The following is a 110,713-nucleotide window of genomic DNA, read 5'->3' on the forward strand; positions in this document are numbered from 1 at the left end:
ATTAACACCATTCTTATACATGTACTTATCACGATATGCTGCACGTGATTTCCAAACTTTACACGCTAATCCTGCACGTGACAACTGGTACATCTCGAGTCATAGATCTATGACGTCGTTTATTTCGACGGTGGGTATATTTCGGTTCCATTGCCTTATACTGTCTTATACTACCCGTGAAGATCCGGGGTAGAATACGTCTTCAGCCATCCATGCTTGCCGTAAAAGGCAATGGTGCTTGTCGTAAAAGGCGACTAACGGGATTGGGTGGTGAGGCTCGCTGACTTGATTGATGTATGTCATCGTATCCTAATTGCTTAGATGCTCATGATGTCAATCGCGGAATTGTCTGGCGACAGTTGACAATTTGGCATGATCTATCACCGAGTGTTCCACAAGTTAATCATATCCGGAAGAAATGATATAGCATAGGGCTGGGCTCTACATTTGATTGTTTGTTTGTTAGATATATTTCTAAGGTTATAATTGCTATTAACAGAGACTTGACTTGGAATGAGATCGTTGAGATATACCGGTAAAATATCGTTTTTTATTTTGTAAAATGTAATCAATTTGATCCGGTGTCGTCGTTCTATTAAAGATTGGAAATTTGTTTCGTTATAAATTTTGACATGACTGGTCCCACCAAAACCCACCACAAATAGTCTTCAATGTGTCCAAAGGTAAATTCTCGAGTAACAATGATTGTTCGTTTTACAGTTGTCTCAAATATGACAACAGTAGTCGAAGTTAGGTAGGATAAAAGATGTGTACATAGTTTCAAGAGTATTTCTTGTTAGTCTGTATTTAAAACTCCTCAGGCAGTTGATCATTGGACTAACTTTTCTTATGATTTCGTTGACATGTATTTTCAATGAACAATGAGATTGAAGTGTAATTCCTAAATGTTTATGACTTTGTACTTCCTCACTCAAAGTACTCTCCATGTATAAATTTGGTCTAAAACCAGAATCAACTTTGCGACTGAATGTTATAGTTTTGGTCTTATTGGGATTGAATTAAAGAATACTTGAAGTCTTGGTGTTATCGTTTGCAGGTTAGTTTTTATAGTTCAAAGGCAGAGCTACTCGCATCAATCGCGCATTTTAGGCCAGCGGTGGACACTCGCATTATTTTGATGACTCGTTCGTGTCATGATTTACAGTATTCATGAAAAAGATTTCAAGTAGGACAACCGCTCGGTGGAATAGAGGGACTTATGAGCAATAGACTTGCTACGTACTTTACTATATTCATGCAAGCTCACAGGAGGCTTGAACCAGACACAAAATAAGTAGGATTAAACTGGTATATCAAGATGACCTAAAACAGAATTAGGTTTGCTGTGTTCATATCAAAGTTTGCTGAATTGTTGTAAAATGTTCAGAGCCACAGCAAGGCAGCTCATTCTCATGGCGTGCTAGTCACAGTATAACTTGATAGAGGAGACCCTTCCCCTTGATCATCAGTTAACAGTTACACTATGGCTCATTGGCACAGACAGGCTTGGCACGGCTGGTTGGAGAACTGCAGGCTGCTGAGGCCAGTTAAGTTGATGGTACAACCAGATTAGAGAGATAATTTTACAAGTGCAATACCTCATTCCACAAAGTTTAAGAGATTTGAGACTTCATTAAAACTCGAGAATTAGTGTGTGTGTGTGTGTGTGTGTGGGGGGGGGGGGGGGGGGGGATGCGCATTTTCTATATAATTAAACTTATTGTAGTTGATTAAACAGTTAAAAGCAGTGACAGTTTGCAGCTGTGCTGAAGAAAAACATTTCCACAAAATCAAAGAGGCTGTTGAGTTGACCATTTTCAATAAAAATCTTACGAACGGCTTCTGACAGTCTGAGAACCCGGGCCTTTTATCTACAAATTGTTTCAAATGCCACATTCAGATTCATGTGTGCGTTCTATACTATCTGTGAGCTAGACTAACGCTTAGTCTCTGGAAATATACAAACTTGACAGACACATCACAACATTTAAATTGAATAGGAGCCCAAGTAATATTGGCGATTCAGACCTTCCGAAAATTTGGACTTGCTTAGTTTAGAACTACAGTAAACTACGGTTATAACGAACTCAAAGGGACTACTAATTTTAGTTCGTTATAACCGTAGTTCGTTATAAGTACATATACAGCATGAATACAGCAAGTAGTCGGGACCAAAAAGTAAGTTCGTTATATCCGTACAGTTCGTTATAAGCGTGTTCGTTATAACCGTAGTTTACTGTATCGCATTACAGTAAGGGCTGGGTGGATGGGAAAATAGTAAGGTTCGGGAACTGTGAGAAAGACAAGGTGCGAGCATGTATCTTCACAACTGGTGAACATTATTATCCTGTTTTCGTTCTGGCGAACCGCTCCTACATATAGCTGTATGAACGTCATTTTCTCATCCGTTTCGACTTGGCCCGTTTGCGAAACACTCAATTATTTTGTAGGCTAAAAGTTCTGGTACTAATATTGGTGAAACTAATATATCATCTGCACATGACATTTGAAGTTATGAAAAAAGCAAAATTTCCAGCGATTTTTAACTGCCCATCAGTTACCCCTTATACGTGACCTATATTGAAAACCCAAACAGTATGGTATCTGCAGAAAGTGCAGACCGTGGATAATAATCTCAATACAGACAAAGAAAGGCAAAGGTGAAAAATGATAAAAAGAGTCCACAACGAAAAAAGGCATCGAGTCCACATTTAAGCTGGTCGCGGAATGTTTCGACTAAGTTCTATTTATGGGTCCTTGCAATTGGGTGGGGTATTACCTCTGTGAATGAATTCTAGAACCTGGTAGTTTTACATATTTCAAGGAATTCATCTGGGTACTTCCAAACATATTTTACACTCCTAAGGATATGCGGTGATAATTACCAATGATTATTTTAATGGTATTCGATAAAACTAAAGACGGTAATATCTTGCATTAGCAATGTTTATTTCTTTATGCATATTAAGTATTTCTATATAATGCCTTCAAAGCAACTTAACGTATTTTTGACTGGCTTAGCAGCAAAACAAAGCACAAACACTGTCGATCCTGGTTGCCAAGCACTTCCTCTTATTATACATATGACTCATGCCTTAGAAACAGAAACAGTCGCGATGGATCATATGCAAATCATCTATGTATTCTTTCAAGATTTTACGTTGTTCAGATTGTGAGGTACTGGCAAAATATGATTTGCTGGTGATATTGTTGATTAAAATAAGGTACAACGGACAATATACATATTATATAAAAGGAAAAATTTAGAACGGTAACAGACTTTAATATATATATATATATCCAAGATGACATACATAGAGCAATGTGGGGCACATCCAGTACCTAATGTGTACGGGAGATATTTATAACTTTAATTCAACCTCTTTTAAGTCATTTTTCCTTACAAAAACGTAACCGTAAGACACAATCTTGCGGAATACAACCTGTAAACTTCTGGTACACTGCCACATGACCACATAGCTTACAATTAATTGGCATTCCTGTTAGAATGGTTTGAGTGGTAGCCCTGATATCCTTTTGCATAGACACCTTCATTTCGGAATGTGACAAGTATCCTGTTGACAATAACAGAAAATGGTCGACTACATTATAATACTACGCAGATCACTGTTTACAGTTTGAGGTAACTAGCGTGTGCAAATGAAAAATGGGAATCCCGAGTCAATGTGCTCAGGTCAGATGATAATTAGGGGGAGGAAGAAAGTATAAAATATAATAAACATAGTTTTCTAACTTGCATGCAATATCAGAAATCAATATCTGTACATGTTCTCTGGAACAATGTACCAATCGGTCACCTTGTACAAAGGCAAGTTGTGATTGCCGGCATGTTATTCAGTTTTAGTTTTATATTAGATTGCGTATTTGTTGGTTATATTTGACTGCGAAAGTAATATCCATTTTCTACACTTTAGCCGTTCCTGGGCATACCGCTCTGCTACTTTTTTGCCTAAAACTCTCACCGCTATCATGACGCTATTTAATTAGATATGCACGAGCTTCCAGCAGTTACGACGTGTTACGTACGTTCTGTCAATTAGCAGCGAACTCACGCACGCGCAGAACGGCGAATTTGTGAAGGGATTAAACAATCCGCATATACTGAACGGTAGAATTCAGCCACGAGCAGCTCGTCACAACTCCGGCCTGTAATCTAACACGCGGGAGCTGACCAATGAAAGCTGAGCAATATAGATAAACGATGTTACTTGTACGTTCCGATGACGACGTTATTTGGACGAAAAAACAATGGTTAGAAAGCGTACAGTAAGATAGGACACCAATATATACATATTGATTTGACAACCTGAAGTATTCCGCCTTGTTACATAAATTTGTTTTTTTTGTATAGACACAGTGACAGATCTTTCAAAGATCACAACTTTAGTTCCATCAACATCAAATAAAACTGTCATCAGCAAACAGCATTAGTAGTAGCCTTATACATATCCCAATCTCGTTAAAACACAGGTATTTACAATGTCAAGCCAATGTTATAATATAATTGAATTACTCTGTTCAGTGTTTTACGTCAAATCTCTTTGGTTAAATTGTCACTTGAATTCGTTTGTCAAACCTAATAATCTCGATAATTATGAGGACATTCTGAAAATAAATGTAACCCAAGACGCCGAATTTTGCAACACACAGTTGCGTACCTTCCGCGCTACCGGTTCCTATGATCGTCGCTCCGAATCTGAGATTCACCTAGATAATCGTTCTCGAATTCTGAGCACCAACCCGTGTTAAATTGTAGAGATGTACTACTTTGTCAAATACATGGATTACCTGCATGTTGTTAGAAGTTGTAAAGATAACAATAAAACAATAAAGGAAAAATGCACAAATGACGTTATGGTAAAGCATTTTATACATACAAAGTGTGAGTTCGTAACAACAAGCTCATTGTCATGGACGACTTAATATGCAAAACAATCTTAAACAAATGTTATTCTATGTTTGTTTGATGTTGGAAATGCTCGGCAATATTCTAGCTATGCAATGGCGGTTTCCCCTTTCGACCAGCATAGGTTTGGGTAATACACTGATAAGTTGCAAGGCCGAAAATGTGAGGCCAAGAATACTATGATCTGTAATTTTCTTCATAAAAGAACTGCCAGGCGAACGAAAGTATGCTGTTGAACATTGGCATTACAGTAAACTACGGTTATAACGAACTCAAAAGGACCACTAATTATAGTTCGTTTTAGCCGTAGTTCGTTATATGCATATATACAGAGTAACTACAGCAAATAGCCGGGACAAAAACGTGAGTTCGTTATATCCGTCAGTTCGTTATCAGCCTGTTCGTTATAAACGTAATTTACTGTAAAATAAAATTACAATAAAAACACTCAAGCATCCGTCTCTTAGTAAGATTGTTAAGTTCTTTATCGTTTAAATCACTTCATGTGTGATGCAATGTTGTATATACAATCTGTTCTATATATCATATGCTTAAAAGTATTCACCAAAACTGTGTGACAAATATGGAAACATTTAATTTTTTTATTTGATCTGAATCTGTATCTGCATCTGAATCTCTATCTGAATTCAAGGGAACGGCATTCACAATGAGACTAGTTTGTAATAATGATGTGAATTGTTCTGGATACGTGTCTGTATTGATTTCACACAAGCAAGCTATCTTTATCTTTAGAAAATTGGGGGCACGGGTGGCCCAGTCGTCTAAGGCGCCGCGATTCGCTGTGCAGAGTTGCGTCCCTTGGGTACGCCAGAAACCTATGATTGTGGGTTCGAATCCCGGTTCGCCCCGATTATGTTTCTAGGTTTGTCAGCACCATACCCGTGCTCGTGGGTTTCACCGAAGTGGTAAACGTCTGAGACCTGCATGACTTCGGGCTTTCCTCCCACAATAAGCTGACAAGCCGTGATATAACTGGAATACTGTTAAAAGCGGCGTTAAACCCAACTCACTCACTCACTCTTTAGAAAATTGCATCTTTTTCTCTTGTGTCGTTATTATTTTCAGTTTCGCCCGCTCTTTCCCCTGACTCAGGTTCAAGTGGAATCAGCTCAACAGGCGATGCATCTGTAACGTCTTCGTCGTACGCATTCCTGTAAGTAAAGAATTGGGCGTTTCACAGCTGTACTTGTACATATTCACTTCATGTTATGTACAATACCGTCGTGGTTGTACATTGAAATGCAAAGATAAGCATGTTTCTATATAAAGGTCCCAGTGACACTTTGCAGCTGAATGTATGGGACGTAATCAGAGTAGTGTTGTGTTTTGCAATTTAAATCAGTGGCATACTGGGGGATGCAGATATGATTGCTTGCAGGGATCGACTCCAAAGCCAAGGTTTTAAAATATTTGTCCAGATGAATGAAACCATACACGAGAGTGCGTGAGTGAGTTGGGTTTAGCGACGCTTTTAACAGGGTTCCATTTATATTGCGGCGTGTCAGCTAAATGTTGGAGGAAAGCCCGAAATGATGCAGGTCTCAGACGTTTACCACTTCGGTCAAAACCCATGAGCACGGGTATGGAAACTTGGACTGAATATGCAATAAGATTAGGCTGAAACGTGATATGAATCACAGTCATGCTACTGAAAGTGGCTGGAAATGTTAGTAAATCTCGTTTGAGACAAATATGGAGAGTAGACTGGAATTAAACATCGAACAGACTTCCCATACCTGAGATTGAATCAGCTACTGGGCGTAAACCAATCACATGGGTGAATTCATGCTGGGACTGATGGGATAGTTATTAATACTAGATGTACTTACGTCCCGAGCATCTCAGCTTCCTTGATGGTTTCCGGTAGCTTCTTGTTCAGCGTTTCCGGGAGAAGCAGAGTCAGAAAGGCCGCCAAGATGGTGATTCCCCCGAATATCAGCATGGGAAGAATTTGTCCGAAACGTCCTGATATGTACATGGTCTGAAATGTGGAAATAAGTGTAAATGCTTTATTTCATATGATGACATCAAGGTAAAAAGTGTTGGCATTAGTTTAGAATTACGCTTCGTACATTGTCATATTTACCGTTTATGTGAAGAAATGGCAAAGGCCACGCAGTATGTTCATGTCATCCGGTTGTCTAAAACCCTAGTTCTACTGCACGTATTGTTCGACGGTATTTGCTCAATGTCTCAGTGGGTACAATGTGTGAAGCCCATTTCTGGTGTCCCCCGCCGTGATATTGCTGGAATATTGCTAAAAGCGGCGTAAACCCATACTCACTCACTCACTCACACACTGTCTCAGCCACGGCTATAGTAAAACCTATCGTCATCGAAGGTGCGTCACGTTAAATATTAACAACATTCCATCATCTCATCATTCTTACCCATTAAGAAGTCGCGATGAGTTTTGGGAACTACTAAAATATAAATTGCATACAATCAAAAGGATTTCGTAAAACTCACCAAGTCAACAATATAGGGCGAAAGTAGACTTCCAACTCTACAGCAAATGGAACTCATTGACATGCCAAATGTCCTTGATGTCGTTGGCATGAGTTCAGCTGTGAAGGTGTAGACGGCACACATGGCAGCAGAGGCACACGTGTTTCCTACAATGGCGAGGATGTTGATGGCCCACTTCTCAGCTGATGGACAGAGAGGCAGAATTTGTTCGTTGAATGAAAGGATTCTTTGCAAGAGGCAAAACGGAATGTGTATTCTTACATGATTGCATCTTGCTCTTTTTCCATCTTCATCTTTCTTATTTTATTTTATTAAAAAGAATTTGATTTCATCAACATTAGTCTAATTGTGAAATGAACATAAGGACATTTCTACATGCTACACATACAAATTAAATAAGCCTGTGAACTATTTAAGCAATTTTTATGTTTCCTGTAATTGGTGAGGTGAAATTGTGTTCAGCATCGCGTTCAAGGTTATTTCACTTACACAGCGACGGGCATGCACATGTATGTGTGGCTGTTTGAACGAGTGCGGTTTGTAGTTATTGCCTATTTTATGGTGCTTGCCCGCTGAACCCCACTGAGACTTATTATACTGACCCTGAGTCGGCCAGTCCTTACTTTCTCCCCTTATTCCCGAACGCTGGGAAACAAGTACCATTTTTAACATACTTTTATAGGACGCGGCCAGGGTATGTAATCAGACGTGGTACAGATATGTGTTTGTATGTGTTAATTCTAGAAATAACACATTAGATTTAGTTAGGCAGAAAAAAGCAAAGACACGCTCTGTAATAAAGCTATTCAAGATTTAACTTTTTACTGCAATGTCCTAACTTAAACAATTACCTGTCATAAGCATGCATATGTGTGAATTCTGAAAATGAAACATTAGATTTTATTCAACTACATTTGTGTTTTATGATATTAACACTTACGCGTATCTGAAACTAGTACTGGAACCAAAGGAAGAATGCATGCTGCTCCTGTTAGCGACAGCGATATACATAGCAGCAACTTGCGGCCAATACGATCCATTACGACAAAACAAGAAATGTATGCAACAGCCTCTACTGTGATGAACAAGAAGAAGTTGAGGTAGATGCTACCAGAGAGGTTGGACACGTTCATGCTGAGGCCGTAGAAAGCCATTCCAACTGCAAACCTGGAGAGTCATCAAAAGATGGTGAATTGACAGGAAGAAAAGGAATTTTTATAAAATTAGAATCACTTGTGAGAGAGGAAATTTACTAGGTCATTGGGACATAAGAACAAATTTAAAATCGTCCTCGTCGACTTGCACACACCGAGAGCAACGTATGCCAACGTTAATACTTTCAAGAAACTTCACAAGAAGATGTTTTAAAAACTACTATTCAAATAGTTAATTAATACGAAGTGACATTAACGATCAACGCCTGCATCTGTTACAAACATTGTTAATGTAAATGACTGACTGGAGTGAATCTGTTAGTGTGTGTCTACGGAATCTTGTTGTCACATACTGTACACTTAAACACCCGAGATCGGACCCAACTCGTACCAATTATAGCAGATGATAATCATTCGACGCATCATCACTGAAGACTTCAAAAGATTCCAGAATGGTTCTTGCTTTACCTCTTCCTTTTTAATATCGACCTCATCAAGAATATTTGGATCTATTTTCACTTTGTTTTTCTTCGCAATATTTGCTACTATCCTTTTAGCCTCTTCCATCTTTCCATGTTTGAGAAGCCATCTTGGGGACTCTGGGATAAAACTGTATAATGGTTAAATATAATTATTGTTATCATAAATAAATGGACATGGGTTTCCTGTAAACCTCAGGAAGATATACTGAAGCATATATTCACGCTATAAAACAAATACTTGTATGAATAACTTTAATGCAATTTATAATATAGCTCTATGCGTACAATATGATATCACAATATTAAGTCGTAAATGAAGCAGTAAGCAGAGATTACAGCTCATGTGAAAACATTAAAGTGAATAAATAAGAAAGTATACTTTCTTCAGAAATCATGCATACAAATTGACACATCAAATTCCGATGCATCTTTCAAAGCATCCTACGATTCTTACTCAAAGTTTGTTCCATCACGTTTACAACATTCAACTCTTTTGTGAAGCTTCAAAAACCGTTTATGGTAGACATTTGGAGGACAATTCCAATTTTGACTCTTCATTGAACAAAATTATGTCTGATGCAATTCCCTATTATGACTTGTATCATATATTATCGTGTGTATTTTTCAGGTGAACAATTACCTTACTTGTATGTGTTTATGGGACTGGATACGCTCACCTTGTGGAGAACACCTGGCATCACTATTTAATAGTGACTCATAAACACATGCGTACGATTTGGAGATGAAATCGTACAATGGAATCTGCTTGTGGCACAGATTTCTTATGATTATGGAGAGGAAGTGTTTTGTCGCTTTCTTTCAAATCGTTGTTAGTATTTTAATACAACATTTAAAATAACAAATCTACCGTGTCCTTATTATTTCGGTTTAATAAGTATTTGCAAGTGGTACAATTGTAATCTTTTTTCACGAACACAGTACATCAGATTTACAGTAAATAAACCTACTACAGGTAAGCAAAGACAACCGCAGGGACACTGACAATCAGCTGTCGAGTCTTCCAGTCCCTGAAGAGATAGGCCGTTAGAGCTGTGACCATGTTTCCCGCACTCCAGAAGAGGTTCATAGCAACACCTGCCCACATACGCTTAGAGGGACCGACTATCTCCATGCCTGTTTGTGGGATAAATGGTTAGAATTTATTGTTAGTTATACACTGGATAGGTAAAATACAACTAGTGTCCTCAATACCCCACTGGTCTCATGATATCTGGTTTGCGTCACACGAGTTGACTTCTCAAATAACGTGAGTGAATGATTTTAATAAACACAGTAGACAATGATACTCAAGCTTTATTACTAAGTATAATTAGTCTGGAAAAAGCAAACCAGTGACTGAAATCGTCAACGATGATCCATGCTATCAGAGGACAAAACCACCTCTGCCGTTTATGCTTACACACATAATCCCCGAGGGAATATAGAATGATCAAAATCACCTGTTGGGCAAACAATCTTTCTGAGAATCGTAGCTGATAAAAACTTTGGATCTATAAGAGATCATCAAAACAATCTATTGCCTTACCAAAAACGAAGCACACGAGATATTGGCCAAGAGTGCAGGTGTGGATGACGAAATCAAGGAAGAGGACCACAGGGGCTGAGCTGGACCACACCAGACAGATGCTGAGCAACACCATGATGAACATGTTGCAGATTATAACTGGCCTTCTTCCAAACCTGCATAAAACACAAGATGTTAACACACATCATCATGCCAAACGGCTTTCAGTCCTTTAAATGTTTTCACAATTGCCCTATGACTTCATCGAAGAGCTAAAAGGGTTGCCAATAATAACATGCGAAAACCATCACGATGGGGCTCCAATAACACAGGGGGAGGTGTGTGTCTGGGGGGTGGGGGTGGGGGGGTGGGGGGGTGAAGGGGGGCCCAGTCGTCTAAGGCGCTGCGATTCGCTGTGCAGAGTTGCGTCCCTTGGGCACGCCAGAAACCTATGATTGTGGGTTCGAATCCCTGTTCGTCCCGATTATGTTTCTAGGTTTGTCAGCACCATACCCGTGCTCGTGGGTTTCACCGAAGTGGTAAACGTCTGAGACCTGCATCACTTTAGGCTTTCCTCCCACTATAACTGTTAAAAGCGGCGTTAAACCCAACTCACTCACTCACTCCAATAACACACTTTGGATATTAATATGTTGCATATTGAAAATGCTTAATGGATATGACCTCTATAAATTTATCGAATAATTCGAACAGTTTGCCTTAAAATAACAAGAAGAAACCCTGAATTGATTGATAGGCATGTCTTAGAAGTTGACGACAAAGTAGACACAATTTATGGATAAACAACTTCTTTATTTTACTATCAAGGTGACGCTTTGGCATAGATCCTTATACCGTTGTCAAGCAAGGATACGATTATTATGATAATTGGGTTCCGATAATTGTTTTTAGATATTAATATTTTGCACATCTCAACTTCACAAAGAAGCCAATTGAGGTGGAAGTGCACCACCATGGGTCAAGCAATCAAGCAATCAATCAAGCAATCAGGCAATCAAGCAATCTTTAGTCATGCTTTCAATCACAGTTTTGGTGTCCAGATTCGACGATATCGCCGTCATGAAACTGATAAAGTGCTAACTGTGGCCTCAAAATTACATGCATTCACTCCCTATCTCCTGTCTAATGTAGTCTGTCAAGGCTACTCACATGTCTGACATTGGACCATTAATCAGAGCTCCAACCAAATGTCCAAACATACCGAGCATCTTGGCATGACTCGCGTAGGACTTTTTCTCGCAGACAAAATCCATCTGAAAAGAATACAGTTCAAACAGATTCTATCTAAATAATTACATTCGTCGTACATATTTAATAACCATGGATCTGTACACATTTCAAGGCAGTCAAAGTGAAAATATCCTTTAATAGCTGAATGGCTTTAACACTTCTTAGCATTGATTCATGACAAAATGCCACATAAAATCGATATCACATGTATTAAAATGTTTGTCATGGGATACGTTTTGCTTATTGCTTACAACTTACCGTCTCTGAAATCGTTGATATGAACTGTGATTGATCGTACACCCAAGCATGACAGGGTCCTGTGACATTTCTTGTAGACGACCAGACATCGGAGGTATTGGTTTGTAGATACAGTTGGCAGCGGGAATACTTGTCATCACCATAGTAACCAGATGTCATAGGAATGGAGCGGTTTACGAGTTGTTCGTGGAAGTTATTCTGAATTTCGTAGGTGTCATTGGCAAATCCTGGAATGGCGCATCTGTAATTGGAAATAACATGACGAGCGTCAGGGCAAGATGAACGTGTAACAACTTTATTATGTTAAACAATTGCTTTTCGGGTGAACAATTGACTTGCCTTTGCATGTGTGTATGACAGGTGCCACCGGTGGGACAGGATACGTTCACCTTTTCGCGAATACCCGATATTATCACTATTTGATAGTGATTCATAAACACATGCTCATGTAATAGTAGGAATCGTACAATCGACTTTTTCTTATGAATATGGAAAGGGTTTTGTCGCTTCTATTTCACAACAACAGAACTAGAATATGTACTACTGAGTAAAATATTCAATAGAAAATAACTTTAAATATTACATAAGGACTGTCATCAGAAAATGAAGACAGTCATGGCATCTGAATAAAACACATCTTTTAACGTCAACTTCCCCAATAAAATTACATTATGGTCACAGTTTTGTATTCATCTAGACGTCTTATGGAGATGTCATCTTTATGATATAAACATGTCATCTTTCGTTCGTAGTAATACAACCTTAAGACATGGCATCCACACCGGTTGCAAGGTGCTATGTTTATACGATACATGTACATATAAAAATGAACGGTAAAGGGTTCATTGTAAGGTATATTCCTCAATACTGCAAATACTCGTGAGGGCTTTTTGTATCCCTAACAAGGGTTACGAAAAGTTCGCTGTTGACAATAAGTGGAATCATTTTTCGTTTTAATTTAAGCTGCTTCTGAATAGCAATTTATGTTTTTCGGTAACTTTCAAAAAATACCTCCCTTTAGTTTTACCTGCGGTCCAACACAGTTGGAAACATGAAGAAACTCTGTAGAAGGTAAAACACATGTATGTAGTGCTATGAGACGCATTAAGCAAAACACAAACACAATTTCATGTATCCAAGTGAAGGTGTAGCAGGAATAAACTTTTTACACGAATGACTTTACTTCTTTATGTTCTCTCACGAACATTCGCCCTGACATATTTCTGCTAAGGCCTGTCAGTACATAATATGTTGTATACTGTGCGGCAGAATAGAATTACACAAAATGTACCTGGCTGAGGATTGTAACGATCCGATTTCTATGTTAGTTTGGTTTAAACACTGTTTTCAACCTTGGCATACATTGGCTACAGGTTATAACACCATGTTCCGTATTCTCCAGATAGTATTTGCATCATATGTTTATGGTGATAGGAACGAAAACTCAAGAAAAGAGGAAGGATGAGAAAGGACGAGTGATGTTTGTTAAATTGTCGTAAATTCTTATGTTTACCCTGTGTAAATTGGTCCATTGCAAGGAAGACCTGTCTTGCAAGTCGAAATAATATTTCTCTCGTTTGAAGAATGAATAAGATAGAAATTATTTTCTCCTAGCGGTATGTCAATCAAGGTGATTATGTCCCCCTAGGTCGCATGATTAAGGGAGTATATAAGGGGTGGTACAATTTTAAATTGTTCTCTCTCGCTCACTGTGCATGCACGGCCTCACACTTGTTTTCTTCAATATGGATACAGAAGCTAAACTGGACGCCATTTTGCAACAGCTCAATTCGAATAGAACAGAGTTTCAATCCTCTCTTAATGAGAAGATTGGTTCATTGAGAGAAGAGTTTATAGAGACGTCAAGAGATTTAAAGAAGTTGAAAGCAGAAAAAGATTTCATATGGTCAAGAGAAGGGAATAAAATTGAATGTGCGCCAGTAAGCAGGACAGCTACCAGGTTTGTTGGCACGGTCCAGGGCAGATTCAACTTATAAAAGATATAGCAATGGATTTGCTGCTTGGAAAAGGTGGGCAAACGCTAATAATAGGTGTGATCAGTTGCCCGTTTCACATTTGCATTGTGCTATTTATCTGTTGTCGGTTGTGCAACAGAGTGAAACATTATCACCAGTGTTAACGGCATTTTATAGTTTAAGGCATGCTCATTGTAACATTGGACTAGAGAGTCCCACTGAAAATAGCCTTGTCAAGAATGTTTTGGAAGGAGCAAGGCGCAAACTGTCTAAGCCAGTGGTTAAAAAAGAGCCAATCACAGTTGATATACTTGAACGTTTGTATGATTCAAAAATGATCAATGCATCTTTAATGGATCTGCGAATAGTATCTATGTGTTTATTAGCTTTCGCCGGATTTGTAAGATCGACAGAATTAATTCATATATTTCGATCTGATATTTTGTTTTATAAGTCACACATGGTCCTTTTTATTGAAAAGTCAACGACGGATATATACAGGGATGGCGCATGGCTTGTTATTAGTAGGACAGATTCATCCAGATTGTGATCAGTACATATTCAGGAATGTAAGCAAATGTCGTTCAGACTATGTTCTTAGAAAGGACAATGCTCCACTGTCTTATACTAGGTTAAGGGAACTATTTATTGATGCTTTAACTCCCTTTGTTGACAATATCAAGAAGTACAGTCTGCACAGCTTTTGCAGTGGTGATGCTACTGCAGCTGCAAATAATGGTATACCAGATCGTATGTTCAAACGAGATGGTCGTTAGAGAAGCGAAAACGCTACAAATTGTTACATCAAAGAGAGTATTGATAACAGAATGAAAGTTGCGCTTTCCTTAGGCATATAACTTTCTTTGTACATCTCGGTCGTGTATCACAAAGCGTATTCCCATGTTAATGGTGTTGTGTCTTGATTATGTATGTAGGGGATAAGGAGAAATAATATTTCTCTCGTTTAAAGAATAGATACTTAGACATTATTTTCTCCTAGCGATATGTCAATAAAGGTTATTATGTGCCCCTAGGTGGTGTGATTAAGGGAGTATATAAGGGGTGGTACAATTTTGAATTGTTCTCTCTCGCTCACTGTGCATGCACGGCCTCACACTTGTTTCTTATAGTTATTTGATGTACATGTATATAGTAAAAATTGTTCTTCATTTTATGATTTTTTTATTTCATGTGTTGCAGATAATCGTGGAAATGGAATGCACATTTGAGGGTAATGTGTACTGTTGTAAGTGATGCTATTTCTTGGCTGGCGAGTCTTTACAATACAGCGTTGCTACATTGAGAAAATCCATTGTTGGATGCAGTGATGTTGCTTTGCCGACGGGCCTTTATAATACAGCGTTGCTTTATTGTGAAAGTGTGCATTGTTGGATGCTATGATATTGCTTGGTTGGCAAGCCTTTATACAGCGTTGCTTTATTGTGAAAGTGTGCATTGTTGGATTCAATTATATTGCTTGGCTGGCAAGCCTTTATAATACAGCGTTGCTTTATTGTGAAAGTGTGCATTATTGGATGCAATGATATTGCTTGGCTAGCAAGCCTTTATCATGATCATACAGCGTTGTTTTTTTATTGTGAAAGTGTGTATTGTTGGATGCAATGATATTGCTTGGCCGTCGGGCCTTTATAATACAGCTTGGCTTTATATGTAATTTGTACATCTGTTAAAACTGTATCATTTTGCTGCAGAGCCCTTATATCACATATCATCAAAATAAGACCATATATACTAAGCTGAAGAGCTATGATAATACTGCATACACATACTATGCGAGTTGCACTGTATATAATAGATTATACAATTAATTTGTAACATATGTTCATGAATTGTAAGTATTTCTGTTTGGACTTGCATATACATGTCATGAGTATACTGTATACCCTCCAGCATTTGCTGCTGCATCCGTTGAGGGAACACGGTTCCAGATGTTTTCTTCTAAAAGTTCTTATATCTGGTTTTACGTGTCGGGCTTCAGCAAAATATAAATATTCATAGCAGATTGCTGACCATGTATATACAAATGCGTAGAAATGAATATCTTTGTCTTTTACGACACGCAAATAAATCGGCCGTGTATCACACAGCGTATTCGCATGTTTAGGCCCATGGTGTTGTGTCTTGATTAGGTATGTAGGGGATAAGGAGAAAGGAAATGTGAAATATGGTGTCTTAGAAAACTATGATCGTGGGTTCGATTGCTCCTTGAATGATTATATTTTCTTGGTTTGTCAACACCATACCGGTGTCTTATTGTTCTAAAACTAGTTTTAAAGTTATAATCTGTGATATATTGTTAGTTGTTATACTGTCCTTTGACGACAGTTTTTTTATATATGCTATAACTTGTTCAAGTCACGATATGGCTGAAATATTGCCGATGTGACTTTAAATATTAACTCACTCACTCACTCACTCACTCACTCACTCACTCACCCATACCGGTGTCATGGGTTTCACCAAAGTGGTAAACGTCTCAGACCTGGATGGCTTCGGGATTTCCTCCCACATTAAGCTGACACGCCATGACATAACTGAAATACACAGTGCAAAGCGGCGTTAAACTAAACCTATTGGTAAGTAGTGAAGAAACTAGTTTCTGTTGTTCTGTTTTAGTAAGAGTTCTCGGTACGGATACCCGAAGTCGTCTCTTGTGCCAAGGTTGTGGATATTGCAACCAAAAAGATCTACAAGATCTTGGAACTGACTGATAGACCGTATTATTATTGGCGGCTATGTGTCATCTCCCTGAACGAGCCTATCCAATCTTTTTTCAAAAGCCCCGCTGCATAATATTGTGTTGCCTTTGTAATTTTACATGTGGGTATGAATATACTATATATCTTTAACTCAAGAAACTGTTTGAAAACAGAGAGAGGACAAATCGTATTTATAAGCATATTGATTGGGCATTAGATGGAGCATCTGTCCGAAAAGCGGGAGGTCGGATGTTCGATACCCTCCCGCGTCATACGAGGGCTGATTTGATAAAATCAAGGGCAGTAGTAGTAGTAGTAGTAGTAGTAGTAGTAGTAGTAGTAGTAGTAGTAGTAGTAACAGAGTACATGCATAGCTTGGTACCGAGTCTTTTCTTCTTGTGGAAACATGTACTGCTAAAATCGTTTTCTTGTCATTCATTTCGAGTAACAGATGATTATGCGTTTTAAGTTGGTTTTTTTCAGTTTGGTAAGATTTCAAATCTCAGAATTAATGACAATTTATACTTGTATATTTTTAGCAAAGAAAATATCTGCAAAACAGGTTTCGTAAAATTAAAAGCCAGATACCCTAAGGGTTTATTCCATGTTTGTTTGTTTGTTTTGAAAAACAAGCACTCATTCTTTATACATTGCAAATTGGTATATCTATCTTAGCACTATTGTACACAGTTACAGGTCAATTCCTGTAACCTTGTAAATGGACAAGTCAGCATTTCGAAGCAGAACGTTTGATGTATTTTCATTATAAATAAGTCTTTATGTCGGAGCGTCGGCCTTACACGTTGCGAAACGTGTGCACGGGGCATGTCGCCGTCTTTATAAAATTATTGACACTATTATAAACACTATAAGGGTCAAGGCAACTTTTATCGCATCCGCCGTCGTGGTCGAGTGGTTCATGGCATAAATGAGATCGGTATCAAATATTCTTTGGATACCACTGACTCTTGTCCCAGTTTGATATTTGTAAGAGAGGTTTAAACTGTATATTAAGTAAGCTACACCCTGAAGGTTAACGATCGGAGGCGTGACTACGAGAAATCTTACTGTGGGAGACCTAGACTGTCGTTTCAATGCAATTCAACTTCACACAAAAGAAATGTGTGGTTATCAAGGTCCCGGCCATTGGCTGTATATATGCTGTGTAATGCCTAATACCAACTACGGTTATCACGAACTACAATAAGGGGTCCTTTGAGTTTGATAAACCCGTAGTATACTGTATAAAAGGTGACTGCAAGAAAAAGTAATGTATGAGACATAGAATATCGTTGGAATACGGGATTACTTCATATAAAGAAATGTGTGTTTACAGATATTACTTTGCATGATTTCCAGTAGTTTGTACAAATATTGCCTAATTTAAAGATGAGTAGTTTCTGCTAATTGTCAACATGAACATGAACAAAGGTAGATCTATTTGAAATGTCAACCGTTTGCTTTACGATAAATGAGCATTTTCAAGATATCAAAATGTTATATCTATCTATATTCACTCTTCGCGTTTATGAGTTGTTCCATTTCAGATATACTTGACTTGGACGAACATCAGCATGTTTAATATGTCGTCATGTGTTGTAGATACTCCCCATGCTAGTTGAGATTTATCGCTAAACATTATCATCAGGTTCTGATTATTTGAAATCGATGTGTAAATATTCCAAAATGGAAATCGTGACAACCTCGTTATTCAATCCTGGGATTCGTAGAATTAAATCAAGCTTAAAGTAGTTACCGTGTGTCATTGTCATTCTGCAGTACCGACGACGTGACTCCGACAACAGTACCTATGAGGCTATTCGGTCTTCAATGCCAATGACGCACATCTAACTCCAGTACAGGGAGTGAGTGAGTTGGGTTTAACGCCGCTTTTAACATTATTCCAGTTATATCACAGCGTGTCAGCTTAATGTGGGAGGAAAGCCCGAAGTGATGCAGGTCTCAGACGTTTACCACTTCGGTGAAACCCAAGAGTACGGATATGGTGCTGACAAACCTAGAATCATAATCGGGTCGAGCCGGGATTCGAACCCACAATCAAAGGTTTCTGGCGTGCCCAAGGGACGCAAATCTGCACAGAGAATCGCGGCGCCTTTGAAGACTGGACCACCTGTGCCACTCCAGTACAAATCACGCAACTTTGACTACAGTACCAATGACGCGACTCTGACTGTCAAACTTTGTGAAATATTAACATAGATAACTAATATTTTCATAATTAATATTTGCAACTGTTGTACTCCACGGAGATTTTGTCCCGAAATACCATGCATTATTATTTTAAACTAATAATCGATGAGCCAAATGTAATACGTAAGAAATCGATTTTTTCATAATAGGAAAGGACAAAGGTTCGGCATATACTCTTGTCATTTGAGAAAAATATTAATATCTTAAGCATACCTCTGTATTGACCTCTGTAAACAGTTTTCAATTGAAAAGATCCAGATACAGTTATTTAACCACGCCATTACTGGTGTCCCCCGTCGTGATATTGCTGGAATATTGCTAAAAGCAGCGTAAAACCATACTCACTCACTCATTCACTATTTAACCACAGATAATCGATAGCAATGAAAACCATTTCACATCCGTTTCTCTACAAACCTATATTCCTACAGATGTCATAAACATAGGCATTTTAAGAAATTTGCAACTTTGTAATGGTAAAATTGGTTAGGAAGTGAGTTTGATTTAACTCTGTTTTGAACAGTGATTCAGCCTGATTTGGCGCAGGTCTTAAATGTTTTCCAATTAGATGAAACCAACAAGCACGGGTAATGTTTAGAAACATAACCAGAGCGAATCTGGATTCGAAATACATCAAATAAAAACTTTAAATCCTTACCTATGTTCAGGAACCGCAAACAAAAACACGACTGCCTGTATAACCTGAATAGACCCCGCTATTGCTGGAAGACACAGAAGTACATACAGCCATTTCTGGTACGTCCCAAACTCCCCCAGTTGCCTCAACACGTCGTCAAAGTTCATCGTTCTGAAAAAACACTGACCGAAGTTTAGAAAAAGTGCAGAGAAAATGCAACAGTGCCTCAACACACAGGTTAACACAAGATGTGATGATGAATCGTTAACTTCATTACATGAGAGTAGAAACTGCATGTACCCCCGAGTGCAGGGTACTGTCCCACTATATGTTAATGTTGTACGACCTTGGGCTAGGGTCTTTTATGTACACCTGGATAGCCTGACTTCAACCGTGTCCTACTTGGTGTATTACAACCCCAGGGTTTAAATGAAACCATGCGTGGGTTATTATAATAATGTCGACCACATTTGCTGTACCTCTAGGGTTGTTATGTTGTGTGACCCGTGCCGACTCGGGGTAGAATAGGTGTTCAACAACCCATGTCGTGAAAGGCGACTATGCTTGTCGTAAGAGGCGTCTAACGTAAGTGGCGATAGGGTGGTCCGGCTCGCTGACTTGGTTGATGCATGTCATCGTATTCCATCCGTATCGATGCTTATGATGTCAATCACTGGATTGTCTGGTCCATACTCTCAATTATTTACAGCCCGCCGTCATAAAGCTGGTTTATTGCTGAGTGCGGCGTTAAACAATAAACAAACCAACAAATGTTATGTTGTGTGAAGCGGGATAGGAGGGACATTATATTGATATGAAATTGTTCCATGTTTTGCATCCTATTTATAACCGACGATGTTTTAACCAATTATCAACAGACTGTCTTTGTGTCTTTTTAATGAGTACAAAGTGCATGTGAATAAAAAGTAGGTATTTTGTTAACCGTAGCACTTCTACTTCTGAAGTATTTGGGAAATCAAAGCGTATGCCAAACATTTGTTTGCGTTCATTCCCTATGTATTACAGTGAGACCAATGACACACAAAAATATAATCTAGTATATTAAAACCTCTTTTACATAACTATCTAATTTTATCACAACATGTTTCTAGCAATATGAGATACAAACATATCTACTGATGGATATAAACAATCGTAATTAAGCACAAGTCATTGAGGAAAAAAGTGAAATTCCGGTGAAAGATGGTATTTGTCGTTACACTGTATCACCGGGTCGTAAAACTACGCTATGTCGCGGTCTAGTGACCGTACCGCTCCCTCGCGTTGTTTCTGTCACCGTTCGGCAAACGGTTTTCGTCGGCGAACAATTTTTTGCAGTCTTCGCTAGAGAATTAGTGACCCGACTATTTCGTTCTCTTGTGATTTAATGGCACACTCTTACCATGTATTGACTTTATGTTTGTTATCCCTTATATGTTTGCTACATGTGTTGAACATGGGTTTTTTGGCTTTACTTGTACGCTGTAGCGCGAAATTCCTATGTAGGTACAGATATTTTCATAGGATTTAAGATCGTTTTTGCCTCCTCAATAATTGTACATAGCTTGTAGTAAATCGTTAGTGATACCTGAGGATGGCTAACGTTCAGCGCTTTATTTTGATACTTACATCTGCCGTATGGATATAGTACTTAGATTTTCGTGTTTTTCCCAGGTTAAGAAACACTTTGACTAAGCGCCGCAGACTATTACACTACCCGGATGTCTAGGAGATATAGTCCTCTCCGGGGTCCGAAACTTTAATGACACCACTGATCATTGGAGCACAGCTCCGTAACGCCCTGCCTTGCGCTCGCCATTAAGGGGATACAACAAGAACGGCTTCGCCATTGGTCAGCATACTCTACATCAGTTGGATGGCACTATAACACCAGCATAAAAAATATAAATAAATTAAAATAAAAAGTATTCATGTACAGGTTCATATTGAAACACAAAAATTTAAACCTTCTGGTTATAGGTCTTTGAAAGGCATTTAGAAGTGATACACATAAGAAAGAGAATATATGGATGTCAACTTCTTTATTCTGAGGAACACAACGTTCCGGATTATCGGATTATATGCTTTCTCCTTCATCTGGTAATAAAGAAGTTGACATCCATATATTCTCTTCCTTCTGGTTATATTCGTCAAGCATGCCCTGCTTGACTGTATTGATTTTGCCACCACAAGGGATACTCATTTCAATGTTTCATCTATAAAGGATCTTTTTAATATCAGTTCTCATTTAGTTATTGGTTTTTTTAAAGAAATTGAATTGTACTATATATTTTGATTAATATGTTGTGTATATAATAAACTTTTAATTGGCAGAATAAATGTAATAACTGAGATTGTTAGTGGCTGTATCCTCGAAGGGGGTTGAAGTAATGTAAAATGATTGGCCCCTGGAGAGGGTATGTAAGACCACGTCATTCAAAGTAGATTTATTCTTACATCGGTTTTAAATCGTAGTATATTTGTTAGTTTTAATCAATGGCTAAACTTTCATACAATCGCCAGCGACTGAAGGGATGGTATAAATCCTGCTGGGGTCCATGTAGGTAGCAAAGGCACTATAAGTCCCCATGGTCCAAAGTATGGTGATCTACCTTCAATTGCTGGCGATCTATAACCCGTTTTTACAACGTATTGTTCTCGTTAGTAATAGCTTTTTATGGTCACATACTAGTTTAAAAACCAATTGATATCTGTGATAAGTCTAGTAATTTTACTGTCCTTTGCTGACAGGTTTATATATAGTCTAAATTAATGTTGTTTTTATGTATAAATTGCTTAGTCACGATATGGCTGAAATAATGCCGATGTGACTTTAAATATTAACTCACTCACTCTGGTTATATTCCTTTACCTCCAGGTTGGTAAAACTATCCAAAACAGATTATTTAAACGTACGTTAGTTTGATTTCGGTTTTGAGAGGTAATTTCAAATTTAGTTTTCACTGTGTGTTTTCACCATGAATTCTTGCAGAACACATGTCATTATATTACATGATAAGAAACAATTATCCAATTGCCGGCATAAATTCCGTGTATGCTTAAATGGTGAAAATTGCCATACTTGAAAACAGGCCCTGATATGTTGTATCTGAAATACCACAGCACTTTGTTACCAGGCTGACTGATGACTCGCAAACTGAAGGCGGAGTTGGCCGATAACAACGTCGCCCTCACACAATGCAATGTAACAACTTCAAACGAAGTCAGAAGAAAAAATAATTTTTTATTACACCCGTTTTAATTAATACGTGCTATTAAATGAAGCACCAAATCATTTAAATCGAGCACCTCTATGTCATCTATTTTGAAATAATGAATAAGCTTTAATGCGGATGTGCCAGAAAGATTTAATGCGAATGTGCATATGTCACTCAGGGGAATTGTCGTCCGCCATTGGATAAAACAGTTACATGATTGAAACTCGACAGTGGATACAAAATATCAACGAGCCATCGCTAGACTCGGAGGCTCTGCCCCGCCGTGGTAGAGAGCTCGCTGATTTTTGTAAACACTGTCATCGTGTCATCAAGTTGCAGTTACATATTACCTGATTTGGATATTATTATCAAGGTGTTGCCTGCCTTTTGCGCCACATAACAGATAGCTAAGAGATGATTGCCGAATCGAACTGTTTCGGCGGATAATCTAGACTTGGAATTCTCTTGCATTGACAGCTTATATTAACCCTTAAAGGGCTAGTTCGTCAAACGTTGTAAAGCATTTTTTGCAAACATAAGCAGATAACCCCGAGCTTACTCGGCTCTTTTCACAAATGACTTATCATTATGTTCAACTGAATTATGATGTAATTAATATCTGGCTAGTATGGATTAAAACTATATTAAATATCTATGGACTAACGCATAGTTTCGAGGTAGGCGAGGTACTATTGGAATACAAGAATGGAGAAGCAATGTGAAATTGAGCAGTTAACGCTGAGGTTACAATTAGCAGTATCTGACAGAGGTGCCAACATTTGAAAGACACTGTTATTGACAAAAGGTACCTAAAGCGACAAAACCCTATCATATCCAATAGAAAGCATGTGTTTATGAATCACAATCAAAGAGTAATGATACCGGGTGTTCGCGAAAAGGTGCCGAGGGCATCCATCACAAACACATGCAAAGGCAAGTCAAATGTTGACCTAAAAAAAACACGGGAACATTATGGTACAGGTCAAAATGGGGGATTACATCGGACATCATTTTTGTCACTGATGCGTCGAATTTGGAAATGTCCTCCACATGTCTACCATAAAACTTTTTGCAGGCTTTACTGAGGCCTTGAATGTTGAAACCTCGATGGAACAACTTCTGATCAAGAGTCGTATGACGCTCTTTAAAATATGTGATCCCAATCTTAAAATTCAGAACACGTAACCATTATTTGAAACCGGTCGTTGGAATAATATAATCGTGTATGTGAACTGTGGAATTCTCCTTCAGCTGCAGACGAATTCCTTTGTGTTTAGATGTCAGGCTCTGTTAAAACATGGACTTGTGTGTACTTACCAATTGCTTATCAGAGTAAATGGTCTAAATTGTACATGTATACTTTTAAGATATTTTTGTCCAGTCAAAACTCTAGAGATCGTAAGGACCTATCTTGGTATGTCGATGAAATATATAAAGCTGTAAGAAAATACTAACTAGAAAAGTTTTTATGTCCATGAATGCTGTCATCTCGTCATATACTCACCCGCAAAAGAAACGCAAGTTGTACATAAAATGCGGATAAGTTTAAGAGCATAAAACATATATAGATAATATTAAGAAATGATAACAGGGAAAACATTTGATACCAAATGGACGTTGATTGTTTGATGACAAGTGGGTGTTTATTGAGATATCCCCCCGAAAACAGGGTACCCCCAACCAGAAGAATGACAAGTGTCAGTCGTGTCCATCAAAAGCGTCTGTGGCCTCCGTTAGCTGCGATACAGGCCCCGCGTCGCCGTCTCCTTGAGTCGACAAGTATTTGAAAGAAGGCTTGAGGAATCCCGTTCGATTCCAGGACCAAAGAGGCTTCCAGGTCCTGAAGTGTATGTGGCTGCCTGAAGACGTCTCCCCATCTCGTCCCAGACATGATCACTTGGCTCCATGTCCGGTGACAAAGACGGACAGGACATCACAGGAATGTTATTCACTCTGAGGAAGTGCATAGCGACCCATGCTGTATGGGGACAAGCGTTGCCCTGCTGAAAGACCTGGGCCCACTTGCACAAAGCGATCTTAGCGCTAAGATGATCTTAACTCCCATACTTTAACATGGGCTTACAATAGTCTTAGCGCTAAGATCGTTTTGTGCAAGTGGGCCCTGGACCCACTTGCACAAAGCGATCTTAAAGCTAAGATGATCGTAACTCCCATACTTTAACATAGGCTTACAATAGTTGTAGCGCTGAGATCGCTTTGTGCAAGTGGGCCCTGGAGTTGAGGTTGACCCAGGACGAGAGGCCTGACGTGATTACGAAGAACAAAATCCCTGTACACGACAGCAGTCAAACGCTGACGGAACACGTGTAGAGGGGGCCCTGTGACACCATGATGCTTCCTCCTCCGCACCGGTCTGCCTGTAAGACACAGAAGTTAGCTTGACGCCCATTACGTCGTCTTCACACTCTGATGCCGCCATCGGCTTGAGAAATGTTGAACCTTGATGCGTCTGAGAAGACAACTTGTTGCCACTCGTGACGTCGCCAACGGACGTGCTGTTGGGCCAACTGCAGACGTTGTAGGCGGAGACGTCGAGTCAGTAAGGCCATATCTATGGTGGCCGAGAGGGGACATCCCTTTCTCGCTCTATCGCTTTCTCGCTCTATCGCTTTATCGCTCTATCGCTTTCTCGTTCTATCGCTTTCTCGCTTTATCGCTTTATCGCTCTATCGCTTTATCGCTTTCTCGCTCCATCGCTTTCTCGCTCTATCGCTTTCTCGCTTTCTCGCTCTATCGCTTTCTCGCTTTCTCGCTCTATCGCTTTCTCGCTTTACCGCTCTATCACTTTCTAGCCCTATTGCTTCTTCAAATGACTAACCATACTCATATGAAGGAATCGGGTGTTCTTTAACTTCTTTTGAATAGTATGTGCCGTAAATCTTGAAATTAACGTTAATTATAAATGCAAAAAAATTAGCGTAGACAGAATTACCGTATTCGACGTAATAAGCGCCCAGGGCGCTCTCAAGAATAATATTTTGGCGGAAAAAAGTTGAGTTGAAAGATAAATTTCGTGGTTTATGCTGACAGCCTGAAATGTTTATGTACGACAGATATATTGTTCCCGAATTTAATTGCCCATAATTAAGTGTGCATATAACGCACGAGTGCGTATTATACGCGAATAAATAAGTCTGGTGTACATTAATCAATCGCAAGGGGTGCTAATTGGGATTGTTCACTAGCCAATATTTTAGCAAATATCGCCGTGGGCGTTGATTAGAGCGGGGCGCTTATTACTTTCGAATAAGGTAATTATACTTTGCATTTATGTCTCAGAAATGACTGTTGATAAGACGGCCTCACTGAACACTTGAATAGCGGAAATACCAACTTGAATATAAAACCAATCAACTATCTATTTCCACATTACGGTTACTGAGAACAATATGTCATCCAAAAACTAGAAATTACAGAAAGGACATCCGTAGTATTAACCATTGCTTGGGTGAGGACTTCCACTTTGATGACATCTACACCGCAAACAGAATAAACGTTGATATAAGCGTTGTTTTTAGGAAAACACTATTGCTTTTTAGGAAGTACGTACTACTCAGCGCTATTGAGCGGTGTTATTTGCTATTTGTTTTGATAACTTGGCCTGGGGGCGGGGGATCAAATAGCTAAATAGGGTCATAAATCAATCAAATTCTTTTTTTACGCAGAAATACGTGGATTGTTATAAAAGCACATATGTCTGTACTGTTAAATTATATTTCAGTAGATAGTGAGAAAATTTCAACATTCCGTCCATATGTATAATTTGAAATGCGACTGGAAAAATCTCAGCTCTCTTTTATGTTTAAAACCCAAAGAGGGAATATTGCTATACCGCGAGAAAGCGAGAAAGCGATAGAGCGAGAAAGCGATAAAGCGATAGAGCGATAAAGCGATAGAGCAAGAAAGCGATAGAGCGAGAAAGCGATAAAGCGATAGAGCGAGAAAGCGATATTTCCCATAATGGCGTACATTAAAACGGTTTTTGCTGATATTTAGTGATCCTGTAATTCTCACCGCTATTTTGCCTCTTATGATTATAATTTTTAAACATCTTGTAGTAGATAAATATGTTACAAAATACACACGTAATTTTTTCTCGTTTAGCTTGCATATTTTCTTGTAGTGTAATAAATAAGCAAGATTCAAAGAATACAGATAGTCACTGTTCATATTTTCATTTTGTTCATAGTATCCCCCCCATTTCTCCATCAAACTTAAAACTGATAAAAAGGAGATCATATATGTCAGTTTTATTAGCCAGTTTGTATTGTTTGCAACGTCCAAAGAATTATTTTGTTCGGTAATTAGATTTGGAATTGAAGCCGAATATGTGCTCGTTCGATTTCGGGATCACAATTATATTCATTAAGTTGCATGTACATTATGCATACATGTACACAGTTATGTTTCTCTTACAAAATACAGATGAATTAGATATATGGCTCTACCTTAAGTCACATATACGACTTTCGAGAGCGTCATTAACCCGTAACCCCATTCCTTGGACAATAGAAATGAAATGCGTTGTAAATATTTTTTTTAAACAACTCGTTTCTTATAATGACTAACGGGAATTAAATTTAATGCTAAAGTGGTTGTAAAATAAAGTTTAACTTTCCCGCAAGGAGAGACTAGATATCCAATTATAGTATAGGCTCAGGCAGGAATATACATATTCATGTGGGGCGGTGGGGTAGCCTAGTGGTTAAAGCGTTCGATTCCCGACATGGGTACAATGTGTGAAGCCCATTTCAGGTGTCCCCCGCCGTCATATTGCTGGAATATTGCTAAAAGCGGCGTAAAACCACACTCACTCACTCACTCACTACATATTCATGTAGCAATTCTCTATCAATTTAAAATGTATGGTTAACAATTGTGCGTTCTGATATGAGTTATGTTGTTATCTACTACCTTTTTACACAGACAATGAGTCGGAAACACACACACACACACACACACACACACACACACACACACACACACACACACACACACATAATTTTGACAAAACTATACTTAAGATATACATAACATATCACAATGATAGCTGATTTAATATATGTTATAGAGGGAGAGTTTGTATTGGTTATGAGCGCGGTGTTGGTAGCCATGACATCGGAGAAGTAAGCCTTTTCTTCATCTGTGGTTAGGTTAAATGTGGATGAATGTAAAGATTTTGAAATCTCCTTTACGGCTTTAAATGGGTTTTTTTACCACAGGGACCTAGTATTTGGCTTCCTAGTTTTAAGGGTGCTACAAAACGTCTGCCAATGTTATTTTTACTAATATCTTGAATGGACTGTGTAATATGTGACGGTGTGGCAGAGGTACTTGGCTGGCCGCAATGGAGCCTGGGTAGGGTAGTGATTGGCTTCGAACGACCACGGCATATATATATAATAATAGCGGCTTGACCAACACTGGTTTCTAATCCAGTCAAAATGGCAATTAGCATATTGTAACTCATCAGTATGAAACACACACGAACCTTCTCTTCGATTTGTTCTTATTAAATCATGAGCGAAGCCTGTTATTCTGCGCAGCGCTTGGGTGTGCGGAGTAAAGGTGTGACGTCACACACGGACACTTTCATCTTTTTTGGAGCTTTACAAAACCTTCCAGTGAGTGAGTGAGTATGGTTTACGCCGCTTTTAGCAATATTCCAGCAATATCACGGCGGGGAACACCAGAAATGGGCTTCACACATTGTACCCATGTCGGGAATGGAACCCGAGTCTTCGGCGTGACGAGCGAACGCTTAAACCACTAGGCTACCCGACCGCCCCTCAAATCCTTCCATCATTCGTACATAAGACACCTGAAGATATATAACCTGATGGACTTGACCTTGTCATATAAAGCTCAGTCTTTGATATATAATTAGTTACAGATTTTGAGTTTCCATCATACAGCATGGTCTTCAGATTTTCCCAATGAGTTTTAAGATCCAGTGGTGTGTTTGCGATTAATACTGTGTCATCAGCAAAACCTTCCCACATTCGTTAATACATCACAATAGATATACTATTCTTTGACAATATGCTTTGGTTGGTTGGTTTGTTGTTTTACGTCGCACTCGCCAATATTCCAGCTATATGACGACTGTCTGTAAATAATCGAGTATGGACCAGACAATCCAGTGATCCAGTGAATCCAGCCATGATAGGAAAAAAAATAATGTGTTTTAATGTTTTAATATATGTAATGTTTAGATTTATATTTCCATTGAATGCACTTGATACTTCCATGATCTGATTAGGAGAAACACCTTCATCCACCAGTTTCTGTAGAAGGTGCTTTCTCATTCTGAAAAGTAACACATATATTCGTCAATTGATATTTTGTCTTATCAATTATAATATTCTGGGAAGAAATAACTTAATATGGTAAGTTTTGGTTTATACTTATTCAAATTATTAGCCATTTGATTAATGGTCAGTGGCAGAAAACTCAGTGAGAGTACACACACTGTAAATGATTTTATTGCACATATTTTTTAATAGTCATATTATTAAATATTACCTGTACGGTGTGATCCGTTTCTCTTGAGCAAGTTTGGCTCCATCCTTCATCTCATCGCATTCATTATGCTGTATCACTTATTTAAGCCCATTGTAGAGTTCTTGTAACAGGGTGAACCTGCCTTTCCTCCATGGTTGATGGCGCGGAGCATTTAAGTAGGACGATTCTCCCGATACATCTTGTAGCATGCCACTGGATCCCTGTCAGGTTGTTCTGGAATGCTGTATGCACAGGGCTTCCTGTGGATGTCATTAGGATTGGCTCCACTACGTGTCTTCGACTGACGCTCTGATGTAAATATTAAATATTAGCCCTGTTCTCCTTCCCTCAGTTCTACACGCCCCTCACACACACGCACGCACACACACACACACACACACACACACACACACACACACACACACACACACACACACACACACACACACACACACACAAACACACACACACAAACACACACACACATACAAAATACAAAATATGCCACATGGAAAGTAAAAGGCTCGTCTGATTTGCTAGGCCAAGAGTTCCGGCTTCATACATGGCATCCAAGTCACTATCTGTTAGCTCATCAGCAGCTCTTGGTTTGTTCCCTTTGCCTTTCGCCTTAAAATCCTTAGATTTAGCCTTCATAATTTCTCTGTTTTCCAAATTTCTCACAATTAATCACACTATGACCATATGATTTTGATTTTAGATGTCGCTCAAAGGATGAGAGAAGGTTTCTCAGTGAGGAAGGGTCGTACTCCGATTCAGCTTTCTTCCTAACAGAACTTGCTGAGATAGTCATCAAGGACAGGTGGCTCAATCTCCTCAGTGGCCCTTACCTCACCTTCTTGCGCCAGACACTGCTTTAAGAGATTCAGGTCGAACATGTTTTTGTTTTTTTGTGTTTTCATTTGCATGTTCTTCCAGATATTTGTTAAATCACCAGTACTTTTCCTTCGAAAATCTGTGAAGCTTATTTTGCGGGACATACTGGATAGGTTCAACTTAATCCTGGATAGGTTTTGTTTGTTGCTGGATACGTTCTGTTTGTTCAAGAAATCTTAAGTCCCAATCTGCCAGGAAAACATCCATTTCACTCCTTTTAAGTGTGTCCATGTTTTATTAGCATTTACACTTACAATTAAGGGGATGTAACTGTTGTTAGAAAAAAGTTCCGTAAAAGTGTTATGTTCACTGCAGTGAAATATCAAGTGCTATGTTCACTCTAATGAAAATATCACTTTTCTACACTTCAGAAAACTCAGTCTTTCACACTGAAGTGTATAATAAAACATGGTCTTTAAATATTCATGTGACATTTATAAGATTCAGTGTTGTGTCCGCGACTAAAATTGTGTCATCAGCATGAGTCAAAAGCAGTATGGTACGATTCCGACAAGACGTCAGAAGCAGGTGTAAATGAATCACTATGAAATGGCACCAGGAGTTCTCGAACCACCAGCCACGCAGCCTTCTAATATTGCAGAATGGGGTCGAGCATTGTCTTGTTGGAAGAGTAGAAACCCAATGGCTGCTGGTGAAGGGATGGCAGCAGTGTGTGCAGGGAACCTGCGTCCCGATACCTGTGTGAATTACGGTAGCCTCGAATGATAACAGACCTTGTGTTCAAATCCCACACATTGCTGCCCAGACCATGATACTGCCCCACTCCGTCCTTACCCTTGAACTTCCTGGACACACGTCTGAATCCACGGACGCCGACCATCAGGTGTGACCAGAGAAACCCTGCTCTCTTCAGAGTATACAACACGTACCAAATCACGCACTTGCCAATGGCGAACCCTACTGGCCTACCTCAATCTGTCACGTCGGTGTTGCGTCACCCCGTGACACAGGTTTTTCGGGTTACATTTGAATAGTTTAAAACTACACCCACTATTACAACCGACACTTCTAACAACCAACATTGTTGGCAATGCGTTTATTGATATATTTAACTGTACATTCTACGAACTAACAAACAACGAAAACGAAAATTAAATTAATCCAATTACATGCAACTGACGCAGATAGAATAAACAGTATCGATGCACAAGATGCAGTAGAAACGCCACTCGAGTCATACGTGTATATGGTCAATGCCCAACGGAACGCGACAATCGAAATGGTCGTTACAATGGCAAGCCCACATACTCGGACAATTCCTATACTAATAAGGCTGTTTATTTGTTGTCAGACAGACAGACAGACAGACAGACAGAGGACAGATTGTCTGTCTGTCTGTATTTGTTGTCCAACAGACGGCGGTCCGCTATAATCAACTATACATCAGATCCATTTTGTTTCCTCATACGACATCATGCATTCAATTTTGCTTTGTACACTGCAAAGTAGCAAGGCTGTAATAGAGATGTCAAGAGGGCAATATATGACAGATTCCTCATAACAGACTGTCCTAACGGTCACAATATCAAGTGCTGGCAACGTTCGCCTGAGGCAAGTGACGTCTAAGATTAGAACATAACTGTATACGTTATAACCGTCGTACGTGACGTCTCTCAGTGTGTGAAAAGAACAACAAACTACGAATATTGTAAGCTACCAGCAATAGAAATGCATCACGTTAAATGTACCAGTGCCTGACCATTACAAATGACTATCAACCAGGTAGCCGGTCAATTTAGATGTCATTTGCAACTAGTTTGCATAGGATCAATTCTAACCCGGAAACCAGACATCAACACTTTTTAAGAATGTACGAATTAATCCTGGAATGAGTTAATCTGAAGCTCATCAATGAAACTGTTACTGTTGGTTAACAGGGGATTCTCATTGTATACATTAAATGTATATACATGAACACACATGTGTCTACGTATATGTAGTATAGGAACGTCAAAGAAGCATTTTGTAATACGTTTGACAATTCTACTTCAACGGCGCGAAAGAGCAGTATATCATATGCTAAAAGGATAACTACTATCCATGATTATCACTTGTGAGTATTGAAAACAATGTTTGATGTATGGTTATATTCTATCTTTGTGTCTGATATGTGAAAGTACATAGGGAACGGCATTCACAATGAGAAGTGTTGGTAATAATATTATGAGTTTATTTATTAAGTTTGTTCATACAAGGAGATCATCCCTCGAAACTGCATCTATTTTCCTTGCGCCGTGCTTATATTCAGCTTCTCCATCTTTCTCCTTCGACTGGACCGCCTCCGTGGTCTTGTGGTAGAACGTCCGCCCGGAGAGCGGAAGGTCCAGGGTTCGATCCCGGGCCGCGTCATACAAAAAGACGTTAAAAGATTGTACTTGTTGTTACCCTGTCTGGAGTTAGGCATTAAGGGGCTAAAACAAGGACTGGTCGGCTCGGAGTCAGTATACTGTGTCTGAGTGGGGTATTCATGTTAAACTGCGGCATGGTATCTCAGTGAGCTAGCACTATAAATCGGCATCAGTCCGGACTAGTACAAGCAGCCACACACACACATACACGTGCATGCACGTCGCTATATAAGTGCAATAATCTTGGACGCGACGATAAACCCAATTTCACCTCACCTCTCCTTCGACTGAGATTCAAGTGGAATCAGCTGAACAGGAGATGCATCTGCAGCCTTGTACGCACTCCTGTAAGCAACGAATTAGGTGCTTCACATAAAATGTATGTTTATGTCATTTATATACAATATGGTCGCGATTATACATTGACATACAAAGATCTATATTCAGGTTCCAGTGACACTTTGCAGCTGTGTTTTGGGATGTAATCGGGTCCAGTTACGCTGACCAATTTGTATCCGTGACCTACATACAAATATGGGTTTTGACTCGAAATTCAAGATTTTAAAACCTTTTCTTTACCAAGGAGACTGACAGATGTATTTAAAATAAAAGTCACCGAAGCTGGACTGAAACTGACCGTTAACATTTCGAAAGATGTACTGAAACTGATCGGTAATTGAACTGAAATTGCAAGAAAATTGGGCTGAAAGTGAAATTAAATATGGTCTTGAAACCGAAACTAGATTGGAATCGGACACTGAGCGTTAATTTTACAAATAGGGTACTGAACCAGAAATTCGAATAAAACTGAAATTGACACTGATCGGTAATTGGACCCAAGCTTCAAATAAATTAGGTTAAAAATGAAATTAAAATTGCCTTATTGGCCAGACGAGATTTAAACAGCAAAAATACTTACCATACCTGAATTTGAGTCAGCTACTAGACTGAAACCGATCACAAGACTAGGACTGATGCTGAGACTAAAAACGTCACTGAAGTGACAGCTATTAAAACTACTTACGTCCCGAGCATCTCAGCTTCCTTGATGGTTTCCGGTAGCTTCTTGTTCACTGTTTCCGGGAGAAGCAGAGCCAGAAGGGCCGCCAAGATTGTGATACCCCCGAATACCAGCATGGGGAGAATCTGACCAAAACGTCCGGATAAGTACATCGTCTGAAATGTAGGGTTATTTATAAGTGTTTTATTTCATATGGTGACATCAAAGTGCTGGCATTGGTTTCCACGCATTGCTATGTTTATCGTTATTGTGACCATATGACCATGGCTCCTCGGTTATTTACAGGTCATACCCAGGGTCACCAAGTATTCAAGAGTCCCAGTTAACAAAGAGGTCCTCCAGTTAGTTAAAACGTTACAAGGGACTACCTTGGATTCGCACTGTTAACCATGATCTCCAAGAAACAAGTATCTAAAACGTCAACACATAATTCCACCAGTTATCTCACAATTAACCAATAGCGCTGCAGTTACCTTGTAGTTTGCCCATAGTACCATCAGTTATCTTGTACTTAACCCATGATCCTCCAATAGTACCATCAGTTATCTTGTACTTAACCCATGATCCTCCAATAGTACCATCAGTTATCTTGTACTTAACCCATGATCCTCCAATAGTACCATCAGTTATCTTGTACTTAACCCATGATCCTCCAATAGTACCATCAGTTATCTTGTACTTAACCCATGATCCTCCAATAGTACCATCAGTTATCTTGTACTTAACCCATGATCCTCCAATAGTACCATCAGTTATCTTGTACTTAACCCATGATCCTCCAATAGTACCATCAGTTATCTTGTACTTAACCCATGATCCTCCAATAGTACCATCAGTTATCTTGTACTTAACCCATGATCCTCCAATAGTACCATCAGTTATCTTGTACTTAACCCATGATCCTCCAATAGTACCATCAGTTATCTTGTACTTAACCCATGATCCTCCAATAGTACCATCAGTTATCTTGTACTTAACCCATGATCCTCCAATAGTACCATCAGTTATCTTGTACTTAACCCATGATCCTCCAATAGTACCATCAGTTATCTTGTACTTAACCCATGATCCTCCAATAGTACCATCAGTTATCTTGTACTTAACCCATGATCCTCCAATAGTACCATCAGTTATCTTGTACTTAACCCATGATCCTCCAATAGTACCATCAGTTATCTTGTACTTAACCCATGATCCTCCAATAGTACCATCAGTTATCTTGTACTTAACCCATGATCCTCCAATAGTACCATCAGTTATCTTGTACTTAACCCATGATCCTCCAATAGTACCATCAGTTATCTTGTACTTAACCCATGATCCTCCAATAGTACCATCAGTTATCTTGTACTTAACCCATGATCCTCCAATAGTACCATCAGTTATCTTGTACTTAACCCATGATCCTCCAATAGTACCATCAGTTATCTTGTACTTAACCCATGATCCTCCAATAGTACCATCAGTTATCTTGTACTTAACCCATGATCCTCCAATAGTACCATCAGTTATCTTGTACTTAACCCATGATCCTCCAATAGTACCATCAGTTATCTTGTACTTAACCCATGATCCTCCAATAGTACCATCAGTTATATTGTACTTAACCCATGATCCTCCAATAGTACCATCAGTTATCTTGTACTTAACCCATGATCCTCCAATAGTACCATCAGTTATCTTGTACTTAACCCATGATCCTCCAATAGTACCATCAGTTATCTTGTACTTAACCCATGATCCTCCAATAGTACCATCAGTTATCTTGTACTTAACCCATGATCCTCCAATAGTACCATCAGTTATCTTGTACTTAACCCATGATCCTCCAATAGTACCATCAGTTATCTTGTACTTAACCCATGATCCTCCAATAGTACCATCAGTTATCTTGTACTTAACCCATGATCCTCCAATAGTACCATCAGTTATCTTGTACTTAACCCATGATCCTCCAATAGTACCATCAGTTATCTTGTACTTAACCCATGATCCTCCAATAGTACCATCAGTTATCTTGTACTTAACCCATGATCCTCCAATAGTACCATCAGTTATCTTGTACTTAACCCATGATCCTCCAATAGTACCATCAGTTATCTTGTACTTAACCCATGATCCTCCAATAGTACCATCAGTTATCTTGTACTTAACCCATGATCCTCCAATAGTACCATCAGTTATCTTGTACTTAACCCATGATCCTCCAATAGTACCATCAGTTATCTTGTACTTAACCCATGATCCTCCAATAGTACCATCAGTTATCTTGTACTTAACCCATGATCCTCCAATAGTACCATCAGTTATCTTGTACTTAACCCATGATCCTCCAATAGTACCATCAGTTATCTTGTACTTAACCCATGATCCTCCAATAGTACCATCAGTTATCTTGTACTTAACCCATGATCCTCCAATAGTACCATCAGTTATCTTGTACTTAACCCATGATCCTCCAATAGTACCATCAGTTATCTTGTACTTAACCCATGATCCTCCAATAGTACCATCAGTTATCTTGTACTTAACCCATGATCCTCCAATAGTACCATCAGTTATCTTGTACTTAACCCATGATCCTCCAATAGTACCATCAGTTATCTTGTACTTAACCCATGATCCTCCAATAGTACCATCAGTTATCTTGTACTTAACCCATGATCCTCCAATAGTACCATCAGTTATCTTGTACTTAACCCATGATCCTCCAATAGTACCATCAGTTATCTTGTACTTAACCCATGATCCTCCAATAGTACCATCAGTTATCTTGTACTTAACCCATGATCCTCCAATAGTACCATCAGTTATCTTGTACTTAACCCATGATCCTCCAATAGTACCATCAGTTATCTTGTACTTAACCCATGATCCTCCAATAGTACCATCAGTTATCTTGTACTTAACCCATGATCCTCCAATAGTACCATCAGTTATCTTGTACTTAACCCATGATCCTCCAATAGTACCATCAGTTATCTTGTACTTAACCCATGATCCTCCAATAGTACCATCAGTTATCTTGTACTTAACCCATGATCCTCCAATAGTACCATCAGTTATCTTGTACTTAACCCATGATCCTCCAATAGTACCATCAGTTATCTTGTACTTAACCCATGATCCTCCAATAGTACCATCAGTTATCTTGTACTTAACCCATGATCCTCCAATAGTACCATCAGTTATCTTGTACTTAACCCATGATCCTCCAATAGTACCATCAGTTATCTTGTACTTAACCCATGATCCTCCAATAGTACCATCAGTTATATTGTACTTAACCCATGATCCTCCAATAGTACCATCAGTTATCTTGTACTTAACCCATGATCCTCCAATAGTACCATCAGTTATCTTGTACTTAACCCATGATCCTCCAATAGTACCATCAGTTATCTTGTACTTAACCCATGATCCTCCAATAGTACCATCAGTTATCTTGTACTTAACCCATGATCCTCCAATAGTACCATCAGTTATCTTGTACTTAACCCATGATCCTCCAATAGTACCATCAGTTATCTTGTACTTAACCCATGATCCTCCAATAGTACCATCAGTTATCTTGTACTTAACCCATGATCCTCCAATAGTACCATCAGTTATCTTGTACTTAACCCATGATCCTCCAATAGTACCATCAGTTATCTTGTACTTAACCCATGATCCTCCAATAGTACCATCAGTTATCTTGTACTTAACCCATGATCCTCCAATAGTACCATCAGTTATCTTGTACTTAACCCATGATCCTCCAATAGTACCATCAGTTATCTTGTACTTAACCCATGATCCTCCAATAGTACCATCAGTTATCTTGTACTTAACCCATGATCCTCCAATAGTACCATCAGTTATCTTGTACTTAACCCATGATCCTCCAATAGTACCATCAGTTATCTTGTACTTAACCCATGATCCTCCAATAGTACCATCAGTTATCTTGTACTTAACCCATGATCCTCCAATAGTACCATCAGTTATCTTGTACTTAACCCATGATCCTCCAATAGTACCATCAGTTATCTTGTACTTAACCCATGATCCTCCAATAGTACCATCAGTTATCTTGTACTTAACCCATGATCCTCCAATAGTACCATCAGTTATCTTGTACTTAACCCATGATCCTCCAATAGTACCATCAGTTATCTTGTACTTAACCCATGATCCTCCAATAGTACCATCAGTTATCTTGTACTTAACCCATGATCCTCCAATAGTACCATCAGTTATCTTGTACTTAACCCATGATCCTCCAATAGTACCATCAGTTATCTTGTACTTAACCCATGATCCTCCAATAGTACCATCAGTTATCTTGTACTTAACCCATGATCCTCCAATAGTACCATCAGTTATCTTGTACTTAACCCATGATCCTCCAATAGTACCATCAGTTATCTTGTAGTTACCACATAGTTGCCCCCGTTATCTTGTTCTCCAAACATTGACCCAGGTTAACCCATATCATCCATCAGGTATTGAGTAGCTAACCCATAGCTCACCCAGATAACTTGTTAACCCACGCTTAATCGTGTTATCTCATACTTCCCCAGCTATCTTGCCGTAAACCGATAGTTCCATCATTTATCTCACAGTTATCCCATAGGTCACCTATTTACCAGGTATTCTATTAACCCATCGAAAAACGTATAATCTCACAGTTATGCCTTAGTTGCACAGTTATCGTGTAGTTTACCCATAGGTCTCCAGTTGTCTCGTTGTTAACACACATTTGCTCAGTTATTTCATTGTTAGGAAATATTTCCCCAGTTATCTTATAGTGAACCCATAACTCCGCCGGTTATCTCATAGTTAATCACAGGCCCCCCAGTCATCTTTTGTTATCACCCGGTTGTGTCAAACCCCAGTTCCACAGCAGGTTTGTTCTGTATTATTTCCTCAATGTCATGGCTATTGTAAAGCCTCTCTACTCTTAAGGATTAACATTATATATTTACTACACTTTACCATTTCATCATACTCATCCTTTAAGAAGTCGCAATGATTTTATAAATCTAAACATATAAACCCTACAATCACAAAGATTTCATAAACTCACCAAGTCAACAATATAGGGAGACAGTAGACTTCCAACTCTACAGCAAATTGAACTCATTGACATGCCAAATGTCCTTGATGTGGTTGGCATGAGTTCAGCTGTGAAGGTGTAGACGGCACACATGGCAGCAGAGGCACACGTGTTTCCTACAATGGCGAGGATGTTGATGGCCCACTTCTCAGCTAATGGACAGAGAGGCAGAGTTTGTTACAGGAAAGGGATATTTACAAAGGGCAAATCGGAATATGTTTTCTGACATAATTCTATATTACTCTTTTACCATATCCACCTTTGTTGTTTTTCGTCATTCAAATTAATTTAATTGTTGCTGATTTTTATACATTACAGACAAGATGAAAAATATACAGGTATTTTCTACAAGGTAAATATTTAAATTGGATAAGCTTGTGATTAATTTAAGCAATTTGTATGTTACATGTGACAGGTGAGGTGATATACCTGTTAAAGGTTATTTAACTCATAATGTGATGTGCGGCTGCTTGCACTTGTTTGTACACATGCCCTTTTTTTACTGCTAACCCACGGAACATGGATACCAAACAAAAATACATTATTGACACAATCCTAGCCAGCATTTCTTGTATCCTTTCAAGGCACCAAGAACCATATTAACATCTTTTAATATGGCGTGGCCACGGGAGCGACTGTGTATTGTATATATATTGTACTGTTTGTTGTTTAACGCAACACGCAATATTCTAGCTATATGACGGCGGTCTGTAAAATAATCGAGTCTGGACCAGACAATCCAGTTGTTAATATCATGCGCATCGCATGGGCTGCTGAAGACCAATTCTACCCCACACCTTCACGGGTCGGATCGACTGTCAGATGTCTCAATATTGTAAAGGAACAAAGAAAATGTACGCTTTGTAATGATGCTATTGGAGATATTTAGGTTCTTTCTGCAATTTATTATTCAACTATAATCAGTTACCTGTCATAAGTATGCAAATGTGTGAATTCTAGAAATGACACATTGGATTTAATTCAGGGATCAAGAACATAAGTATACTTGTACGTGTTTGTGCATTCTGATATTGACACTTACGTGTATCTGAAACTAGTACTGGAATCAAAGGAAGAATGCATGCTGCCCCGGTTAGCGATAGAGATATACACAGCAACAACTTGCGTCCGATACGATCCATTAGGAAAAAACAGGAAATATAAGCTAGAACCTCTGAGAATAGGATGAATAAGAAGAAGTTGAGGTAGATGCTTCCAGAGAGGTTGGTGACGTTCATGCTGAGGCCGTAGAAACCCATTCCAGCTGCAAACCTGAAGAGACATTAAAAGATGGTGATAAAGCATAAAAGAGAAGGAATCTTACGAATGACAATTGTCTTATTTCTCGCTAGAATCACCTGTGTGAGCAAAATAAACAAAAAGATATTGCAAAAGGAGTACAAAACTTAAACGCGTTTCCAACGACTTGCACTTATGTCTGCTTATATTCCGTCATGACTTTTTTCCCAATGATTATACCTTTCCCAAGAAGATGTTGTTAGTAACGACTATCTACAATCATAGCATTAACTAACGGGTGCTTAATAGGAACTAACATTAACAATAAACACCTGCATCTTTTTCAAACATTGTTAATTTCAATTACTGTCTGGAGTGCATTTGGAAACTAGTTTTCACATACATTACTATCAAACGTTTGAGAACAGAGAACTGATAATTTGGGGAACAACCTCGTACCAATTATAGCAGATGATAATCATTCGACGCATCATCACTGAAGACTTCAAAAGATTCCAGAATGGTTCTTGTTTAACTTCTTCATTTTCAATATCGATCTCATCAAGAACATTTAGATCTACTTTCACTTTGTTCTTCTTCGCAATAGTTGCCACTATCCGTTTAGCTTCCTCCTTTTTTCCATGTTTGAGCAGCCACGTTGGGGACTCTGGGATAAAACTGTGTGGTGGATAAATATAGTTTAGTTGTTTTCTTGTAAATCTCAAGAATATATTATGAACCATATGATATGTTCATGATGTAACGAAATACTTATACTTGTAAGAATACTACCTCTGTTACATCACTGCCATAAATCCTGAATTTTGGCTGACATCACACTATAAAATCTTCCGATTTTCTCCTCACACAGATATTCATTAATAGTTGTGCAGACAATAGGCTTATACTGTCCATTGCTCTTGCGCATGCCCAAGGCGGGAAACTTCACTTTTTTCAAGCAAACATCATCCTAGATGGAGATAGTTTGAGAAGTGGGAGGGATTACTCCTAAAGTTAAAGAGTCGGTATTGTTAGATTTTTTAACAATGATAACTATTGTTTTATAATTCCTCTGTATATGCCACCTGTTTTACATCACTGCCAGATTATACCAGAGGGATTTCGACAGTTAACAGTTGTTCGTGGGTACCTTATGAATTCACAAGATGATAGATCAAGATTAGGTGAACATCGTAACATAAGAGGCCTACTTCAGAAGATGCCAAGAATATAAGCAAATGTACTACCGAAAACAAATATGGGAACTAATGATTTCAGTGAAGCTATTGTTGCGTTGTACATTTACGATACCGTGGCGTTGCATCTGAATGCAACATCTCATCACAATGACATTTCACATCATGGATGAACAGGGCGTGATATTCTTGAACACAGAAACCAAAGGGGACTGACAATCTCTATTAAATACAGTTGTCATAAAACCACGCTTACAAATGCCTCCGAGGCAGTTTGTAAGACAAAACGGTGTATTGTGGGAGAAATACCAAGTTGCCCGAATGTGTGCACACAAAATGTGTAATTTTTTTACTGTGAGACAATTACCATCAAACAGTTGGAGTTGCAATGACATCTGGACGTGGCAGGCCTGCAAAACGACACCTAGGCAATACCGTCTCATTACAATAACTGCACTATGCAGTAGATTCAAATCTGTTCCTGTTATCAATAGAGAAGTCCATACCATAATAGGAAGGCGAATTTCAATATCCATCATCAACAACCGGTTCTATGCAGCCCGCCCGAAAGCAATGTGTCCTGTAAAGAGCGGTACCCTAACAGCTTACCAAAGGGGGCAAAGATTTGGGTGGGCTGGGCAACACGAGGGACGGGCTCTGCGTGAGACTTTACTAAACAAACTGTTGTTAAAGGAAAAGGCTCATCATTCGAGTTCTACAACTGGTTACAATAACTACAGTCGTCACCGATCATCTCCGATGAGTAGGCATACGGGCAGTGGACTGGCAGTGGACTGGCCTGCTATGTCCCCTGACATGTTCTCAATAGGGCATCTGTGGTATGTTCATTCGAGTTCTACAGCTAGTTACAATAACTACAGTCGTCACCAATCATCTCTGATAAGAAGGCATACGGACACTGGACTGGCCTGCTAAGTCCCCTGAAATGTCCTCAATTGGGCAACTGTGGTATGTTCTCGGGAGGATAATGTACGCCAGTGACCCAGCACCTGCCACTGTGGCCCAGCCTGGAGTAGCTCTTCAGGCGGAATGTCGGGCAATACCAAGGGCATCAGTACGGTAAGATAATATACAGCATGCCATCAGGGTGTCGTGCATGTTTGGGCCAACATACCAGATATTATCTACGCACCGAAATTAATTTTACAGACATTAACGTCATTCACAACCATTTCACTAATAGTTCTGTAGGTTTATGCCAACAACACAACTGTATTCTTTCCATGTGTAAAATTACATTATGTACATAAAACTTAAGATTTGATTTCCCAGTCAATGTACTTACAATAAATAAGCAAAGACAACCGCCGGGACACTGACAATCAGCTGTCGAGTCTTCCAGTCCCTGAAGAGATAGGCCGTTAGAGCTGTGATCATGTTTCCCGCACTCCAGAAGAGGTTCATGGCAACACCTGCCCACATGCGCTTAGAAGGACCGACTATCTCCATGCCTGTTTGTAACATAAATGGTTAGCGTTTAATGTCAGTTAGTAAGTGTGTGTGAGTGAGTGAGTTAATATTTAAAGTCACAGCAGCAATATTTCAGCCATATAGTGACTAAATCAAGTTATATATTAATACATAGTGACATTAAAATCTGTCGACAAAGGACAGTAAAAACACTAGACTATCACAGATGTAGATTTAAAACTAACATATCATAATAGAATTCATAACAATTCGGAACAGTACACAATAAAAATGGGCTATAATAACCAAAGGTAGGTCACCATACTAGGTACCATGGGGACTTACGATACTTCTGCTACCTACATGGTAACCCAGCAGGATTTACACCATCCCTCTGGCTAAAAAACAAGAATTCTTCGATTAAAAACATGGAAAATGAAAAATACTTTGAATGAAATGGGACTTACATACCTTCTCAGGGGGACAATTATTTTACGGTACTTCAACCCCCTTTGAAGGTACAGCCACCAACAATCTCAGTTATTAGTTCATTCTACAAAATTAAAATCACATACTTTTTACATTACATATCAAAATTTATCAATCAATTCGATTTCTTTTTAAAATCCAAGAATTAAACGAGGACTTACAGTAAAAAGATCCTTTATGGATGAAACCTTGAAATAATTATCCCTTGTGATGGAATAATCGATACAGTCAAGCAAAACATGGATTCGAACCCACAATCATATGTTTCTGGCGTGCCCAAGGGACGCAACTCTGCACAGCGAATCGCGGCGCCTTGTACGACTGGGCCAACTCCGCAACTCTTACTCTGAGCTGTCTCCATCAACATTCATGTACCGGCCCTTACATACGCGGACTTTACACAGCACATGGGTTATACTCACATACTTTTAATAACGCTCCAGTCCATCTTCAAATACATGTACAACTTCTACATAAGACAGACAAGACTCGTCATCGACTGGACAAACAGAGTGATATCGATCTGCCTCAGTCACTGCCAGAACCGCGCCACTTTACTAGTGCAGAACGTATCTTTTAAAAGGAGTCGAGACTAACCTTTCTTTTTCACATGTCACAATACCTCAGTTTGATTCGTTCAACGTTTGATCTGACCATGAACTCATGTGTGTCGTAATCGGGAACATACCGAAGCCTACGTGCCTCTAATTGATTTTGTGACTCATTCCGGATTCTACAACTGAAAAGAATCTTACCTGTCTGCTTGATTCATTAACTTATCGACGATAATACTGATCCAATCCAATGATAAAAATGAAATGTTCAGAAAACTCTTGTGATAAATGTGAAATGTCTTTTCTCTATTAATTCCTTTCTAACTAAAAGTTCTCTGTCACGGACTTAGTATATCTAATGCAACTCATCGTTGCAGCTATGAACGGTTTAATTTATTACAATTTTGTTACCATTTTCTCATGTTTTTGAGACGCATTTTAACGTATAACAGAGTGGTGGATAAAAATCCGCTTATAGATGCTTTTGTTTATGTAGAAACATCAACGGTGCCCAATGTCTCCCTTCGAACATCATGTTCCCATGTGACAAAATACACAGCTTAATCAACAACCAAACCGGTACTTTGGGAACTGGCATTCACGTGAGCGGAATATATTTTGTCGGAGAGAAATTTACTAGCTCCCGAAGGAGCTATATATTGTGTGCGTCAGCCGTTCATAAACCGGTGGCCCTGCCGCTGCTGGAGCGGTCCCGGGATATCTTGTATAGACCTGACTGAAGACTTGATTTAAATAATAAATTAGATGGAGACGGGAGGGGGTTGGGGTGATCTGAAGGTTAAATATCAGGTTTTTCAAAGTGTCAAATACTGAAGATGGAGTATGTATTTAGTAGTTCTAGACAAAAAACAATCTCTTTTATTGATCACGTACGGCTGTTTGCTCTTAATTGACCACCAACTTTGGCAAGTTGTGTAAAGATGATACACTCGACTTGGTCCTAAATAATTTGTATACTCGCCCCGGAACATGCATTTCAAAACACGAGTCGCAAAAGAGCAAAATGCACGTGCGAAAGCCTCCGAGTCATATTAAATACAGTAATGGAAACACTATTGTTTCAACATTTTAGGCGCTAAGGTTCTGTGAATGTTGGTCCTGATTGATGCCACTCGGGACCCTGATGTCAATCGATGAAATTCTTAGTGAAAGGACATCGTCTTCTCCTGTTCTAACATTTAATGAAATCCTGTTTGAAACGGTGTTCAATAAGAGCTGTAAAAACTGTATGAAACACTCATACAATACCCATATATCGATATCTAATAACATAAATTATTTATAAATTTAAAATACAAATTGTTTTTTGGGAAGTTCAAGTACAAAATTCTGCTACAACAGCAGTGCTATTCTTGGTAAAACCCAAAAGTTAAATGTCCCGTGTGGGATTTTCTTGGGGCATGTCTCAAAAGGATTAAGGATTGAAGTATTTTTAATCAAACTTTGAATTATTAGACTTCTCCCTAAGTAAAGAACTGTGATAAAGATAATTTATACGCCTTGGCCAAGTCAATCTGCACAGTACAAGGTTGCTCATAGTGAATGGAAGGCCGTTTACACTCTCCTACCCAGAGCTCCATGCGGTCAGCATAGAGCCTTTGCCACCGGGCATCGCCATGTGATGATTCGTCACATCTTACACACTCCATTCAAGGTATTGCATTTGTTTGACATAGGATTCATTCTTGAAACATCTATACATTTAGATAAACATGTGTCCTAGAATGGTAAACTGTCTTTGTGAAAATATCCTAAAACGTGAAAATCAATTTCCATCTGCGCAATTATCCGTTGTTTACAATGGTTTTACAGCTCCACGTGCTGTCATCGAAGACCAACGGAGAGTTAGCAATATGGTCACTTTGATCCATAAAGATATATTCTCATGCACCTCACTGTCGCAGTTGTAGTAGCATATCTATATAATTATGCAAAACAATATGAAAAGCGCACCGAAAGGCTTGCGTCAGGCCAGTCTGTTGTTTTCAGAATAAGCGTTTTATTTTCAAGCAAGAGAAAAGTCCGGTCACGTGATATGCAAATTAGCCTGTGGCAGTGGTGTGATGTGTCACCATTGCGCCGGAGCGTGCGCTATTTGCTGTGCAGAGCTACGTCATAGCATTGCCAGAAATGTGGGATCGAGGGTTCAAACCCAGCTTTTAGGTTTGTCAGCACCAAACCTGTTCTCATGGGCTGAAGCAAAGGGGAACGTCTGGGACCTGCATCACTTCAAGCTTTCTTCAAAACCAAGTTGATCCTCAGTGATGAGTGAAACACTGCTCAAAGCATTCGTGACCAACTCGTGTTATTCCGGGACAAGCCGAATAGCGACTCGTGCCCCTCACATGGCCATTTTTACGACCGGGTTCCGTCTTAGCGCAAACGGGCATACCTAAAACAATTGTCTTCACATATCTTTCCCCATATATAATATATATTTCAGATGCAATTTAAAGTACATCGGGACATGCGGAATTATACAGTATGATTGAACACATTTAACTGTGCCTTGGGTATATTTTTAGATGCAAGCCATATATAAAATCAAAAAATATTTCAGAGGGATTCTTTGATGAAGAACGCGTATTCTGATTGGTTTGTCGCATTTTCGCACATAACATTCATCGAAAGGGGGACGAGTCTTCTTGCAGGTTACGGAAAGGGGCGAGTGGTGACGAATGATCAAAGCTGGGTAAAACTGAACTCACTTATGATAATAAGAACTAACATGGGATAGGGTGTTCAGGCTCCATGAGATGAGGGTTGTGTGCTGTCATACCTTAACGGTATGTTACGATGATCATACTATCAACCCCTGGTTTGACGTGCCAAAACTGATTACATGCGACACGGGTGGAATATTTAGTAAATGGGGACTGCATGTCAATCCTGTTATCCTGATGGCTTTGTCCGTTGCTCATAATATCAATCACTGTTTGTCTCGATTATTTACAGGCTGCTGTCACATAGCTGAAACCCCATCTACCCGAGGCAAGTGAGTTAACTGACTATTAAAGTCCAGTTTCCACTTTTAAAGTCAGTTAACTCTCTTGCCTCGGGAAGATGCTGAAACCCAGGTGTGGCCAAGTGCTGTGTTAACAAAAAGCAAAACATGACACAACACAATCTGACAGCCATGCTAAAAAATGTAACCCAGGATGCTTTTAAGCAAACTTGGGATACTTTAAACCCTTTCTACCCTGGAATCACCAAGAGGATTTAGACATCTCATCAATAATAATCACACAGGGATAATGAAAGACAAACATAATCTGTTTTTATTATATTTTACTTGCCATAAATACTACATGTTACATGTCAACACATTCAAAATTTACTGAAATCACAAACAATAATCTGTTAGGAACCCGATGACTCAATATTCTTTACAATTTTCAGGATATTCTTGGCTTGCAGTAGTAAAGGCATGTCGATCATATTTCCGTGAAAGGTGAAAGCCCCCTGAAATATGCAAAATCATATCTGTGTTATTGAGCTGTGAGGGAGAGTGAATAACGTTTTATTTTCACTTGGAGGAATTTTCAAGAACTTATTAATTCACATGGTTCATAGGCAAGTTAAGAAACTGATTCAGAAAGGCTCCAAGCCTTCATGTGCAAATTACTGTGCTAGCCAAATATTAAAACGCTATTCTATTGTCAAATGGGCAACCCCAAAATGAAAAAGAAACGTTTCTGTTACATATATGCTCATTTTAACCATAAATACGCCTTAATTTCAAACACAATTTTAATCAAATATAATACTGCCCTCATAATTATCCATGCTAACAGACACGCACAAAATGGGTTGTCAGATTGTAATTTTATATTCATTGGTCTTCGTACCTAGCTGACATCAATCTTCATTGATGAATAAAATTAAGAACTGTTTCCTCCTATATTTCATATCTAAGGATATCTGTCATGGTCATGCTAAGGTCCTCCATCACCCGAACCATGCTTGCCGTAAAAGTCAACAATGCTTAGGTTATCAACTTTAATTTTAGGTGTTCAAATAGTCCCAGTTGGTGTTTACATAGGAAATTCATGTACTTATGAGTGAGACACAAGATTCGGGTTAGAATAGGTCATCAGCAACTCATGCTTGTCGTAAGAGGCGACTAACAGGATCGGGTGGTCAGGCTCGCTGACTTGGTTGATGCATGTCATCGTATCCCAATTGCATGGATCGATGCTCATGATGTTAATCACTGGGTTGTCCGGTCCAGACACTATTATTTACAGACCGCCGTCATATAGCTGTAATATTGTTGAGTGCTATGTAACATAACAATCCAACCAACCAACCAACCTCCATCACTGGTGAAGATATATGGTTGCATTGTAGGGTAGTAACTAATTATAACCAACAGATTTAGCCACAGCAAGGTCTCCTGACAAAAACTAGCGAGCACTCTGACCAATTAGCACACTCAGATTACACTGCTAAACAGCAATGGTTTGCACCCTAAACAGCAACAAAGTTTTTGATAGACATTTAGAAGTTGGAAGAAACTGAATACATGACACTTTTTGTGGACAGTAATGAGACAACAGAACTCGCTGCTTCGGGTAAACGTTATTCGTTAGAATTTCATGATACAACTGACAAAACTCTATAATTACAACTGTCAACTTCTCCGATACGATTTACTATCATAACACAAGAACTTCCGGAATGAGAGTTATCTCCCTTACATCAATAGCAACTTCTTTTATTCTTTGTCAGGGCTATAAGAATGATTCACCCGATGAAGCAAGAAGTTGTTCTGAAACGTCGTAACAAAGAATAAAAGAAGTTGCTATCCATAAAAAGCAATAATTCCCCAAAACAACAATAATTCCCCAAAACAGCAATAATTCCCATAAACAGCAATAATTCCCCAAAACAACAATAATTCCCATAAACAACAATTCCCCCAAAACAGCAACAATTCCCCAAAACAGCAACAATTCCCTTAAACAGCAATAATATCCCCAAACAGCAATAATTCCCCCAAAACAGCAATAATTCCCCCAAAACAACGATGATTCCCACAAACAGCAATAATTCCCCACAAACAGCAATAATTCCTCAAAACAGCAATAATTCCCATAAACAACAATAATTCACCAAAACAGCAATAATTCCCCCAAAACAGCAATAATTCCCAATAACAGCAACAATTCACATAAACAGCAATAATTCCCCAAACAACAATAGTTCCCCTAAACAGCAATAATTCCCAACAACAATTCCCATAAAAAGCAACAATTCCCAAAAGCAACAGCAATTCCCCAAAACAGCAACAATTCCCACAACCAGCAACAATACCCACAAACAGCAATAATTCCCATAACCAGCAACAATTCCCCCAAACAGTAATAATTTCGATAAACAGCAATAATTCCCACAAACAGCAATAATTCCCATAACCAGCAACAATTCCCATAAACAGCAATAATTCCCCCAAACAGTAATAATTTCGATAAACAGCAATAATTCCCCAAAACAGCAACAATCAAAAAATAACTTCTTGTGGAACATGTGCTACAGCCAAGCAGCCACAAACTCTGACACTGGTTCAAAATCACCTAACACTAGCAATCACAAAAGTCCCTGCAAGGATTAAAGGGCTTATTGGACTTCCATAATTTCTGCATGGCCTTATTTCACTGCTTGACTTAACATAGACACGCGTCACTTCTACACTGCAGTACTGCTCTATCTATTCACGAGGAGGGGAGGAACATAGTTCATACAAACTAGTGATATATTGATGACGACTATCTGAAAGACAAGACAAAATATTGGTCTGAAAATAAAGAACATACAGTCAAGTCTCGTTAATCCAACACTCGGCTTTATCCGACACTAATGATGGGAACCGATTGATTCAGTGCTATGTAGTCCCATTAATCTGACATTCTGGCACTCCGACTCCGACACACCTAATTTGCAACGAATTACCAAAATCACTCATTTATCAGTCTCGTTAATCCGACACAGTGGTCAGCGTACTCCGTGGTCATCTGCCCACGAGTACACAACCCCGTGTTTTGACATGCACTGGCTGCAGAGATTAACTTAACAATTAACAGGAAGAGCTATTCAATCCTGTATGTACAAAGCTATTCAAATGTAGTTTACAAATTGAAGCCAGATAAATGTACATGAAGCCAGTTTAAAATGCAAACATGTATCTACAACATTATTTTCTTCATCTTACAGGTGGTGCCTCAGAGTCAACCATATGATCAGCTGAGGTTGTGAGACTCGGACAACTTGATATCAAAATGTCCACCCTCCACCTCCTGTTCAAATCCCAACTTGATGATTTCGATTTTTTTTTTTTCGCAAATTTGTGCACAATTTGTATGTATTGAAAAGAAATTTCCAACTTTCAGGTACTTCACAACGGCACATACTATTATGTGGTATTGAACACACCACTAGAACTAGATATACATCCTATATAACTATCCCCTGTCATGGGTCACATTAGAATTTTGTTTGTTCATATAGTAATTAATATACACTGAGAAAGGGAGGTAACTCCAGAACAAAAACATTACGGCATCAGTCTTGACAAGTTCACTGGAACTTTTTTGGAATAACCTAACTGCAAACACTAATGAAATGATTAATCCCACTGCAAGGAGGTAGGCTGGTTCTGGTGCCACTTGTAAATTGTGGCTTGTGGTTTGTTTGTTTTTCACCATTCAACATAGATCTTGTACAAGTTCCTTTGTCAAGTGTTAATTGTTTTTGTCATCTTAATGAGGATGTTATGGCAACAGTTCTCAGACAACCCTGACTACATCTTTCTGTAGGAAATCCAAAATAGCATGACAATTTCAGTACTCTGTTAATTTGGGTATAAAGTTTCATGGATATTATATGAAAAAAATTATGTATATATGCTTCAGAAATGAAGACTACAAACCCTCTGTTTTTAACTTGCGCTCTGGTAATGAAAGTAACCTGTCCTACTTGTTGCCAAGGAAACAGCAAAAGGCACCAATTCAGAATGTGTTTGATACATATGTAAAGTTTCATAATTTAATATTAAACCATTTTTGAGTTATCATATGCAAAATTTCAAATTAAATATGAAACAGTTTCCGAGTTATGCTCCAGGAATGAAATGAAAATGTGACAGATGGATGGACAGACAGACAGCACCCATTCCAAAATCCCCCTCCCACCTCGTGACAGGGCATCACAACACATGGATTTGTGATGTGCTATGATACATAAAGCTTACAGTGAGTGAGTGAGTTGGATTTAACACCGCTTTTCACAGTATTCCAGTTACATCACGGCGTGTCAGCTTAATGTGAGAGGAAAGCCCGAAGTGATGCAGGTCTCAGACGTTTATCACTTCGGTGAAACCCACGAGCACGGGTATGGTGCTGACAAACCATGAAACATAATCGGGGCGAACCGGGATTCGAACCCACAATCATAGGTTTCTGGCGTGCCCAAGGGACGCAACTCTGCACAGCGAATCGCGGCGCCTTAGACGACTGGGCCACCCGTGCCCCCATGAAGCTTACAGGCACAGAGTGTATTCAAAGATCATTGGTGTGTGGAAAAGTAAGCGTTAGTCACAAATTATAATTGTTTTGACACACACTTGGTGCATGAACACCAGTGTGCCTGGTGCTTTGTTATTGTGATTTCATATTGTTGTGTATTTCACTGTGTTTTAATGATTAAATAAGCAGTCTGCGAAGTTATTACTGTTGACACGTTTATTAATAACAATTGAATTCACTACATGTTTATGTTTATAGAGTTGTAAACACAAAAACAGGTATGAACACTTTGTGTAAATCTGGATTTACAGGTTTTTTATGGTTATACCTCCAAAAACGCAAAAATTATTTAAATCAATGTATTAAAGAGGTAAAATCTTATGCATATTTTTTACATATCCACATATGATATGACACAACCTCTGAACATCCACGGTAGATGAGGTCTTCAGCAATCCATGCTTGCCATAAAATGAAACTTTCCTTGTAAGCAGTGACTAACGGGATCGGGTGGTCAGATTGCTGACTTGGTTGATGCATGTCATTGTATCCTAACTGTATGGATCGATGCTCATGATGTCTATCATTGGATTGTCTGGTCTGGACTCGATTATTTACAGACCGCTGTCAGGAACTGAATTCCGCCGACTGGAATTTTGCTGAGCGATGTGTTAAACAGGAAACAAACAAACATATGACACATGATTGTGACCAGTGTCCAAGATTCAACCAATACCTCCTATCTAGACCTGCATACCTTGCCCGAGTCCTGGTGCTGTTCAAATGCTGCAACCAGCTCCATCGCCCACTGCACTCGCTCTCCACTCGGAGTGAAGGCATCGCGAACAGTGGAGACCTGACCGGGATGGATGACCTGTTTCCCAGTGTACCCCAACCTTGCCCCCTCCAACGACTGATGTCGGAGAGACTCTGTGTCTGGAAAGAGACCACATCTGTAACACCCTGGACCACATCTTCCTCAATAAACTAAGGCCATACTTTTTAAATTTTATGTTTGACGGATTCATTCCTGTTTTTCATTTTTTATTGAGGATCTATATTATTAGCAGGAGACATAATAAAAATAATATTTTTATCTTTAATTTATTTCTTTTCAGTATGCTTTTCAGAAGGGGCTTCGAGCCTGTGAAACAAAAAATAAAAAAGATGTGGCCTAAACGTTGTGGTATATTCCTATGAGGAGTGGACAATTTGATATATTCTTGGGGCCTGGCAATTTTTAAAAAAAATAAAAATATCCTGTTCCCAAACATTGGCAGGCAGTTGTTTTGGACACTGGGGGCATTAACAACTAACATTGACTGGGGACCTATATGGCCCCAGAATCCCAACAGGATAGTATAATGGAGAACTACCTTTGATATCAATGAACACCAGGTCAATGGCCTGCAGTCGGAACGCCTTGGCCACCATCACCACCTTCTGTCTGGCGTAGGTCAGTTCCCTTGCATCAGTCGTCCTCACTGCTCCTGGTACAGAGAACACATACACTGTAGTCTCTCTGCCAATACATACCATACACTAAATATAAGCAACAAAACCCTTTATATAACCACAAGAAATGTTCACCATCATACTTTGACTCTTATATAAGCATCTGTCTAGGAATGACTATCAATTGATGAATCCAGGTGTTGGCGAAGAGGTGAGTGTATCCTGCCCCACCGGTGATACCCATCACAAACACATGCAAAGGCAAGTCAAATGTTCACCCGAACACATGCTACTTTTGAAGCCAACTTCCTTTGAAGGCTGCTACAGAAATTCTCTTGGCACTAAGGGGCTGGTGCTAGAGAATTTCCCTTGGTGCCAATGTTTTGGCCAAAATTCAATGTACGCTGTCCAATAGATTTTCTTCATAATTTCAACCTCTACAATCCTATGCTGTGTAAATGAAACACAAACAAGCCTTAACTTGGTTGGATGTTGATCTCAGTGATGGTTGTGTTGGTAGTCGATAGTTGCCCCTGGTTTCAGCAGATTCTATATTATTTGACAAATATTTGTAACAGGTCGAGGAGAACATCAACGAGTGTGTTGATTGTGATAATGACTCAAAAGAGTGAGTGAGTTGGGTTGAACGCCACTTTTAACATTATTCCAGTTATATCACAGCGTGTCAGCTTAATGTGGGAGGAAAGCCCGAAGTGATGCAGGTCTAAGACGTTTACCACTTCGGTGAAACCCACGAGCACGGGTACGGTGCTGACAAACCTAGAAACATAATTGGGGCGAACCGGGATTCGAACCCACAATCATAGGTTTCTGGCGTGCCCAAGGGACGCAACTCTGCACAGCGAATCGCGGCGCCTTAGACGACTGGGCCACCCGTGCCCCCGACTCAAAAGAAGTACCAGGAGCCACAGTAGTGGTTCTATCCTCCACATAGCAATAAACAATATTAGTTCCTAGGATGACAACAGAGCTGTCATTAAGTCAGGTGGTTTTGTGAACTTATCAAATTCAAAAGGCCTTACTAGAAATTCAGTCCCTGTCAAATCTGTTAAGTTCCATCAGCAAATGTCTCACGAAAATCTGCACAGTAGTTGTCCAAGCAAAACACAAATTTAAAAAGCATTATTCAAAATTCGTTTCTGTCAAATCGATTAAGTTCCATCAGCAAATTTCTCACCAATATCTGCACAGAAGTCGTCTGAGCCAAACACGACACCGTCCATGTGGAACACACCCTGTGTTGAGTACTGTCTGGCCTTCTGTAGGACGTCCTGCATGTTTAGGACGCCCTGGGCACTCTCCACATAGGTCAGCAGGTATGGACAGTAGCCCTTGTGGTCAGCAGTCACAGCTCGCAGGAGGTCAGTGAACTGCAGCACACAGAAGACACATAATTATATCAAACAAGCTTCCTATTTCATGTAGAGTTTGTGTCCCAGGTGGAATGATATTTACATAGCAAGGGACAGAAAACACTAGTGTCAACAGGGACATAGACTTGTTTGACATGGGAACATACTTAGTACCGACAATGATTTATAATCAATTATCAACAAAGTGTCTGTGTGTCTTTATAATGAGAGAGTATGGTTTTACGCCGCTTTTAGCAATATTCCAGCAATATCACGACGGGGGACACCAGAAATGGGCTTCACACATTGTACCCATGTTGGGAATCGAACCCGGGTCTTCGGCATGACGAGCGAATGCTTTAAACACTAGGCTACCCGACCGCCCCGTCTTTATAATGAGAACATGAAGTGCGTGTGTATGAAGAACAAGCATGCAAATTGTAAACATGCGAGATGGACCACTTCCGACATATAATAACATCCAAGTGAACTGAACATAAGAGCGACTGCTGAAGTATTTAGGAAATCAGAGCGTATGGAAGACTTTTGTCAACAATAACTGCCTCTGATTCCCTTTTTGTGATATAGCCTTAACTTGGATCAATGAAACAATGTTTTAGTTAAACTGACTTAAATAATTTGATTTTCCTTTGTGCCGCTTGGCAAGCAGCTACTTCAACTTTTTGGGCGGTTCATATGATTGTGTGTTCACACAGTGCGCTAGTTTTAGTTCATAGCAGTAGAAAATATTGACGTGCACAAAATTGTCTTACACAAAATTCACTCAACCTCTGACCTGTGACCTACACAAAATTCACTCAACCTCTGACCTGTGACCTACACAAAATTCACCCAACCTCTGACCTGTGACCTTCACAAAATTTACCCAACCTCTGACCTGTGACCTACACAAAATTCGCCCAACCTCTGACGTGTGACCTACACAAAATTCACCCAACCTCTGACCTACACAAAATTCACCCAAAATCTGACCTGTGACCTACACAAAATTCACCCAACCTCTGACCTGTGACCTACACAAAAATTCACCCAAAATCTGACCTGTGACCTACACAAAATTCACCCAACCTCTGACCTGTGACCTACACAAAATTCACCCAACCTCTGACCTGTGACCTACACAAAATTCACCCAAAATCTGACCTGTGACCTACACAATTCACCCACCCACTGACTTTTGTTTGTATGTTTGGTAGGTTTTGTTTGTTTATGCCGCACTCAGCAATACTCCAACTACATGACGGCGGTCTGTAAATAATGTAAATACATCATGAGCATCAATCTATGCATTTGGGATACGATGACATGCATAAACTAAGTCAGCAAGCATGACAACCCGATCCCGTTATTCACCTCTTATAACAAAAATCGCCTCTTACAGCAAGCACGAGTTGCTGAAGACCTATTCTAACCCGGATCTTCACTGACTTGTGACCTACACACAATTCTCCCACCCACTGATATGTGACCTACACACAATTCACCCACCCACTGACCCCTGACCTACACACAATTCTCCCACCTACTGACCCCGGACCTACACACAATTCACCCACCCACTGACCCCTGACCTACACACAATTCTCCCACCCACTGACCCCGGACCTACACACAATTCACCCACCCACTGACCCCGGACCTACACACAATTCACCCACCCACTGACCTCTGACCTACACACAACTTACCTGCGTTAGATCTTCTACAGTGTCCACTTTAGGCAGGAGTATTGTTTGAGGTAGCCGGTCAGCCTTGAAGATGACCTTCAAATCCTGTTCCATCAGACCACTGGAAACAGAGTTGACTCGGAGTGCACAGTCCACGCCTGAGAAGTCCACTTCATCCAGCATCTGACGGATGTTCTCTCTAGCTTCAGCCTAAAACATAAATTAAAGAAATGTGGTGAGGTGAGGTGAAATGGGGTTTAACATCGCGTTTAAGATTGTTGCACTTATATAGCGACATGCATACACATGTGTGTGTGTGTGCCTGCTTGTATTACTCTGGACTAATGCCGATCTCATAGTGCTAGCCCACTGAGATATCATGCAGTTTAACATGAATACCCCACTCAGACACAGTATACTGACTCCGAGCCGACCAGTCCTTGTTTTAGCTCCTTAATATCAAGCGTCAGGCAATGTAACAACAAGTACCATCTTTTAACGTCTTTTGGTATGACAATGCCGGGGATCAAACCCCTGACATTCGGCTCTCCGGGCAGATGCTCTTCCACTTGACCACAGAGTCAAGAAATAAAGATGTCACGTGATAAATAAAGTGATAGCCTCAAGCAGGGTATCAGTGAACAGATTCACTTGATCCATTAAGATGCTTCTTTGAACAAGCTAAGGCATCACTAGAGTGGAAGATCGCCGCATCATTTCAAAAGACGTAAAAAGATGGTACTTGTTGTTACCCTGCCAATCACTAGACATTGTGGATAAAACAAGGACAGGTTATGTCACATCACCTTACATCATACCCCAAGTATACATTTCTCATGAATTATTCTATCCCAGAATTCCCGAGATTATTCAACTGGTTTGAGCAAGTGGGTGCGTGCAGTTACTCACATGACAATCAACCACTCTGGCCGTTCAAAACACAACCACAACTATAAATAGACTGGTAAGGTTGTGATTTTACAAAGCCGATGATTTATACTGTGGGTCCCAAAGAACCGCAAAACAGTATGGCTGTTTGACTAATTAAATTTATAAACATTGCAGCTTGCATGTTACACCTAACTTGACAACAGGATGTCAGTCACAGGTTGAATTTCATCAACCTAAATTGAAACCAGGGGTCCGGAAACCGTCATATGCGCCGGACATGTCCGATTGGGAATCTCAAATGTCCGGTTTAAAATATTGCTTACCGGACATTTAAATGTTTCTGTCCGGACATTTTAAAAGTATTGTCCGGACATTCTTAAATTTTGACCGGACATGATCAACAGTTAGAACTGAGCAGTTGTAACACAATGAAGATTATCTACACTGACAAGCTTTGTTTGTTATGATGCTGTAAATACATCGTACCTACATGATAGTCCAATCGGTCAATCACTGTAATAGGCAATAAACTGAGTTGACACTGATTAATCGAGGATTAATTACTGAGAACATCTTGTTAATTTGAGTGAAAGGTGTTTACAACTGTACATAAATACCTTGCATCATTGATGTACCTCATTATCAACATAATGCTACGATACGTAACCTCAGACAAGCGAAAGCGTGACGACATCCAGCCAGAAACTCTTAATTATGACCAACCATGAGATAAGGGACCTTATGTGTGAAAAATCATGTTTCGAGGTCATAATATTTTAAAACTACAGCATCTTCATAACACAAAAATACAATTCACAAGCTTCATCAGAGCTCCAGATAAGCTGCGTATCTGCGTAAAATACGAATCAGAAATGCTGAAATATGCAGTAAAATAAAATTCAAGCGTATCAAATACACAACGAACATTACAGATACGCTACAAAAATAAAACTTGTGCATATCATCAAAATGTTTAGAAGTAACCCAGTGTATTCGATTAGCAAATCAGCAACTTATTTTGAAATTACAAACGGGCATCCCGTCAACCTTGCCAAACTCCACGATGACAGTTACATCATGATCATTTGCCATCACACTTTCTTGTGGAAGTATCGTGGTATTTTTTAGTCCTATAAAGCTCTCGAACCCAGGGACTAGATGAATAGTGTTTTTTTAAATATTTAACTTAAATACCCACATGTGTAAAAACTAGTGGGTAACAGAAATTTGAATACCCAGATAGAATTACTGATACCCAATGATTTTAAAATGCATGGGTAAAATACCCACAACACAATTCATAATTATTACAGAGATACATGACAACTCAAAAGGGGATCTTCTCGGAAGAAAGTTGACCTCAAATGTCTTTATGACGTCATAGTACAATTGACCACCTCCGTGGTCTAGTGGTAGGGCTGGGACGGGTAACTCGGGTACCCGGGACGGGTGGGTGAGTAGGACCCGGGTACCCACAGGACTACCTGGACCCGTGGTTAGTCACGTGATATATTGTTTAATGACAAAAATTATGTAGGACTCTATGGTTACGCTACAAGTCACTAATGTTCGCATTTCTTTCTGACTATGCACCCATTCCCTCTGACTTTTCATATGGTTGAATAAAGATATAACTTACATCAACCTCAGCGTATGCATGACCAGATCGTTAAATACATGTATCTCAATACGTTTTGCAAGTGTTGTGATGAAAAAATCTCAATCAGACATTTTGTATCACTTCAGACCTACAGTGGGTACCCGGGTAGGGTCGGGTAATAGGGGGATGGGTACCCGGGTAGTAAATTTGGACTCGTCCCAACCCTATCTAGTGGTAGAGCATCCCTTCGGAGAGTGGAAGGCCTGGGGTTCGATCCCAGGCCGCGTCATACCAAAAGACTTTAAAAGATGGTACTCTTTACCTGGCGCTCGGCATTAAGGGGCTAAAACAAGAACTGGTCGGCTCAGAGTCAGTAAACTGTGTTTGAGTGGGGTATTCATGTTAAACTGCGGCATGGTATCTCAGTGAGTTAGCACTATAAATCACCTTCAGTCTGGACTAGTACAAGCAGCCACACAAACACACACACATACATGCACATTGCTATATAAGTGCAATAATCATGGACGTGACGTTAAACCCAATTTCACCACCTCATAGTACAATTGTACCCTAACACATAAGGCTTAAAAAAAAAAATTGGTTTCAGGCAATGACTTTTGAAAAAATAGTAACCATATAAACAGTTGTGTACGATCAACCTGAAAAAGGGCCTCCCAAAATAAATAAGCATACAAACTCCTACTGCCACCATGACCATAACACGAGATGCGTAGTAACGCACTGCACATGTAAAGGGAATTAACTGTGTGCTATATTGGATCACGCTGTTCTTAGTATTAGGATTTTTAAATTTTTTACTTTATGATGATGCAGATGGTGCCTGAGAACCAAGACTATTATTTTTTTAGCCTGAGGTCCCTTTTCTCCTAGTGGGTCACAATTTATAACAGACTCAGGCTTCTGACCAGGTGTCAGTATATTACATCAGTAAATTTCCTGTAATCAAATGAAGCATGCCACATATGCATTGGGCTACAACTTTGTCACCGAGAGTCCTAAGACCTAAGGAATAGAATGACCCGGGTAAATTCCTATCTACCTTCTTATTAAGAGCCACTCCATCTTCGCACTCCAACACAGCACAATCCACTCCGAGATTCGGGACTTTCCGCAACTTCTTCACATCATGTCCAGGAACATACATGAGGGTCCGCCGCGGAATGTACGGCCGCTCGTGGTAGGCTTCTGCCCTGTCTGAGTAGCATCGGTGTGGGACCAAGCAGGGCGGGGCACGGGTGGCTGAGGGGGTGAGTATTGGGGGTACACGGGTCGTCTGTGATGCACACACCCTGGGAGTCTGTGACATCAGTTGCTTCACACAACCACTTAGAGTTGAAATAGTCCTCATCTTCATCTTTTCAATATCGGAAAAAGAGTGAGTGAGTGAGTGAGTATGGTTTTACGCCGCTTTTAGCAATATTCCAGCAATATCACAGCGGGGGACACCAGAAATGGGCTTCACACATCGGGAATCGAACCTGGGTCTTCGGCGTGACGATCGAACGCTTTAACCATTAGGCTACCCGACCAACCCATCGGAAAAGAGTACTCATCATCAAAAAGTTCATGACATGACAAATTTAATACATCTCAATTCAAATTAATACCATATTTCCGCTACTAGACGCGCAGGCGTCGATCAATTTGGAGCAAGCTGTTGACACAGCGTCTATTAGAGGCCTGGCAACCATTCTGGCTAATGCTGGCACAGTGGCAACTCACTACCTTATCGAATCCCAAATTCTACAGTCATAAAAAGAGTATATTTGCAGGAAAGTCTATATGCCATACACTATATGCCATATATTAAGTTAATGTGATAGGGATTATTAATTTCATCAAATGCTGGATCCGATGATTAATTCTCATTGTTAAAATGGCAACTAGTATACTAGACAGAAAACCCTACTCGGGATTAGGGATTATCTGTCTCGAGAGAAATGATGCTGTTCCAGTGATCATGTCACGACAGTGTTTAGATCTAGGCCTTGTAGGCTGACATGCTCGAGGCTACAGCCAACACCACACAGGAAACACTTTTCGGTCGCGGGACCGGCGTAATACATCGCATTCTCTCACTACTTACCCCTTGGAGTCAGGCTTATCAAAGCCGCCCCACCAGCATCTGATTTCTTGACTTGACTACCAGCAATTGGGGGTTAATCAAGCTCCTCACAGCGATATCCCGTTCGCGGAGCTCTCTATACTATCGCTGCGATGTTACCGAGAGTGCAGCGAGGGTGTCACACGCTATGAAGGTGCTTGGGGTTCTTATTCATTCTTTTTGCTCGGCAGACAAATCCTGAACTCCGCGGCCATGCATTGAAGGGATATAATTTGAGAGTTACCTCCCGTGGACCATGACGCTTCCAAGCTCCTTCCCAGCGCGTGACACCTTCGTTACACTCTCGGTAACATCACAGCGATAGAGCTCCGCGAACGAACTATTGCTGTGATGAGCTTGTTAAGCTTCACGCGAAGCGTTTCGCTGTTTTAAAAACCGAACGCACGTAATGTATCGGATGTTTAGGTGTTGTTTTTTTGTTGTTGTAAATAATAATTTATTCCAGGAAATGTTGAAAATTATATTTTAATAGTTACTGATTTCGTGGATCTTCTGTAGTATAAGATCAGTTTTATAAGCCATAGCCGAAAAAGGGCTCCGTCACTTGATGAGAGAAAGTTGAACAGTGTCTGTAGATCTATGGTTGTGAGGGAAATGTGTCAGTATTTTTAATTTCTAAAATGTGACATTGACTAAATGTTGAACTAGCTATAGGTCACCTGGCGGCCTTTTCACCAAGCAGCCTTAGCAAAGACAAATCTTAATGACTTAATTACGACACAAATTCCGACTGCCATACGACATACTCTTGAAGGTATTCTGTCAAACAACAGATAGTCTAAATGCTACCCAGTGAAATGATTCAACGAATATTTAATTTTTAAAAACAGTTTGTTGTTTAGGCCTAATTGAGTGGATCTGATATATGTAAAATGTTTACAAAAAGCTCATTTAATGTCACTATCAATATATATATAGATTATGTAAGAAACTATAATTAAAACTTGTTGAAAATTAATAAAAAATATTTGAAATTGTAAGTTTTTGTTTGGAAATTTAGACCTCCTGACCTGACTTTTGGGGCAAATCATCTGTAACAAACCCCCCCTAAAACATTGTCCTAACTGGCTGGACATAATCGCATGCAGATCTACCCCATAACCTGTGTTCAGTGTGTTCTGAATGTTAACATACCTTTTATCATGTGCTAACAATCCAATTTCATAACAATACAAATACAGTACACCAGTGGGCCAGTAAGAGATGAACCAGAGCTCAAATTTGTTTGTTTGTTTGTTTGTTTTTTGTTTAACGCTGTACTCGGCAATATTCAGGTCGACTCAATGACAACATTTTATGTGTCAGTTAAGTGAGGGAGTTGGTTTTAACGCCGCTTGAACAGTATTACGGTTATATCACGGCGTGTCCGCTTAGTGAGGGATGAAAACCCAAAGTGATGCAGGTCTCATACATTTACCACAATGGTGAAACCCACGAGCAGGCCGCTGAGAAACATCGAAACATAATCGGTGCGAACCGGGATTCGAACCAACGATCATAGGTTTCTGGGATGCCTAAGGACCTCAGCACAGCTAATTGCGGCGCCTAAGATGACTGGGCCATCCATGCCCCTGTATGTGATGAAGATTGTTTTTTGTTTAACGCCGCACACAGCAATATTCCAGATATATGACGGCGGTCTGTTATTATCCAGTGATTGACATCATGAACATCGATCTACGCAATTGGGATACGATGACATGCATCAGCCAAGTCAACAAGCCTGACCACCCGATCCCGTTAGTCACCTCTTACGACAAGCATGGGTTGCTGAAGACCTATTCTAACCCAGTTTCCAGCTATATGACGGCGGTCTGTCAATAATCGAGTCTTGACCAGACAATCCAGTGATTAACATCATGAGCACCGATCCACACATTCGGTTGATTGGTTTCTTTAACGTCGCACTCAGCAATATTCCAGCTTTATGACCACGGTCTGTAAATAATGGACTAGACAATCCAGTGATTGAAATCATGAGGATCGATCCATTCAATTGGGTTCGATGACATTCATTAACCAAGTCAGCGAGCCTGACCTCCCGATCCCGTTAGTCACCTCTTGCGACAAGCATAGTCGCCTTTTTCGACAAGCATGATTTGCTAAAGACCTGTCCTACCCCGGATCTTCACGGGTCCACCCAATTGGGATACGATGACTTGCATCAACCAAGTCAGCGAGCCTGACCATCCGATCCCGTAAGTCGCCTCTTGCGACAAGCATAGTCGCCTTCTACGACAATTCACGGTTTGTGCCCATGGGGGGAATCGAATCCGGGCACTCGGCGTGACGACAAAACGCTTTAACCACCACAAGGCTACCCTCCCTCCCCTCCCCCATTATCATCTGAATCATTGAATACTTGAAACTGAACTGGAATGTAGTGATGAACCCAGCAATTTGGTCTCTTTAAAATTGGCACAAAATATATACATTCTGAGGGACCGACTATATGAATTTCGCTGATGAGTATCTTTGATATCTTATCTTGAAATCAATAAATTTGCTCTTTTAGGCATAAATTAAAACATTTCAAATATGTTAGGGTCATGTGGTTGCAAGTTCATTTCCTACCCTTCTTCGAACCAATATATTTTTACACAAAATTATCCAGCCACAGAGGGGCGGTCGGGTAGCCTAGTGGTTAAAGCGTTCGCTCGTCACGCTGAAGACCCGGGTTCGAATCCCGACATGGGTACAATGTGTGATAATCCTGGAATATTGCTAAAAGCGGCGTAAAACCATACTCACTCACTCACTCCAGCCACACATTACGTTTATGGTGATGATTGAATAGACATTATCAAATTTAACAACAGTTCTTTCAATAATTTTCCATTACATGATAACACAAACTCGTAGACTCTCCTTTGACCCCAGGTTAATGCGTTATTGCTCGGGTGGTACTTTATACATATTGTTCATAATTCTTTGATAATTTCTTTTTCATAATCATCATTTTGATTAAAATGCATTTAAAAGTTAAGGCGCTTGGCAACTCGTGATCGTCCATCCACTGTATTACATCTCCATTCTATTATGATGAATACCGCTAAAAATAACCATTTATTGTTACAAAATTATTTGCGAAATTTGGAACAAAATCCAAGCCATATTACGGAGAGGGGCGTCAAAATCGACTCTACATGGTGTACCCATGTGGTGGACTGGTGTGACGAGTCAACGCTTTTACCTCGCTAGACAAACCCCACCGCCAATGGCTTTGTCGGTTAAGATTATTTATATAAACAAATGTCAAATCAGGTTAGAAGTGTTGTTAATTTCATGCAGGTGTTCACCAGAATAGTCACGTGATGTCATAGTGACGAATTTAGCCAATCGGGAAACACTTCCGTTGCACGAGCTTTTCCTGCGCGTAATCCAGACTCAATGGATCGAAGCAGACGACGCTTACTTTATCAAATACACCGATGGATGTTAAAGTAATAAAAAAAAGCTGTTTAGAATTCATTTAAAATCGAGATTATAATGGGCTTAGACCCCCATTTCTCATGTTTATATTATCCATGCGCTAGATTGAATGCTGCATTTAAAACTTTGGTATGTTATGTGCATTATGAAGACTTGACGAAGAAACATTTTGCAGCGTGATTCCCTGCCCTGCCGTATGTTTTCACTCTGGAGAGGACGTTGAAAGAAACGACAAGGTAAGTGCAACAATATGTGATTATACAATCTGTTGGTGAATGTATAATTATGTAAACGAATACTCGATGTGGCTGTATGTGTGTGGAGGAGAATTGTCCCATGTTGTCAATGAATGAAACATATTATTTAATGTAAGAATACAGCATGTACATAAAACGTATTGATTCTAAATTCTGTTTCGCAGCAAATACTGTGTATGTATGCATATGTTGTTGGCCAATGTGTGGAGGCGTTGGACAAAATTCTCCTTGTGAAAATTTATTGAAAAAAACTAATTCGGGGTGTGTATAGTGTGCACGACCGGTTTCAAATCTCGACATGGGTACGATGTGTGAAGCCCATTTTTGGTGCCCCCCACCGTGTAATTGCTGGAATATTGCTAAAAGCGGCGTAAAAAACACACTCATTCGTTCATTCATTCATTATCTAAAAGAACTGATAAATGATATACATGTACCACTTGTTCGTACGGGTGGAGTTTAGAAATGGTATATTAACACTGCCTAATTGTGTTGAGGAAGCCGTTATGACGGCAACGAAACTGTTTTCTCTTGTTTACATCACTAGTGTACGGAGAAACCATGTTAAAACGCTCGCTTCTGTGATGAAAATCCGGGTCCTGTACCCAAATTGGGTAAAATGTGTGAAACCCATCCTTGGTCTTCCCGTCGAAATGCGGTTGAAATATAATTATAGTTGTGTAAGTGGTTAAGTTGAAAACACCAACGACATAGGTGTAAGAACATAAATGGCCGTTTTAACCATTCACTGCAGCTCTATCTTGTCCAGCTCCGCTATGAAAGGTGTAGTAACATCAATACATGCTTTTTTCTTTGTGAAACCTGCAAACTGTTGGTTTAATCAACATTATTAACTGCAATAAAAACGATTTTAGCGCCGTCGATTCAACAGTCTTACTCCGACGAGGGTAGTTGTTTGGTCCGCTGTAAGCAATCGCAAACTTAGTACCAGTGTCTGAATAGGGAGGGGTGAGGTTAGGTGTCGTTTTTTCCTTCAAACTTTTATCAACACATCTTCACAAGGTGAGACTTTGCTACATCCATTGACCGACATCTACATGAATACACAGATTTTTAAAGGAAAACGAATTTAGATTCAATATATATGGCAATTGGTTTGTTGGGAATTTTGTTTTGTCAAAGATTAATCTAAAATATTTGCTGTGTATTATATGAAATTTGAAATTGCCGAGAATACTGTTTACAATTTGGAATATAAATTTTGAAATTTTGAAATTAGATACTATTTTATATTGATGTGTTCATCCTCTTGCTAAGTTTAAGAGTTTAAGAGTTGGCGGGGGTAGATAATAGGTCAGATAATATAAGTAATGTGCTGAGTGAGGTTCCAGTTTTAGAGATTACGTAAGAATGGACTTTCACTTTGTGTGAGTTTATTGAAGTTTGAACCTTCAGTTCGTCTCGTTTGATTTAGCTTCAGTTGTTACATCACACTTCCTACAATAACGAGTTTTTATTTTAATGTATTCCATTTAAGACGCGCGACTTCCTATTAAAATGAGTTGTACTTTTAATGTTTTCGAGTTGAGATCCATCTAGATCTCTTGGACGATACAGACATGATCGTTTTCAATTTTATGGTTATTGAAATGAATTGGTCTTTTAATGTATCAGTATCAGTTGAGGCGCCCCAGTTGTTATTAAGATGAGTGTATCTTTGTTTAGCTCCAGCTAAGACGCATCACTTCTATAATAATGAGCTAGATTTTTTTGCGAAACGATCGTATCTCTAAAATCATGGTTAAGTTATCGTAAGGAAATCGTAGCCTATTTTTGAAACTACCGAAGATACGATAAGATTGTCATAAATCTAAGAAAGCACCATACCTGTCGCAAGTTTGTTATCTTCACCAATAGATCTTTTTTAAACAAATAATCTGCTTTACGTTCAAAGATTGACATTTCGTTTTGTTTAACTGTGTGATTCAAACTGACACTTAGAGAAAACACGAAGAAGTTAAGCACATATTTTCGTATCGTATTTTCGAGAATGGCGATTTGAAAAATCAAGTACAAAATGCGTTCCCATGCCCATTTGGGTTTAAAATGTCGTAAAGAAGTAACATATTTTGAACATTGTCCAAAATTCGTTTTCACATATATTTTCGCAGAAAATGTTAATTGAATGAAATTTACTGATCAATATAAAATAGACATTTTCACCACAATTAATAATCTTAGAATTTTGCATTCAATGGACCGATTATAAAATAATAATTGATGTTGGTCTTAATAAGTGTACATTTACCCGTTTTTTATATTAGTGAAAATATAGATACATGAGACCATTCAAACAATAATATCATTGTAAAGGATAGGGTCACCGGATAAATACTATTAAGTGACCCTCAGCAATGCTTTCAGACAAGCCAAGCGTCATCGAACTACGTTCTGGAATAGATTTTACACATTTACAGTGTAGATATTTCGCTCCTCATCCAGCTTTTAATCAAATTCAGACAAATCGGTTTATTAGCTACTTAATGTAAAAGGACTACATTATATGTATGTTCACGTTAACTTGTGGCGTACTCCACGAGACAACGTAACTTGACAATTCCTAAATTATCTCCCTTTGTGAACGAAAGTGTCACTTTCAAATTTTGTTAAGAATTATGGATCTGGACAGGTTAAAAAAAATACATCTTCTAAATACAAATAGCTTGATATTGTATTTGAGTCCCTTGTTTATTCGTGAAATATAGTGGATATGTAGATAACGAAAGAAACTTACACTCGTGGGTACGCTGCTTCCTGAACAATATTTGTTTTTAGTAGTAGTAGTAGTAGTAGTAGTAGTAGTAGTAGTAGTAGTAGTAGTAGTAGTTGTTGTTGTAGTGCATAGCACAGTGTTCGCTCGTCAGACCGAAGACCCGGGTTCGACATCGAACATTTTCAAAGGACAAAATGTGAAAGATCGCGAAACAGCCCTAACACTCCTCAAATTGACAATATCTGACATCATTATTATTTCTTAATAATTAACAAGAATATAACGTAATGAAACGAGATGTAATTGGACAATTTTAATACTTGAATTTGAAAGCTCAAGAAGCATAGAGTGGGCGATATTTAATACAAGGAAACGATAACTTGCACATGTGAAAGAAGGCAATATTATTGTTTTTGCGATACATTTATAAGTAATATCCAAATCAAGTGAAAGAGAAAATTACGAAAATATGAATTACTTCGATTGAAGTAGTGTTCAATGTATATACAGTTCATGTGCTCAAAACAAATTTGTTTCACAATTACCACAAGAAAACATATATCCTCGTCTCAGCATGTATTTCGAACTTAGGTGCCTCACTTTGATCTTTGATCAAAATATACTTGTATGGCCAGTCCTTGAAATACAACTTTTTCTTTCATATTATTTGATAAATGCGATTTTAGAAGTGTATTTTACACCTAGGTATGTACATGCAAATTCAAAGACATTCGTGATAGTTTATTTCTAGTACAGGTTTCCATTTCATCCCCATCGTATCCCAATTGTGTGGATCGATGCTCATGATGTCAATCGCTGGTTTGTCTGGTCCAGGCTCGATTATTTACAGACCGCCGTCATATAGCTGGAATATTTCTGAGTGTGGCGTTAAACAGCAAACAAACAGACATAATTTTAGAAGTTATGTCGATGTATTCAATAGTTGTTTTATGTTTGTAGCGTGTGTACCGTCGACAGAAACGAGGGCCGAGCTACCACATGTTAAACCGACCTTGACACGATTTGCTTACAATATGGCGTCGACTAACGTTATATGTTGTGGCCACACTTTTGAAATCTCCTTTTGCGACAAAATGTGAAAAGGTTAATGTTTCAGCTCCAGTTGTGACGCACCACTTCACATAATGAGTTGGTCTCTAATGTTTCATCTCCAGTTGTGATGCGCCACTTCATATAATGAGTTGGTCTCTAATGTTTCAGCTCCAGTTGTGATGCGCCACTTCATATAATGAGTAGGTCCCTCATGTGTCAGGTCCAGTTGTGACACACCTTTAGATATGAAAAAATGAGTTGGTCTCCAGTGATGTGGCTCCAGTTGTGACGCACCACTTCATATTTTGAGTTGGTCTCTACCTTTTCAGCTCCAGTTGTGACGCACCACTTCCTACTATTATGAGCTTATTTTTTTATCATTCATATCCAGTTGAGAGCATCACTTAGACGAAGCAAATTATTTTTCCAGACAGAATGATTTTCCCACCATTATGGTCTAAACTCGGCGCTACTTTTAACTCCAAATAGTTTCTATAGTCACGGTGACTTGGACTGAATGTAAGCATGTCCTTCTACAATTGTACGTTATACCTAGACGACCAAGGTGCCTGGACATGGGTTACACATTGCAACTGTCCGTGGTCATGTGGGCTCCATTCTGAGAAAGCCATGTTATGCTGGACTTTCTCTGTGAAGAATGTGGTCAGTAGATATAGGGGTGTATTTTGCTGGTCCGAATGTTCCGAGTAGCGGAGAAAGTATAACCTTCCGCATCCATGGTGAAGTGTAAGAATGAGTTGCGGGTGCTGTCCACACCCAATGATACCCCAGTTACCGTAGAAAGACAGTTGTAGTGTCAGCTGAGGTCGTCTGGAAGTCTGATCTCTATAGTACATGTACTGATAGATATTAAAAAGACCTCAAATGAACAGATACATTGATTCTGTTTGACCGTTATTTAGCACAATAGTCTATGCAAAGATTTCGTATAACGGACCTCTGTTGTGGGTACCCGTTTCGGCAATATACGTTTGTAGAGTTTTATAACGATTTGCATATCACCACCAAAGGGTCATTTCGAAAACAAAATCAAGACTATAGTTTATACTGAAATGTACCACCTCCAGTAACGATGATTTAGTATTTTAATATTTTAGACGTGAAAAATCCTATTTTAATGATTTTGTCTTTCAATGTGTCAGAACCATTTGAGAAGCGCCACTTACTGGTATTATGAGCTGGTCTCTAGTGTTGTAGCTCCAGTGGTGACGCGCCTCTTCATACACTGAGTTGGTCTCTTATGTTTCAGCTCCGGTTGTAATGCGCCACCTCATATAATGACTTGGTCTCTAATATTTCAGCTACGGTTGTGATGCGCCACCTCATATAATGACTTGGTCTCTAATATTTCAGCTACGGTTGTGATGCGCCACTTCACATATTGAGTTGGTGTCTAATGTTTCAGCTCTAGTTGTGACGCACCACTTCATATAATGAGTTGGTGTCTCGTGTTTGAGCTAGTTGCTCTCTAATATTTGGGTTCCGCGCCACTTCACCTGCTAGAATGATTTAGTCTTTTAATGTATCAGATCCAGTTCAGAAGTTCAAAATCCACCACTCCATATAATGACTTGGTCTCAGTGTTTCAGATCCGATTGTGATGCGCCACTTTATCCAGACAGAATCTCTTTCATTATTATGGTTAAACCTGGGGCAACTTTAACTCGATATAGTTTTGATATAGTCACAGTGACTTTGTACTTTTTTAATGTTTGATCTCCAGTTGTGACGAGCCACTTCGTATGACGAGTTGGTCTCTAATGTTTCAGCTCCTGTTGTGATGCGCGGCTTCATATAATGAGTTGCTCTCTAACGAGGATAGAATTGCTATACATCCATGTGCTTATCATTCTAGACAGCCTTTATATTTAAGGGGATATTCTCTACAACTAGGTACACTCAAGAAGTCCTAGTCATAAGGGGCTGTTGGAGCGGGTTAGGGGAAGGCTCCTATGTGCTGTGCGCCGGGAGCCACAAGAAAGTGCCAGTCAGCGTGAACCCAGGGGAGAGTTGGGTTACATAGACTGGCGGCACGTCTCATATAGCTAGAATACTGCTGAGTGCTGCGTTAAACAACAAACAAACAAATATTGATCATTAATCATCATTTCTCACCATGCATTTGGTTTCGTCGCTAGTCCGTCTAGCGTAATGGCCAGAGCAGAACCATTAACTGGGATGCTGAGAACACCACAACCCATGTGTAAAAAGCTTTGAAATTCCTCCAACATTTGAGAGAATTACCCCGTCGCATCCGCTTCACGCATTCCTGCGCGGGGCTTTTGATATTCAACGTGTACAGTGTAGTACAGTGGAATATCTGCTTTGACTTTATTGCGTCATTGTTTTGACATCCAGGCGAAATGAACGCTTTACTTCTTGTGGGGCCGAAAGTGAGTCTGATTCCTACAGAGGCCTGTATTTGGAATATTATAACAGAGGATAACAAATGTAAATGGTTTAAAGATGGTTTATTATGAATCATAGGATACTTGGCACAATTGATATCGCCTTGTATTACAAATGCTGATTTGTCAAAGTCCTGTCGCGACAGATTCCACTGTGCACGGTAATATTGTATGTGTGAAGGAAATATGTCCATAATAGCAGTTAGGTAGCCGAGTGTCTAAATCAAGTTTTGATGTTTCGTATGAAGCCCCTTCGTACAGTCCTCCGTCGCGAAGCGTATAACACCATATTACCCATATATATATGGGTATGGTGTTATACGCTTGGTGTTATATATATATCTATATATTGTAATTAAAAAGGTGTTTTGGGTATACTTGCTCCAAGTAGCAACGGCACCAGCCAATATTAACACACTCGGGGTGCTGTGACGATCAATCAACCAAGTCACCGACCAGGCAATCCAAGTTAGTCGCCTCTTACGACAAGCACAGGTTACTTGAGGCAACGCCTTCTTCGGACTCCCCATAGGGTGACATCAATATTTAGGGCCATTGGAACATTTTGGTTTGTTTTTCAACGCAGCGCTCGGCAATATTCCAGCTTAATGACCACGGGTCTGTAAATAATCGAGTCTGCACCAGACAATTATGTGATTGACATCGTGAGCATCGATCATTCAAATGTGATACGATGACATGCTTCCCGTTAGTCGCCTGACTACAAGCATGGGCCAGTATTAAAATTATATGAATGGATCACTTGAAAACAACAGAGATAAACATGCCATTATAAAGTTCAAATATACTACTACATGTACTCATTGTAACATTGTAGATGCCAAACAAGAACCTTTAGTATGTCCTGTCATCTAACTTAGACATGGCACGAAATATATGCTAAATGACGCCGCATGCATATATGTTAGGTACATGTATATCAACATGTTACAAATGAATTGTATCAATTTACCTTCTTTCTCCTCTGCATTGTCCAACTCTCGAAAGTAAAATGTCACTTTGGAAAAGAAATATGACGCTTGTGCGTACTAACTGGCGTAAATCGTCAAAATAATATCAACCTATTATATCTTTTTACCCAAATGGGCAGGCTCGCTGACATGGATGATGCATGTCATCGTATCCCCATTGTGTGGATCGATGCTCATGATGTCAATCACTGGTTTGTCTGGTCCAGACTCGATTATTTACAGACAGTCGTCATATAGCTGGAATACTGCTGAGTGCGGCTTTAAAACACAAACCAACCAACCTGAATGTACATCATTTCAAGAAGAATATAATTATTAGAAGGATGTGATTATAAGAAGGATATGATTATAAGAAGCATGTAAGTCCAACACGGTGTTTATTTTGACAAACGTGGCTATTCTGAACACGGTCCCTCTTTGAACTACAATTAAAATCATTTTACTAACCTTGGTTTTCAATTCCTTGTCAGTCAAATTGTCCGAATCACATCTCAAACATCACACGGTCAAACAGTTTCTTTTAATCGTTATTCGTTTCTGTTCAACTGTGATGTTTATATACAATGTTAACGAGCTCTTAAAAGCCTAAAACTAATAGCACTCTGCATAGATCCAGTGATCGTTGTTGTTATTTCAACGGTTGATTCATTGATTACAACTAAGAAGCCGTTTATCAAAGTTGAGATGGAATAATTTAATTGGTAAGGCTATCTGCCCACGAATCAACTTCGTTATTCTTATAAATTGTGTCATGCATGACTTAAAGACGGAAGCAATTCTCGCTCTAACGCTCCCATGTTCCCCCTAACTGGGCAAATCAGGATATTTTGAAGATACTGTCTTCCTGGCGTCACGTCCGGACTTTTCCTAAATGGTCACTAAGTCGTGAAAATTAATCATGCCGTTCGTGATCTCATTGTTGATGATGCACACAGACAATTGTTTCATCTCGTGAAGTGACAACGACGTAATTCGACATCGATGTCTCTATTTCTACATAGCCATGTACACATGCGCTCTTTATTATCATAAGAAGGTCCCTTGAGGTAAAGCATCGCAATTGGCAATACAGAGTTACCCCTCTTGGCCGTGTACGGATTCTGGGTTCATATCTGACGTGATTATTCTTAAGCATCGAACCCCGTGGTCGTGTATCACCGAAGTTGTAAAAGTCTCCCATCTGGATCTCCTTCTGGCCCCCCATGACATTTAGCTGATAGGCCATGGTATAATTGAATAACTGTTGTATATAGGACCCGGTCGGACATGCAACAAGGGTCTGACCATCGTAGGTTAAACTTCAGCTTTTTCATTCTGCCAGTTAACCACGAGAGGAATATAAGGATCAAGACCCCCAGAGGCTTTCAAATCAAAGATATTTAGCAAAGATGATAGAAGTGAACTGAGACAGTTTCGTAATTTCGTAAAAACTCACTTTTCTTCTTTGAAGACATAAGATCTTTGCATAAAGAAATATTTGGCCATCCTAGGTATTGTTTTGTTTTGTTTTGAATTGACGTGGCATTTTATTGTTTTTGGGGGTGTTATTTGTGTTGTTGTTGTTGTGTGTTTTGCGGGGTGTGGTGGTGTGTGTGGGTGGAGGGTTGTAAGTTCATATTTCTCATGCGATTGAAGTACATCCGATTTACATTTGAAGCTACTGCTTGAGAATTGCAAAGTGTCCACCTTTTCGCATGCAATCATATAGTTCATCCCAGAGACCAGTTCCAATGGGTAGGTTGTGATAAGATGTCAAGAGTGACATTGACTTTGATAAGACAATATATCTTTCGAAACCCAAGCGGTCTTTATTAAGCCTGCAGTAAAATGCCTTATACAGATGACGTCTAGAATCTGCCCTTCTTTGCCTATCTCTTTAGATAATAATATTTGCGGAAATATTGTCCAAACTCAATCACAAACTTAAATACATTTTACAATTATGCTTTGTTTGAACTTACAGATATAAGGATTTAAGTATCGATTAGACCACGAGGACCCAGTGTCTTATCGTTGAAACGGAGCGCCGACTGGTTTAATCAACCATTTCAACGATTAGACACTGGGGTCCAAGTGGTGTAACATACTTTAACCATGTCCAACATTTATGGCACCTAAAATGCTTAAAATATTGTTTTGTTAAAGGTATTTTGAAAGATATTCAGGAACTCTATGCTCAACTGTGAGAACACTGTGTGAGACACACCCCCCCCCCCCCCCCCCCTCCCACCCCCCACCCCCCACCCTAGGATGCATAGAGTAACATACTGTATAAAAATTGATTGCACAATTCCACAAAACACATTTCGCAATTCATAAATGGATAAGCAATTAGTACTAATGTAAGTAAATATTAATTTGTTACTTTCATACCCTATATCCCATGTCGCCGTGGTAGAGGACTACATTCGTTACCCTTCCGTGCGGACTTCTCGGGTTCGAATCCCGCTGTTGACAAATGTTTTCATGAAACTGTTCTATCATCAAGAAAAAAGATAGAGGAAAAAAGAAGTTCCGTCATTGCCAAGTGGTGTTTAACTGACAATTCAGTTAGTTGGACCACGGTCAAAGACAAAGCAGCCATGGTTTAACTGTGGTTAGATACATATAAATTTACGTAATTCCTTCAACATATGCAAATGTTCAACCAGCCAGAGCTAATTTGTATCCAAAGCATTCTTTCACTTTATGTATGCTTTTGTTCATTTGTTTAGTTGTATTCGGTGAAATTGAATTTTACTCTCAATACAGAAACTACTAATGGTTTAGTTATGGACCCGCAATCTCGATTACTAACTATCAACACTCACTATTCAAATAAAATCACCCTCAAAAGGCTGTGGGATTCACATGATGATATAATAAGTTCAGAGTACCTTTAGGGGCACGGATGACCGAGTCGTCTAAGGCGCCGCAATCCGCTATGAAGAGTTGCGTCCCTTGGACACACCAGGAATCTATTATCGTGGATTCAAATCCCGGATCGCCCTGATAATGTCCCTGGGTTTGTCAGCTCGCGCTTGTTGGTTTCACCAAAGTGGTAAACGTCTGAGACCTGTATCGGGCTTTCCTCCAACATCAAGCTGACACGCCGTGATATAACTTGAATACTGTTCAAAGCGGCGTGAAAACCCAATTCACTCACTCACAGTACCTGACAAGTTAGGCTGGGGATCGAATGTCAGGCTTTGTCGTAACCCTGGTGAGTATATTTCCTCCTACTCCGATGGCGTAGATCGCTGATTATGATTTCAGTCACAGGTTTGTCTGGCCCAGACGTGTTCTTTCAAAGGACATCGTAACGTTGCTGGACTTTATCTAAACAGTACTCACTCTTCAAGTTATGGACGTTTTACGGAAATTGTGTGAGAATCGGGTGCTACTTGTAGAACAGGACATGCTTAGTAATACCCTTCTCGCGAGCATCTGGTGTCATCAATGATTTTCAGTGATCCATTCATATATATAATTGCTGTTTTGCCGTTTACGCCAAATGGAATCTCTTTCGGTGGATAATGGTTATTCTCTGGCGTTAATGTTATATATTTCCATGACTATTAAGTCGCTTAAATCGTTTACTAGTATTGGGACGATGAGTTCAGTTAACCTTATTATTGAAACAATTCTAGTTATTATCAATCATTAATAGCCCAACAACACTTTGAGGTAATCCGTTTTGTTTGTAGTCAAATTGACCGCCTCCGTGGTCTAGTTGATAGAGCGTCTCCCCGAAGAAGGGAAGATTCAGGGCTCGATCCCCGGCCGCATCATACCACAATACGTTTAAAGATGGTACTTGTTGTTACCTGGCGCTCGGCATTAAGGGGCTGAAACAAGGACTAGTCGGATCAGAGTCAGTATACTGTGTCTGAGTGGGGTATTATTTTAAGCCGTGGAATGGTATCTCGGCGGGGTAGCACTATAAAACCTGCACAGCGAACTCTGGTGCCTTTGCCAACTGGGCCTCAGTATGCTACCCACGTAGATTTCACATAATATCAGGTTTATTGAATGCGTTGTGTTCATATCACGGTCAGGGAGACATGTGATGCTGAATACATATCTCTGCCATTGTCGTGTTATTTCCATTTGAAATTAATTCTCACTCCGATGTCCAACTAGCTCTGCTTATGCTGATGAATAATGAAACCGGGTAAGACCAAATATCCAGGACTCCCGTCGTAAGAGGGGACTGACATGGTTCTGATGTCAAGTGTCTCTGGTTGGGTTTGCCGTGTCATTGTGCCCCGCACAGCAAAAAACAAAAGCGTCGAGGTACCTCAACGGCCGGGCAAAATATAACAGACACCATATTTTGTGGTGGCTAAAATGAAACAAACAGGAAATGTTTTCTTCGATTCATACTTGAACTTGTAATTAGTTGTTTGTAATTTTATGGCCAAATCCAATTTCACGTATTTGCTTTCATTTCCCTACTACTACTACTGCTACTGCTTCTACTACTACTACTACTACTACTACTATACTTCTGCGGTTTCTGCTTCTACTACGACTACTACTACTTCTACTACTACTACTACTACTACTACTACTACTACCACTTTTAATAACAATAATAATAATTGATTGATAATAATGGTGATACGCTCATGATGTTCATTATATCGATGCAGTAATAAACAATTCTAATAATGATACAGTGAAACAGGTGTTATTTTGATGCAATCTACAGATGCAGGGGTTGCAGACCTGGTCTTTGAACTGTCCATTCTGTAAGTAAGCTCTGCACCAAATTAGCTCTACGACTGTATCATGTCTATGTTAAAATATGGGTAAGCGTCGTATAAGCACTAACATCGCTTTGTGGAATTTGATGCACTGGTTGCTTACAGAATGGACATTTCAACCAAAATATGACTGATCTGAAAATAAGACAGACCCTAAAATGTTGCTGGGTTTGACGCAAACAAGACTTAGTGCCTTGGTTTTCTTGCCATGTTGTCAGTTGATATGCTTATTGTTGTCATATTTTTGACGAAATAGTTTTTTGAAACGAAGAAGGGAGGTATCCTATTTTTTATAAGTAACTGTGACTTGGTGTGACGTGGAAATAAGGATGCGATGACGTTGATCATGGTGGTAGAGATAGGAAGGGACGTGAAGTTAATAATGACGGTGGAAATAAGGAGGACCTTAACGTTGATTATGACGCTGAAGATGAGGAGGACGTTGACGTTGATGACGACGGTGGAGATTGGGAGGACGTTGGCGTTAATGATGACGGTGGAGAAAGCCAGGACGTTAACGTTAGTTATGACGTTGGAGACATGGATGACGTTGATTATGACAGTGGAGATAGCAAGGACGTTGATTATATTGTGTACTGCCATTCTATTGTGTACTACCATTCTATTGTGTACTACCATTCTATTGTGTACTGCCATTCTATTGTGTACTACTATTCTATTGTGTACTACTATTCTATTGTGTACTGCCATTCTATTGTGTACTACCATTCTATTGTGTACTGCCATTCTATTGTGTACTACCATTCTATTGTGTATTGCCATTCTATTGTGTACTACCATTCTATTGTGTACTACCATTCTATTGTGTACTGCCATTCTATTGTGTACTACTATTCTATTGTGTACTGCCATTCTATTGTGTACTACTATTCTATTGTGTACTACTATTCTATTGTGTACTACTATTCTATTGTGTACTACCATTCTATTGTGTTCTGCCATTCTATTGTGTACTGCCATTCTATTGTGTACTGCCATTCTATTGTGTACTACTATTCTATTGTGTACTACCATTCTATTGTGTACTGCCATTCTATTGTGTACTGCCATTCTATTGTGTACTACCATTCTATTGTGTACTGCCATTCTATTGTGTACTGCCATTCTATTGTGTACTGCCATTCTATTGTGTACTGCCATTCTATTGTGTACTACTATTCTATTGTGTACTGCCATTCTATTGTGTACTGCCATTCTATTGTGTACTGCCATTCTGTTGTGTACTACTATTCTATTGTGTACTACCATTCTATTGTGTATTGCCATTCTATTGTGTACTGCCATTCTATTGTGTACTACCATTCTATTGTGTACTACCATTCTATTGTGTACTGCCATTCTATTGTGTACTACTATTCTATTGTGTATTGCCATTCTATTGTGTACTGCCATTCTATTGTGTACTACCATTCTATTGTGTACTACCATTCTATTGTGTACTGCCATTCTATTGTGTACTACCACTCTATTGTGTACTACCATTCTATTGTGTACTACCATTCTATTGTGTACTACCATTCTATATTGTACTGCCATTCTATTGTGTACTACCATTCTATTGTGTATTGCCATTCTATTGTGTACTACCATTCTATTGTGTACTACCATTCTATTGTGTACTACTATTCTATTGTGTACTGCCATTCTATTGTGTACTACCATTCTATTGTGTACTACTATTCTATTGTGTACTGCCATTCTATTGTGTACTACTATTCTATTGCGTACTACTATTCTATTGTGTACTACTATTCTATTGTGTACTACTATTCTATTGTGTACTACCATTCTATTGTGTACTACGATTCTATTGTGTACTACTATTCTATTGTGTACTGCCATTCTATTGTGTACTGCCATTCTATTGTGTACTACTATTCTATTGCGTACTACTATTCTATTGTGTACTACTATTCTATTGTGTACTACTATTCTATTGTGTACTACCATTCTATTGTGTACTACCATTCTATTGTGTACTACTATTCTATTGTGTACCGCCATTCTATTGTGTACTACCATTCTATTGTGTACTACTATTCTATTGTGTACTACTATTCTATTGTGTACTACCAGTCTATTGTGTACTGCCATTCTATTGTGTACTACTATTCTATTGTGTACTACCATTCTATTATGTACTGCCATTCTATTGTGTACTACTATTCTATTGTGTATTGCCATTCTATTGTGTACTACTATTCTATTGTGTACTACTATTCTATTGTGTATTGCCATTCTATTGTGTACTACTATTCTATTGTGTACTACTATTCTATTGCGTACTGCCATTCTATTGTGTACTACCATTCTATTGTGTACTGCCATTCTATTGTGTACTACTATTCTATTGTGTACTGCCATTCTATTGTGTACTACTATTCTATTGTGTATTGCCATTCTATTGTGTACTACCATTCTATTGTGTACTACTATTCTATTGTGTACTACTATTCTATTGTGTACTGCCATTCTATTGTGTACTACTATTGTATTGTGTACTACCATTCTATTGTGTACTGCCATTCTATTGTGTACTACTATTGTATTGCGTACTGCCATTCTATTGTGTACTGCCATTCTATTGTGTACTACCATTCTATTGTGTACTACCATTCTATTGTGTACTACTATTCTATTGTGTACTGCCATTCTATTGTGTACTACCATTCTATTGTGTACTACCATTCTATTATGTACTGCCATTCTATTGTGTACTACTATTCTATTGCGTACTGCCATTCTATTGTGTACTGCCATTCTATTGTGTACTGCTATTCTATTGTGTACTACTATTCTATTGCGTACTGCCATTCTATTGTGTACTACCATTCTATTATGTACTGCCATTCTATTGTGTACTACTATTCTATTGCGTACTGCCATTCTATTGTGTACTGCCATTCTATTGTGTACTGCTATTCTATTGTGTACTGCCATTCTATTGTGTACTACCATTCTATTGTGTACTACTATTCTATTGTGTACTACCATTCTATTGTGTACACCCATTCTATTGTGTACTACTATTCTATTGTGTACTACCAGTGTAATTGCTGTGCAGTAATTTGTATAGATTTGTAAACCTTGTTCACTTTATAATATAACTGTCGTTTGTATACCATTTGCTGTTTTTTGTTGGTTTCACACTAAATTCTTTTACGTACAGATTTCTGGGTTAACATATTGTTTCAGTTTGGGAATCGACACGAAAGAATATGCATATATAAACGGGGTAATATTGATATTACCAATGACCCAGAAAATACCTAGTTATATGTGGGAATAACCAATGTACACTCCCACACACAAATGTATATATTTACAGTCACGTGTAACTGGCCACATACATTGTGGAGCCTCTTGAACACCATTCTCCTCTCAAGTTCTCAACAGGTGTTCAGTCAATAATAACGACATTAAATTTTACGATCCTGCTTCGTAAGGAAGTAATATTGATCTCTGAACTGTGAAATAGAATACCATTCAATGCAATGCCTCAAGCCACTATCCTGTTGCACTTTACGTAAACTAATAAACTAAATAAACTGTGTCGATATATCAAAACACTTGTCACATGTGTACTTTCCTCCTGGTCGTATTTCTAAATTCGTGGTGGCCATGTTTAACGTATACTGTAATCGTGAGTGAGTTGGGTTTAACGCCGCTTTTAACAATATTCCTGTTATATCGCGGCGTGTCAGCTTAATGTGGGAGGAAAGCCCGAAGTGATGCAGGTCTCAGACGTTTACCACTTCGGTGAAATCCACGAGCACGGATATGGTGCTGACAAACCTAGGAACATAATCGGGGCGAACCGGGATTCGAACCCACAATCATAGGTTTCTGGCGTGCCCAAGGGACGCAACTCTGCACAACGAATCGCGGCGCCTTAGACGACTGGGCCACCCGTGCCCCCGTATACTGTAATAACAAACTGCAGTATATCATGATTAAGGCACACGTCACACTCTGTTTGGTCTTTTTTTTGTCATATGATAACTAATAGGGTCAACATTAAATTACTTTTTACATTACGATGATTGGTTTGTGTATGGGGTGGGAGTAGGGGTAGGGGTTTGGAGGTGGGATTGGGAGTGAATGGCTGGTGGGTGGGAAGCGTTTTCAAATTAGGTCCCCGGCGCCCCCATGAGTGGAGTGGAGTTATCCTGCCTGGCGCTCGGCATTGAGGGGCTGAAACAAGGACTGGTCGGTGTACTTTGTCACTATAAAATCGGCATCAGTCCAGACTAGTACACACAGCCACACACACGCGTACACGTCCGTCGCTATATAATATTAAGTGTAATAATCACCTCAACTCGGGTATTCACAGACAGCAGTGATATATCTAGCATATTGATAGTTGCGGCTTTAAACAATACTCATTCATGGGATGGGGTTTTGTTTCGAAATTAGACATTTTCACAGCTACAGCTACAAAACCAAATAGTTATTTATTTAAAACTTTATTTAAGTAACAAATGTTATATATTTGGGATAACACTTTCTTAGCAAAGTACAGATTCTAGTACTTTTTGGTGTTGAGTCCCTTCCAGGATTCCAGTAGCCCAGTGGTTAACGCGTTTGCTCCTCGACCAGTGGATAAAGGTTTGATTCCCTACTTGGTTAACAGGTGTGAAACCGATTCTTAGTGTTGTTTGACTTGGTACTGCTGGGATGTTGCTAAAAGCGGAGCAAAAACATCATTCATTCCTTCACATTCTTATTACTATACAGATAAACATGACGTTCAAACTTGTTTTTATCGCATCTGGCCACACACTGGCTAACCGCAAGTGCATAGATGCATAAACAAGCTATGCAATTCATGAATGATCTTTCCCAGAAAACGGAATTACGTATTCAGCGGTCTCATTCGTGTTAGACATCTCACGATGGAGGAAGAAGCGAGAATTACTTCCTATTTCGAAGCGAAAATTGCTGAAGTCAGACGCCAGCAGATCACGTGACAACGCGGAAGCCACACACAGTCGATAAATACAAGCGAGCGGGCAAAATCCCCACAGCGGCTGTCAGTGAGCCAGAGAGGTTGGAGAGAGATTACGTTAAACATGCCTAGTGCTAAGGTCGATGTTGCGAACCCACAAGGTAAGGAATAGGTTTATTTTGACACATATTCCTATTAGAAATAAGTCGGAGAATATTATGAAACAGCTGTCATATCGTTGAATTCAGGGAAAATGTGAAAAGACGACTAGCATATTTACCGTATGTGCAAACCCCCTCGCTTATATGGATCTGTTAAAGAGGAATTTCCTGCCTTTTTAAAAGATTAAGTTCTGAGACACATGTCTGTTGATATTGGCAAGTTTTAATACTTTTATCCAAAGGGTCGTTTTTGTAATGATATTCTGTCTGGATGTGTCTGGGTCGTTTTGAAATTGTTATGTGCATTATGCAACTAACAAGCTCTCCGATACTGACACCACTTGTGAAGCCTTTGTTCGACAGTAGAACGTTTGGAGATGTTCCGTTGAGATTTATTTCGTCGTATACTCGGCGTTTGAAGTGTGTCGTATTCGTCGCGGCCGTTGTGTTTCAATTTAGTTTATGGCAGTGGGTCCTTGCCTATGAAAGTCACGTTCTCTCGGTCTGCTGTTGTCCCTTTGTCTCCAGCAGTGGCTGTAGCAAGACGAGCGGCACCCTGTGATAAATGGGAGGGGGGCATTCGGTGGGTTGTTGTCTGGGCCTGGTAGAGCGGCCCATTTACAAGAGTCTGAGAGAGGAAAATGGTCTTAAAAAATACTCACATTGACATTTCCCCGTTGTATGGAAATGTACAGGCCGGAGCATATAAAAACACTAACTTTAGCTGAGGATTTAGTTTTCTTAAAAAATAATTTTCCTGCAAACGATAAGTAGAGCATATATCGATTGGGAGAGACGCGGGCAAAGTGGAGACGTTTAATCTGATCGCCGACAAACTCGGCTGTCACTTTTAATAAAAATATTGAACTATCGCAGATTGGACTAGTTTGAATGGCGACGTCAAGTGGCTAAAACCAGTGTCTACAAGATTCATTTTGAAGTAATGAGCGGAAACGAATATAGTTATAGTACAGTAGGTAATAAGCGCTTATTTGATAATGGGGGATCCTGCACTTGCAATTTGTGAATGGTGAATGTTTATCAGAACGTTTTAGAATTGTGGAGGGATGAGGTTGTGTTTATCTTTGCCACGTCTGGATAAGTGACGGGGGAGAGTCACAACAGCCTACCGTGTCCCTGGGGGAGGGAAGCTGGACTATGAGAAGTGGCTGTTGGTGAGGAAGCGACGGGGGGGGGGGGGGGGGGGGGGGGGGGGGGGGGGTGGCGCTGGATAGTGAAACGTAGTCTGTAATTATGTGATTATCAATTCCTTGTTGTGTAATGCTTCATCACGCAATCAATTACATTTATACCAATTGAACAATTGACTTTGGAAACATTTCTTTTCGATAGAGACATCGATGTGTGGAATATTACATTATACGATACATTTGACGGATCTGTCAAATGTACTTTTAAATACGTCCTGGTTCGAGATACAGGGGTTCAGAATACACATCTGTTTCAGGCATAAGCACAAATATGTCATGTTTGTAATTCGACATTTTTAGCTCGAGCTATCGTTTTAGACTAGAGGAACGACGACCCGCCACGATCCCTATTAGATATCTCCATACGTGACTTGGAGTTATCGAGGTGTCTCAGTATTTACAGATATAAAACTTCGAGTTGATTGCTCAAAGAAAGGGAAAGCTTAGCTCGTACACTTGCTGTTATGCAAGTTGATCTTTCACGAGATGAAGGCGATCTGGGTTTTTCAATTCTCAAAGATGAGGTGTTGTTTTCGTTTTTATTGACGGGCATCACTTGCTGACGTTTGCACAGACAACAAGCTAGCTATTTCAACACCTCAATAAGAGGTTATTTTGGCTGCTGCAATGGCCGCATAAATTCGATAGACCTTTGCGACGGAGACGTGGAATAGTTGAAATTTATTTGGCACTTCACTTGTGTAATTATTTATACAACCCTGAACATGCTTTGACAAAAAGAAAGTTCGCTTCCTTCTGTAGTACGTTTTTCACCTGCGGTCGTAATGGGCAATGCAGTCAGCGTGCTTGGTGAATTTGCCTCCTAACCCTTACGTTACGCCTTTCCGTCTGGGCTGTGAGGGGCGGGGATCTAAGGGTGCTTCGCGTAGCTGCTGCTTGAAGTATGAGTTAACTGAAGCTTCCGAACCAAGGATATTAACTCTTCAAGACGTGCAGGGGGTGGTCGGGTAGCCTAGTGGTTGAAGCGTTGGCTTGTCACGCCGAAGACCCGGCTTTTCGAGTCACCACATGGGTACAATGTGTGAAACCCATTTCTGGTGTCCCCCGCCGTGATATTGCTGTGTAAAACCACACTCACTCACTCACTCGTGCATATACTTCTCCGAAAGGAGACAATCCTTTCGTTGAACATTCAGAATAGCCATCGAACAATGTTTTGTTTTTTTAAATAGTTTAAGTAACAACTGGTCGACCCCTTTGGACGACAACGCAAATGAGTCAGATTGTGGTTTTGGTACGATCGGTAGAACCATATATATTTTTGATAATGAAGGGTTTGGACAAATAGTGATTGATGAAGTGAACACCAGGTCGTCGGGACACCATGACAAACAGCTAGCCAAACCGTCTCAGGCGGTCACCTAGCCAGTATACATTCCTTCCTGAATGTTCGTGATCAACCTATCCTGCCTCGTACAACATACATCGTATTTAGGGGCTCCATTCCAAAAGACGTTTTATTGAAGAATACGTGGAAGGAGACTCGGGAGACTCAATGCAACAACGATCAGCCAATGCAGTCATTAACTTTAATATAATAGTTCTGTTGATGCTGATCGCTGTCACCGGTACACTTGTATAAAATGGGCGGTGTTGTGGTTAGGACGTTGGTCGAAGGCCATAGTTCTGCTCAACAGCTTCAATATTCAAAGCCAATGATTGGTGTCCCAAGCGTTATATTGTTGGAATGTCGCTAAGACGCAGTGATACCTAGCTCACTCATTCACTTGTAGATAGATATCGATCCTTCAGACAGGGGACGCGTGTCGGGGAAGAGGTCGGCCCCCCTGACCCTCATTGACCAAGGAGTTGGGGGTAAGGCAAATTTCATGAACGATGTCAACGTGTTTGGTTTGGGTGAGCAGGCGAGACGCAAGAAAGGGGTGACGGGATATGGGACGAACACCACTATCCGTTGGTGTTTGTCTTAGAGTAAGAGGGTTGATTTGTTTGTGGTTTGTTTTATATTTAATAAAATGCCGCTTTCATCAATATTACAGCTATATGACGGCGATCTATAAATAATCCAGTCTGGACCAGACAATCCAGTGATTGACATCATGATCATCGATCCACGCAACTGGGATACAATGACATGCACCAACCAAGTCAGCGAGCCTGACCGCCCGATCCCGTTAGTCGCCTCTTACGACAAGCATAGTCGCCTTTTACGGCAAGGAAGGGTTGCTGAAGACCTATTCTACCCCGGATCTTCACGGGTCATAATAAGTTCTCACGCTATGGACACAGGTCAGTCGTGCAGAGAGATGACATCTTTAAGTCAAATATGATTTCTGTCTGGTACCGAAAGCAACACCCAACAATCAAGACGGATTACATGCAAAGAAACCAACACACCTCAACCCTCCAGCTCACAAACAGCGTGCAAAACAAACAGGGAAATAAATTGTGCACATAATGTTTAACATATCAATATAGGGCCATGAACACACTGCAGGGCAGCCAAGATATGCCGGGTTTTCACAACAAATACATGTATAGCATCAACCAGGAAGTTCAATTGCCATGGGGTGGGGGTGGGTATATCAACTTCCTTGTCCGTGAGTGAAAAGTCATGCTACGCTTCAAAGCAGCGTTTGTCCCACATCTCACGTGAATGTGTCTTGTACACGGGATAGGTTGAATATGAAGGCTATTATGTCATGCTGTCAGTACTTGGTGGTGCCGCGGGCCATTTATTCATAATGTACTGTTATGAAAACAAAATTCACAAGCGTGACGTGAGAATCTTACCCGAGTGTCTTTTGACATCATATATATCAACACCAGTCGATAAATAATTGAAACTACCGATGCTTGGCGAGGTGTTTTAGAGTTGTATCGATCAGTGTTGATGTATTGTAGGTCAAAAGAAACAAGGGGGTTCTATTAATCATCCAAATCATTCTTCCGTTTTTTTCCAGTTTGTAAACATTAATAACCAGTGACTTTGGTGTTAAAAGTGCAGCTAACCAGCTACAGTGGTAGAAATATGTCATTTGATTGTGATCTAACGGTAAGGCAGCTCTGGAAGATAAATTGGCATACCCTTTTCTCCATCAGCTAGGGGCACGGGTGGCCCAGTCGTTTTATTAGGCGCCGCAGTTCGCTGTGAAGAGTTGCGTCCCTTCGGCACGACAGAATCCTATGATTGCGGGTTGGAATCCCTGTTTACCCCGATTATGTTTTTTTTTGGTTCGTCAACACCATTCCAATGGTCGTGGGTAGCCTAGTGGTTTAAGCGTTCGCTCGTCACGCCGAAGACCCGGGTTCGATTCCCGACTTTGGTACAATGTGTGAAGCCCATTTCTGGTGTCCCCCGCTGTGATATTGATGGAATAATGCTAAAATCGGCGTAAAACCACACTCACTCACTGTGATGTATCGTTCCCAGATTGTGTATTTGTTTCCGTCTGAAAGCAGTCCTTGAATTGTACTCTGACACGTCCTTGTTTTGATGTATTAGTATCTGTATATCTCTCTGTTCCCTGTTTCATTTGACATTATCTGTTTCCTTGTTTCGTAGTTAATACATCATGCTTCGTTGAGATAGACACAAATGTCGCTATGTCAATATATTTCAGGTTGAATACTGAGTGAGTGAGTTGGGTTAACGCCGCTTTTCACAGTATTCCAGTTATATCGGGGCGTGTCAACTTAATGTGGGAGGAAAGCCCGAGGTGATGCAGGTCTCAGACGTTGACCACTTCGGTGAAACCAACGAGCACGGGTATGGTGCTGACAAACCTAGAAACATAATCGGGGCAAACCGGGATTCGAACCCACAATCAGGTTTCTGGCGTGCCCAAGGGACGCAACTCTTCATATTTTCAGAGACTAAGCGTTAGCCTACCCCCAACACACACCGGCATAAAGTATGGGTCCCTTATTCGTTAAATATGAATGATAATCCTAATGTTGTCTCGTTAGCTGTCATGTATCTGCCACTGCACTTCGTGGTGACAAGGGGCGGTCGGGTAGCCTAGTGGTTAAAGCGTGAAACTTCGCTCGTCACGCCGAAGACCCGGGTTCGATTCCCGACATGTGTACAATGTGTGAAGTCCATTTCTGGTGTCCCCTGCCGTGATATTGCTGGAATATTGCTAAAAGCGGCGTAAAATCCAACTCACTCACCCACTCACTCACTCGTGGTGACAAGGGGCGGTCGGGTAGCCTAGTGGTTAAAGCGTTCGCTCGTCACGCCGAAGACCCGGGTTCGATTCCCGACATGGGTACAATGTGTGAAGCCCATTTATGGTGTCCCCCGCCGTGATATTGCTAGAATATTGCTAAATGCGGCGTAAAACCAAACTCACTCACTCACTCATGGTGACAACACGACATTACAGTGTACATATGCACGAACCTGGCTGACTTGAGCGTTAGAGCTAACTACATTCGCAGATACACATTATGTTGGCAACAAACAGCACTATATCAAGTGATTGTCTGTTACACTGATAGCCGATGATCTCTGGACTTTGTACTTTATATACTTGACACTACTGACACTATTGTGTCATGAATTAATTCATTAGCCCAACAAGGAAGATGAATTACATGTAATTCATTACTCTGTATTTTTTAACATATTAACCGTGGCGTCGTCATGGTGACATGGATGTCAGCCAATTAATTTCCCGTGACAGTTTCATTATTCTTAGAAAGCTGTTCACTGGAAAAGAATTATACTTACTTTATAACTGTGTCATTGTGTATATGAACTAACTCGAAGTGCCAGTATGTATATGCCTATTGTAAACTTTGATCTCGTGTACTTTCGAGATATCAGAAATCATCAGTTCAATCCAAATAATCCATATGTGTTCGAATTATCCAGAGTCCGAGACAAGCAGAGAATTGACCACAGTGTCAAATGTATTCTGAATCAAGAAGCTACACTTCGTTTTAATCGCTATATCGAGACAACTGACTTCGATTCAATTAGCAGTTACGTTTTTGAATTGTTTGATAGGCATTGCTAACAAGTTGACGGTTGACAAAGTTGAGACCTTCTTTATTTACTTTATTAGACCGCTTCCGTGGTCTAGTGGTAGAGCGTCCGCCCGGAGAGGGGAAGGTCCGGTGATCGATCCCCGGCCGCGTCATACCAAAAGACGTTCAAAGATGGTGCTTGTTGTTATCCTGTTATTAAGGGGCTAAAACAAGGACTGGTCGGCTCGGAGTCAGTATGCTGTGTCATAGTGGGGTATTCATGTTAAACTGCTGCATGGTATCTCAGTGAGCTAGCAGTATAAATCGGCATCAGCCCGAACTAAAAATTCAAGCAGCCACACACACACACACACGTGCTTGTACGTCGCTATATAAGTGCAATAATCTTGAACGAGACGTTAAACCCCATTCAACCTCACCTTATTGACTTTATTAACTGTGGTTAAGTTTGTTTCAAGCAGTTTGACCACGCAGATTACAATATTCATGTCCTCAATATTAAGGGGGAGTGACCTACGTTTCTAAAATGACATTGTAAAGAGTCCCTTAATCCCTGAATACGCAGGGTTCGAATCCTGGATTTGCCCTCACTGTTATCCCTAGTTTGACAGCACCTTACCCCTATTCGTGGGTTCAGTTCAGGGCTTTCTTCCAAGATTAAGTTGATAAGTTAAAAACTGAAATATTCAGCAAAGCTGCGTTATACTCCACACATTCTCTATTATGTTAGCATGGTCTTTGAGAGTGAAGTGTTCCTACATCAAACGTTGTCGCAAAATGTCAAAAGATTTTAAACCGGATGATACAATTTGAATCCATATTGTTTTTTAGTGGGGAGCACTTTAAGTCGTCGCAAAACATTAAGCAATTCCCAGACACATAATCTCGTTTTGATGTCCTATAACGTATTCCAGTTTTATCCATATATTCTTTGCTTAACGTGTTTATGTTTTGAAAATCGTAATCTTCTCGTAAACTTAAACTATGTTCCATTTAAAGTCACAATAAGTGTATTTACCGTTGAAAAAATAAAATTAAATATCCGCATCTTGTGTACGGACACTCATTCCGTCAGAATGTTTCTTATAAATAAATGTGAAATTATATGTTGTAAACACCAATGTTGTTATAAGTTCATTACATCAAAGTATAAATGTATACTGCGATCTTTGTTACATCAGGAAGCAGGTTTAATTGTCCCCGGTTCCTCTGATGGCGTCAGCTGACCAGGAAGTTGAATAACGACTTGAACACGACCTCAATTTAACGGCAGGAAAGAGGGACTTTAGTTTGTACGGTTACACTTCACGTGGTAAATTGCCTAGTTTTTTGTTGTGAAAGAAAACTCTCTGTTATTAATTTCGATTTCTATATGACATGACACAGTGTTATGTTAAATATGTAGTTTCATATGGCTCGTCCAGCAATGCAATCATGTAGTTGGCATTAAAGCATTATACTGACAAAGACACACTGGGCCGACAGAAACGGTCGATAAGGGAACAAAATTCAGTAGGTTACAAATTTATGTAAATTTTAGTCTAATGGACCACGTGACCTCTTTAAAATTTTGTCCATATCCCCTTCGGCTTGAAGTGTGATAAGCCGACAACGGAATCCATGGTAACCACAGTTAGATGCAAAAATAGTGAGAGAAAAAGCATGAATCTGGTGCAAAGACGAAATAAAATAAAAAATAAAAATAAAATCATGCTGTGTTGCTGACGACAAAAGATTCAGATTGTTTATGATTTTATTTCGGTATGGGAAGCATCATTCGACAAACGTTCGACGTGTCAATACAAGAAGGGACGGTTTGAGGCCCAGTGGTTAAAGTGTTCGCTCGTCCTGCCGTACTCCATGGTTCGATTCCCTACATGGGTACATTGTCTGGAGCTTCTTCTCCGTGTCTCTTGTCGTCTGGTGCATGGGTTATTGTTATAGGTGCACAAGGAGACTGCCTCCGTTGTCTAGTGGATGAAGCAACTGCCAGAGAGAAGACGGTCTGTGGTTCGATACCCAGCTGCGCCATACCATTAAGCGTTAAAAGATGGTTCTTAATGTTACCGTGCCTGACACTCGGCATTACGGTGATACTGGTCGGCTCAGCGCATTTTAATGTGTCTGAGTTGGTATCCATGTTACTCTATGGCATGGTATCTCAGTGGGCTAGCCTTATAAAAGTCCGTCTAGTACGCACGCACACACGTACGCACACACACGTACGTACGCATCCCCCCCCCCCCCCCCCCCCCCCCCCCAGTATGGTTCCTGGCGTTGGGGATTATACCAAGGTCGGTGTCACCAGTATTTATTTTCATCCAAAGCATATGTATAATATGTATATTATGTGACCAAAATCCACGCCTTGACGACCGCCAATACACATCTACTAAACCAATTGACAGTCGACTTGACTCATATTGCGCTTGCCGTTCTAGAGATACTAAATCCGACGATCGCGTCGATTTAATGAGTTGGAGTATTTTAAGTAGATAAGAGTGCCACTTTAGAATGATGTTTGGTATCATCCAAGCGTTTCTATTTCAATAACAATGGTTTTGTAATTGACCACTCGAAAAAATGTCGTTTTTCTGCTAATTCAAATACGTAATAGAGAATCTAAATGATAAAATGCATAAAAGACAAATCCTTCCATAGCAAACATCACCTTATATAAACTCAATTCGGTACTCAAATTGAGAGTATTAAGCCATTAAGCCTATTACGATTCATAACGGTTCATCCCCTGACACTGCAGGCGCCATGTGTTGCACGTGCTATTCGGGGTCATCCATATTAATGTGGACTCTGCTGTCTCTTGATGTCATCCATCACGTGTCAGATCAAAGGCGGTATGCCGACTCGGGGTCAGCTCAGTGGTATTTGAGGCAGCGTCTAGTTTATATCTATATTCATATGGTATCGATTGTGATCCATTGGAAAATGTTTGTAATAGAGAGATATTCCATGTAGGCGAACTTGCCATTTCTGCACGTTCGATCACGCATGGATGTGGAGTGGAATGACGCCCGTGTTGACGCCGGGAATAGCGTCTCACGAGGACTTGCATGTTTTCAATATCCCCGTCAACCACCTCTCAGACAAAACATTTTGACGAATCTGCAAAAAGGCGCCATTGTGTCTCATGAAAAGCTGTATCCGCAATATTCAAGCTTAGTCAAGACTACGTAGTCTAGTGGTTGATAGTGTGAACAATTCCATCTAAAGTCAATCATACGTAGTCCAGTGGTTGATAGCATGAACAACTCAATCTACAGTCAAGACTTCGTAGTCCAGTGGTTGATAGCGTGAACAACTCCATCTACACTCAAGACTACGTAGTCCAGTGGTTGATAGCATGAACAACTCCATCTACAGTCAAGACTTCGTAGTCCAGTGGTTGATAGCGTGAACAACCACATCTACAGTCATGACTACGTAGTCCAGTGGTTGATAGCGCGAACAACTCCATCTACAGTCAAGACTGCGGAGTCCAGTGGTTGATAGCATGAACAACTCCATCTACAGTAAAGACTACGTAGTCCAGTGGTTGATAGCGCGAACAACTCCATCTACAGTCAAGACTATGTAGTCCAGTGGTTGATAGCACTCAGCAATATTCAAGCTTATGACGACGGTCTGTAAAAAGTCGAGTCTGGACCAGACAATCCAGTGAATGACATCATGAGCATCGATCAACGCAATTGGGACATATGACATGCATCAACCTAGTCAGCGAGCCTGACCACAAGATCCCGTTAGTCGCTTCTGTAGACAAGCATAGTCGCCCTTTACGGCAAGCGTGGGTTGCTGAACACCTATTCTACCCCGGATCTTCACGGGTCGGCTGCATACTGGTGTGTTTTATCAATAAACGACTACGGTATGCATGTAACTAAGACTATTTCTATGTGTTTGGTATGACCCTGCGGCATGGGAAATAGTTGACATACCTTACCATATTTGCTCTCAGGCATTGATATTCAATTATACGACAAGAAACTAGTTCGACGATCGATAACTGATGTGGACGCGCCATTTTGATTTACAGGAATAGAACAATGTTACCAAAGATACTTAAGATGACGGGGGAAGTAATTAGAAAAGAGTCGTGGCATCAGCCCAATATGACGTGACTTAAAAAGTGTCGGCGCCTTTGCTATTTTAGCGAAGCATCGCAGAATATTCTCTATTATATCTAAGATTTATTATGATACATATTTACAACATAATAGAATGGAGATATAATGTACAGGAAGTCGAGGATATTACCACAGAACAAAAGGAGACAGGTGCATGTAGGAGGAAATACGGGTGTAATATATTCTAAATTGTCATGACCAATTTGCAACGACGAGGAAGGGACATATTAGACTCAGATACATGACACCATATTAATAACGATATCATTAATAAGTAAGATGTATGTTGCTATTGTATTAAACTATGTATCAACGGAAAAATGGAACAGATATTCAAAATAATTTGAAAGTTGTTATGACATTGTAATCAGCTTCATCCGGACTCATCCTCGGCACCCGGGGGAATTATATACCCAAGCTTGGTCCGATTCCTGTATTACGTATTACTGGCACGTAATCGTATTGTAGGTTTTCGCTTCAGAAACAGTAGTTTTCTCGCTAATAATTATTAGGTGCTCATATTATCAACCACTAGTTTCCCTGGACACAACTCGATTGTTCACAGACCGCCGTCTTATTACAGCTTCATTACTGCTATCTGCGACGTAATCACCTCCCTTTTATAACCAACGGTGAGGTTAGGTGAAATGGGGTTTAACGTCACGTTCAAGATTATTGCACTTATGTAGCGGTCGACGTGCATGCGAGTGTGCGTGTGTGTGTGTGTGGCTGCTTGTACTAGTCCGGACTAATGCCGATTATTGTGAAGGTTATAGATAACATGAATACCGCACTCAGACCCAGTATTCTGACTCCGAGCCGACCAGCCCTTGTGGTAGCCCCTAAATGCCGAGCGCAATGCAGAGCAACGAGCACCATCTTTCAACGTCTTTTGGCCTGACGTCGGGGATCGAACCAATGACCTTCCCCTCTCCGGGCAGACAACTCTACCACTAGACCATGGAAGCGGCCCACTCGCCAACGGACTTACATGTAGATGTATACACTTCAATGTTAAGACACATACAACTATCCTGAATGGGATTCAGGTATCAACGTACATTCCTTGCATCTCTCGGTGAGCTCCAGTCTGTAATGCATTAAATCTATGGTTATCATTACCAGATATATCTTAAAGTAATTCCACGCGGGGCTTTTTTGGAAAATGTGTGAAAATGTGAAGTAGTTTTTTTTTTCTCTTCTGCTGTTACTCGGAATTTGGCAATGTTGTCAGCTATTGTACGACAGTTATAGTCGAGTAAGGCACTGGCAAACCAGTGGTTGATAACACGAGCAACAACCATGTCATCGGGTCATGATACACCCAATCATCCAGGTCACACGTAACCACCTTCAATTTAGTCGGTACTTGTGGAAACCATGAGATGTTCATTTCCAGAACTGCCGCGGTATCAATAATATATTGCAGAAAAACAAATCTCAAAATATCAAGTTTTGTTATCATTGAACACTGTCTATCCCTATTGTCCCGGCTTTGTCGTCCATTTGTATTTTTTAGCAGATACACAAATGTCCTATTAACATTTTCACAAGGAAGTATATGAGGTCATTAATCAGAGTTGGCATACTTGCTTATTCAACATATGATTTACCAGACCAAAATATACAACACACACACACACACACACACACACACACACACACACACAAACACACTCACACTCACACACACACTAACATTATAACCCAACCAGTCGTATGGGGCGTCATTCCTTGCGTGTAGAGTACAGACATACTCTGATGATCTCTGTGATTTATCAGTTTCCGGTCATAACGATAATCATAATCATAATCAATCATTGCTCACATCTATTACCCCGTGGGCAATACTGTACATATCTTCTTATACAAGTTACATTCTTCCCCGCCGGCGTCTTGTGTGATTACAACAGATTCTGGTCCGGCGGACAAAGTACGACGGGGACTTAACTGTTTTAAAATACCATCTGTTTAGTTTAGCGTTCTCACCTCCAGACGAATAAATACCCCAGCCTGGTCCATTACAGGCAATTGTTGAGTTATAACGGTTCCTGAATGTACATTCCTTAAATCATTGGCAACATTAACTAGCTTTGACAAACGGTTTTATTTCATCCACAGGCTAAATCTGAACAGAGTGAGAGTATCTAGTCATTCTATTACATGAAAACAAAACACGGCGTTATTTCACAGGCACCTGTCAACCAACACCAGACAGAACATAACATAATTGTCACAACAATGGGAAATTTTACAAGTTCATATTTCAACATGTCTGTTGACTGACCTCGCTGACGATCCCCAAGCTGTGTTGTAAATCGCCGAGCTCGTGGCCTCTTTTAATAGGATCCAAACTCGGAAACACAAATATTTGGCTCAAACACGTAAGCCCAGTCAGCCTCGCTTTGAAGGCGGTGTCACGGAGTTGTGTTTGGTGTAAGGAGCTTTTGCGTCGCTGTGGTGTGTATTTTCTTGGCCTGAGACATATTGCTATTCTCTCGTTCAAACTCATGGAGCTCTTAAGACTGTTCAAATGACTGACCGAAGGCGATATCGCACAGTTATAAGATTTCAATTTGTGCGAGTGTTTTACTGAATGTAGTTTCATGCCGCGTTTGGCAAGGTTCTTAATGTATCGCGGCAGCTGGTAAATTATCGTGTCTGGACGTGACCAAGCGATGGATAAAAGCATGAATAACGTGCCAAATGACACCGCGGTTGTCTCCCTTTATGACGGAACATAGCGTTTTTGTGTATTGCGAAGCAGTGTCTGTTGTTTATGATAACTGATCTTGAAGTAAAATTAAAACGTATTAATAATTATACATATGCCCGAAAAGAATTTACCATCAATTCGATGTGCAGAGTTGTGTCCCTTAGGTGTCCCCAAAACCTAAACTCATGGGATCGCTTGATGATGATAATATTCTAAGTTTGTCAGCACCATACCCCTGCTCGTGGGTTTAAGTGCTAGTCTTTCCTCCCACAACAAACTGACACATTAATAACTGAAATGCTGTTCACATCCTTCAACCATCCCACTGACTCTTTCGACCCAACCTCCGGGGCACAGCTCAAACGCCACTCTGCCGTTTTACAAAGTCGAAAAACATATTCACGGGAGTCTATTCTCTACAGTCATGGTCTCATTGTCATGACTGAGTGAGTGAGTGAGTTGGGTTTAACGCCGCTTTTAACAGTATTACAGTTATATCGCGGCGTGTCAGCTTAATGTGGGAGGAAAGCCCGAAGTGATGCAGGTCTCAGACGTTTACCACTTGGGTGAAACCCACGAGCACGGGTGCTGACAAACCTAGAAACATAATTGGGGCGAAGGCGGGACTCGAACCAACAATCATAGGTTTCTGGCGTGCCCAAGGGACGCAACTCTGCACAGCGAATCGCGGCGCCTTAGACGACTGGGCCACCCGTGCCCCCTCATTGTCATAACATCATAACTGCTCTCGTGTAATACACTCGTCTGTGATATTGTATGTGTGCACTGGGGGTAAACAACTGCGGGACGTGCATAATAAAATTTGGGATGGCAGACTTGTAAACAAACTCGCTGCCTGTACGTCAATTGATGTGTACTCCACTATCTACGCTGTTACATAATATCTGTTTGTTGACGGTATCGGTTTATCACATCCGTCTTGTTATACAGCCACAATGCATGGTACAGCTCTCTCGCAGGTCACGCTGACCTCAATATCAGGTTATGGCGTTATAGCAATAGCGATTTGAACAGGAAAACAAAGGTGATATCTGATACTGTTGCACAAGAGATGTGATGAGGTACAGTTGACGTGATGCTTCTAGTATTTGTATATGTGAAAATGAAAACAAATTCAAAATTTAGGTATATTTGAGACTCATGTACACTAGATTTGAACAACGATATGTGACCCATTTTATGAAATCCTTAAAACATTAGGCTTACGATTAACAGAAGAAAAATACAAAAGTAATACAATAATAATAAATAACAGTCCTGTCAAAATTAAGTCCTCTTTCACTCTGAGGATCGATGCTCATGATGTATCACTGGATTGTCTGGTCCAGACTGGATTTATTGGTGAGTGCGGCGTTAAACAACCAAACAACCAACTCTCTCTCTCTCTCTCTCTCTCTCTCTCTCTCTCTCTCACTCTTATCCCCCCCCCCCCCCCCCCCGCCCCCCTCCAATTTCCAAACTCACTTCTAATTCTAAACCATCCTCTACAGTAACCCCCCACCACCACATGACCCCCAGGTGACCCCCTTCCTCTGCTTCCCCTGCAATCATGAACTTCTGTATTTACAAACTTCCTCTTCCTCCCAGCTAGTATCTCGTCACGGCGCACACGTGACTGCATGGGTGAGTAATCAGCTGATCCCGCCTCTGTACCTCCAGCCACCGGGTGCATGCTTCTCGCCCCCTGCCGGCCTCACACACACAGTCCCGGAAACATCCACTGTTGACTCCCACGTCGCTATGGCTTTAACAGAGCGATGTCAACCTGGCTTATCCATTCACTGTTAACATTACAGCTTCAGCATTTCCACTTCTGAAGTTAAACTCCACTTATAGAGTCTTTAAAAGGCATTTAGAAGTGATGCGATTAGGAAGAGAATTTATGGATGTCAGCTTCTTAATCATTAGGAACACAACGTTTCGGAGTATATACTTACTCCTTCCTCGGGTGAATAAATGCTATGAGGTAGAGAACATATATATGTACATGTAAGGACAACAAAGTAATAAGACAGTAATCAGACCTGATGAAGGAGAAAGTATATGCTCCGAAACGTTGTATTCCTCATAATAAACAGGGGCGGTCGGGTAGCCTAGCGGTTAAAACGTTCGCTCGTCACGCCGAAGACCCGGGGTGTCCCCCGCCGTGATGTTGCTGGAATATTGCTAAAAGCGGCGTAAAACCATGCTCACTCACTCACTCACTCATGATAAAGAAGTTGACATCCATAAATTCTCTTCCTTATCCACTTATGAAGGTAATTATATATCACGACATCACTTCAGTAAGCCGATTCTAATGTTAATGCAGCACACTCTACATTCGGAGCTAATTCCCGGAAACGAATAACAATTAAATGGACTCTATTTTTACCCATAAGGATATGTCTTCTTGCAACTATGCTTGTCGTAAGAGCCGACTAACGGGATCGGGCGGTCAGGCTCGCTGACTTGGTTGATGCATGTCATCGTATCCCAATTGCGTGGATCGATGCTCATGATGCATCACTGGATTATCAGGTCCAGACTCGATTATTTACCGACCGCCGTCATATAGCTGGAATATTGCTGAGTGCGGCGTAAAACAACAAACAAAACAAAACAAGAGTGATTCATAAACACATGTTCATGATATATTCGGAATTGTACAATCAACTCTGCTTTACGCATAGACTTCTATAGGATATGGAGAGGTTTTGTCGCTTTATTTTTGTGAATCTATTTTATAACTTCCCGATATTCATTACGTGAAATGTAACTGACACCCGCTAATTTTTCTTCGTTTTATCACTTACCCGCTATCCTTATGGAATAGCGCTGTTTGAGCGTGTACGTTCTGTAATAAAAATGCTATTTATGTGTGGTGAATGTGAGATACTGTCAATAAGACGAAGCTGAGTAGTGAAATATGCTGTGATACAGAAACAGAATAATTTGAGCTTAGATTTCCGCGATCCCTGTTTCAAAGATATATGTTTTTCGGGGTAGAATAGGTCTTCAGCAACCCACGCTTGTCGTTAGAGGCGACTGACGGTATCGGGTGGTCAGGGCCCGGGATCATGAAACTAACTTAAGATCATATTTTGTCTTAACTCTTAAGATTTAGACTTAAGATCAAATTTTGTCTTAAATCGGGGATCACGAAGCTCAATCACTGAGAATATCTTAAGTCTAAGACAAAATTGTATCTTAAGTCCTAAGACTGCCCCTGAGTAGACTTAAGACAAAATTTGTAGCAAGAAAGATGGCGGAGGTTGTTCGCCTCATGCGTTGCCTAGGGGCTAAAAAGGACAAAATAGCAAATCATCGGACATTTCGAGACCGATTCAACCCTCTTGATCTGTACAACGACGAAGAGCTCTTTGGGAGATATAGATTTCGTCGTCCTACCATTCCAGTCTTAGAGCGAATCTTAGCTAAGCAAAATCTTAAAAACTTAAGACAAAATTCGTGCTTAGCAAAATTTGAGCTAAGACCACTTTCATGATCCCGGGCCCAGGCTCGCTGAAATCTGTTGCATTTCGTGACTGATGGATGTGTTTGCAGGGACCATGACGGTACATTTAAAGAAATCTTAGCTGTTGGCGGACTCACTGCTCCCAGGAGTAAGTGTGTCCACTGGAGATCCGGGGTAGAAAAAATCTTCAGCAACCCATGCTTGCCGTAAAAAGGCAACTATGCTTGTCGTACGAGGCGACGAACGGGATCGGGTGGTCAGGCTCGCTTACCTGGTTGATGCATGTCATCGTATCCCCATTAATTGTGTGGATCGATGCTCATGATGTATCACTGGATTGTCTGGTCCAGACTGGATTATTTGGAGACTGCTGTCATATAGCTGGAATATTGCTGAGTGCGGCGTTAAACAACAAACAAACAAACATAAAATAATATCAAAAGTCTGAGTAATATTTTCGTCTCGTCACTGATGTGTTCCGATTGTTTTAAGACAATCTCTCTCTTTTTTATCTCTTTGACAAAAGTGTTTCAAATTGACATTTGTTGCAATTTTTGTGTGTGATTGTTTGAGTTCATGCCAGACATTATTTGCATTTATTCACAATAATGGGGAAGCATTTCATCCGTAGGGTCGTGACGGGTAACTCGGGTACTCGGGTCGGGTGGGTCCTTTGTAGGACCCGGGTATCCACAGGACTACCTGGACCCATGGTTAGTCACGTGATATATTGTTTAATGACAAAACTCACTATACCTTAGTGGTTACACTACGGTATGTGGAGGGAGTGTACTGAGCATCCATGCTGAACACTAACCCGTTTTCCCGACAAATGATTAAATTCTATTATTTCGACGAAATCGTTATGCCTATTTGGCAGAATGGTGCTGATCTTCCGGTTGTGAATGATTGTGAATGATAAAATCTGTGTAACAATCATACGATTGACGATTTCTTCGTAAACGTGTTGAAGTTGACCGTGTTGACACAATTATCGTGATGGATCTGAAACTGTAGATCGAGTGATGAGGAATGCAATGCTTTAAAACTATCTTTCCATTCGTGACCAACTCGTGTTATTCCGGGACAAGCCGAACAGACTCGTGCCCCTCACATGGCCATTTTTGCGACCGGGTCTTAGTGCAAACGGGCATACCTAAAACAATTGTCAACTCGTTGCGTAATGGTTCACATATCTTTCCCCGTATATAATATATATTTCAGATGCAATTTAAAGTACATCGGGACATGCGGAATTATACAGTATGATTGAACACATTTAAATGTGCCTTGGGTATATTTTTAGATGCAAGCCATACATGTATATAAAATCAAAAAATATTTCTGAGGGATTCTTTGACGAAGAACTTGAAATCATAAGCGCATTGTGATTGGTTTGTCGCATTTTCGCATATAACATTCATCGATAGGGGGACGAGTCTTCTTGCAGGTTACGGAAAGGGGCGAGTGGTGATGAATGCTATCTTTCTTTTTCCATAAACGATCGAATGGATGGTCGGGTTGATGGATAAAATGATGGACGGCGGTTGAGTGTTTCAATAAAGTTCGAAGACATCTCTTAAAATAAATCACATGTTTATCTGGTCCAGACTCGATTATTTACAGGCCGTCACACAGCCGGAAAGTTGATGAGTACGCCACAAACAAACAGAAACTCCTTCCTGCTCCTTCTACAAGGGGCGGTCGGGTAGCCTAGTGGTTAAAGCGTTCGCTCGTCACGCCGAAGACCCGGGTTCGATTTTCGACATGGGTACAATGTGTGAAGCCCATTTCTGCTGTCCCCCGCCGTGATATTGCTGGAATATTGCTAAAAGGGTTGTAAAAACCATACTCGCTCACTTACTCTTACACACAAGGAATACACGACGTGAAAGGGATATCAAAAACAAATTGTATTTATTACATTGAGACGGCGGTTTTATACGGTTTTTGTTCAAACGTTATTTCCCTCTTGCAGGTGGGAAAGCGTATGGGAAACTAATGGAGGAGATGGAAACCAGACTAGATGAGACAAACAAGGTAATGAAGGAAATAAACAATATTGTACTGTACTATTGAAAGGGGAAGATATAAGTATAAATGACATTATGGTCTCCAGATGTGTATGAGGGGGCACGGGTGGCCCAGTCGTCTGAGGCGCCGCGATTCGCTGTGCAGAGTAGCGTCCCTTGGGCACGCCAGACACCTATGGTTGTGGGTTCGAATCCCGATTCGCCCCTATTATGTTTCTAGGTTTGTCAGCACCATATCCGTGCTCGTGGATTTCATCGAAGTGGTAAACGTCTGATACCCGCATTGTTTCCTCTCACATTGAGCTGACACGCCGCGATATAACTGGAATACTGTTAAAAGCGGCGTTAAACCCAACTCACTCACTCACGATGTGTAGGTGGTATTGAGGACGTTAAGTCACAGACCGTTCCACTGCACAATAAGTTTAATCAGAAATACAAATCGTATGAACTGTGTTCATACGAGCGGTTCCAATAACTAACTATACCATCAAGAGTTATGTCCCTTCCGCTGTTAACGTAAACCTTGCTGGTTGGGATTTTATGGCGCTCAACTGTCAATTTAATGTCTCATTGATAGGGGAAACGAACTTTGTCACACACACAAAGCGTAAAGTGCAGTTTCTGATTTAATTACATAACAAGCTTCCATAATATTTAAATGCAAACCTATTTCATATATTTATCTACAGGATTGGTCGCGCCATGAGCATGCCTTTTTGTTGTCAGCGCTATCATCATCATCATCATCATCATCATCATCATCATCATCATCATCATCATTATCAATATTATTATCATTATCATCATCATCATCATTATAGGTATTATTATTATTATTATTATCATTATTATTATTATTATTATTATTATTCAGGGCTTCATCGATGATGACTTTTTCAAGGATGTGGAAGAACTGCCGGAGAAACTCGAAGCCTATAAGCGTGAGTGTCACATTGTCACAGCGGTGTTTTTCGTTTGACGCGTCATGTCGGACGTCCGGAACAGATCAACTCTGATTGTGTGCTGACAACACAACGCATATCGTGCCTTGATACGCGTGGTATTGCAGCGTCTGTCACACAGCTTCCTGTTTTTACCAGGATATCGTGATCACAGCTGTTGACCGAGCGGAACGACATGACTCATTTATATCTGTATTAACTTAAAGGCAATTATTGAGAGAGTGGTGTTAATATATATGCTTCAAATGTCTCAGAGTGAGTGAGTGAGTGAGTTTGATTTTACGCCGATTTTAGCAATATTCCAGCAATGGCGGGGGACATAATCAGATTTCTCAGAACGAGACCATGTTTGGGTTTCAAAAGGTTTACCGGTATGTGGAATCGAACCTAGTACAGCCATGTGTTAGGCAGAAATCAAGAGATGAGGTGAGTGAGTGAGTGAGTTAATATTTAACGTCACATCGGCAGTATTTCAGCCATATCGTGACGAGAAGTACATTCATAATACCTATATTTAGACTGAATAAAAACCTGTCTAAGATGGGAGAGATGAGGTGAGGTGAAACGGGGTGTAATGTCGCATTCAAGATCATTGTACTTATGGAGAAACGTGCATGTACGCGCGCGTGTATGTGCGCTGTGTGTGGGGGTGGTGATGGGTGTCTGTTTGTACTAGTTCGGACTAATGCCAATGTTATGGTACCAGTTCCCTGATATAACACGCATATCCCACTCAAATACATTATACTGACTCCGATCCGACCAGTCCTCGTTTTATCCCCTTAATGTCGAGCACAGGCAGGATTACAACAAATACGTCTTTTGATGTGACGCAGCCGGGGATCGAACCCCGGACTTACCGATCTCCGGACAGAGGCTCTATCCTCTATACTACCACAGATCGCGAGACAACTTAAGTAACTGAAAAGCTGTTCGTCACAGCTGTTGACATACCGCCTGCCTAAGAATATTCAATGAAATAGTATCATCAACATTATCGCGAAAATTATATCCAGTTATATATTTTATAATTGAAATTGTGTCTTTCTGGATAGACCACATGCAAGATTAAAAAAACAAAACACAAATACGTCTTTATGGAATTATCGTTGATGTTTTGCTCGTCTCAGTTGCCATGTTGTTGGGGTACCATTTTTTGATGACTTCTGTCGTCAAACATTATCAACACGTTAGTCATGCTATTATTTCAAACCAGCATAATTTGTAACTGCTTAACTCATATGTGTACACTGACACCCTGTTAATCCGGAAACGCCACCCTCCGAACGATTACCATTGTAAAGGTTTTTATATTTAAAGCGGTATTGATACGTATAACTTTGCTAAGTTAAACCGGCAAAAGGTTCAATAATCTAGGCGTTTTCACTTGAAACGACGTCGTCCGGATTAACGAGGTGTCACTGTATTTGAAATATTGTGTGCGTTAAACCTGAACCCCTGTCTTTGTCAGAAATTTGACGAGTCATTTTCTTCTGTTTCAGTCAAGTTTATTGAATGTGACCGGGACAGGTCAGGAGACCTCGGTGAGTAATACATTTCATTTGAAATTGTTCATTTCTGTGGTTTGAGGACAAGAACTGTCATTTCCTAGTCTCGCCAACAGTACCATCTGGTTCTATCATACCATCTCCATTCCATGGTGACCGGGACAGTCGGGCGGCCTCGTGGTTAAAGCGTTCGCTCGTCACGCTGAAGACCCGGGTTCGATTCCCGACATGGGTACAATGTCTGAAGCCTATTTCTGGTGTCCCACGCCGCGATATTGCTAGAATATTGCTCAAAGCTGCGTAAGACCATACTCACTCACTCACTCTTCTGGCGTAGATAAAGCTGTTAATACTTATTGAACACTACCCTGCGTTTTGTTTTGTTATCTGTATGGTTTTATTATCAATATTATGATGATATTCTTACAGACATGATGGACGTGAAGTACATGTTGGAGAAGCTGGGGCAGGCAAAGACGCACCTGGAGCTGAAAAAGATGATCCAGGAGGTCGACACTACCAACACCGGCGCCATCAACTACGTCGACTTCGTCAAGATGATGCTGGGGCCAAAGTCTTCCGTGCTCAAACTGTGAGTTGTATAGTCATTAGGGACCGTCCAGATCTTGGTAGAGGGGAGGTGGATAGGAGGGTCCCTCCCTGCCCCAGGTTAGAGGTGGGGGGGGGGGGGGGGGGGGGGGTTCTGGTTGTTTTGTACGAGGTAGTACAGTAAACTACGGTTATAACGAACTCAAAGGGACCACTGATTTTCAGGAAAAGGACAGGGGGCAAAAAAAATAGTTCGTTATATCCGTCAGTTCCTTTTAAACCTGTTCGTTATAAGCGTAGTTTACTTATCTTGTTTCGGTAACTGTTTCAAGACGCTTTTCTCAAAGTTGGAGTTGTGTCACTTAGTCATGGCAGGATCCGCTGATCGTGGGTTCGAATCCCAGATTCGCCCTGATTGTGGTCCTCCTCGGTCTCTCAGATACGGGGTGGTCGGGTAGCCTAGTGGTTAAAGCGTTCGCTCGTCACGCCGAAGACCCGGGTTCGATTCCCGACATGGGTACAATGTGTGAAGCCCATTTCAGGTGTCCCCCGCCGTGATATTGCTGGAATATTGCTAAAAGCGGCGTAAAACCATACTCACTCACTCTCTCAGATACGGTGTTCGTGGGCTTCATCAAGATTGTAAGCCTCCAAAATATGTTCCCCACTCAACGCTTTGAGTAAAATATCATACATCTACCATTGTGTTAGAACCGCTGAATAACATTGACTGTTATATTTTCTAAACACTGTTTTTATTTATTTCCCCATCTAGTATCCTGATGTTTGAAGGCAAAGCTAAAGCCGATGAAAAACCAGTCGGTCTTCCACCAAAGAGGGATATCAGTAGTCTCCCTTGAAAACGCCCACATTGATTACGTCATCGCAGCAGGATATCTACGTCATCTTTCGCTCATCTTCTGCCAACCTCTTTGCAATCAGCGATTTTGTCTGGAACCACGATGGCAAAACATTTCCAAGACGAATCCCGTTCTTCAAGCTACACAACATTGGCATTTTAAAGCAGTCACATTCAAATATTATTCATTGTAGAACATGCATCTTTGACAGGTCAGCCGCAGGACCCCAGCCACGGGCTATACAAATGGTAGCATAGTTTCTGTTAAAGTTTAATCGTATCCAGTGAGATATAGAGCAGATCAAGATGCATGCTATTTTAATTTTTTTTGGAAATTATCTTTTTATAGCATGCCGTTATGAATAATATGCATGAACGCAGAGCTGTATATCTTTGGAAATGACTTGACAACGTGTGTTCTCTTTCGATTAGTTTCAGAGTTTAGCAGTCTTGTCATGCATATAATATAAAGAACCACCTGATTCTTTCACATTACTACAGTTAATCTATTAAGCCATGGCAGATTAACTATAGTAAGAGAAAAGAATCGGATTGTTATTAACCTTTTTTTGGTAGGATCGTCTTTTCTGATTTTTACACAGTTTTCCACCTCTGTGTCTGCTTTTTGCAACTATGCTCGTGTTTTTACTCAAGGGTTTGTTAGTTGATTGCGTTGGCAGAGCGGCACGCATTTGCTGGATGCTTGGGTATTTTCGTTCACATTAAACGGTCAATTGTAAATATTTCCTTTTTGTAAATATTGTGAATAGAGTTTTGTATGTGAGGAATAAAGAATAGAGAAACAGAATGGTTTGCTTTTTGTGTTTAGGAATTTGAGTGAGTGAGTGAGTGCGTTGGGTTTAACGCCGCTTTTAACAGTATTCCAGTTATATCACGGCGTGTCAGCTTAATGTGGGAGGAAAGCCCGAAGTGGTGCAGGTCTTAGACGTTTACCACTTCGGTGAAACCCACGAGCACGGGTATGGTGCTGACAAACCTAGAAACATAATCGGGGCGAACCGGGATTCGAACCCAAACTCATAGGTTTCTGGCGAGCCCAAAAGGGACGCAACTCTGCACAGCGAATCGCGGCACCTTAGACGACTGGGCCACCCGTGCCCCCTTAGGAACTTGAAGTAGATATTTTCGATAGGTCATTGTAAACCAAAAGGAGTCGTATATAAACCTGATGCAATCAATGCGATAAATAACACGTATGTGCGTGCGAGAATATATGCCATGTACATAGGTTTAGTTGTGTTTAGTCGGGTTATGGTGAGATGTGAAGACCGCCTCCGTGGTCTAATGGTAGAGCGTCCGCCCGGAGAGCGGAAGGTGCGGGGTTCGATCCCCGGCCGCATCATACCAAAAGACGTTAAAAGATGGTGCTTGTTGTTACCCTGTTATTAAGGGGCTAAAACAAGGACTGGTCGGCTCGGAGTCAGTATACTGTGTCTGAGTGGGGTATTCATGTTAAACTGCGGCATGGTATCTCAGTGGGCTAGCACTATAAATGGGCATCAGTCCGGACTAGTACAAGCAGACACACACACACAAACGTGCATGCACGTCGCTATATAAGTGCAATAATCTTGGACGCGACGTTAAACCCAATTTCACCTTCACCTCACCTATGGTGAGATGCGTGGGCGTGTGTGGCAGCTTGTACCAATGCCGGTTTAAAAGTGCTACCCCACTGAGATACCATGCTGCAGTGTAACATGAATTCCCCACTGAGATACCATGCTGCAGTGTAACATGAATTCCCCACTGAGATACCATGCTGCAGTGTAACATGAATTCCCCACTGAGATACCATGCTGCAGTGTAACATGAATTCCCCACTGAGATACCATGCTGCAGTGTAACATGAATTCCCCACTGAGATACCATGCTGCACAGTATATTGACTCCGAGCCGACCTGTCCTTGTTTCATCAACTTTATACCGAGCGCTAGGCATGGTAACAAAACATCGATCGTTGTGGTTGGTTGGTTTGTTGTTTAACGCCGCACTCAGCAATATTCAACCTATATGACGGCGGTCTGTACATAATCGAGTCTGAACCAGACAATCCAGTCATTATTATCATGAGCATCGATCCACGCAATTGGGATCGATGACATGCATCAACCAAGTCAGCGAGCCTGACCACCCGATCCCGTTAGTCGCCTTTTACGACAAGCGTAGTCGCCTTTTACGGCAAGCATGGGTTGCTGAAGACCTATTCCACCCCGGAATCTTCACGGGTCTCGATCGTTGTGACACAAAACGCATTTCCCAGATAGTTATGTGGTAACCATGGAAGTCCCAAATTTCAAATATAATCCCCAAGGGAGCTGAGAAAGGCACACACTACGCAAGTAGATTATGATACGCAACTTCAGCAACCCTTCACCATAAGAGGTAACAGTGGCTCCTGTAAACGGATGCATTAAACCTACTAAATTGGTATGTGTCCGCAATTAATTTTGATGTATATATTGAAATGTAATTTTGTTAGAGTGAGTTTTACAGCCACATCACCGTGTGAAAACGATCAATTTAGTCCGACTCTTATGACAAGCTGGCATTACACTGGACCAATTTTATCTCCGAATCCTAAGGGATTGTAATAAGAATACACGAAGATCGAGGCATCTGTATACAAAAAAGGTTTCATCTTTCTGGTGAACAAAAGTAGTCTTGTTAGGATGCTCTTAATTGAAGCAGATTCACGTGTGGATTGAAAGTGAATGTTGTGTCAAAATTAAAAAAGATAGCCAATACAAACGCACGTACGCACGCAAACAGACAGACAGACATGATATGACTGAATGACGTTGTTGAGTATAATCTTCCTTGTGAAGTCAATATCTGGTCCATGCCTCGTGAGCATCGACGCAGGCACGGCGTCATCTTCTGTCTGGCAACTGCATCTGCATCCTGCAACTAGCCAGCTTTTTATTTACTGTCATGTACACTTTTAGAGGCATTTTCCTTTGTTGTACCTGATCAATGAACCCCGTGGTTGTGACATTTGAAGTACATACAGTAGAACATAATTATATCGAACACGGGACCAGAGAAATCAGTTCGTTATATCCGTTGTTCGTTATATACGTTTTCGCTCGGATACGTCCGCCAGCAGCCTTGGACATCCAGTCAGCAGTCGCACCGTTGCTAGACGATTCCGCCTATATATATATATATATGAATAACGGACATGAGGTAGTAACATGTCCGTTATTCAGTTATGGCCTGATGAGACTCATACGTGGTACGAGTTGAAAGTACCAATTAAAACTGTGTTCAATCTTACTCCACTTATTTAATTATATATATATATATATATGCAAGCATTTTCATACATACATATTATATATATATGAGATATAATTAGAATTTACTGTAAAGATACAGGATGAAACTGAATGACAGTGAGCGCTGAAGCCAGTAAGATTTTTTTAAAGTAACTTCTATATATATGACTACAAAAATGAATAAATCTTTCAATAATCGATGTTTGTATTGTAATAAATACGGTATAAACTAATATACAACCGCGATTCAGGAGTTTCCAAATAAGGGGCATAACTCCGCAAGGCTTAACTGTTGAATCTTCTAACTGGTCATTATAAGAGTGAGTGAGTGAGTATGGTTTTACGCCGCTTTTAGCAATATTCCAGCAGTATCACGGCAGGGGACACCAGAAATGGGCTTCACACAATGTACCCATGTCGGGAATCGAACCCGGGTCTTCGGCTTGACGAGCGAACGCTTTATCCACTAGGCTACCCGACCGCCGCCGGTCATTATAAGAAGTGTTCATGGGATTCAGTGTGTTTTTTTTCAATTCTGGGAACGTGTGGGCCAAACTGTCAGACCACGGATGGGGATATCTCGAGTTCTGTATGTACCTTTTGTCATACGCGATCAGAATGGGTTTAAAACAAAGTTTGACATGCCAATTTGTTCTGACAACCTACGTGTATGTCTCGACTTCGACCTTCAAGAACGTCATTTGTTGCCGTTGTATAGTTCTTGTCATGTGACGTTCATGTTTACGTTTTAATTACTGGGTATTTCAATTTCGAGCCAGCTCTCCTGTAGATTTAACCGCGCTAATTGATTTTGGAACCAAGCACGCAGAGGTGGTGATTGTGATTCGAAACCTCTGATTGGCCAATCAGAATCGAGTATCTAATGCATGGTAGAATCATATTTGGCAGTACACCTGATACTAGAAGTCTTTAACCACATCACCATGTCGACCGTCTCCGCGGTCTTGTAAATGGATCTCGGAAAGCGGAGGATCAGGGGTTCAATCCAAAAGACGGAATTTGTTGTCAACCTCTCTGGCGCTCGACATGAAGGGGGAAACAAGGCCTGGCCGTCTCGGAGTAGGTATGGCAATGTTAAAACTGCGACATGGTATCTCAGCGGGGTAAAACTATAAAAACCGACATTAGTCGGGACTAGTACTAGCTCTCTCTCACACACACACACACACACACACACCACGTAAAGCACCGTCAAGCCCCATTTCACCTCACCACCTATGACCATGACAAATCTACATCATGGCCGCAGTTAACTTTTTTGACAGGGGGGGGGCGAGTAATATGGATCGGGTGGTCAGGTTCGGCGACTTCATTGATCGCGTGAGATGTTTGTCACACTATCCGCCACGTGTTTGTTTGCCCCAGACTCAATTGTTTTCAGGTGGCGATTATATAGCTGGAATATTCTTCACTGCGGCGTAAAACAACAATCAAACACAAACTTATAAATGGCGTTTATTTACATAAAATATTCCCAATAAAAATGCAGACATGTATCATAAACATACCAGACGTGCAAGCAAAGGAAATACCTATTATCAGATATGGAATTTGACACAACATCCTTGAAGCTCGTATAAATTTGAAATATATATGTACATTACTAAAATATGTATCTATAAATTCATGCATGGTTACAGTCAAACATTAATTTCAACAACTGAATAAAAACCCTGAGTTGAAATAAATATGGTGCCATTTTATCTCAAACACAATTTCACATTTCAAAGGTCAAAAGTATTATGAACACAAATTGGAAAACTTACTGAAAGCGTTGACGAATATTAGTCTATTACACTGCAGAAATGGTTAGGTAGTTGTGGGATTGGGATGTGGGATTGTGTTCAAATCATGAACGGAACAACGGTTTGAACTCATTTAGAATCACAGATGCAGTGGTCAGAAACAGATGCAGTGGTCAGAAACAGATGCAGTGGTCCAACACCTCGCTACATTTCCAAAACATCTGTTAATATACGCGTTTGCAAGCGAAACCATTTTTAGTCTTGTGTTTCAAATCTACATGTTTAGATTCACAAGAATCATTGTTTAGATCCTTTGATCATACACTTCAGGTTTTCAACGTGCTGGATTCAAAACAGAATTATTGACATGTTTACGCATCTAAATGCGTTTATGTCATTGGACAAGGAACGTGTTTAGGGTCTTACCGTCTCTAGAACACGGTCAGATTCATCATCGATCATACAGTGTATTATATCTCGATTCTATAATGATAAATACCCTTGAACAATTCGCCACCATAGCTTCGTTCCGGAGGTGTAGTCAACACTCACAAACGCCCCTATCTCTAACTTAGCACCGAATTTCTTTCGTTCATGGGAATACTATGACTGGACGGCTATTTTTAACACCGTTATCCAATCGAATCGGGTTGCAAATGAAGCAACGGTTGCTGGTTATTATTGCCACCAGATTACAGTCGCCAGCATGACAATACTTAAAACACTGATGACGTGAGACAGATGCCGTTTAGAGACTCTGTCAGAGCGACCAATTCAGGGCACATTTTGTCTGGCCATCACCAGTGTATTGTAAATATTGTCAGTCCTCCTGAACAAGCTATGGAACCATACCACTTCTCATCAATTACTGTTGTTTATAGTTATGACTTAATCTGTTTCAGACGACCTTGGCCAACCACTGTGCTATCCTGGCACTACCCTTCCAATACCTACCCTGTATAAAAGTAAATATGTGTATATACTGCAAGCTACCGACTCGATGCTGTCACTTCCTACCGAGAACTGTACACGGGGCCACTAAATTATAAAATGTGCGACTAATATTAACCAAAGTCACAAGCGTCTCTAACGCCAACGCCAAGTCGTGTTTCATTAGAACCAACCGTCAGGCAATTCCTTTAGAGATTAGAACCCGGATGGGCAGAGACTGAGGGTGTAGTGGACTGGGTTCCTCATACGCCTGGTCTGAAGACCTACATGCATAGTTTCAGTACGATGAGGACTGGGCTCTGATTAACTGGCAATTCCAGAAACACGACCCTTAAAAAACTAAAGCTACTAAAACTTACTATTCAAAACTAAAATTACAGGACGTAAAGTAATAAGTGAATACACACATTACAATAAGATAATGGCATGGTTTGAACATATGGCGTATTACAACAGCTGGTATAAATACGTCTTTAATCGTACTGACAAATAGCATACATAATGCAATCATTACCCTGTATTCTAAGCTAGTGGCATACCATCATCGTTAACGTTTTGGCACTCGTTGATATCATCGATCGTTGAGACTTCACCAGTAACATGTTGGTTCGTTGGTTTGCCGCACTCAGACATATTCCAGCTATATGCCAACGGTCTGAGAATAATCGAGTCTAACAATCCAGTGATTGATATCAAGAGCATCGATTTTCACAATTAGGATACGATGATCCCATCCGATCCCGTTAGTCGCCTGTGACGACAAGCATAGTCCCCTCTTACAGCAAGTATGGGTTTGCTAAAGACCTGTTCTCTACATGGGTCTTCACGAGTCACCAGTACATGGAACAAAACAACATACTGTTAAATCAATTTTGATTATTTCGCAAAACTACAACCGCAAACAGTATATATTAATAACATTCCGCTAATTAACATCATTCTGGCTTCATATATGTCCAGGAAACAAAACCCATACATTGCATTCAAATGTCATTGTGGAATACATATGGGAAATTAAGTGCGTGTGTCTATCATAAGACTTGGCGCAACCTGGCGACAGTCATGAACATTAATATGTAATTGTTCAGCGTTTCTATTCATACCCCG

The 110,713-nt window shown here is 40.2% G+C and overlaps 4 protein-coding genes across 4 annotated transcripts; 1 reads left to right on the forward strand and 3 right to left on the reverse strand.

Annotated features, from left to right (window-relative positions):
• Window positions 1-5,875: 5,875 nt before the first annotated feature.
• On the reverse strand, window positions 5,876-19,937 carry LOC124150632 (organic cation transporter protein-like). The gene is made up of 10 exons (XM_046522592.2): window positions 19,653-19,937; window positions 12,088-12,328; window positions 11,749-11,852; window positions 10,600-10,754; window positions 10,022-10,187; window positions 8,963-9,181; window positions 8,358-8,584; window positions 7,418-7,599; window positions 6,778-6,929; window positions 5,876-6,099 (listed from the first exon to the last, which is right to left on the reverse strand). Exons 1-10 carry the CDS (start codon window positions 19,925-19,927, stop codon window positions 5,970-5,972), a joined length of 1,851 nt encoding a protein of 616 aa, XP_046378548.2. The 5' UTR covers window positions 19,928-19,937; the 3' UTR covers window positions 5,876-5,969.
• A 12,965-nt stretch (window positions 19,938-32,902) lies between these two features.
• On the reverse strand, window positions 32,903-42,664 carry LOC124150619 (organic cation transporter protein-like). The gene is made up of 6 exons (XM_046522579.2): window positions 42,501-42,664; window positions 40,458-40,676; window positions 39,802-40,031; window positions 38,730-38,911; window positions 33,662-33,813; window positions 32,903-32,982 (listed from the first exon to the last, which is right to left on the reverse strand). Exons 1-6 carry the CDS (start codon window positions 42,662-42,664, stop codon window positions 32,910-32,912), a joined length of 1,020 nt encoding a protein of 339 aa, XP_046378535.2. The 3' UTR covers window positions 32,903-32,909.
• A 4,298-nt stretch (window positions 42,665-46,962) lies between these two features.
• Window positions 46,963-60,633, reverse strand: LOC124150647 (citramalyl-CoA lyase, mitochondrial-like). The gene is made up of 7 exons (XM_046522611.2): window positions 60,330-60,633; window positions 59,283-59,597; window positions 55,750-55,938; window positions 53,866-54,058; window positions 52,589-52,702; window positions 51,970-52,148; window positions 46,963-47,151 (listed from the first exon to the last, which is right to left on the reverse strand). The coding sequence occupies exons 2-7, from the start codon at window positions 59,595-59,597 to the stop codon at window positions 47,050-47,052; spliced, it is 1,092 nt and encodes a 363-aa protein (XP_046378567.2). The 5' UTR covers window positions 60,330-60,633; the 3' UTR covers window positions 46,963-47,049.
• A 20,360-nt stretch (window positions 60,634-80,993) lies between these two features.
• On the forward strand, window positions 80,994-104,392 carry LOC124150646 (allograft inflammatory factor 1-like). Its single transcript, XM_046522610.2, has 6 exons — window positions 80,994-81,146; window positions 99,652-99,713; window positions 100,584-100,650; window positions 102,174-102,215; window positions 102,609-102,771; window positions 103,504-104,392. The coding sequence occupies exons 1-6, from the start codon at window positions 81,110-81,112 to the stop codon at window positions 103,586-103,588; spliced, it is 456 nt and encodes a 151-aa protein (XP_046378566.1). The 5' UTR covers window positions 80,994-81,109; the 3' UTR covers window positions 103,589-104,392.
• Window positions 104,393-110,713: the final 6,321 nt, after the last annotated feature.

The sequence above is a fragment of the Haliotis rufescens genome, unplaced genomic scaffold, assembly GCF_023055435.1.
Source record: "Haliotis rufescens isolate VD_foot unplaced genomic scaffold, xgHalRufe1.0.p SCAF_5, whole genome shotgun sequence".
In the NCBI taxonomy this organism is placed as follows: Eukaryota; Metazoa; Mollusca; class Gastropoda; order Lepetellida; family Haliotidae; genus Haliotis; species Haliotis rufescens.

What these genes read in the sequence shown, in the direction of transcription:
- LOC124150632 (XM_046522592.2), bottom strand. Translation starts at nt 19,927, where the DNA reads ATGCAGTTTCTACTCTCATGTAATGAAGTTAACGATTCATCATCACAT. An exon ending in TTTGCGGTTCCTGAACATAG is followed by an intron (nt 12,329 to 19,652) that starts GTAAGGATTTAA and finishes TTCCAATTACAG; the next exon opens with ATGCGCCATTCCAGGATTTG. An exon ending in CGCCCTATATTGTTGACTTG is followed by an intron (nt 6,930 to 7,417) that starts GTGAGTTTTACG and finishes TCCACATTTCAG; the next exon opens with ACCATGTACATATCAGGACG.
- LOC124150619 (XM_046522579.2), bottom strand. Translation starts at nt 42,664, where the DNA reads ATGGAGATAGTCGGTCCTTCTAAGCGCATGTGGGCAGGTGTTGCCATG. An exon ending in ATTATCATCTGCTATAATTG is followed by an intron (nt 40,032 to 40,457) that starts GTACGAGGTTGT and finishes ATGTCTCTTCAG; the next exon opens with GTTTGCAGCTGGAATGGGTT. An exon ending in GAAGCTGAGATGCTCGGGAC is followed by an intron (nt 32,983 to 33,661) that starts GTAAGTAGTTTT and finishes CGTTGCTTACAG; the next exon opens with GAGTGCGTACAAGGCTGCAG.
- LOC124150647 (XM_046522611.2), bottom strand. Translation starts at nt 59,597, where the DNA reads ATGAAGATGAGGACTATTTCAACTCTAAGTGGTTGTGTGAAGCAACTG. An exon ending in CGACTTCTGTGCAGATATTG is followed by an intron (nt 52,703 to 53,865) that starts GTGAGAAATTTG and finishes TCTCTGTACCAG; the next exon opens with GAGCAGTGAGGACGACTGAT. An exon ending in GGTGTTCATTGATATCAAAG is followed by an intron (nt 52,149 to 52,588) that starts GTAGTTCTCCAT and finishes GTCTCTTTCCAG; the next exon opens with ACACAGAGTCTCTCCGACAT.
- LOC124150646 (XM_046522610.2), top strand. Translation starts at nt 81,110, where the DNA reads ATGCCTAGTGCTAAGGTCGATGTTGCGAACCCACAAG. An exon ending in CGATGTTGCGAACCCACAAG is followed by an intron (nt 81,147 to 99,651) that starts GTAAGGAATAGG and finishes TCCCTCTTGCAG; the next exon opens with GTGGGAAAGCGTATGGGAAA. An exon ending in AAGTCTTCCGTGCTCAAACT is followed by an intron (nt 102,772 to 103,503) that starts GTGAGTTGTATA and finishes TTCCCCATCTAG; the next exon opens with TATCCTGATGTTTGAAGGCA.